The sequence below is a fragment of the Canis aureus genome, chromosome 6 (genome assembly GCF_053574225.1).
Source record: "Canis aureus isolate CA01 chromosome 6, VMU_Caureus_v.1.0, whole genome shotgun sequence".
In the NCBI taxonomy this organism is placed as follows: domain Eukaryota; kingdom Metazoa; phylum Chordata; class Mammalia; order Carnivora; family Canidae; genus Canis; species Canis aureus.
Genome location: NC_135616.1, coordinates 59928175 through 60035689, shown reverse-complemented (window position 1 = coordinate 60035689; position 107515 = coordinate 59928175). Strand labels below are relative to the sequence as shown.

General features: G+C 42.1%; 2 long non-coding RNA genes and 1 other non-coding gene across 5 annotated transcripts; 2 read left to right on the top strand and 1 right to left on the bottom strand.

Moving 5' to 3' along the window:
• The first annotated feature begins 700 nt into the window (after positions 1 to 700).
• On the top strand, positions 701 to 51258 carry LOC144316205 (uncharacterized). Its single transcript, XR_013382061.1, has 3 exons — positions 701 to 852; positions 49930 to 50021; positions 51020 to 51258. It is a non-coding gene; the product is annotated as an uncharacterized LOC144316205 (long non-coding RNA).
• Positions 51259 to 52313: 1055 nt separating this feature from the next.
• LOC144316206 (uncharacterized) lies at positions 52314 to 107026 on the bottom strand. 3 transcript variants are annotated; one of them, XR_013382063.1, is made up of 5 exons: positions 102677 to 102858; positions 92532 to 92643; positions 88019 to 88173; positions 62276 to 62393; positions 52314 to 58072 (listed from the first exon to the last, which is right to left on the bottom strand). It is a non-coding gene; the product is annotated as an uncharacterized LOC144316206 (long non-coding RNA). The 3 variants fall into 3 exon arrangements; XR_013382064.1 differs by lacking the exons at positions 88019 to 88173; positions 102677 to 102858 and adding an exon at positions 106930 to 107026; XR_013382062.1 differs by lacking the exon at positions 88019 to 88173 and having other exon boundaries at positions 102677 to 102855.
• On the top strand, positions 78563 to 78665 carry LOC144316588 (U6 spliceosomal RNA). The gene has a single exon (XR_013382534.1). It is a non-coding gene; the product is annotated as a U6 spliceosomal RNA (small nuclear RNA).
• Positions 107027 to 107515: the final 489 nt, after the last annotated feature.

The window sequence follows — 107515 nt, the reverse complement described above, 5'->3', positions numbered from 1 at the left end:
ATCTTCGGATAAACAGTGTTTTCCTAGGCACCTTGGTTCAGGGAGAGGCATTGCCTACACAGCAGACCTGAGTGTTCTGGTTCTGGAGAGAGTAAATTTCTCATTACAGACAGATAAATTCTCAATCTGGTGAGAATACCAGTCTTTTGGGAGTTTGATTTGTGTAGTTGGGTCCTGAAAAGCCAACACCTCAGAGGTGCCCGACAAAATTGAGCTTTATAACCCAGAAGGGTGGCACCCCAATATAAGGCCACTTGCAAAGCTTTGTCATAAGCAGCCAAGTTGGTCTTTCCAGGAAAGATGAGTCTTCATCAGGCACACCTCAAATCTGCCACTCTGATGACTGTGATAATGCAAAATAACATTCAGATTGGGTAAGAATTATTAACTGGATATATATTAACTAGATGTATATACAGGTGCCATTTAAAAAGAGGGGATTACCATTTTTCCACTACCTTTCTATACTTAAAAAAATAATGCTGTTCTCATAATTACTTAAAATGATTTTTAGAAATGCATGCCAGTATGTGGGATGAGGAAAGAATTTCTTTGCATCTATGAGACAAGCAGCTCTTAAATACCCCCAGCACCAAGGGAGTAAAGAGCAGAACCCACTTAGCAGTTGTGCTAGAAATGCAGGGACACGTCATTGCTTTAAGACCATGCTTGGATTCATCATTCCCTCAAGTTCCAGATTCTTGCGGCAAGGGGGGGTGGAGGGAGGAGAAGGACTGGGATGGCATTCACCATTTAATAACTGACTCCATTCTCATGGAAATTATGGGGTTGGAAGCAGAGATCATTTCATCCAGTTCCTCCATTGTACGGATGGGAAACCAAGGACCAAGGGTAGGTTATTTGTGCAAAGTCTCACAGCTAGTGATAGATGTAAGGACTCTGGAATGGGCTTAGGATATTATTTTTAGGCCTAAGAAATTCAGAATTGAGTGTCACAGAGGCTGTAAAGGAAGGTATGTCGTGAGCCAGCCGCTGTCCCAGTTGTTTGCAGAAGGAGAGTCAGATCCCCACAGCCGCAGCCAAATTAACAGCTGTTAACAGTTGGAGGCAACTGTCAACTCTTAGAATTTTGAGCTTGCAAAAATCTTGCAATTAATGATACTAGGGAACGGTTGCTCCTCCTGGTCCTATCCATCATTCATCAGGAGGTGACTAGGACCACCAGCTGTCACATGCCAACTTCTTCCTAGCTAGAGCTAGAAACTAGATTTGGAAAGGGGATAAAACCAGTCTCAGCCAACTGCAAGTTGATATTTGAAAGAAAGTCCATAGCGGAGGTTGACTTGGAGAAGAAATAGGAAACAAAAAGAGGACAGCATAGCAAAACAAGATAAAAAGTCTCAAATATATATCTCTAGGGAAGAGATATGACAGGAAAAAAAAAAGATAATAGAATAGCTCTGGAAGGATAAATAAAAAACTGATAATTGCCTCCTGGGAAGAGAACCAACATTCAGGGCTTTTTAGGCATAGGAGAGAATTTGCACCGTACAATCTTTTGCACGATTAGCCTTTGGAATCGTGTGAATTTTTAATTTATCATTTTTTAAAATTTGATTTTTGAAAATAAAGTAATAAGGGAACCTACCTCAAGATGATAGCAGTTTTAAAACAATCTCTGGGAAAGGAGGATCTGGTCAACGGAATACAGTCTGGCGCTCCCCAGGACCTGTAGTGGAACTCCAGATGGTGTGGCCTGGGATGTGCTGCCTCAAGCTTGGTTAGGAGCAGCTGCCTCTGACCGCAGCAACACTTTTTAACATGAGCCCAACACACATTCCTCCTTCAGTCTAATATTTCTTGCTGTAACTCCTAAATATCTCCCAGAAACTAAATATTTCCTTTTTTGGAGAAGGATGAAGTATAGGCCAAATCCTATTTGAACAGCTATTATCAGGCTGTCTAGTTCAATATAACAGTTTCTGTTCTAGCCTAAAGTCCACACAAGCTTGATTTTGCTCATATTTGTTGGTATATAGAGGCAACAGTAAAGATTTTATACACGTACATATGTATGCATGCTATTTTTCTTTTAAAATACATGTACATAGATATGAACATATATATACTTTTTTGAAAAAAGATTTTATTTGTTTATTTGAAAGAGAGAGACAGAGATAGTGGGAGAGAGTACAAGGAGGAGAGGAGAGGGAGAAGCAGGCTCTCTGCTGAGCCAGGAGCCAGACACAGAGCTTCATCCCAGGACCCTGGGATCATGACCTGAGCTGAAGGCAGATGCTTAACTGACTGAGTCACCCAGGTGCCTCCACTTTAAAAAAAAAAAAAGCTTTCAGAGACACGGCATTATAAGGAGTCAGATCTGTAGAGGATGGTATCAAACAGGATATAAAATAATCAATGCAGCAGGCAAGATGTAGCCTTAGAAATGGGAGTGCACACTGCTACTCAACATAGTACTGGAAGTCCTAGACTCAGCAATCAGACAACAAAAAGACATAAAAGGCATTCAAATTGGCAAAGAAGAAGTCAAACTCTCCCTCTTCGCTGATGACATGATACTCTACATAGAAAACCCAAAAGACTCCACCCCAAGATTGCTAGGACTCAGACAGCAATTCGGCAGTGTGGCAGGATACAAAATCAATGCCCAGAAGTCAGTGGCATTTCTATACACTAACAACGAGACTGAAGAAAGAGAAATTCAGGAGTCAATCCCATTTACAATTGCACCCAAAAGCATAAGATACCTAAGAATAAACCTAACCAAAGAGGTAAAGGATCTATACCCAAAAAACTATAGAACACCTCTTTTTTTTTTTTAAAGGAGGTCCCAGGCCTCATTCCTTTTTTTTAAATTTTTTTAATTTTTATTTATTTATGATAGTCACAGAGAGAGAGAGGCAGAGACATAGGCAGAGGGAGAAGCAGGCTCCATGCACCGGGAGCCCGATGTGGGACTCGATCCCAGGTCTCCAGGATCGCGCCCTGGGCCAAAGGCAGGCACTAAACTGCTGCGCCATCCAGGGATCCCTATAGAACACTTCTGAAAGAAATTGAGGAAGACACAAAGAGATGGAAAAATATTCCATGTTCATGGATTGGCAGAATTAATATTGTGAAAATGTCAATGTTACCTATGGCAATTTACACGCTTAATGCAATCCCTATCAAAATACCATGGACTTTCTTCAGAGAGTTACAACAAATTATTTTAAGATTTGTGTGGAATCAGAAAAGACCCCGAATAGCCAAGGGAATTTTAAAAAAGAAAACCATATCTGGGGACATCACAATGCCAGATTTCAGGTTGTACTACAAAGCTGTGGTCATCAAGACAGTGTGGTACTGGCACCAAAACAGACACATAGATCAATGGAACAGAATAGAGAACCCAGAAGTGAACCCTCAACTTTATGGTCAACTAATATTCGACAAAGCAGGAAAGACTATCCGTTGGAAGAAAGACAGTCTCTTCAATAAATGGTGCTGGGAAAATTGGACATCCACATGCAGAACAATGAAACTAGACCACTCTCTTGCACCATACACAAAGATAAACTCAAAATGGATGAAAGACCTAAATGTGAGACAAGATTCCATCAAAATCCTAGAGGAGAACACAGGCAACACCCTTTTTGAACTCGGTTTGAACTTGGCCACAATAACTTCTTGCAAGATAAATCCACGAAGGCAAAAGAAACAAAAGCAAAAATGAACTATTGGGACTTCATCAAGATAAGAAGCTTTTGCACAACAAAAGTTGTGAAGAGTCAACAAAACTAAAAGACAACCTACAGAATGGGAGAAGATATTTGCAAATGATGTATCAGATAAAGGGCTAGTTTCCAAGATCTATAAAGAACTTCTTAAACTCAACACCAAAGAAACAAACAATCCCAATCATGAAATGGGCAAAAGACATGAATAAAATCTCACAGAGGAAGACATAGACATGGCCAACACGCACATGAGAAAATGCTCTGCATCACTTGCCATCAGGGAAATACAAATCAAAACCACAATGAGATACCACCTCACACCACTGAGAATGGGGCAAATTAACAAGGCAGGAAACCACAAATGTTGGAGAGGATGCGGAGAAAAGGGAACCCTCTTGCACTGTTGGTGGGAATGTGAACTGGTGCAGCCACTCTGGAAAACTGGGTGGAGGTTCCTCAAAGAGTTAAAAATAGACCTGCCCTATGACCCAGCAATTGCACTGCTGGGGATTTACCCCAAAGATACAGATGCAATGAAATGCTGGGACACCTGCACCCCGATGTTTATAGCAGCAATGGCCACAATAGCCAAACTGGAAGGAGCCTCGGTGTCCATCGAAAGATGAATGGGTAAAGAAGATGTGGTTTATGTATACAATGGAATATTACTCAGCCATTAGAAACGACAAATACCCACCATTTGCTTCGATGTGGATGGAACTGGAGGGTATTATGCTGAGCGAAGTAAGTCAATCGGAGAAGGACAAACATTATATGGTCTCATTCATTTGGGGAATATAAATAATAGTGAAAGGGAATAAAGAGGAAAGGAGGAAAAAATGAGTGGGAAATATCAGAAAGGGAGACAGAACATGGAAGACTCCTAACTCTTGGAAATGAACTAGGGGTGGTAGAAGGGGAGGTGGGCGGGGGGGGGTGGTGCGGGTGACTGGGTGGCGGGCACTGAGGTGGGCACTTGACGGGATGAGTACTGGGTGTTATTCTGTGTGTTGGAAAATTAAACACCAATAAAAAATAAATTTATTATTGAAAAAAGAAAAAAGAAAGAAATGGGAGTGCAGCATAGACCCAGTATTCAAGAGGCAGTGTATCATAAGAATTTAAAGCATGGGGATCCCTGGGTGGCGCAGCGGTTTGGCGCCTGCCTTTGGTCCTGGGCACGATCCTGGAGATCCAGGATCGAGTCCCACATCGGGTTCCCGGTGCATGGAGCCTGCTTCTCCCTCTGCCTGTGTCTCTGCCTCTCTCTCTCTCTCTCTCTCTCTCTGTGACTATCATAAATAAATAAAATTAAAAAAAAAATAAAGCATGGACTCTGTAGCCAGGCAACCTACAAATCCAGTTTTACCACCTAATTAATGATGCAACTTTTAGCAAGTTATTCACCCCCTTTGTGGTTCAGTGTTACCATTCACAAAACGGAGCTAATAATAATAAAAATCTCAAAGATTTGTTACAAAGATTAAATTAGTTAATAGATAAAATGTCTAGAATAGCGACTGGCCACAGGGTAAGCACCATCACATGTTAGTATTAGCTGTTGTCATTCTGCACAGAAAAATTTGGCAATGTGAACCCATGCCACAATCCTTCTGGCCCCTAGAAAAGGTATAATCACCCATAGGATGATGTTGACCAAGGAGGCAAAGATATCCTTGATCAGGGTCTCATCATGGCCTTTGTGAAATAGTCATCAAGATAATCTACTTCTCTTAAGTCCATGTTCACACAGCAGTTGTCTTGATTACTAATCCAGCTTTCCAGTTATCTGTCCATAGGGACGGGGGTGTGGTATTCTGAATGAGATGCAAGTCACTTGTATCTTGCCAAAAAGGTTAGTTTCCATTTAAAAATGAATGCATTGTCATTCTGGTTTACAAGTCCATCTCATGGGAGTATTTCCCTGAGGGTGCATTTCTGGGGTACATTCTGAAGATCTAGTTTGTGGACTCTCCCAGCTGTGATCCAGAATCTTGGCCTTTGTGAAACTACCAAGGAAATGTCACCTCAGAGGCCTCCTGAGTTGGATGCCTTCTTCCCCGGTGAGATCCCTCTGATGCTGCTGCATCATTGTAGGTAGCAATCATTCAAAATGTTTGCAAAATACTGTGGTCATGCTGCTTGGCAAAATGCTATTTTTTATATCATATTTATGTATAGTATTTGTATTTGAAAATCTACAGTTTGGTAAATATATGTGGCAAAATTGCACCAAGAAATGAGGTAATGATTCTGTTTTGACACCAAAAGCAGAAGCAGAAGGGATTGAGACTTTCTGTAGGGAAGGAATGAGTAGGAAGTATATTCTTTTTGCTGTTGTTGTTTTTGACTTTTTATTTATATTCCACATATAAGTAATATCAAGCAGTACTTGTTTTTCTCTGGCTTATTTCACTTAGCATAATGCCCTGAATTTCATCCATGTTGTTGCACATAACAGGATTTCCTTCTTAGCATATTCTGAAATATATTTCTCTCTTTTCACCTACAGGGTCTTGGGTGTTTTGGTTTTGTGTTCCATTTTTGGTAAATGGTTTGGGAAAATAGTCATTGGAATTGGAATGCTCAAAAGCCTAATCAGCCTGGAGTTTGGACATAATAATCCAGGCTCCTAGGAGGCTCTCTGTGTCCTGTACTGGTCAGTGTCCATCCAGAACAGTGGGTTTTTTCCTAGGAACCTGGTAAGAGCATTCATTGGAAAACTGTCATTTGTCCCAAGGAAGGAAACCAGAGGAAAGAGCTATCTCACATGTATCAATCAGGAGATTTTAGCTGCAAATTATTGCTCATCTTTGCAAACAGGACTTCTGTTTTAGGTGGGGAATGGATTAACTAACTATAAGTAATAAATGCTCCATGTTTGAGGTAGGGTGATGTAAAGGAGTTTTGGGGAGGTACTTATAAAAGAGCAATAAGAATTTAAGGCATCCAAAAGGAAATGTTTGTTTGACGGAACAAAAGAACTGTGAAGGCCTCTTTCCTTAAAACCAGAGCAATGAGAGATACCTAACTCTGGGAAACTAACTCCACTAACAAGAGGTAGTGGAAAGGGAGGTGGAGGAGGGATTGGGGTGACTGGATGACAGGCACTGAGGGGGGCACTTGATGGAATGAGCACTGGGTGTTATGCTATATGTTGGCAAATTGAACTCCAATTTAAAAAAAAAAACAGAGCAATGATGGCAGATGGGATGAGTAATGAGGTAAGGAGGAAAAGTAGAATTTGGATGAGTGGAGGTGAAGGTCAGTCCAGTCAAAGAGCACTTTGACCCAGACCACAGATGTGGAAGTGAGCAGCACATACAGGGGAGGCAACTGCATTCACAGGGATGAACAACGTCCCTCTATTCTCTCAAGGGGCTTGTTTGACTATTAGTTGGGTCTTCCACCTACACATGAATAATTAAATGTATCCCTTATCTGTTCTGTTCTATAGTAGAAAGAACAGAAAAAACACTGTTAACCTTCTTAAATTATTTCATAGTTGTAACTATTCCTCAAATATTAATGCAATAGTATATTCAACTAATATTTTTAGTGTGATCAGAATCATTAGCAAACAAATAAAATATACTAAATTTACTCTTTCATAGAATACAAGAGTAGTCAAAAAGAGTAGTCAATATAAGGCCTAGTAATATATTGACTCTTAAAAATAATAATATAGGGATCCCTGGGTGGCGCAGCGGTTTGGCGCCTGCCTTTGGCCCAGGGCGCGATCCTGGAGACCCGGGATCGAATCCCACGTCGGGCTCCCGGTGCATGGAGCCTGCTTCTCCCTCTGCCTATGTCTCTGCCTCTCTCTCTCTCTCTCTCTCTCTATGTGACTATCATAAATAAATTTAAAAAAATTAAAAAAAAATAATAATATATACCATTTTTTGAGTGCACATTCTATTCCACATACTGCTTAGCACTCATGCACATCTTGATTATAAAAATTCTGGAACAATCCTATGAAGTTGTCTGTATTATTGCGATTTCACAAATGAAAAATGGGGTCTTGAAAGGTTAAGTAACTTGCTCAAAATCACATAGCTAATTAGTAGAACCAGAACTGGGACTTTAGTTAGTTCTTTTTCTTTTATTTTTTAAGATTTATTTATTTATTTGTTTATTTGAGAGAGAGTGCAAGTGGGGTGACAGAAAGGGACAAACAGTCTGTGAGCTGAGCATGGAGCCTGATGTGGGCCTCGATCGCACGACCTTGAGATCACGATCTGAGTTGAAACCAAGGGTGGGACACTCAACCGACTGAGCCACTCAGGCACCCTGGGACCTGGTTCTACCTGACTAAATCCATCCCCTTTCCACACAGCCCCAGGTTTATGTATATAGACATGTTTACATGTGTGTGTAGAGAGCATGTTCATGACACTATGTGGTAAATATGTACAGACCAAATGTTGAAATAAACATTTTCATTTTCTTTATTTGTGGCTCATAGAAACAAATCTATTCACAGGAAAAGATCTTTGCAAAGAAGTAAACATGCCTATCAGATTTTCAGAGGAAACTTTAAGGTTTTTGGTGCTTAGGTATGTGGCCAGCAAAACAGCCCTATTTTTTTCCCCTTTTGTTGTGGATTTGTTTTTGAATGAGTTGTATAGCCATGACACATTTGATTGTTATTTCTTAGGCTTGTTTTGAAATGTGTATTGAAGCCTTGTGAACTTTGCAGTTCTTATGGTCAACACATTTTTTTTTCAATGGCTGCTAAATGATGTGTTTTTTCCAAAACTCATATGGGAGGATGACCTCTTTTAATCTGCAGGTCTTAATTTTCAAAAATTTCCTTTATTTTTTACACTAAGCTCGATATTCATTTTCTTAGTTTCCCTTCCAACTTAGCAAATCTTCATGTGCTCAGCCTCTGCTAAGGCATGTGAGGGATTCAGCAAGAGGACACAGTGTGTTGGGTACTTTTTTTTAAAGATTTTATTTATTTATTCATGAGAGACACTGAGAGAGGCAGAGACATAAACAGAGGGGGAGCAGGCTCCCTGTGGGGAGCCAGCCAGATGCAGTACTAGATCCCAGGACCCTGGGATCACAACCTGAGCCAGAGGCAGACACTCAGCCAGTGAACCACCCAGATGCCCCTCACTGGGCACTTTTTTCAATGATCATTTCTTCAGAGGGGCCAGCCTTCATCATCCTAAAGCCACTCTCATTATCCTCTTAGAGCATCATGTTCACTTCTTCTCACAATTTAGGATTGTCGTATTTCTCTACCTGTTGGTTGACAGTTGTGCCCATGGGATATAAGTTGGGAGAGAGTGGAGACCTGTCTGTCTTCCTCACTCCTGCATCCACAGCAACTTAGCATGCTGCCTGGCAAGGGGAGCCTCTGAATAAACATTTGGTGATTGACTGAACTAATAGATGGCTATCTCCAAGTCCTGGCAGCGCCTACCACGTCATAGGTGCTCCATGAATCTTTTTTCATAATGAATGATATGTGATCTGAAGCAGATTAAGGAAGAAAAGCAGGGTTTGATCTGATCTCCTAGGGGAGCATTCAAGGTTTCCTCTGTCCAGAACAGACATTTTTGGGGGGATGCTCCTTCTGACTATGTGGGGCTACTAATCATGAAGTGTTTCAAAGGAAAGGCACATGGCCCACACTGAGTCAGTCACTCTTGCTCATTTCTCTGAGCACACTGATTGTCCCTGGATAGACAAAAAATTCTAGCCAGGCCAATCAATGTCTTTTTACCAATATTTTTTAAACTTGAGGTGGAGAAAGATATTCCTTTTTCTATTAGTCAGAAAGGTGCGAGGATTTGCACCCCAGGCAGCTATGTCTTTTCCTACAGTGGAAACTGATCTAAGAAATGATGCCAACAGGCAGAGATTCAGAGGCAGGAGAGCCCTGATGGCCAGGGTCCAGCTGACACATCCTTTCCAAGGCTTAACTGTTCAGCTTCAGATCTGTGAGCTGATCCTGTGTTCTTTCAGAAATAACCCCCACTAAATAACAACATGCTTGAGCAGCTAGGTTGAGTCCGGGAATCCCAACATATTCGGGGCGGGGGAGGGCTTCTGGACAAAAAGAGCAGAGGTTAGCTAAAATATGATTTTTTTAGAGAAGTTCATAACTAAACACTTTTATGATAAGTATTTATGGTCTTCAGCCAATGCCTGCTACTAATCTCTCTAGTATGATCCTCAATTATACAGTTAGCTTTAGCCATTAAAATAGAAAATGAAATGTGATAACATGAGGAAATAAAATACTTCAGATATAAAGTTAAACGGAGAAGGATGAAGATATTCATAGATATGAATAAATATATAGTAAGAGTACAACTAAAAAGCAAAATGATGTTGTGAAATCACACAAACTTTAGAATCACACTTTGATTTGAAGTCAGATTCAGTTTACTAGAAGCCAACCGTTGGGCACATTGCTTCACACTTTGAGACTTTGGTTTTCTCATCGGTAAACCAGGGATAATATCTCTCAGAGTTGTTGATAGATCAACTGAAAAAAAAATATGTAAAATTCTTATCATAGTGATTGGCATTTAATCAATGTTACTCTTTTTGTGTGTGTGTTAGAAATAATGAAACATCATATTAAAACTTTTTTAAAAGATTTATTTATTTATTTGTTTGTTTATTTATTTATTTATTTATTTATTTATTTATTTATTCATGAGAGACAGAGAGAGAGAGGCAGAGACACAGGCAGAGGGAGAAGCAGGCTCCATGCAGGGAGCCTGATGCGGGATTTGATTCCCGGTCTCCAGGATCAAACCCTGAGCCGAAGGCAGGCGCTAAAGCGCTGAGCCACCCAGGGATCCCCCACATTAAAATTTTTAAAACAGGAGAAGAAACACATCTAAGTGTTACTTGTGCTTGGATTCACTGATTTATTCAACAAATATTTATTGAATGCTGACAATGATCAGGGACTAGAAATATAACATTGAGCAACATGGAACCTTGTGTTCATGGAATTCAGATTCCTCTGGAGGAATATAGACAATACATAAATAAATTCATTAAATGGTAGATCACATGTCCTGAAATGCTATATACTAAGTGCCCCATGTTTGTGTGTGAAGATGAAGGTACAACAATTTGCAGCAATTTAAAACACGATGTCTTGAAAAGCCTCACTGAGAATGTGATATTTGGGCAAAGACATAAGGGTGAAGAGGGACAGTAGGACTATGGTTGATTTTCCTTTTTTTCCCTCATAATCTGTTTTTCTGATTTTTAAACTGAGTATCAACTCAGTTTGATCTCAGTTGATAAAAATCAACTGAAATTGATTTTTAAATTAAAACAATTAAATGGAAACTAAAATTGGAATCTTGCTAAAAACATTTATTTTATAAAAATTTATTATTATAGCTAATGTATGTATGGTATTTTAGATTTAGAAAGTGTGCTTCCTTATCCCTTATTTTCAAAATACCATAGCACTGCTAGAAGGCAAGTAATATTTTTATCCGTTTTACAAATTGAAAATGAACTTCCAAAGATCATACAGCTAATACGTGTTACAATGAATTCTTGAAATTCAGATTTTCATGCTTCAATCCCACATGCTGTGATAAATTTATATTTCTTATATCCATCTTCTCCTAAAATTTACCTATTCATCTATACCTTGCACTGGTCAATAACTTCTTTTTCTTCTTTTTTTTTTTTTTGTCAGTAACTTCTAATGACAGTTATTTATTGTGGTCACAGGGTTGGGAAATGCAGTAATATAATAGTCCCTACATATAAGGGAGTATATGCACATTTTTGAGTTGTATTATTGAATAAGCCATAAGCAGTGACCTATGTGTGGTATTTAGTATGATAACAAAAGCTTTTTAACTTTTACTTAATTATTTTTGTTGTTGTTAAATATTTTATTTATTTGTTTGTTTTAGAGAGAGGGGGAGTGTGAGTGGGGGGAGGGGCGGGGAGAAGGAGAGAGACTCTTGAGCAGACTCTGCTGAGTGTGAAGGAAGGCTCAGTCATGACCATGGGATCAGGAGCTGGGTGGAAGCTAAGAGTCAGAGGTTTAACCAACTGAGCCACCCAGTATGATGCTTTTAAAAATGTTACCCTTTCCCACAAAAAATAAACAAACAAATAAATAAATAAAATTAATTCATTCAATTCATTCATAGAACATTATTCTAAATGTTCTTCGCTAAATTGTTTTGCCTGGAGTGAAACTGTCAATGACATACTGTTAACCTTGATCGAGTAGAATAATTTACATAACCCCATTGTGCTCCTTGACACTTTATACCAAGAATGAAAGTTGGAAAAGTTGCTTTGAGCTTGTTAGGAGTGAGGGAGTGAGTTGAATATTCCATTCTTCTAGGAGCCTGATTCCATCTGTAGGTCTCATCTTGACTTCCTTTTGCAAACTTTCTGCCCACTTCCAAAACAGTTTTAGCTCAAACCCAGTATTTGTATTGTAACTCAGAAACAAAACATACAATTAAACTAAACACAGTAGTGACATTCTAACTAGAATTTATAGTTGCAATAAAATATAGTTATTAAAAATATTGGCTTAGAGTTTGATATAATTAACTGTATAGCCTTTCAACAAAAGCAAGCCTTTTCTATTTGTTAGAATACCAAAAAAAAAAAAAAAAAAAATGTGCCTGAGTCTTAGAAGCAGTAGTATTGCAATAAAGTAAGAATGGCTTCTTGTACCTATAATTCAAAAAAGAACAGAAAAGAAAAAAAGAGAGTGGAGAGAGAAAATTGCTTAGCTGAAAACCAAATCGTTTGCCTCACGAAGAGTTCAGAGGTTTTCTAATCTATGTAGATCTACATAGATATGATTCTAATTCAAGTGATTAAATCTTGATAAAAGAGATAAAATGTGTAAAAACACTTAAAATAGTATACAGTAGGTGTCCAATATTTGTTAGTGGTATCTACATTTGCCTGAGGGACAGATTTGTGAATGATGGCAGACATCACTTCTGCCTTTTCCAAACCCCATTCATTTATAATTTCCTCACTTTTCATGCACTCACTGACTTAGGTTTTAAATTGGATGGAATAGTTTTTAAATTGAGCACCCAATATATTTCTAGCATTATATTTTTGAAGCCTTGTATTAACTATAACAACCCTATAAAGTCTCTCTCTCTCTTTTTTTTTTTTTTTTTTCAAATGTCAGAGTAGAGTCAAGTTTGGGGTAGAGGCTTTTCCAAGTCAGGATCTGTTGGTAAAGGGCATCATGTATTGAAATTTGCGTCATAGTCACAACTTGTACGAAAAAGTTCAAATATTTAAAAAGCAAACTAAAAAAAAAAATAAATAAAAAAAAATAAAAAGCAAACTAGATAGTTTGAAGGGCAAAGAAAAATAGCTTTGATCCATAATTGATTTTACCAGGAGCCGTTTGCATGTTCTGCTTTGCAGAGCCTTTACATTTATCTGCAGAGCATGAAGCATTCCGTGAACACTAGCGCAAGCAATTCCCCAGCGCAGATGATTAATGTAGCTCTATCTTCCCCTGTTCATTCTATCTCACAGAATGTCCCTGAGCTATAATTCTTGATCCTATGCTTTTTAGATTTCATCGTTGGCCAGAATGGACTCTTCCTCATGGTGGGAGGAGGATCTGAGAACAGAAGAGAATGCAATGCTATCTGAGGGGGCATTATCTTAGCTTTCCTCTCGCCACAGCTCCACTGAGGATGGGTGACCAAGAATATGGGCAGAAAAATGCAAGTTAATGTTTTTCTCCTGCCTTATCGTGTGAGAATTATAGAAGGCAATCGCTGGTGAGAACGAGAGTGAGGGTGCCTGGAGGAGGACGCAGGGCAGGAAAGTTTATAAACTAAAAGAAGCTGCTATCCTTTATCTTTCCCGGCCCCTCAGAAGACCTAAACACTTACAATTTGAGTCAAGGGGCTTTGAAATGGACTGACTCTGTTGGTTTTGGGGATGAGGATCTGGTCTGGGCTGATTCCTTAGTAGAGCAGATCTACTGAAATTATTTCAAATACAGCAGCAATCCAGTATTACCCATGTCAGATGACTTAAAACAATTTTTTTTGAGTAGCAAAATACATATAACATGACACTGTGTTAGTCATTTTTAGGGGTACACGTCAGTGGCATTAATTACATTAATTATATTTACAAGCAGATTCATTCATTCATTCAACAAATCTTAATTGCACACTATAGGGCAGCCAGTACCATCAGTGAACAACAACAACAAAAAGATCCTGGCTTTACAGAGATTTCTTGATTCTAGCATAGAGAGGCAGAAAACATAATAAATAAAGAGACTCTGTGGCATGTTTAGACCGTGATAAAGGCTGTGGTTAGATTCGAGGTCACGGTGCTCCCAGCATCCAAAGGCTACTGTGTCCTTCAAATAACTCGGAGACCTTTGCTCTCCCACCTCTTCCCCCATAGCTCTGCCTCCCGTGATTGCTAGTGGTTTTGGAGAGTTCACTGGTTGCCTGATTGGGTAGTTAATACAGCGGTTGTGTTCATTGGAACTGATCATTTACGAAATCTATAACAAACTCTGATGGCAGTCAGGGCTGTCGATAAAGAAGGGTAAAGGTCTCTGCTACACAGAAATACTGCGTTTTCCCCCAACAAAACAGTCTTCACTTTGAGAACCCGTGCCAAAGTGCAGGATTCAAACGGAAATACAGGCTTTCTTCACCCGTAATGTGGTGATTTTTTAAAAAGGATAATAAAATAAAAATATTTGCATTTTGAAAATCCTTCCTCCTCAAAAACCTAAAGTGGCCAAAGAGGGAGGGAGGAGAAAAAAGTGGCTATTGTGCTCTGCGATGACAGTGGAAAGGAGATCCCGAAATGTTTGCTTTTGTCAAGTGCAAAGATGCTATCTGATCTTTCCTATAAAATGTTTAGCTTCTGCTTGGGCTCTTTCAGGTTTCAAGGAGCACTTCTTTTTTTTTTTTATTTTTTAGGATTTTATTTATTTATTTATAAGAGAGACAGAGAGAGGCAGAGACGTAGGCAGAGGGAGAAGCAGGCTCCCTGAGGGGGAGCCCGATGCAGGACTCCATCCCAGGACCCTGGGATCATGACCTGATCCAAAGGCAGCCACTCAACCACTGAGCCCCCCAGGCACCCCTCAAGGAGCACTTCTATACTGTAATATTTTCAGTGTAAATGGGAAGGAAAGTAGTAGGTACATGATTGTGAAACTGGACCACCCTTTGACCATGACCAAAATTAATAAACCAGTGCAGGGCAAACGTGTCTCCAGCCACCATACTCCCAACAGCACACAACAGCCCAAACATAGTGTTTCAGCCAAAAACATGTAACCTGGGAAAACCTCAAGTAAAATCAAATTGAGAGACATTCTATGAAATAATTGGGACTGGTTTCTTTAAAACTGGCAATGTTATGAAAGATGAAGGAAGGCCGAGGAACTGTTGCAGATCAAAGGAGACTAAAGACTAGAATGACAGATCCCTGCTTGTCTGGGACTGAGTGGTTTTCTGGGACTTTGATTGCTAAAACCAGAAAGTCAGGTGAGAAAAAATGAACCAGTCACCCTCATAAGGAGATATGATAATTAAATGCAAAATGTGAAATGCATGATCCTGGACTATAAGGGGAAATGATATAAAAGACATTATTGAGACAATTCGCAGAATTTGAACATGGGCTTTAAAAAAATCGTAGTAAAATAAAGATAACATAAAATTTGCCATTTTAACCATTTGTTAGGTGTACAGTGTAGTGGCTGAGGTACTTTCATAATGTACAACCATCATCACCATCCATTTCCAGAACATTTTCATCTTTTCAAACGGAATTTCTGTGTCCACTAAACAAGAGCTCCCCATTTCCCCCTCCCCCTCAGCCTCTGGTAACCCCATTCTACTTTTTGCCTCTGAGCTTTTTGACTACTTAACCTACCTCATATACATGGAGTCACAGAGTATTTGTTATTTTATGAATGGCTTGTTTTATCGAACATGTCCTTATTTTACCTAGCATGTCCTCAAGGTTCAGATTTATGTTATAGCATAAATCTGAATTTCATTCCTAAGGCTGAATAATGTTCCATTGTATGCATACACCACAGTTTGTGTGTCCATTCGTCTACTGATGGACATTTGCATGGTTTATACCTTTTGGCTGTTGTGAATATGCTGCTATGAACATTGGTATAGACATATGCATGGACTTTAGATGGAATTAGAGTATTACATCAACGTAAAATTTCCTGAATTTGATACTGTAATGTGGTTATGTAGGAAAATATCTTTGTCCCAAGGCAAGTATTTACACTGAAGTATTAAGAAGCAAAGGGTTATGATATATGTATGCATCCTATTCTCAGTTGTTTCCAAAAAACTAGAGACAAAGGAGATGTGGCAACATTTTCCAAATGAGTGGATCTGGCTAAAGAGTATGTGGGTACTCTATTTTATTTTTGCAACTTTTCCACAAGGTCAGAGTTTTAAAAACACATGGGAAAGTAAGAGAAAGTAAGTAAGTTCATTTCTGACAACCAGACTTTGCGTAGAAAGAGGAATCTATGAAGAGCCAGCCCTCAGAGAAACTGAATTGTAACAAGGGGAGTGGAAGTTAAGGCAGGATTCATCAAGGCTTCCTTGAGTACCTTGTCCCTATGGGCACAAGCTGGCCCCATGCCCTTTGCTAGTGCTCTGCTTTTAGGGTTTCTCAACTACTCTCTGTTTCTTCAACTGCTTCTGTACCTACCAACTAATTTCTGCATCCTGTCCTCTCTTCCTGTTATCTTCAGCTTGCTCATAGCTTCTGTTTCCTCATGGCTTCTACTTCCCCTTCATTGGGCATATTTAGCTGCTGCTGTATCTTCCTCTGGTCCAGGCAGCTGCGGTTGGGGTCATGTGGTACAGAGCATGGCAATCTTTGCATAGAAAGAGCTATGGTCATGATATGAAAGCTCTTTGCTTGGGCAGTCCAGTCCTGATTTAAGGATTATGCCCCGGAGACTTGGTCGGTGAAGCATCTGACTCTCCGTTTTGGTTCAGATCATGATTTTAGAGTCAGAGATCAAGCTCCGTGGTGGGCTCCATGCTGGGTGTGGAGCCTGTTTAAGATTCTCTCTCTCCCTCTCCCTGTGCACCACCTACCCACTGCTCGCGCATGTGCTCACAGTCTCTAGCTCTCTCTGGGGCAGGGGGAAAGTTGGAAGGGAAACTATATCTAGGAAACTTGGTATGGTTTAGGGTGTTGGTACTGGGGATGCAGTAGGGAAAAAAAGCAAACCATCCAATTTCACCCCAGGCATTATAATTCATGTTTGATTGTCTTGGAGATGTACCAAAAAATAGAAACTATGTATAAATGTTCCAGAAACTTGGAGGAGACAAGATGTCATTGTAGTCTTGGGACATATTGATTATCAGAAAACCACCCTCCCTCCTTCTCCCCTTCCCTCCCTCCTTTCCACAAAAATTCATTATGTGAAAGGCACTATAACGGGTGCTATGTGAAATCTAAATTGTTTAACATGTGGTCCCTGCCACAAGAAACTCACAGTCCAGAACAATGCAAAACTGAACTGTATAACCTGCTAGTATGGATCTGACTTGCATTTAAAAAAAAAAAAAAGAACTGAAAAGGAAAATTATTAGTCTATCACACTTAGTAATAGTAAATATTGTTTAATGGATTTTTATGTGTATGTTCATGTACACAGGACTATGATATAAAATGTATTTCTACTGTGGGTTATAGAAAAACCATCTGCAGGCCACTGATACAGTAGAACTTAAACCTACAGCTTTAGTGATAATCTGTGTGCTGATTCATAGCTCCAGCCTTGAACTTGTGCCTGAGCTCTGAACAGGGCTATGCAACAGCCAGCTGGACCTCTCAAATTCAACATATCCACAATTGCCCGTATCATTGTCCTCCCCTAAATGTGCCCTTTCTCCCCATTGTCTGTTGGTTAATGACATTGGCATCTACCTGGTAAGTCAAGCTTGAAGCCCCAGGAGTTCTGTACAGTGTCTCCTTCTCCACTCCTCCTTCAGATCCATTGGCCAACTGGCCTCCTCTCTACCCTCACTAGTGCTCCTTGGGTAGGCCCTGTGTAATTTTGCTCCTGGCTTCTTTCCATACCTTCCTAACTAGCCTCTCTGTCTCTGGTCTTGTTTCCCAACTCTTTCCCAAGTCTGTGTATCATATTGCTGCCTAAATTATCTTTCCCAAATGCCCATATGGTATTTTTGTTCCTGTTGAAAACATGTCAATGATTCCTGCTATTTTCAAATTGATACCCAACCATGAAAGCTAGAGTCTTTTTCTCCTGACTTTTACTCTTGCCTCAAGTTACTTTCTTTGTTTCTTCACCTATGTCTAAATTCAAACCCTCTTTCTGGACACATCTCTGGCGTTTCCTGGTTTTGTGACCCTTTCTGACTGCCCGTCAAGGCTTCTCTATCATCCTGGGCATGCCAATGTCCCGGCACTGACCAAAACACATGGTTATTGCTGCTTGGTTGTCTTGATTTTGAGCTAGCTGACAACAAGGACTGTTTCATTCATCTCTGTGAAATAGACAACTAACTAGCCTACAGCCTGACATAGTCAGCACTCACTACACGTTCATTGAAAGACAGGGTAAAGATGAAATCTCTTACTGGTCTACTCTTTGATTATAATAAATACAGTGATAATGTTAAATAATTCTTGCAAATACTGCAGTTTTCAAAAGTCATTAGAAATAGAAGGTAACCAATTGGCCAGATGAGCTTTGTTTAATTCTGATTTGCTCACTCTCTTTTCCTGTTACCCCCTTCTCTGGTTCCTACAACATGAGAATAAGAGAACATTGCCATCTGCTTATGGGAACATCCAGGAATTCTCCCGCCAACAGAATCCTGTTTTTTGACAAAAAGGAAAAGAAAAGACCAGAAAGGAAGGCAGGAAGGCAATGTGAATTATGTTTATTTTACTTTGGACCTTTTGTTGTGCTTATTGTCCATCTGTGTTGCTGTTGAGGCCTTTGGGAGGTAGCCCAGATCTGCTGTTGCTTTCTTTGGATGTGAACTTGCTTGGAAGCAGGGGGCCTGCCCCAGAGTGACTTTTGAGGAAACTTCCAATCCAGACTCTATAATACAAGGACCCAAAGTCACCATATGAATTGCCCTCATGGAACTACCTTGATTTTCTCCCTATCCTAGGCACTGTGGACATGGTGGCAAAGAAGATGTGGTCCCTGTCTAGAGTAGAAAGGGTGAATTTTTCTTTGTTCCTGTGTAAATTCAGGTTTAGCTTGACATAAGTGAGATTTAGTCCTTTCTAAGTTATTCATCAATTTTGTTTCAAAAGGTTATACCTCTTTGTACTGGGTAGAGCTATTCTTAATGCAAAAGTTTAGAGCCCAGGAATGGGAGCTCCAAGAGTCAATCCATTCCTTATCTGAAATAAACACACTGTGGAGGCAAAATATTCTCTGAGATTTACTTTTTAAATATGCAACATGGTGTGATATTACCATCTTCCCATGTGAAGATTCACTGAGCTACAATATGGGAAGTACCCACCAAAGAGGTGGGTATCCAGTCACCTAACACCCACTGGATGTAATTCACCCTCATAATGCATCAGAAAACACAGGGGACACTGAGACTGAACCAGGATGAGGGTGGCAGAAACTCAGTGTCCCTACCACCCCCCGTGATGCTGTGGTGTATGACACAATAGGAGCTCAGTGGAAGGATTTTGTTTTCAAGTGCAATAAATGGCCTAGTTACAGGCTTGCAGGTAAAGTAAATGCTGAAGCATTCTTCAAAGTGTTGCTTTGGTGCTACAAAGTGTGCCTTTGTCATCTTTTTTTTTTTTTTGAGTGAGAGCACACATGCACAAGTAGGGGGAGGGCAGAAGAGGGAAAAGAAAGAGAATGTCAAGCCAGCTCCCTGCCCAGTGTGGATCGTGATGCAGGGCATGGCTCCATGACCCTGAGATCATAACCTGAGTCAAAATCAAGAGTTGGTTGCCCAACTGACTGAGCCAGTAGGTGCCCAGTGCCTTTCTCATCTTTAAGAGGAGGTGGAAGTTAGGGAACTGTAACAGATCTTACCACCTAATTAGCCACTTGATCTTAATAGAGAAATAGAAAGACTAAGTCCTTTGGGTTTTGCTGTACTGATCTAGGTCATTTCCAGCTTTCTCACAGTAAATCAATTCCCCACCACTGTGACAAGAAGCAACATCTGGAATAAATATGATTTCTCAAAAGGTCAGTTTGTGCATCTTTAGAGCAAGGCTGCAAAGTTTTACTTTAAATCATAACAAACAATGTTTTAAGGCAGCTAAGGCAAAATTAGGAAGGGATTCACTGGAAATTCTGTTGTGGTCATTTTTCAGTTATTAAAAACCTGACATGTTCCCAACAATATCTCCAATGTGTTGTTATAAAGCCTCTCATTCCCATGCCTTCACTCAAGATCCAATACTTCCTGGATTCTACAGCAATAATGAATAACTCCCTGACCACCGAGTGATGTAAGGTCTTCCTGGCTGAACCCATTCTCAGATTCTGACCTCTTAGTTTCTAAGACATATCGCAAGAGCATAGGGGATTCTTGTTCCTGGGATTTTTACTTAAGCAACAGGGGTAATCTGATTGTAGAACCTTAGTTTTACCCCAGGCTTTGCCTGTGTTGTACTGATGGCAAAACTCTCCTTTATTGCCTGTTTCAAGCACGACCTGATGCCACAGTCATCACTGATAGCTTGCCAGTCCCTTGGAAGAAGTCATGTCACCACCAAATAACTTGTCTGTGTGACACATTCAACATTTGCTCTGGTCTGACCCTTTCCCACCCATTTGATCTCAGATTCCATTTGCGTCTATCATTTGCTCTCTGCCTCTGTCAGGTCAGTTTCTCTGTATTGTCCCATGAGTACTGTGGCCATGTCTGGGCTTTGCTTGTACTAATTCCCCACCTGCTAACCCAACCCCTCTCTTCTTTTTCACCTATGCAAATTCCTCTACCTCCTCAAAACCCAAATAGAATCTGTTTTTCCAGTGTTCTAATATTCCATTCTGCTTCTGGTTCTCAAAACTGTGCTACTATTAATTGTTGATATTCATTTATCATTCATTCCCTTAGTTTTGCAATAAATATTTCCTAAGAATCCACTATGAGTTATCTCCATTCTGGAACTCAGGATACCATGGTGAATTATATAAGTCTTTGCCCTCTTGGAGCTTTTATTTTAATGTGAAAGACAGACATTAAGCAAGTTAATAAGTAGCATAGCTTCAGATTGAGACAGGTGCTATGAGAAGAAAAAACAAAAAAAAACAAAGGCAGGGTAAGGGCTAGAGCATGGCCATGTGAGTGGAGGCTGTTTCCCCTATAATGATCAGAGAAGACCTCTTTTTTTGAGGAGGAGACAGTTGATATTTGATCAGAGACTTGAATCATGAGAAGAAATCAGCCATGAGTCAACCCCAGAGCAGAGTGCTCCTAGTAAAGGGAAGGGGAAGCGAAGTTTTGGAGGCAGGAATGTTCTAGGATAGCAAGAAGACTAATGTGAGGCAGAGTGTAGAAGGAGATAAGGATGAAGAGAACATAGAGGTGAGAAACTGTAAGGTTTTGAGAGAGAGAAGAAACCAGGGTGACCTCTTAGTGATGTGTCTAGTACCTGGGAAGCTTGGGGGAGAAAGTGCTGAATGTAGATTTGTGTGGTCAGGGGAGCTGCTAACTTGGAAATGAGAGTTCATTTTTAGGCATGTTAAGTTTAAGATCCTTTTAGGCATGCAAGTGTAGATATTGAGTAGATTGTTGGTTATATATAAGTCTGAAACCTAACAAGAGGTCAGGTTAGAGATACAAAAAGCCAGGGAAGGGCCTAGGCAAGATCATCTGGGAAGACAGCAGAGGGTAGATTAGAAGAGGTCAGAGTCCTGGGGTCCGCCAGCATTTAGAGATCATGAAGGAGACTCTGAACTTGTGGCTATTGAGATTTTCCATATATCCAAACACATCCATGGTATTGTGTGGTACATTAATAGCTTCATGTACACCAGACTTGTCATGATAATCAAGATTGCAAACTTCTTGTGACTACTCATGTCTCTCTACAAGAGCAAGGGTAAAGGTCCAAAGTGTTTTGTTCATGCCTTCAGTCTTGGCACAGCCCTTGTTTACCACGTATTTCTTTCTGTTCCAAACTCTCTCACAGAGAAGAGTGAACACTGCCAGGATATTGGGGAAAATGTAGCTACTTCCTTTCTCAAGGACTGAATCTGTGAATTAGTTAAGATTTCTCAGACTTCTTTTACTGGCAGTAAACTGACACACACAGAGATTAACTAATTCATGCACAGCCCAAACTGAGTCAACAGCTAGCCTCAGGCCACACTGCAGCATTCAGAAAGTGTGGGCTGAGGAGTGCCGGCATTGCAGCCACGTGGAGTGTTGGTTTTTTAAAATATTGCTAATACCTAGGACTTGTCTACTAAGTGCTTCACAGATAGCAACTCTTAATCCTCACAATAACTCCATGCAATAGGCAGTACTGTTCCCCATTTACAGATGGGGAAACTGAGGCACAGTTGGGGAAACTGAGAGTTTCATAGGTAAGTATAGTTGCAGATCAGTCTGGGTCCTGAGTCCATGCTTGTAACCACAAAGCTACACACTCTGCTGAAGCAGAATCTCTGGGAATGGGACATAAGTATAGTCTGTATTTAGGAAAGTCTCTGAGGCATTTTTATATGTATGAAAGTTTGAGAACCAAAGTTTCGTGGGATCTCAAGTTTGTTCTTTGAAGCTCATGGATAATCTTAATATTTGCTCTACTAAATCATTTATTTTTAACATCTCTAAGAACCCATGTTTAAGTTAATTTATTAGAATCTCATAAACTATTCTGAGTAGTATTTTGTTAAATATAGCTAACAGCCTACTTACCACATTTAGTTTATCATTTACAGAGAGGTAAAGCACATAATTGTACATTGAATCAGCTTTCGTTGTCTAACATGTTGACAATAATAACTTAACAATTTAAAGTCTCATGCCACAGACATCAACACAGCCTACTCTCAACAAGAAAAAAATGTGTCTTTTGACTACATGCGAAACAATGAAACTGGACCACTTTCTCATACCAGACACAAAAATAAGCTCAAAATGGATTATAGACCTAAATGTGAGACCTGAAATCATAAAACTCCTAAAAGAAAACATAGGCAATAATCTCTTGGACGTTGACCTTGGCAATGTATTTATGGATATGTTTCCTCAGACAAGGGAAACAAAAGCAAAAAGAAACTATTAGGACTACTCCAGAATAAAAAGCAAAAGCTAAGGAAATCATCAACAAAATGACAAGGAAATCTACTGAATGGGAGAAGATATTTGCAAATGATACATTCAGTAAGGGGTTAATATCCAAAATATATAAAGAATGTATACAACTCAACAACAAAAAATAATCCAATTAAAAAATGGGCAGAAGGCCTGAATATACATCTTTCTAAAAAAGACATACAGATGACCATACAGATGTCCATGATGGCCAACACACACATGAAAAGATGCTCAACATTATTCTAATAATGAGGGAAATGCTGATCAAAATCATAAAGATATATCATATCATACCAGTCAGAATGCCTAGTATCAAAAGGATAAGAAATAACAAGCATGGGTGAGGATTTGGACAAAAGAGAATGCTGGTACACTATTGGTGGGAATGTAAATGGGTGTAACCACTGTGAAACATGGTATGGAGTTTCCTGGAAAAAATTAAAAATAGAAATCCCATATGATCTGGTAATTTTCTACTGAGCATTTACCCAAATAAAGTAATTTGAAAAGATACACATACACTTCTGTTTACTGCAGCACTATTTACAATAGCTAAGCTACGGAAGCAGCCCAAGTCCATGGATAGATGAATGGCTAGAGAGGTGGGACATATATCCAATGGAATATTACTTGGCTGTGAAAAAGAGTGAGATCTTGCCATTTGGGACAACATGGATGGGCCTAGTTATGTTGAGTGAAATTAGTCAGAGAAAGACAATACCATATGTATGCAAATACTTACATGTGGAATCTAAAGAACAAAACAAATGAACAACCACACGAAAGCCAGACTCAAATACAGAGAACAGGGGTACCTGGGTGGCTCAGTAAGTTAAGCATCTGCCTTCCACTTGGGTCATAATCCCAGAGTCCTGGGATTGAGTCCCGAGTCAGGTTCCCTGCTCAGCAGGGAGTCTGCTTCTCTTTCTCTCTCTGCCCCTCAACCCACTCCTGCTCTCTCTCTCAAATAAGTAAAAGAAATCTTAAAAAAAAATAAGTACAGAGAACAAACTAGTAGATGCTGGAGGGCAGGTAAGCAGGGGGAGGAGCAAAATAGTCAAAGAGGAATAAAAGATACAAATTTCCAGTTATAAAATAAATATTTAAGTCATGATGATGAAAAATAAAATACAGTCAATAATATTGGAATACAATCAATAATATTATAATACAACTAATATAAAATTCTGTTAATTATACTTCAGTTAAAAAAGAATAGTGTGTCTTTTCCCCCGTATTTATAATTTGACACATTTGTCTGCTCAGATCCATTAACAACGGGCTAATCAATCACATGGCCAGTACAACAGCATGAATGACACCATGTGGTGGCTGAGAGGTGGTGGTAATGTGGCATGTCCCAGCTTTGCACTCCCCAGGGTAATAAAGACAAAGCCTTTTGAGGTATGGGATGGCCCAGAGCTCTCAGAGAAGTCAATCCTTAGAATTGTCTCTGATGACCTTCGTGGAAGGTCTCAAGAGCTTCTGGGATGAAAGGGAAATAGAGTCTTAGGGTGTGAAAAAGAAAGGAAATGAATCCATTTCTCAGGTGAAAAGAAGGAACATGTTAAATACACAAGGCCTTTAGATGCCTGGCGATAACATTCAATAAACTCATTTCTGTTGACAAGGAATTATGTTTTACTGCCACAGATCTCCACCCAGAATGACCCTGGAGTTTGCATCATCTGAACAGTGAGACTGGTTTCACCTGTTTGCAACTGTTAAACCATTAGTCATCAGCTGAGAAGCTGTTTAAGCTGATTTCTCCGGAAGTTTATCATATATATATATATATTTTATCCCACAATAGAAATCAACAAGGCTATATACCTGTTGTATATTATCTAAGGGGAAAAAAAACAATTTGGAATAAAAAATGAAGCCATTATACTGAAGAGAACTGAAACCTGAGTCTTTTATCTGAAAAGAAAAGAAAAAGAAAGAAAGAAAGAAAGAAAGAAAGAAAGAAAGAAAGAAAGAAAGAGAAAAGATAGTGGTGGAAGGATGGGAATTGAAATGAACTTCTAAGGTTTATATCTTGGGTATAGAGTTAACAGATTTAGAAGAAAAAAGAGAAAAGAGAAAAATACAAGATGCTGAAATAAATTTGAATTTCAAATAAACAATGAATAATATTTTAGTATAAGACTACCCCATGTGATATCTGAGAAATACCTATACTAAAAAATTATTTGCTGTGTATCTGAAATTCAAATTTAGCTGAGTGCCCTCTATTTTATCTGGCAACACTACTTGAGTAGTGTCTTTTAATCTGAGTTTGAAAAAGATCCTTTTAGAAAACAGATGTCTTCAGGAAACTGGGTCATGGATTCAACAGCATAAATGCTTGCTAATTATGCTGTTTAGTGTGATGGGATTATATATTTATTTAATATAAATAAACTAGCAATTGTATTGACCAAAACTTAGTTATTTTGATTTGAAAGACCACCCACTTTACTTATCTGTATAGCATGGGTAGGAAAAAGCTAAAAATTCTAAGAATTATGGACAAGGCTACCAAAGGCTGCACTTTTATTACATTTTACTGCTGTGATCAAAATCATAACCATATATGAACTCCCTGACCTAGTTTTGTAAATAATTCTGTGTGGTAATAACTTAAATGTAAAAGGATCACAGACCCAGCCAAAGATAGAACAAAGCCCAGAAGAAAGGGCCAACTTGCTTCCTCCTTGATGCTACCATTTACCGCAACATGTCCAATTCCAATTTGCCCAGGATGGCAGTAAACTAGTACAGTAAACAAGTGCAGAGGTTGAAACAAACGCAGACATAGAGTTGGGTGCCAAGGATGTGCCGTGGGAGGGAGGAAGGAAGAGGTAGCTTAAAGAACAAGTATGTTGTACGTCAAAGTCCAAATGTGACGGGCTCCAAGGCTGAGAGGGGGTAAAGCGGGGATGAGGAGAGGGCAGGGCAGGGGATCTGTGTGCGAAGGGCTATCAGATAAAAGGAAACTTATTTTGTATAGCTCTAGAGAATGAAACGAAAGGCAATAAGTGGACGTAGCAGGAAAAAAGGATTTTTACAACACTTAGGCAAAAGCTTTCTGAGCGTTAGAGGTGCTCGCCGGTAGATGGGGTGCTGCTGGACCTGTGAAGCAGAGGCTGGCTGCCTGGTGTCTTGGGTGAGGAGTGGACTAGATGCCCCCCGGCCCCACTTCCCACTTGTGGTATATTTCAACCCAGCAGAGTCTGGGGCCTTTCATTAATTGCTCTGTCCTCAGTGCCTAGGACACTGCTTGTCACACAGTAGGGTCTCCGCAAAATCTGCGGGTTGATAGGAGAGTGCTTTGTGGAGGCGGTGGTACTATTTTGGGCTTTGGTCTTGATGTGAAAAGAAAAGGGCAATTTGCTTAAATCAAATCCACACACAGTGAGCATCTACATTTGGAAAGGAACAACCTCTAAGGCTCTATTTTGTGAGAGCTACAAAATACATATAATCTGTGTTTCCCCAGCCCACACCAGCCTGGAGAGAAAAAAGAAAAGAAAATAATAGTCAAAAGCCACATTTCTCTGGTTCTGCAGTCCTCCCTGCCTGTCCCATCAAATTTCTCCCCAGCTGGTTCCAGGAGCCCCTGGGGATGGCCCTCTTGCCTTCTGAACTCAGAGCTCTAGGAGGGCATTTGATTTCACTACTTTTCTGTCCTCTGGTTTGTCATTTTCTCTCCTGCTTTGTCGTACTGTGGTGATGTCTCTACATTTCTCTCCTGCTCCAAAGACGCCACAGCTTCCATGCGCCCCACCAAGGGCAAGCAGTGCTGCCCTGGCACTTGCCAGACATGCCTTGCCCACCACCGCCGTGAGGTTGCACTCAGAGCACACAGGCGGAGAGGATGAATGAAAATCCCGAGGGAGAGGACACGGGTCAGCTGGCAGCAGCAAGAGCAGGGGATGCCAACCAGGGAGTCGCTGAGCCACCGCCACAGAGCAGCTCCACGAGGTCTGCCTCTGGGGACACTCGGCCACACGTGTCAGAAAGGAACACCGGCTCAGAGCCAGCGCAGCCGGGAGATGATCCTTTCCTCCTCTGTGCCTCAGTTTCCCGGATGTAAAGCAGGGACAATGACAGTGCTTCTTGTAGGGAAGACTCAGTGAGTGAGGACAAGCAGCACTCAGAGCTGTCTGGGCCTGGTGGGCTCTTCTGTGCGGGCCATGGTGACTGGAGCTGTCACTGTGTTCTGAGTTGTGTAGGTCCCCCAGGCAACGCGGTCCCTATTTTCCTCATGTTGCACCATGTGTAGCCTTTAACTCTTGAGATGAACTGAGATGGTTTCTTTTTGAGCCACACAGGTGCCCCAAAATGAGTGGGTTTCTGAGAATTTGAACAAATAATCAGGATCAAATAATTCAAATTTTCATATATAGAGACATATATGAAATAAATTAGTCTAATATATATTTGTATTTTATTTTATTTTAAATCATTTTATTTTATTTTATTTTATTTTATTTTATTTTATTTTATTTTATTTTATTTATTTTATTTTTTTATTAGAGAGATAGAGTGCTGGAATGCAGAACGAGCAGGAGAGGCACAGGGAGAGGGAGAGGGAGGATCCCAAGCAGATGCTTAGGCTTCATCTCGTGACCCTGAGATCACAACCCAAGCAGAAACCAAACCAAGTGTCAGTTGCTTAACCGACGGGATACCCAGGCGCCACTAATTCAGATTTTCAAGCTGGAATTTTCACCACTCTTATTTGAGAAGTAGTAGAGAACCAAACCAACAGGAAGCAAAGGCCCATAGTTGTCAGTCCTCCTCACACAGCTACCTTTGTTTTGGGGAAACAAGGCAAAAATTCACCAAGTGATGATGAAATATTGGAATATCTGTTCATGCCTTCAGCAGAAGAAATGACACTTGTCTCGAATTTACAGATTTGTGGAAATAAATTGCTTTATGGTCTTGGTGTTATGGGTTATTCTGTCATTATCAACATTCTTTTTTTAACTTGATAAGAAATTTAAACAAATTTTTCTTTACTCTGAGTGTGTTCCACATTTTAGCTGACACTAGCCTTTTGTTACCTAAATGGTCCTCAAAGAGTGGCCTTTCATTCCAAATGTCTTGGGAGGAAATAGATTTTCACAATTATATTCTGAAAGTGTTTTGAAAGTATCTACAGTGCACTAAGGGGGAAATATCTGTTGGCTGATGGAATTTTAAACCTAACATTCAAGAGGAAGAGTAGGGCTATAGATAGATGTATAGACTTGGAAGACATTAGTTATACAGGTAACAATGAAAGTCTGAGGTAATGAAAGCAAGTGGGAAGAGACCATTTAAAGTGAAAAGAGAAAGAGACAAAAATTGCTAGTTAGGGCCTTTAAATAAAAATCCATGGTCATCAGATTTACACGTGTAGCCCGTTTTTCCTGGGTCCTACCCTGGACCCACTGAACCTAAATGTTTAAGACAAAAGTGACCCCAGGAATTTGCATTTTAAAGAAAGCGCCCCAGGTGATCCTTATGCAAATAAAAGGCTTTTAAAATTGAGGTATAATTGACAGATAATATTATATTATTTTCAGGTATACAACATAATAAGTTGATATTTGTATTTATTGCAAAATGATCACCATAATAAATCTTTGTTAACATCTATCACCACACCTAGATAGGTTACGAGTTTTTTTCCCGTGATGAGAACTTTTAAGATCTACTCTCTTAACAACTTTCAAATAGACATTACAGCATTATTACCTATAATCACATTACATCTCCCCATGACTTATTTGTTTTCTAACTGGAAATTTGTACCTTTTGACGATCTTCACCCATTTTAGCCCACCCCCTATGCCCCACACCCATCCCTGCCTTGGGAACCTCCAATATGTTCTATCTACCAGTTCAGTTTGTTGTTTTAGATTCCACAAATGAGATCACACTGTATTTGTCTTTCTCTGTCTCACTTATTTCACTTAGCACAAGCCTACAAGTTCTATCCAATGCCCTCAAGGTCCACCCCATGCAAACATAAATTTGAGCTTCATAGAACCCACAGTAGGGGATATTTGCAACAGGCAAAGGAAAAGATGCCCCAAAAAGGAGGCATAACAAATTGTGTCCTGGCTGGCAATTGTGAATAGCTATGCCATAGTGGATTCTTCCGAGGATTTCTTGGTTGTGATTTTTCCCTTAACTTGGTTACTTGCAGTGTGTTGAGGTTAGGGAATCAGAGGTGGTGACAGATTCAGACACTACACAAAGAACATGGCTCACTTAAAAAAAGCCATGGTAAATTGTCGCCTAACATGTCCTGTGCCCAGCCTGGCCCTTGTACTTCCAGTCCCAGGGCTCCTTCAGTGTCCTCTGCCCAGGCTGAGGAAGCCACACTGATACAGGCTGGAACCCAAAAGTGATGGGAGACCGGGGGTGCCACAATCACAGGCTTCTGATCCCACTGTTGCCTTTCCAGACACAGGGGAAGGGAGTCACACTGGATATCTGAGCCAACCGGAGGTTCCAGAGTGCAGCCCTAGCTGTGTACCAGGGGCCCGTGAGGAATACCTGGAGAGTTTATTTGAAGATGGCAACCTGTGTGCCATCCAAAAGGATCACACTAGTGCCCAAAGAGCCTCAGCTCACCCTGTGCACAGCTGGAGGCAGAGTCAAGTCAAACCAGTCCTAATGGTGTCACTTAAGCCACTTCTGGTGGTGCTTTGCAGTCTATTCTGTAAGATACTTTTATTTATTTTTTTGAGAGAGAGAGAAAGCATGCTTGTGAGCACGGGGGAGGGGGAAGGGGCAGAGGGAGAGGAGAGAGAATCTTTTTTTTTTTAATTTTTTTTTTTATTTATTATTTATGATAGTCACAGAGAGAGAGAGAGAGAGGCAGAGACATAGGCAGAGGGAGAAGCAGGCTCCATGCACCAGGAGCCCGACGTGGGATTCGATCCTGGGTCTCTAGGATCGCGCCCTGGGCCAAAGGCAGGCGCCAAACCACTGCGCCACCCAGGGATCCCGAGGAGAGAGAATCTTAAGCAGACTCCAATCCACGCTCAGCACAGAGCCCGTCATGGCACTTGATCTCATGACCCTGAACCATGACCTGAGCCAAAATCAAGAGGTGCCCCTAAGATACTAAGATTTTTAATTTGTGACTACCTTGTAAAGAAGTTTCCTCTAATAGATAGCATATCTACATAAGTAGTCAATCTTTTGGTCTGGATGAATCTGAAGAAGTGAATTCATAGAACTGGGTATTGCCTAGGAGTGACGAGTTGCCAACATGCAGGGATGGGTGTCATGTGCATGTTTCTGCAGGGAAGTCACTTGTGGGGCAGTTACCAAGGTCCCAGAATTGCTAGGGGTCATTTGGGGATAAAAATGTTTTTAACTTGATCCCAGCATGGAACAATTGGGGCGGTTGAATCCAACCATACATCACCCAGATAGAATGTGTGTGTTCTTCCCCTCCGCCTCCCCGAGGGAGCAAACGTAAATCTTAAGTGAAGTATAACTTAGACTTTCCCTTAGGAAGGAGGGGCAAGTAGGCCGGGGCAGCTTGAATATAACATTTATAAGAGCTGTTTTACATATCGTGGGGGTTAGCATCCTATAATTGTTTTGCCCTCACACAGAAAAGCACCAAAGGGAGATGATGCCAAAGCATGACGCGCTGGGGGGAGAGTAGGCTTATGAATGCATCACACATAAATGTTTATGCTCATTTTTCCTTGTTATACATGCTCCTTGTAAATAGTTCTAAGATCAGAAATATAATTCCATCCTCCATAGACAGGCAGGGTGAACGGCTCAAATATTCTTGAAATTTTAGATATACAATCACAGGCATGATCAAGAGACCTACTTTCCATAAAAGGACAGGGAACATACAAATTCCTGGGAAAACACATTCCCTGCGGGAGGGAAGAGATAAATGCTTGTATTAACCATGCTCAGAGACAAGATGCAAACAGTCAAAGGCAGCGGCGAACAGGGGCATGACTGCTGTGGGTAGTTAGATTTCACCCTCGCATGCAAACCAGGAGACAAGAGATTTACCAAGCTCCCCGACGCAGGCGCATCTGTCCCTTCTTTAAATCCGATTTTCTTACCATCTGTTCCTCTACTCCAGCCTTGGCTGTAAACAAAGTTTATGCACAGCGATGGGCCGTGTTGCCAGGCAGCTCTCCTTGCTCCTCTAAAACAAAGTCAGTTCTGGACTGGAAAGACTGTGGGCCCCATTATCATCCATTTTCCCCGACCACCTAAGTTGTGACGGTGTCCAAAGTAATTTTAGAAATGGGATTTTCAACTTCATTTGGTAAACGTGGGGCGACACAGCTATCTGGTTTGGAAAATTCTGTAAGGGAACTTCTAAATGCCTGGCGATGTTTTAGGTCGTGGAAAAAAGATTTCCGTCCCCCTCCAGAACAGTGAGGACATGGTGGGGGGCAGAACTGGCCAAGGAGAAACTGACGCAGTGGCCCTGGGGGGAGCAAACTCTCTGCCTCCAAGGTTACCATTTGACAAGCGGGGGTGGGGTGGTGGGAGGAGTCAGAGATGACTTAAAGATGTGTATCTAGGATGTGAGGTTGTGGCTTTGAGAATGCACCAGAAGAGCCAACCATCTGGCAGCTGTGGGGAGGGATCAGCCGACCTCTGGCCTCTGGCTCCGGTTTTTCCAGCTATATAATATTTATAATGCGCTCTTCCTGGGAGAAGCTTGGAGCGCTACACATCTTTGAATGGATTCAGTTAATCCTGTTACTGTCCCATGAGTAATCAGAGACGTAGAGAACAGCAAACAGGAGGAAAAATACCACATTTAAAGCGGTCACTGCCATGGCAAAGAAAATAACATTCGCTCTGCTAAGCAACATGGGGAAAAGTCAACCTTGTGATTCTTCTTTACTGACTCTCAGAGTCCAGGCAGTCACAGAAGTAAGCAGAATTCAGTCAAAGGGTGTTAATTCAGATCATGCAAGTCACTTGTTGATTACAAGTCCCCCCTGCGGCAGGGGAAGGGATTTGTCTGCTCTGGGGGCCCATGGTGAGAGGACAAGCTTTTGACTAGGGCAGCTGGGGGAACTGGGAACATACAGGGACGATTGAGCAAATAAGTAAATATGTTGAAGATTTCTTGCAGTCAGAAGGGAATCACAAATATTTTCAAAAGGGGAAATGAATCCTAGAATAAACCCCGTGTGTTAGCTTGGAGATGGAGGAGTCAATGTGAACTCATAGCTGCAGGTAGGCAGAGGCATAGCTAGAGATACAGATAAGAGGTGTGTGGGTGTCTATGCGTGTGTGCATGCATATATGCAGAGACATACGTATGCATCCGCATATACACATATGTACACATGTAGACATATACACATATTTCCTAGTTCTAGCTGCTGAGAGGGCCAGGAGCAGAGATAGCCTGTTGGCGATGAACACACATAGCTTGTAGACCTGGCTTCTAAATATTATTCTCCATTTAAAGGAACCAGGGTCCTTAGAGAAATGGTTGACTCTAGGGATGGGTAGGGAAAATAAAAGATGAGACAGGAACATCTTGTACTCCAAGTAAGGAAATGTTCAAAGAACGATGGGGACATAGTAAAAGGACATTAAGAGTTGACTTAAGCTCCTATCGGCCAAGTCTGGGATTATTTGAGTATCACGATAAATGATATAGTTACTGACTTTAACCCTTTGATTAAAATAGGAATCCATGAGGGATGCTCGGGTGGCTCAGCAGTTGAGCATCTACCTTCAGTCAAGGTGTGATCCTGGCCGGGTTCCTGGGATCGAGTCCCACATCAGGTTCCTTGCAGGGAACCTGCTTCTCCCTCTGCCTATGTCTCTGCCTTTCTCTGTGTCTCTCATGAATAAATAAATAACATCTTTTAAAAAATAGAATAAAATAGGAATCCATGAGTCTACACTGCTAAGAATTAAATGAATAAATGAAGGAGAAAGGAAAAGGCTATCTTACAACAGAAATCTTAAGTTATCTCCTTACGGAATAAATACCTAGGAATGACTCAGTGGAAAATCCTATAAGGCCCCATGTTTACCAAATTTAACAATGCTAAATGGGACAAATTAACATTATCTGCCTCCTGATATGATGCAATGAGAAGACCAAGGCATTGCTTCTGAGGTATTCTTGCTACAAATGCATAAATCATAAAAAAAAATCAAATAAACCCAAACTGCTAGGACATTCCACAAAGTAACTACAGGCTTCAAAAAAAATGTCAAGGTTATGAAAGAGAAGGAAAAACAGAAGAATTGTTCCAAAATGAAGATTAAAGAGAAATGACAACTGTAGAGGACCTGCACAATGTAAAATTAGGACAATGGAGGAAATTTGAATGGGATCTGGGGAATTGGATGATAATTTTGGATCCATGTTAGTTTTGTTATCTTGATGGTTGTTTTGTATAAGAGAATGTCCTTGTTTATAGGAAATACATAAATACATATTGAAGGATTAAGGAGTAAGGTATTAAGTCTGCAACTTTTTCTTAAATAGTTCAGAAATAAAACTTTAATATGTGTACCTATAAATAATAAGGCAGATGTGGTAAAATGATAACAATTGGTAAACCGAGTGAAAGGTATAGGAGAGCTTCAAGTACCACTTTTACTTTTTATGACTTTAAAATTCATTTCAAATTTCCAAATGAGAAAATATAAGAAACATTAAAAATTGCCTACTGTGGGTCTCTATGTACATAGAGCATCATGAAAAATTGAGGCCAATTCAAATGGATTAACAGTGACACTTTTTTTTAAAGATTTTATTTATTTTTTCATGAAAGGCATAGAGAGAGAGGCAGAGACCTAGGCCGAGGGAGAAGCAGGCTCCCTGCGGGAAGCCTGATGCAGGACTCGATCCCAGGACTCTGGGATCATGACCTGAAGGCAGATGCTCAACCACTGAACCACCAGGCATCCCTACAGTGACACTTAAGGCATGACCCTCACCTACTGAGACCCAGTCTCTGCCCTCTGATTGTTCACCAAAGAGTATAAAAGGTGCAGGGAGATGCTGGGTGGGGAGGGAGAAAAAGATGGAAGTGTGAGAGAAATGGCACAAATGGTCAAAGCGCTAAAGAAATTCAAAGGAGCCAGGACGATTCACAGAGGAAGTGCCACATGAGACTTGAGGTGGGATTAGGGCAGGGGCCTGGGGATCCTGCTTAGCAGGTAACCACAGGATTTAGGCATTTCTGAGAATTCGGACTCTGTTTTCTTTCTGCTCACCACGCAGGCTGGTCTGTTCCTCACCTCTGCACTCTCACTCCCAATGCAATGAGGCTCCTGCCTGGAATGTGGGTGGTTTATGGGTTTAGAGGATCTACCGCAACCATTTTTCAAGACTAAGCTCATTTCCCCTTCTTTGACTGTTTCTGACTGGCTTACTTCCTTCCAGATAGAAGAGTTCTTTTCTCTTATGTCTGTCTCCTGTTCTTAGTATTTGTATTGCTGCACATGTGGCTCTGAGGGACACTTGTCAGACACCCTGTCCATCCCTCTCAGTCTGAGTCTCCTTCTAGCTTAGCATCTTTGTACCTCCAGTGTCCCCCCATAGTGAGAGGCTCGATAATCATGCAAATAATCAAATCAACCCCAGACCTCTTCCCAAATGGCGTTTCTTCCTCCCCTTTCCATTTTATTTTTTTCTCACCCCTTTCCATTTTTGCTCCTAGGCTCACTAAAGGCTTTCTCTAGTCAGTGAAACCACTTCAGGGACTTTTCAATCTCAAGTACTATGAATCCATATTTGAGGGGAAATATCCTCTTTTCTTCCCTGAGATCATGAGCAAAGGTGGAGGGAGAGACAGACCAACACGCTGCTCACAGGAACAAGATCTGCCACACCGGTGACTTAAATCCTTGATTAATGACTCAGTGGCTAACCCACTTAGAAATATGCGAGCTACTCCCCGGGGTTATGTTAGGGGAGGCGCCGTAATGACCACAGCTGATCTCAAAACCCAACCAAAATTATGTTAACCACTTGGCTAATGATGCTTGGGAGCTTCCTACATCAAAGCAGAGTGTTTATACAAGCTGCTATCTGCTAAAGGCCAACGGACTTACCCGCAGCATTATTATAATAGTAATTAGTAATCGCCAACATTCCTGTGAGCACTCTTCATCCAGGCCCCCGAACAAATGGCACCAGGTCTGTGTGCACAGGCGTCACCTGCCCCATCTATGGAATGAGGCAGCCCCGGGAGGAGCAGCAGGCAGCTGCTGGCTCAGGCTTTGAGGCCGTCCTGCTTGAGCCCCTGACCCCAGTTCTGTGAGCGAAGCTCCAGTTACAAAGCCAAATACCACCTCCCCCCTCCCCGCCCCCCCACTTCTCCACTGGGACTGCAGTTTGAGGTTGGAGAGAACATCTTTTGTGAGTTGATTTAGGACCATCGCCTACTGTATACCACATAGGGGATTGCTTGCTGTCCCCACCCTGGGTGGGGGGTTGTTGTTAGGCCATCGATGTGCTGCAGAATGCTGAGGGATTTCCGGCTGGAGCTTGCTTCTCCAGGCTACAGTTACCGCGGAAGCATAAAGCTGCCCCCGGCTGTGTCTGTGGCCTTCACTGGTTTGAAACACTTGCTCTCCAGTGTGGTTTTGCCCCTGAGTGAGCCCGGGCCTCCCCGCCTCTGGCAGGCCAGCCAGCAGCTGTTGGGAGAATTTTCACCACCCCGATTATTCTAAGGCATCTGCAGAGTGGGTGAAAACGGACTCCAGTGAAAAATTTCTTAACAACAGCAACAGCAGGAAAACTTTTCAGAAATGAGGCAGAATGGGCAGCCCGGGTGGCTCAGCAGCTTAATGCCGCTTTCAGCCCAGGGCCTGATCCTAGAGACCCGGGATCGAGTCCCGAGTTGGGCTCCCTGCATGGAGCCTGCTTCTCCCTCTGCCTGCGTCTCTGTCTCTCTCTGTGTGTCTCTCATGAATAAATACATTTAAAAAAAAGATTTTTTTTTTTAATCTTAAAAAAAAAAAAAAAAGAAATGAAGCAGAATGACATCCAAGCCCCGCAGAACAGCTGGCTCTTCAGACACCTAGATGTTTTCGCTTACTCGGTGCCATAAAGCATTTGCAGGGTTCTCTCCTGAAAACCATGTCGTGGGCCACGCGTGGTGGAGAATAATAGGATTCCCATTTTCAGAGGCTGAGCAGCAGGGACATCGGACCAAGAGAAGAATGGCGAGAAGATTGTTGTAATTACAGTTTCTGGTTTCAGCGATTTCCCAGGGAAAGGGTAAACCAACAAAGCTCATTGGCATACGTTACACAATTTTTAAATGTGTACTTGGTAGTAAAAATCAGCTTGATTTCATAGCTTGTCATTATGGCCTTAACGCAAATAAAGCAGTTTTTATTCCTACCCATAAGGGAGCACAGCACGTTTCTCTGTCTTCTAATACCATGTACCCGCACTGCTTGATACGGTTGAGCCAAAGTGAAGTGGAGAAGCTTACAAGGATTACTCCTCTATCTGCAGGGTAGTTTCCCATCAGCCCAGGTTCCTAATGCCCACAGGAGGAAGGTGGTGCTATTATCCTCTGTTTATAGATGGAGAAATAAAGGCCCAGAAAAGATGCGTGGCAGCCAGTCCTAGAGTGTGGATCTCATGGTCCTAAATGTAGCCCATCGAGTCATGTCATTGCTCCTGGTTGAGGATTATAGTTTTAAAAATAATTGTGCTCATGTAGCAACTCGTTATTATAAATAAGCTAATAATTCACGAGGAAGGAACTAAAAAACCAGAGCTAGCAACAAGTGTGTGACAGCTTCAATTTTCACCAGCTGTATTCACTGGCCCCCAGCCAGGATACCATCTGACCTTCAAGCTGGCCAAGCATGTGGGTATTTGTCAGTACTCAGAACCAGAAAAATCGCTGTGATATTTTAGCAATACAGATTGCTGTTAGGGAGGTTAAGAAGGGTAAAGAAAAGAAACATGCTGCATGTTTTGAGGACTTCTTATTTCTTCTTGGATATGGCTCTCAGGGAGCATCAGTACTTTAAATCAAATATTTATTGAGCATTTACTTATGAGTCTAGTCTTGTATGTAGATTCTGTCGAGAAAAAGAAAAGGTTAAGATATAATTTTAAGCTCAATGGTTTTCTGTCTGGTTGTGGAGAGTATGAACACATAAGAGCCTATTCAAGCAGCATTGGCAAACTTTGGCCCACAGGTCAAATCCAGTCAGCCGCCTGTTTTGTGCAAAGCATGAGGTAGGAATAGGTTTCACATTTTGAAATGGTTGGGGAAAAAAAAAAACCTCAGAAGACAAAGAATATTTTGTAAAATGGGAAAATTACATGAAATAAAATTTTAACATCTATAAATCAGATTTTATTAAAACGTGGCCACACTCATTCACTCTTATCTTGTGTATGGCTGTTTTCACGCTACAGTGGTTAGCCCAGCTAAGTTGTTGTGACAGAGGCCATATGGGCCACAAAAAGCTAAAATATTTACTATCTGGTCCTTTTCAGGGAAAGTTTGCTAACCCTGAGGTAGATAATAATCTAATGGTGCTAGGTGGAGTGGTTTGGAACCAGTTGAACAACTGGAGGAAAAAATGGCTTTGGATGGGACTAAAGCTTCAAGGGGGAAGTGCCTCCATGTGCCTCCATCGGGAGGTTGAAGGATAAAGATATTGAGTATCGTGGTTGAGAAGGAAAGGCCAGCGGTCAGCTTAACTTCACTTCTGACAGCAATGTGGTCTTGGGATGTTCTTTCTTTATCTATCTATCCATCCATCCACCTATTTATTTATTTATTTATTTATTTATTTATTTATGAGAGAAAATCCTCAAGCAGACTCCCCAAGGAACCTAAATTTGGACTTGATCCCAGGCCCTGAGGTTATGACCTAAGGTGAAATCAAGAGTCAGACACTTAACCAACTGAGCCACGTAGGTGCCTGCCCCTCTTGATACATTCTTTAACTTCTGCCCCTCAGTTTCCTCCACTGTTAAATGAAAGTAATAATACCTCTCAGGCCCATGGTAAGATCTTGAACACATAGCACATCGTGCGGGACAGGGCTGGTGTCTCATCAGTGTTAGCTGTTAATAGTAGTGATGGTTATTAGTTTTCATACTTGGGCATCTGTTAATAAAAATAAGTCAGTGTTTCACTTAAAAACTATGTCTTTCAGAGGTTATTAGTGAAGAAGCTTTCAAAATTTTTCTTAGAAGATGAATTAGAGCAATTAAATCCTATGAAGTCGCTAAAAGTGGTGTTATAGAGAATTATAGCATGGGAAAATATTCCCAGTGGGTTCCGTGAAAGTAAGTTGTATGAGCCTGGCAGCTCTGTTTTGCAATATATCCAGATCTGAAACCCTGTATGGGAATCTGGTGAAGGCTATTGACTTCTCTACTTGATAAATGCATGCTGCCCCTACACACGTTTTGCATGCAATCTTAGGGCTTAATGATCCCCTGAAGCCCATCCTTGGCTTCCAGGTTAAGAACTCCTGCTCTAGTTGCTCACTCATACTTCTAAACCCAAAGAGATCAATTTGTGAACCAGAATGTTAAATTATTAATTTATGAAAAAGAAATAATGTCAAGTGGACTAAAATTCTTGCATTGGCCAATCAACTTGTATCTTACTATACAGAAGCTACATGAACAGCCAAAGCACAATTAAAAGTGAGTATGGAATCATAGCAAAGGGAATTCAAGAATGTTCTTAATGGCTCCTGTCGCCAAGCTATGATAGTCTGATGCATCCATTTCCTTTGGAGAGTATGAGAGTATACCCCTGCCAAGGATGCTAGAACAGCAAGTCCAGGACCTCTTCTGTGGACAGTTTTTGATGTTTGTGCTCTCTGCTCGCATATACAGGGAAGGCTGAAATCCTTCTGTTATCAATCTTGCCAAATAAAGGTACAGTACGAGCAATTGGACCCCCCCCCCCATTTAGACATGTTACTTTTCCTTACACTATGCTTGGTCTATACGTATATAAGTTAGGTAGATAGATAGATAGATAGATAGATAGATAGATAGATAGATATAAATATATCTATGACCAGATTGATAGAGAGATGATTCTGGTTTGGGGTGGGTTTGTTGTATTGATTTTTCATAATTTCCTTTTCAGGAGGAATCTTTGTCTTCAAATTTAGGAATTACCATACTGTCCCTCACCTCTTCCCTACCTCGAGTCTATGCTGACTACAGAGAAAAGGATCCATTATTTCTTTCCTTTCCCTCTCTTCCTCCCTCCCGCCCTCCCTCCCTTCCTCCCTTCCTTCCTTCCTTCTCTCTCTCTTCTTTTTTTTTTAAAGATATATTTATTTATTTTAGAGATTGAGAGGGAGAGAGAGAGAGTGAGCAGAAAGAGGGGCAGAGGGAGAGGGGGACAGAGAATCCTTAAGCAGACTCCTGCTGAGCACAGAGCCTGATGTGGGGCTCAATCCCAGGACCCTGAGATCATGACTGGAGCCAAAATCAAGTCAGATGCTTAAACTGACTGTGCTATCCAGATGCCCCAGTCTTTCTTTCTTTCTTTCTTTTTTCTTTCTTTCTTTCTTTCTTTCTTTCTTTCTTTCTTTCTTTCTTTCTTTCTTTCTTTCTTTCTTTCTTTCTTTCTTTCTTTCTTTCTTTCTTTCTTTCTTTCTTTCTTTCTCTTTCTTTCTTTCTTTCTTTCTTTCTTTCTTTCTTTCTTTCTTTCTTTCTTTCTTCCTTCTTTCCTTCCTTCCTTCCTTCCTTCCTTCCTTCCTTCCTTCCTTCCTTCGATATAATCTTTTGTCTTGAAATAGTCTAACTTACAAGAAGTTTTAAAAGTCATATGTCTGCTGTTTCCATGGAGCTTTCCCCAGCTAACCACAATCAAAACCAGGGAATTATATTGGTATGATGTTATTAACTCAGGTTAGACTTTACTCAGACTTCACTAGTTTTTACATGCACTCTTGGTGTGTGTGTGTGTGTGTGTTTCTATGATATTTTAGCATATGTGTAGATTGAGCAATCAAGATATCACAAAGATACTCCCTCCTGTTACTCCTTAACAGCCTGCAATTTCATTTCATAAATACTTTGTTTTGAGTGTTAGAAGTCTTGGTCCAGCAGACTTCTGCTATTTCAGGCACCTGAGGTTCTTAGGCAAATGACTTCAAGGGACAATAGTTGTGACCTCCTTGGTAGGGAGGGGGAGGTAAATGCATTCAGTTTTACCAAGGCCTCAATGTCAATTTATAGACTCAAGTTTTCTTGAGTTTCATTTCTGAATCTTTGAATATTTTCAGTCATTGAGCAATTTTTTAAATGTATATTCTTGCTGCTATGTAGAAACAATCTAGTAGACTTTTTGAAAAAGTCAAAATATCTAACCAAAATTTCTTTGAGGATAGTCACATGATAAAAAATGTTTTAACTTAAAGTCTGTGAGATGTGTTGGCGTGTCCCTTCACACACCCCTCAACTCATTTCACTTCTCTCTCAACTTGTTTCCTCTGGGCTTTGAGGTTTCCTGCCCTTCATATTGGCTTTTTACCTTAGTTGAGTTCCAGGTGGACGAATTTAGGGCCAATGTGCTCTTATAGAAAATGCCAGCTGAGGTTACAGTCTTGTGAAATCTACTTTCAGGGGGTTCAGTTTCCTGGTGCATCTTCCAAGCGAGTATGCTCTTGTTCGTTCTAGAGTTTGCCAGTCCTTTTGCATGGCTGTCCCCTGAGAGAGTCAAAACTAAATGGTTATTGGAGCCAGCCCAATGAGCTAAGTGTTTTAAATAAATAAATAATGACACGTGTATATGGAGTGTAACCAGCATCAGTGTCTCTTTAAAGTCACCGAGGAGAACAAAGTATAATTCAACCCAGGACAGCATCACTGAAACATTCTCAAGGACCTAATGAATGGATGGAAACATTCTAAACTGATTTATAGTGATAGTTGTACCACTAAGCAAATTTATTAAAAATAATTGGAGGGGTACCTGGGTGGCTCAGTCAGGTAAATGTCTGACTTTGGCTCAGGTCATGATCTCAAGGTCCTGGGATTAAGTCCCACATCAGGCTCCCTGCTCAGTGGGGAGTCTATTTCTCCCTCTCCCTCTGCCTCTGTCCCCTGCTCATGTATGCACTTGCTATCTCAAATAAATATATAACATCTTAAAAAAAGAATAATTAAAAATGAAATAAATAAAAATAAAAAATTGAATAATACACTTGAAATGGGTACATTTTCTTTTTTTTTTTTTTTAAGATTTATTTATTTATTTACTTGTGATAGACACAGAGAGAGAGAGAGAGAGGCAGAGACAAAGGCAGAGGGAGAAGCAAGCTACATGCCGGGAGCCTGACACAGAACTCGATCCTGGGACTCCAGGATCGCGCCCTGAGCCAAAGGCAGGCGCTAAACTGCTGAGCCACCCAGGGATCCCCTAAATGGGTACATTTTCTGATATGTAAAATACACCTTGAAAATGCTGTTGTTTTTTTTTTTAAAGAATTTATTTATTTATTTATGAGAAACACAGGAAGAGAGGCAGAGACACAGACAGAGGGAGGAGAAGCAGGCTCCATGCAGGGAGCCTGATGTGGGACTCCATCCCAGAAATCCGGATCATGCCCTGAGTCAAAGGCAGAAGCTCAACCACTGAGCCACCCAGGCGTCCCAAAAATGCTGTTTTTAAAAAAGGAAAGTAACCTATATTTTTCTATTTTTCTGCAATACAGAGGATCAGCTGTACAAGTGCTCTAGGAAATACTGCCCTTGATAAGGGATTTTTAAAATCTCAACTGACCACTTGCTCCCCAGGCCTCAGGTATCCTCACTGTATTTTTCTCTTTAGAAGATGTTCTTCCCCTCTAGTTTCTAGTTTGGGTCTAAAAAACAGATCTGGTTGTTTTGAGTGGAAGGGCTAGCACTTCTATTGCCTCTGGTACCCTTGGCTTCTCTGAACTAGGGGCCAAATCTGCAGACACCTAATGGAAAATCTTAGAGGGAGCAAGAGAAACTTATTTGTCAGTCCAGTGTAGGGTAAATATGGCCTGAGGAAATGGAGAAGAGTGGAGTAAAAACCCGAAGAGAGAGTACCCTGGAGATAGAGGAGGACAGAGTGAGTTCAGCCTACCTGATTCCCCTGGGGAGGAGCCCAGGGGATGTGGTGGGACACCCAGGCCCAGAGATAACTCATTTCCCTGGGGAACCTCACGCTGTGGTAGAAAGCTACCCACCTTACCCAGGGACTTTTGCTGCTCTGAGTGTCCTATCTCACTGAGGACATGCTCAAGACACGGGGCCAGAGGAAGCTGGGTGGACAGGAAGGGTGAGGATGGCAGTAGGCATTTAGGGGGTATGGGGAGTGTATGTGGCAAGCACTGTGTTGTAGAGAACAGGAGAGGAGCCACGGAAGAGGAGAGACAGTCATCATGCTCATCCAGTGTTCCCATTTAGCTGGGAAGTTCTATAGGTTGAATACAGTTATAGAGTTTATTCATTTATTAACTATCATTTATTAGCTCTGGGTTCTTCAGCAACTTAGGTAATCTCTATCAATTATCTATTACTATGCTTTCTTTTTACTATACTACAGGTATGCTTCATTTTATTATACTTTATTGTACTTCACAGAAAGTGCATTTGGTACACATTGAAGTTTGTGTTGAACAGGTCTATTCCATTTTCCAGCAGCATTTGCTCACTTGGTGTCTCTGTCAAATTTTGGTAATGTTTTCAATATTTCAAACTTTCTCATTATTATTATATTTGTTATGGTGATCTGTGTTTAGTGATTATGACTCGCTGAAAGTTCAGATGTGGTTGGCATTTTTGAGTGATAAAGTATTTTTTAGTTAAGATATGTACATTTTTAAAGATATAATGCTATCGAACACTTAATAGACTACATATAGTGAAAATAGAACTTCCACATGCTCTGGGAAGCCAAAAGATTCATTTGACTTGCTTTATTGCAAGGGTCTGGAACTGAACTGTAATATGTCCAAGATACGCTTGTATTATGTTATCATTATAATTATAATTTGCCTTGGATGGTGGTGGGGTCAGCTGAGGGCCATGCTCAGCAGAGATTTTGAGCCAATTGGACCCCCCCTTTACCCTGTGGTTCTTTTTATTCATTGGTTAGTTCTGGGATTCTTAAGTGGCAACTGGGTTTCAAGAAGATAAGTTCCAAAGTGCAAGCATTTATCAAGTCTCTGCTTAAGTCATGTTAGCTGATGGGCCATTGGCCAAGGCAAATCACCTGGGTGAGCAGGGAATCAACAAAGGAGGGGCTACACAAACAAGTGAACACTGGGAGGTCTGATTGACATGACAACCAGCAGAAGAAGAATCTACCATATTTCCTAAGCCTGTTTCCTCATCTGAAAGATGGGGTTGATACTAGTTTTTTATTAGGCTGCTTATCCAGAATAAATAATGGATATAAATCATCTATCATCATGACTAACAATTAGTAAGTCATCAAAAACTGTCTGCTTTTCTCTTGATCACTGACATTACTATTGTTATTATTCCTATCATATTTATCAGAGTATAAGGAGATGTGAGAGTGAAATAGCAGGAGACCCTGACCTATGGAGGAAGTCAGGAAACACTTTCCTGAGAAAATGGTATTTCAGCTGAGGTCCGGTAGATTAATTAAAAGCTTAGTAGGCTAGGTGCACCTGGGTGGCTCAGTTGGTTAAGCGAGCAACTCTTGATTTCAGCTCTGGCCATGATCTCAGGGTTGTGTGAAACAGCCTGTGTTGGGCTCTGTGCTCACTGTGAAGTCTGCTTGGGATTCTCTCCCTCTCCCTCTGCCCATCCCCTTTTCTCTCCCTCTCTCTAAAATAAATAAGTAAATCTTAAAAAAAAAAAAAAAAAAAAAAAGGTTTAGCAGGCTATAGGAGTAGGTGGCTAAGAGCATTCCAGGAAAGGAAACTGTGTGCAAGGGCCCTGAGGTTGGGAGGAGTCGGTGGCAACTATCACAGCCATGAATACAGATGATTATACAATATTAGCATTGCAAACCTAGAGATATTCTTAGGGTGTTATGAACTTTTAACATTTTCAGGGACCAGGGCAAGAGTATAAAGAAAGATCAATAGATATGTTTAAGTATTTATAAAGTTAGCTAATACACTATCAATATGTTTTATCCTCCTATATAATCAGAGTACCCCTGGTTCACCCTGGTGGGCTTCCCAACCCCAGTTCCATCCTATACCATGAGGGTGCACATGCATGTGGACCCCCTAGATTGCACATCCAAGGTTCTCCCCAGCAACAAATAGGCATTGCCCAGCTACCCCTCAGCATCCTTTGGGTTGTGTTCACCAACTATATGGTCTACTTTCAGGATGGACATAGGGAGAAAGGCGGTAGGCTATTCAAGGATGGCATTCTGGGGTCTTGGGTACCCAGAGTATGGTCCAGAAGGAGGTCACAGTCTGAATGGGCACCTCCCCTTGGTCTATGGGTTATCTGTCCCATAAAGAGTGGCCAATCAAAAGGAAGGTCTAGGGGGAGATCCTAAAACATAAGGCTCAAGGCAGGTCCCCTCACACCAAGAACAACACTGGCTATGGGAACCCAGGGAAAATAACCAAGGCCAGGGGAGGGGAGGCAGGGTCAGGGAAGGCTTCCTGGAGGAGGAAATGCCCGAACACAATATTTTCCAGTGGAGGAAGCATCTGCTCCAAAATTGAAGTGCATGATGTAATAAATCTAATGTTCCTTGAAATCAAATATGCAATGCTACAACTAAGTGACAGATGTTTTGGCTTTGCCTAAGAAGGCATTTCTCTTTTAACCCCTTTATTTGGCAAAATTATAAGTGTTCTGATCAACTGTGATTTCAGTTGGGAAGTCTTACTCTACTTGGTTCACATATGGCTTAGCAGACAGTAGTTAGGGGTCCCTGCACTCTTTTCTAAGTTGTTATCATAGGGATGAGAAGGATGTTCTTTTTTTTTTTTTAAGACTTTATTTATTTATTCATGAGAGACAGAGAGAGGAGAGAGAGAGGCAGAGACACAAGCAGAGGGAGAAGCAGGCTCCATGCAGGGAGCCCAATGTAGGACTCGATCCCGGGATCCCAGGATCACACTCTGGGCTGAAGGCAGGTGCTAAACCACCGAGCCACCAGGGCTGCCCAAGAAAAATGTTCTTAATAAGGAGTTAACTATGAAAAGAATTTTAATGACTCATACAATTAGATTTAACCCCAGTACTTTGTGTGAAATACCCATTCGCTAAGAGTATTTCTTAGGGGAGGGGGAAAAGATGATTGAGTGAATACAGATGGGAATGCAGAAATGTGAACATTGCACCACCCTTTCCCTTCTAACACGATGCTGACCGAAGGCCCTGAGGCCATCATTCACCAACACCCCCTCTCATCCCCAAGGTCAAGATAGCTGCCCTTCATCTTTAAGCCCTGGAATACTTGACAGAGGAAAGGATCTGTTCTAATATGTTTAAAATTTTTCTGTTGGACTTTGAACATGAGCATTGTACATTTGTTTGTGGAAGTCCCAGGGTGGGAAAAGTAAGCTACAATGACAAGATTAAATGCACTAAAGGGAGCCAGAAACTTTACATTTCTTATAGAATGATCTCAGTCATTTAGCCCTGGGGGAAAATGGCAATGTCAGGAATGAATTTACCAGCCACAGCCCAGAAGAGAGCACGGGAGAGTCCATGGCTGGAGGTGCGTGGGAGCAAAGGCCTGCGACTTTGCAAGTAAAGGGCAGCCTCCCAGGAAATTTCTTCCTAATTCTTGCCCTATCCAAATCGTACCAAGAAAGAAATAATATAAAGCTAGATGAGGCCAAAATATCTGGAATGAAGGAAAAGGAGAGAAGAGGAAAAAATGGACTCTAGAGTCACCACTTTGGAAAGACTGGAAAGAAAGGCAAAACCATCCACAGATATTCAATTTAGGGAGAGGTTATTATTATTACTGTGTTACCAGTAGTGAATTTCAATTGAGTGCTTACTGTGTGCCCAGAAGGACTAAAGTTTATACATTTGGGCTCTCTGAGGAATATATACACATTCTATGAGGAAAGTGCTGTTATCAACTTATTTTATAGATGAAGACAGAGGCTTGTAGAGGTTGGGTTCAGGGCGGGAGGGAACTTGATGGATTCATTTTGGACAGAGGGCATTTCAGGGACATGGGCTCTGAGAGGGGATCTCCAGGACTGTCACAAATCAGAAATGGAACCTGGTGGATGAAAGTGGGACAGGCAGGGGGAGATGGACAATGGGACACATAGATTTTCATTGTCTATTGTTTTGTGCCTTTTTGAGTTTTGAACCATATGAATGTGATATCTGTTCAATAAATAAAGATATTTTTTTAAATCAGAAATTGAAGTCGAGGAAAGGTCAGCACTGAAAAAGTGGCTTTGAGAGTCAGGTGGTATTGAAGACAAGGGTGTGGATGCGTGTGGGCAACCTCCAGAGATAGGAGCCCAGCAGTAATCAGTGAACCTAGATGGGAGAGATCCCTTTTTGTCATTTTTAATGAGCCAGGAAGAAGCAAACTTAATACTCTCTTGGGTCACAGCTCTGACTCTTGACAGATGAAAATTAACTCTGGGTTTGTGGAAGTTTTTAGGAGGCATTGGGAGACCCTTACCACCTGAGCAATCCAGGAAACACTTATCCTGAAGAGAAGGCCAAGGTAAACTTTTCTACAGCTAGTGAGAGTAACACGCAGGAATGATTCACAACCCCATACCTCCTAGAAGCAACTGGCTCAAGCATTTTAGTAAGAGGCCAAGGCAGCTATGCCACTGTGTGGAACTTAATTATGTATCACTTGGTTTCTTTAATGTTTCCTGAGCTAAGTAAGATTATTAAATGTTTTATGTTTAATCTGTACCTATTGAGAGCAGAGGTTGGGTCTGAATGCCCAGGAGAACCATTCCTTCAAGTTTCCAGCACTTCCAGCTCCCTGGCCAGCCTCTTGTCAGTACCAAATACGTGATGAATGGACTGGGAGAATGGAGGTGCCCTTTATGAGAAAGGGTTGTGTTGAGTAGGAGAGACAAATGAGAAGCACAGGACATTAAAGCTAACAGGCACCCGGGGGATGGGCGAGGCAGTGGTTCTCAACTTGAGCATGGAGGGTTCTCAACATGACCCTTGTCAGGGTCTCATGGAGGGCTTGTTAGGACATGGGTCCTGTCCCCAGAGTTTCTGTTCTGGGTCTGGGGCCTGAGAATTCACATTTCTAGCTTCCCAGATGATGTGATTTTATTTCACCACACAAGGACCACTGAGCTAGTGCTACCTGTTCATCTACAAAGGTGAAACTGAGGCCCAGGGGTTTACATAACTTGTCCTAGATCCCCTAGTTAATGGCAGAGCTGGAATTAGAGTCTTAATCTCTCTCTTTCCCTCATCTTTAAATATATCAGCCTCTGTAACCTAAAAGTAGGAACACTCTCTTTTCATAAACACGGGGCAGTAATACTATCAGGAAATTGACATTCAAATAATACTGTAAGCTAATCTAATATAAACTACTAATAACAGACCTAATTTGAATTTTTTCAGCTGTCCCACTAGTGTCCTGAGGGTCCAGGATCCAATCCAGAGTCACACAAATTTAGTTGTGATGTCCTGCTTCAGTTTTCTTCAATCCGGAACGATCCCTCAGTTTTTCTTTTGGGGAACTTGATACTTTTTTTAAAAAGATTTATCCATTTATTTATTCATGAGAGACACAGAGAGAGAGAGGCAGAGATGTATGCAGAGGGAGAAGCAGGCTCCTGGAGGGGAGCCTGATGTGGGACTCAATCCTGGGACTCTGGAGCAGAAGGCAGACGCTCAACCACTGAGCCACCCAGGTGTCCTGTGGGAACTTGATACTTTTGAAGAGTAAGGTCCGTTCTTTTGAAGACTTCCCTAGATTTGGGTTTGTTGGATGTTTTTTCTTGATTAAATTCAAGTTCTGCATTTTTGGTCCAAATCACATAGGAGAGAACTTCTCATGTCTTCTCACTTAAGACATCATACATGGAGGCATCACACATGGAGGCATTTGTTCCATTTCTGGTGATATGAACATTGATCACGTGGTTAAGATGGTGTCTGCCAGTTTTCTCCATAAGAAAGCTTCCATTTCTCCCCTCCCTTTGTTATTAATAAATATCTTGTGAGGAGATACCTTGACACTTTGTAGGTATATTTCTCATCACACTTCACCCACTAATTTTATTACCCATGAGTGACTCTCACCTGAAGCAACTCTTAATGTGGTGGTTGCCAGGTGGCAATTCTCTAATTCTATCCTTTCTCCTACATTTATTAGTTAGAATCCTACTGTAAGGAAAATTTCTCCTCCCTCCTCATTCATTCATTCATTCATTCATTCATTCATTCATATGGTCATTCATATCAGTATAGACTCACTCATGGATCCTTTTTTATTCTACAATCCATATCTCTTGCCATGTATTAGTTCCCTTTCTACCATATGGCTCTGCTGCTTATAATACCGTTATTTCAGAGATACTTTACTAGTTTATCACAGTGGTTGAGAAACCAAATTGAATATTTTTTTCAGACCATAAACTTAGTGATAGACCTCCTCTTTCTTGCCTGTGAAGGCTCCAAGCTCGAACCCAAGGAACATCAGTAGTCTTACAGGGTGCCAGAGCTATTGCTCTAAGTCATATTTTCCAGGGTTGTAACAACAATTTTTTAAAATTTTGCCTTAAAGCCACTGCCTTCATCATCCCCGACCTACCTTTAATTCCTCTTAAACCACCTGTGTAATGAGCCTAAGGATTATATTATGGTCCTCAAGGTCAGATATGGGGACGGGGCAGACAGAGCTGCTCATAGCCAAACCTAGAATACTGTGAAGGAAAAAACTACCTTACATGGCAAGCTCTCTCTCTCTCTCTCTCTCTCTCTGTTCATCCTCCCACTCCATTGTCCCTGGAGTACCAGAAGGAGGGACATTTGGCATGCATTGGTATTTGGTTGCATGAGTCCAAAGGAAAATGCCAACTCAGAAGTAAATATTTCCCATTTTGGACTACTAATTACATTATATGATTAAAAAGAAACAAGTGTTTACCACATCCTTGATTTCACCATCGTGTCATTGTGCAACAAAAATAAATCCGCAGTTCAGCAGAAGCAAGATGTGACTTAAAAAAAAACTAAACATTTTTTTGTTTTAGAAACAGATACGGCTGACTCAGAATCACATAGAAATGAAAAATTTCATTTTGAGTGCCATACACCTCTGTCCTCTAAGATATATTCCAAGGGAGATTCCTCTCAGGATTTGGCCATTTATGACGAGTATCAGAATTCTCCAAGAATACGACCTCAGAACTGAACCAGGTTGAGTTGGAATGTGGGATGCAGTGGTTCTCACCCTGTGCTGATACTACCCCCCAAGGGACATCTGGTAGAGGGTTAATGCATTTTTTGGTCACTGCAATTAGTAGAGTAGGGGAGCAACTGACATTTCATGGGCAGGGGCCACCACGTTAATTACCTTGCCATACATAGGACAGTTCCAGACAGCATGAATTGCCCTGCCCCAAATGCCAATGATATGTCATAGAAAAACAATCAAAGAGTTTCCCCAGGGATTTAGATTAAACCAAGATTCCAAGTCATTTTAACTGCTTTCTTGAAGAGTTATAACTCTAGGTGCTGTTGGCTGTAGCCATCATGTACTTAGTGGATCAAGGGATAGAGCGTGAGTCTGCAGTGAGAGAGGATTGGCACAGGTGTGTGTAGGAAGAAACAGGGAAAAGTGATGGAGTGAGACTCCTGCTCACACTCGTATTCAAGCTGCTGGCTCTTATTGAGATTCGGGCCCATCTATGATCCTGTTACCTACAAACAAGACTCTTAACTTCAGAGAGACTGACTGCCGTCTTCTACCACACAGACTGAGCAACAGAGCAAGTTGAGGAAAAAGGAAAGCAGAGAGAAGCAGAGATGTACCACTGGATGCTGCCTGAAGGCTTTGCACGGTTCCTGGTCAGTTTCTGAGCCCCAGCTGCCCCTGGACCCATCAAATGTGGCCTGAGAGGTAGATCCTAGGGGATGGGAACTCTCAAGAAGGAGTGGGAAGTTCCAGAAGCAGCAGCAATCTGGGCAGCAAATGGTTTGAGTCTACTGCACCTGCAGTTCGAGGTCAGCCCAGACTGAGCCCGGAAATCCATTCCGTGGAAAGGATCCACATGAGTTTGAATTAAACAAAGCTGTTTAGTGTGGACTTGACTGCCAGGAGGCTGCATCTATGCATTAGGGGTCAGTAAAGAAATTCCCATGTGCTGGTGAAAAAAAGAAAAGAAGCCACTTTCTTTAAAAGGAACACAAAAACAAAAATAACCCTCATGCTCAAGGGAAAATCATCTCTTAAATACTAGCTGTGTTTTCTTAACTAGCTTTTGATCTGCTCGAGTAGGACGGTCAAGTTAGTGTTGAGGATGGGAGGTTTCATTTCTGTTACTATTGAACTTGATGAGATACGGAGGAAAGTTGTGGTTTCGTGGTGGATTTCTGTGGGCTGGTGCTTACCTGCATGGCAGTAGCTTCTTTAACTGACAGAGAGATGATAGGGGGAGAATATCATTCCAAGAAGTTTGGCTTTGTTAGCCAGCAAATCACTTAACAGCAACAAAGGTACAGCTTCAGCAGAGCTGGTTGCCGTGAGCACCTGCCATTTACAGGCGGTGGATACAGGCAAATGAAGGAAATGTGGTGGGTGTCACAATGTTCCGAGGCATGGCTTGGGTGTGAGATCCGAAATTCTCTTTGCAAGGCTTCCATCCCAGGCTTGCGTTTCTTGGATTTCAGAAATGATGCTGGGATTGATCGCCAGCACTTTTCACCCGTGATTATACCCTTGCTACCTCCCTTCCTGTGGTTCCCTTCACAGAGTCCTCTCACGCTTAGGGCTCTCAACACTGAATTAGCTTCAGAATTGGTTGTGTTAACACACAAATCATTAAAAAACTGTATCTCAATTTCAGGAACCGAAAGACTTTTTAAGAGGAGGCAAAGTCAAGTCTTGTGAAATACTCTTCCGATGAACCCCCTGCAGCTAACTAAGGGAAGTGATTTCTTCTGTTAAATGTCTCCAGCAGCGGAGTTTCAAAAGTTCAGTCCTGTGTGCTGTTGGACCCTTCCAAGCCTGGAAAGCTCTAGACTCACAGGCGAGAAATAGCATCTGACACATGGCGGGCAATCAGTAAATGCTACCTGAACTGGACTGACGCTGAGCCCGAGTTCTTTTTTTTTTTTATTTTTTTAAGATTTTATTTATTTATTCATGGGAGACACACAGAGAGAGAGAGAGAGAGAGGCAGAGACACAGGCAGAGGGAGAAGCAGGCTCCATGCAGGGATCCTGATATGGGACTCGATCCCGGGACTCTAGGATCACACCCTGGGCGAAAGGCAGGCGCTGAACCACTGAGCCACCCAGGGATCTCCCTGAGCCCGAGTTCTGAGCCGATTTGTGCTGTCAGTTCTCAGAGTGAGCTGGCCCTCGTTCTTTGCACCTGTTACAGGAGAACTATCTACAGAGGAAGGAGGTCCCTTTCAAGTCTAAAATCTCTGAGAAATAAAATGTTTCATGGTGCGGTTAGTATTCGGAGCCACTTCTCAAGGCCTATGCCTCACTTTTTGAGCATTAGTTGTACTATGGTCCCGTGCACTCCCCAGTCTGCTATTGCATGCCCCCAGGCCCTCTCTCTGATCCTTGAGCAGGCCACGTTCTCCTGCCCCTGGGAATTTGCTCTTGCAGTTCCTTCTGTCGGGGGTGCTTTCTTCCGGCCCAGGCTGGGTGCTTCTCACCGCCTGGGTCTCAGCTGAAATGCCGTCTTTTAAAAGAAGTCCTTCCTGTTGAGTTATCTAGAGTAAGCATCTCCCCCAGTCTGACACTTTCCATTACGTCATCCTGCTTATTTCCATGCGGTGTTTATCATAATATATATGTTTACTGGCTTATCATAACCTCCCCCTAAACTACAAGGGCAGGGAATTGTCTATATTCATTCCCGCGCTATCTTCAGAACCAAGCTTCCAGGAATCCATATATATGTAATGCCTTTTCCAAAATAGAAAAGGCTGCTTCTTCTTCTGAGAAGGCCCAGACGCTTGCTGGATGCCTGGTTTGATGAGCTAGGCAGGCATGGGCTGTATTTCAGCCCTTCCTGGTCCCTTGTCCAGGTACCCTTGTTCAGTGAACAACCTATACAACTGTGCACTATCTCTGCCCAACACCATGCAAAGTGCCTGCAGTTAAGAGAAACATTAATATCAATTGGATGAATAAATCAACTTTATTGAGGTTTAATTTACTTACAATAAAATGCACTATTTCAAGTGTTCAGCTAGATGAATTTTGACAAAGGCATGTACCCACGTAACCACTACCACAACCAAGATATAGAAATTCCATTATTCCAAGAAGTTGGCTCATATCCTTTTGCAGTTGTCTCTCCTCCCACACAACCCCTCCTACCCAGCCTCAAGCAATCATTGAATCTTTTAATTTTATTTAGTTATATCTCATGTCCTTGCAAAAGAATTTTTAAATGGCCTTAAAAGGGAATAAATACACCAAAATCAATAAAAGTGGGAGAATAAAGAGAAGCAAGAAAGATTAAGAGGAGCAAGACAGATATCCCAACTATAAGGGTTGATAGAGCGTCTGTGAATGGATTTCAAGGCTGAGGCTTGGCCCCGGCATCCATATAGCCAAGGCAAAGAAGGAAAAGTGGTATTTCAATTACTGAGAGCAAAAGCATTTCATTTGTCTTAGGGGAGATGAAGTTTCCCGAGCACAACAGTCTGAGATATTCCTCACACTGGTCATCAGAAGGAGGATTTTGGAGGATGCTCTGAATGGTAGCTTCCAAGAGTTTCATGGCAAACACAGCAGGAAGTCCTTGTCTATTTCTTCCTGACAACCTTCTGTAAACACTCTTATAGCAAATATTAAGGTACCTCTCCTAAACAAGATGATTTCTTTTTTTCTTTTAAGATTTTTATTTATTTATTCATGAGAGACACAGAAACACAGGCAGAGGGAGAAGCAGGCTCCCTGTGGGGAGCCTGATGTGGGACTCGACCCCAGGACCCAGGGATCATGACCTAAGCCAAAGGCAAACGCTCAGCCACTGAGCCACTCAGGTGTCCCAGCCAGATGATCTTACTGTTTTTGTTTTGTTTTGTTTTGTTTTTGTTTTTTTCAGGAAAGTGGGGTGGTAAACAATTCAAGGTTATCTTCTCTTTTTTTTTTTTAACGTTATCTTCTCTAGTGAGGTCTGGAACTCAGCAATCCTTTATTTTCCTGATGGGCAGAGCTTTTTCTTTGAAACCCAGGTGGGTATGTGGGCAGGTGGGAGGTTTAATGCTCAGTTGTGAAACTTAAAAGAGCCTGGCCAGAAGCCCTGTCTAGATCAAAGGCCCCCCAGCCCTGCCTGGAGCTGTGCTGGGAGTGGGGCATGTGTCTGAGGAACAGCCAGGATTTTCTTAAGGAATCAGTTTTGGACCTGGGCCAACATGAGCCAGGGCTCCTTGAGGTGCCAAACTTCTACACTTGAACATGAAAGGTATTGTGGGCAAGTGTCGACAGACTCGCATCACAGACATAGACATTTCTTAGCAATATTTTTGGGAGTCTGAGTTCTAGGTCATCCCACCTTTGCCTGTTGATGGGTCAGTGAGGGCCTGAAATGAATACCCTCTTCCCTGCTGGATTCTAAATCAGTTGAGAGATGAGAAAAAGGGGTAAGTTAGCTCACGGCCAACCTCCGTGTAGAACAGCCATTTATTTCTCTGTGGCGTGGCTTCCTCATCTCCAAAACGGAAGGTGGACCAGTGAGTGGGTCCTCATTAACTTTCTAAAATCCCCTTCACTCCCTTCAGCTCCTCTTGCTAAGCTTTATCTATGCTTCATCTTAAAAGCTAACTCTGAATTCTTTATGAATCCGTGCATTTCTTATAAGAGGATATCTTCACAGGAGTGATATTTGTCTCTTTGTTTTCAGACCCTGACAGCTGGATAAAGAGATTAATTCTACTTATTCTCTCAGGTTTCTGAGTCAGACCAAACAAAACAAGCAAATACAGAGAATCCCAAGTCATATTGGGTCATGTATCCCTTACTGTGGTTTAGACCCCGAAAAGCGACCTGAGGTTCTTCATCAGTCTGGTCTGTTTGTTGAGTTCAAGGTCATTTCGGGTTCAAGAGAATGCCATGCTGTTTTTCCAGCCCTTAAACAGCAAGAAAATGCAAAGCACATTTTGTAGTTGGGTTTTACGCACACAGGGTTCCAAGATAAACTCAATACATATGTTCTGATTCATTCACACTTTACTCACTAAATAACTATTTGATATCTAAGTAGGCTTCAGAGTTTTAACAAAAAAAATCTCTTCAAAGTATTCTTTCCTTTGAAACCAACACTCATATTTTCCTAAGCATAAGAATGAATAATGGCCAGTAGAGTTTGCAGATATTTGAAACATTGCCCAAACACAACTTTTTCTCAATTTCGATGTTCCTTCAAAACCTGTAATACACGTAATCCTAATTTTGAAAAAAGAAATACACATACACGGTGTGTGTGTGTCACCCATGTAGGTATGTGCCAGGAATTGTGCTAGGAACTTTACCTACAGTGTCACTACTATTTATGACAATGTTTAGAGTTAGGTATTACTTCTCTTGCATTTACAAGCAAGGAACCTGAGGCTTAGAAGGTTTTATGACTCCCCCCAAGGCCAGAGCTGACAGGTTGCAATGCCAAGATTCTATTGAATTCTCTCTGTTTGAATCTTCTTAGTTAATTTTGTTCAATTCAGCGAATATTTATCAAGGGCTTCTCTGTGCCAGGTGCTGTCCCAGGCCTGAGGAGAAAAACAAGGGAGGACCTTGAGATGTTCCCAGTAAAGGACTTCTTATTTTTATCCTTGAGCATGTGATTGGAGATGGCAAGTAAATGGGGGCTTTATGAGGCTGCACCAGTTAGGACATGTTTCTGTGTGGTTGGAAGTAACAGGGAACCCGACTCAAACTGCCTTAAATAATAAGGAGGTCACACTGTGGCTGAGAGTAGTGGTTATCCCCTAACATCCATTTTTTCTTTTACCAAGAGCTTATACTTGTAAAAATACTCTAAGTTTTAGCCAGGCATATGGCCCCATAGAACAAAGACGATATTTCTCTGGGTGCCTGGGTGGCTCAGTTGGTTAAGCATCCAACTCTTAGTTTTGACTTAGGTCATGATCTCAGGGTCATAGGATCAAGCCCAGTCTTGGGCTCCTGCTCAGTGGGGAATCTGCTTGAGATTCTCTCCATCTCCCTCCCTCCCTCTCCCCCCCACCTGCATGTGCATGCACTCTAAAATAAATAAATAAGTCTTAAAAAAAAAAAAGGACAACATTTCTCAGCCACAGCTGAAGTTAGGTGTGGCCAATAATGAATTACTGCACATACACAGAAGTGCTATGTACACTCTCTGGGAAATGGGTTTCCCTTTTCTCCTTGCTGACTGGATTCAGGTGTGATGGGAGTTGCTGGCGCAGCCACCTTGGGCCACAGGGAAATAAATTATGTGTTAAGATGGCGGAGCTACTGCACATAAGGCTATCCCTGGAAATATCTTCCTGGACCTTTTTTTTTTTTTTTTTTAACCTGAGAAAGAAATAAACCTTTAGCTTGTTTAAGCACTGGTATTTGGAGTTTTCAGTTACATGCCACTGAACCTAATCCTAACTCATTTATTTACATAGCTGGCAGTCCGGAGGTAGGGAAGGCTTCAGTGTTAGTTTGATTTAGCCACTCAATGATAATATCAAGGAATCAGTTTTGTTCCAGATCTTTGTTTTGCCTTTGGTGTCAGTTTCATCCTAAGGCTGGCTCTCTTTCATGGGGCAAGATGACTGCTAACAAAAAGATGAATATATGCTTCCTTATCAATTTTCAGGGAAAGAAAGAATGACATCCAAAGACACTCTTGTCAAAACAATGAAGTTCCTTTCCCAGAAACCCTCTGACATCTTCTTGCTTTTCATTGACCTGAATAAGGTCAAATGCAGCCAAGAGGATGTCATGAACTGATTAGCTTAGTTTCAGCCAGAACCAATCCCTGTGGCAACGGGAGTTGGGCTTATACTAATTGTCCACTGGTGGAGGTAGAGTATCTTTTTCTTTTTTAATTTGGGATAACATACTAATTTAGGGTCAGAAGAGTCCATTCTTGGCATCGATGAATTTAACCTTCAGTTTGTACCATCTTTGAAGAGCCCCCAGTGGTTCACTGTATAAGCAGCAGCATAGCACTTTCCTGTGTGTTTGCTAAGAGGATTCAATGAAATAATGTGGCTCTCCCATTTCAGGAAATTTTCCTCCAGAGGCTAGAGGGAGTCATTTTACTGGTGAGTCCGAATGGATCCATGAAGTCCCCAGATAAACACCTTGGAAATGGGCAGAGCTGTCAGTATTACCTCCTCTCCAGGTGGTGTGACCCAGGGAGGGCTGCCTGAGAATTTCTCCTCTAGCTGCCCAAGAGCCTCCCTCCTCCAAGGCCTGTAATTCCTAGAATCCATATTCTTTGGGATTAAAACATCTTTTCAGAAAGTCCCCATTAACCTTGGAGGAGACACACCGAATCTCAGGACGAATAGGTTGATCAGGTTAATTAGAATGCTCACCACCTCCTCTAACACCAGGGACACTGGGCCAGTGGGCAGTTGGGTGTTGTCATAGAAAAAGAAAAAGTTCCTGGGTTCTGCCTAATCAGAGAGGGCAGGGTAGGATATCAAAATGGGGTTCCTGAGTCCCTGGCCAAGAGAGGAGGGGGAGATGACCTGGAAGTGGAGATAGTGGAGGAATATCAGAGTCAATTTCAGTGACTTAAGAGTTTAGCTGAGGGCTAGCTCCATGCAATCTTTTCCGAGCGACAAAATAGTTAGCATTTGATTTTGTGGCTACTGAGAGACAACAGCTCTATTACTTCCTCTCTTGGATGCACCAGTGGTTCCCAGAATCTCTGAAGCTTTGATTCCTCCCCATCCATCTGGCTTGTGGCATGCCCACATGGCTCGGTACTCAGCCTCATTACAATGACAGGACTCCATTAGTCACCCCAAAATGGAAAGGAACAACCAGAAGGAAGGCATTCATTCAGTACAGAAATCACATCAGAGAAGGAGTGAAGCCAGAAACACTGACCTGAAATAGGGTTAGGGGGAGCTAGGTACAGTGGAAAGGAAAAGGGCTTTTCCATTATTTCCAACCAACTCTAAAAGCAATTCTACAATAAATCTCCTTTTTCATTAGTAAGTTCATTAGGGTAATGTCTTCCAACAGGTCCTCAGTTCAGTGGCTTATTTAAGCTTATCACTTAAAGCCATTAGATATTGGGTACTTAATCCAAAACTGTCAGGATCTGATTTATTTTTCTTTAGGGCCGTTTCTGAAGTTCTTCTGAAATGCTTGGTCTCACCCTCACATCAACACTTCTTCAAGTGTCATCCCTGGACCATTCACATGCAAATCACACGGCAGGGGAAAGGGTGGAGGTGGTGGTGGTGGTGATGGTGGTGGTGACTGAGTGATGAAAATCTTTATCTCTGAGCTCCACCCAGCATCTCCTTAACCAGATTGTGTGTAGGGCCTAGAAACCATCCTTTTAAGCCAGCAAGTCATGTGATTTTAATATACTCTAAGGTTTAAGCACACTGATTCCTAGAGAGTGCCAATAATAATACCTTACAATTTATGAGGCTCTCTGCTTTACAAAGACTTGTGTATAATATCTCAGTTGCACCTCACCACATGCCTCCGGGAAGATTGTGAGAGCAGGTGTGATTATTTCCGTCTTATGAAGGAGAGGCCTCAGCTCTGTACCTTCAGGTAAGTTACACGAGGTTACATACTCATCAATGGGGTGCGAGGACTCTAACTCCGGTCTTGGAGCACAGAGTTGGGTGCTTTTGCCATTAGCCTGAATGGTAACAACATCCTGATTGATTAAGCGTGGAACTCGGAACTCTGTCTTGGGCTGCTGTCTAAAAGGAAAGAAAAGAGTCAGTCTGGCAGCCACAGGAAGAAGCATCCTTTGTGGAAAGAGAAAACAAAACTACAAGAACTTGGAAAATGTCAATTACCATACTTATAGTCATTAACGGTCTAATCATAATGTTAAATGTGTTCACTACAAGTATAATATTTACTTTTATTACGTATTTAAATTTGACTTGGTTGACTCAGTTGGTCAGGATCATTGAATTTTCACAATAGTGAATCATGTGCTCCGACATTCCATTAGGTGAATTCTAGCTATACTCATTTACTTTTAATGATAATGATGTTGAATGAAAATCCATGTGACTCAAACCTGAGTCAAGGACTCAGGAATTCATTCATACCTAGTTTCCTTTGTCAACAACCCGTGATTCCCGATTTCATTCTGAAATTTTAGTGGAATGAAATCTGAGAAACTAAAAAAATTCTATCATGAACCGCCATTTGGTTCAGTCGAAATGATCAGCCAATTCAAGCCCGCTAATGAGACACTCGTTGGCAATCAGTTTTACAACCAGTGTTAGGTGAGTAATCCTGCTGAACCCCTACACACCTGTGTGATGGTTAATTTTATGTGTCAAGTTGTCTGGGTCACAGGATGCCCAGAGGTCTACTTAAACATTATCTCTGGGTATGTCCGTGCGTGTTTCTGGAAGAGATAGGCATTTGGATTAGACTGAGGAAAGCAGATCGCCCTCCCTAATGTGGGTGGGCATTAGCCAGTCTGTTGAAGAACTGAATAGAACCAAAGAAGTGGAAGAAGGGAATATTTGCTCTCTGACATTGTCTGCTGGAACACTGGTCTTCTGCTGTACTGGGACTGGGACTTACATCATCTGCTCTCCTGGTTCTTGGACCTTGGGGTTTAGACTGAAATGACACTGGTTTTCCTTGATTTCCAGCTTACAGATGACAGTGGGATTTCTCACCTTCCTTATTCATGTGAGCCAATTCTTCCCCACTGTGCCATATATATAGAAGGAGGGAATGTATATATACACATATGTATATTATATATAATATAATAACATAGATGAAATGTATATCATATATGAAATATTATTTTATATATCTCCTATAAAATATTTTATTTATATATGAAATATATTTTATATATATGAAATACATGTCTTTTTTTTAAAGACTTTATTTATTTATTCATGAGAGACACACAGAGAGAAGAAGAGACACAGGCAGAGGGAGAAGTGGGCTCCTCGCCGGGAGTCCGATGCAGGACTTGATCCCCAGACCTGGGATCATACCCTGAGCTGAAGATAGACACTTAACCGCTGAGCCACCCAGGCATCCCATATAAAATATATATCATATATAATTTATATATATATATATATATACATATATATATATATCTCCTATATGTGTATCTCTTACTGGTTCTATTTCTCTGGAGAATCCTAACACACCATGTAACCCTAGCGCCCTCCCCCCTTTTCACCTCAAAATTTCCCTGGCTGCATTGTAGGGTCAAATGGGTCACATTTAGCCTTGCTCCCCTTGCCGGCTATTGGATTTCTACCTCCTGCTAAGGAGACCAGGGTTGTGGGTTGGGCCTCACAAGGAACTGCTAGCTTGGCTTTGTTTTATGCCTTTAGGCTCAGCTCTACTTCACGGGGCAGCCACTTGTGCTGTGAGAGAGCACAAATGGCTGGTTCACTGGGGTGGGCAAGGCCCGAGCCCTTCTCAGCATTGCTTCAGAAAGCAGTCTCTAGAAAGACCCTACAGAAGCTGAGTAAGTCCTTGGTGAACTTGGGCTCTGCATCACATTCAGTGAAAAATGCATATTATGCTGCTGGGCTTACACCACTGTAATTAAGACATTTTGCTAAAAAGTTCCTAGTGGATTCATTATGGCTGGTCCTGAGTTAGAATGCATCCGAGCCATTTTGGGGGCAACCTGGGTACCATACGTGACTGTATTTCTCTACGTGCTGGGCCAGGCTGTATATTTTGGAGGGAATATTTTGTCTAATCTTCTGTGTTTTTTTATTTTAATTTTGATTTATCTTGGTACCCAGAAATCTATCTGGCCTCCACCACTGGGATAAATATACTAGCCCATTTTCTAGTTTTCAAAATAGTTGTTTAATAATCCTTTGAACCACCTGGGTTTGTCAAAACGTATGATGCATGGAATAGGTATGAACTCTTCCACTGTGCTCTAGGTACTAGAAATATCACTTTACTTTTCTAGCTCAATATTGACTCCCTGAACCCAGTAGTAGGGGCTCCTCCCTGGGTGGAGGTCCTTGCCGTCCGTGGGCTCTCCCGGGGTTGTTGCAGGCCCTCAGGGTTCACTCGGTCTACGAGCATGGGGAAAGAGGCCTCTGTCAGTAACCCATTTGGTCACTGCAGATGCTCCTTGGCCAAACTCACATGGACCTCCTGAAGGCTAGTAGGCCCTGCGGCTACCCCCTCCTCACCAGGCCAGATGGCCTGCAGCTTGATGTAGGGCCCTGACAACATCTATGCAGCCATCCCCCATTCAAAGTCTCGCTGCCTCCTGGGTGCTGGGGAGGACCCTCTCCTCCGAGAACCCTCAAACTGGAGAACCAACCACTCTCTGCCTGGCATCAAGCCTCTTTCCAATTCTAGACACCTTATGGCCCCCAATCCCACCCTCGCTCCACCTCCAGGCTCCTTCTGCCCGGAAGCCAGTCCTGCCAAACAAAGGCTTGTCCCTAAACACTAACTGTGTCCCTTGGGAACCAGGAACACAGGAACACAAAGCCTGGCTGCCTTTTCTGAGGGGGTTAGGGGGAAAATTCTGCTCAGCCTTTGCTGATGAGCCCATAGCAGGTGGCAAAAAAAAAGGCCTCCACAAAAACAAATCACAAAAAAAGGCAAGACACCAGATACCTCCTCAATAATTCACTCCAAGCATAAATATATATGCATATATAATTATTCCCCCATTTTCCTATAGTTTTGCTTAAATAATATTTATTTTTTTATTATTATGATACTGCTTGTGTTCTCTTTCTTCCCCTAAAATATTTTGTTCCCCAAACTGTTGAATCTATTTCTGAAATTTCCATTTTTTACAATTAGTGACTTCCCCCCCCTTCCTGTTTTGATGGTAATATTATATAATTTTCATAAAGATTTTGTTGTTGTATGCTTCAAACTCTAACAGGATTTCATCAATAAATTAAAAACAAAGATTTTGTTTTTTTGACTGCTCCTTGTTTTGAATTAATTTCATGTTATTTGGCAAGTTGTATAAATTATTTTAGGGGTACTTAAAATTGCATTAAGTTCACATACTAATTTAAAATATATTATCTTGAAAAAAATAAAATCTATTTACCACATTTTCTTCTTAGCCAGAAGCAAGGTAGATTTTGCCATTTTCCCCCCTCCCTTTATTTGTCCTACTATGGTGTTTTCCATTTCTTTCAATAAGATAAACTTTTTTAATTCCAAGTTGAGTCAATCCTCAAGAATTTATGTTTTTTGTCACTGTAATAGGATGGAATCACTTTTTCTACGTGTACCACTAGTATAAAGAATAGCACCAAATTTTGTGAATTTGTCTTAGACTCCCTAGCTCTCCATTTACCTCTTGAATTTCATAAGTGTATAATAATATCTCCCAAAGATACTTTGATTAGTCCTTTCCTGTCTAGATGCCTCTGTTTCTTGCCCTTCTCAGAATGTTGTTGTCACCACTGTAATACCATGCTGAGTATTATGATGGCAGAGGGCACATTCATTGGCTTTGTTTCTGCTTTGAAGGGATTCTCATTTTGTATAATACTGGCTTGTAGTTTTGGTTTCTTAAAGGAAGAAACTTTAATACAGAAGCCCTTCTAGTGAAAATATTTAGAGTTTTCAAAAGGAACCAATGTTGATTTCATTTGAATTATTTCTTGGTATCTATTGAAATGATGAAATCATTTTACAAATTTTTCCTATTAAAACCTATCCCTTGAATGGAGATGGAGACAATGCAGTACTATCTGGATTCAGCTCACAACTCAAAGTTTAAAGAGTAAAGAAGCAAGCCAGTAAACCAACCAGCAAACCCAGTAGCTCAGAAAGGCTAGACAGAAGAATGATCTATTGGGGAGTGTTTATTCTCAGGAGACCCACCACCAGCAGTCCTTTGAAAGGTGCTCAGAGAATCATCCAGACTACCGCTTGGCCCTCCCCACGTGCTCACGCACTTGATTGTCCTTGTCCTGTAGATTGTGGTCAGGCCTCTACTGGACCTTGAGAATGCCCCTCTTTGACAGTCTTCCTTGTTTTCAATGGAGCTTTGCAACAACCATGGTGCATTCTTTTCTGTCATTCAATCACAGGAACAAAAATTTTAGTTACTGCCTTATACTATGAACTAGCAATTGATGTCATACGAGGACTACTCTAAATAGCGTTGGGCCTTCATTACTTTATATACACTGAGAATGAATAATAAACAGTAGGTTTTGGGTAAGTGGATACTGGGAGAAATACTACAACTCTGAGTTACACAATTTTGGTTAAAAGAACTGTGTGATTACCTGATGAATTTTTTAAAAAAGATTTTATTTATTTGAGAGAGAGACAGAAAGTGCAAGAGAGAACAAACAGGAGGGGAGGGGAGGGGCAGAAGGAGAGGGAGAAGCCAAGTCCCCGCTGAACAGGGAGACCAATTCGGGGCTCAACCCCAGGATCCTGAGATCATGACCTGAGCTGAAGGCAGACACTTTACTGACTGAGCCACCCAGGTGCCCCTACCTGATGTATGTTGGACTGGACAGAGTATATTGTTCAATGGTGGAAACTTTTTCTTTCTAAGTATTTTGTAAAAGAATTCCTTTTTTTAAACAAACAAACAAGCAAACACATATCAAGCTGGCACAAACTGGAAAAGGTTTTAACCCACAGTCAGTGAAGGTGAGGGCAATATGACAATATGTAAATGCACATGGTCAATTACCCAGTAATTCCAACTATGAGGTACTTATTGTCATCTACAATAAGATGGATGGGCAACGTAGAAGAATATAAACATAATGTACTTATAAAAAATTTTGGAAATCTTAAGTATGTCTACAAAAATGGATTGATTACAAAACTTATGATACATTCATTTAATGGAATTCCATGCAACTGCTAAAGAATGAGGTAGATCTTCAGATCCAGGTAAGAAAACACACAAGACATATTAAATGAAAAAACAAGGTGGGGAACACTAGGTACAGTATGCCCTTACTTGTGTATATATGTTTTTAATGGCATTAGCTTCTGTATAGATAGAAAAATTCTGCAAGAATACTATTTGACTATTTTACTATGAGAAAATATATCTATTATTATGAAAAAGTATTGTTCTCACTTTAATGCAATTTCATTGTAGAAGTTTTGGAAGACATAGAAGGATATCAGGGTAAAAATAAGAATTTCCCAGCCAAAAATAAGAATCACCCAGAACAATCTGATGTTTTCCCTTTTGGCATTTTTTCAATGCATACATACTTTAAGAAAGATTAACGCCACGATGCTCATAGTGGTTTCATCAATAGTCTCTCTACTGCTCAGTATCCTATCCTGAGTAATTTTCTATGTCATTAATCAATCATGAAGATGTTTTTCTTGAAGAATCCATCCTCTTCCTCTATCTCATAATTCAAGGCAGTTCTTGTTTGGCCTTTGCATGGCTGTGTAGCTTGGTGCAGTGGACTGAGAATAGGCTTTAGAATCGGAAGCCCTAAATTCAAGACATGCCTCTGCTGGTTAGTTGTGTGATCCTGGGCAAGTCACTTAACTGAATTGAACCACATTTTCACCTTTTGTAATATGGGTAAAATAAAAGCCAGCCCTACCTAGATGGTGGTGATATTATGAGGATTAGATGAGGTATCACAGGCAAAGTGCTTTTTGAACTGCAAATTCTGGTGAGAATCTCCCCATTGCCCTAGCATAGGCCCTCTGTGCCCTTCCCTAAGTCTGCTCACATAATCCTATCCTTACCTGAGTGACCGAGGTCCTTTGGAAGAAGCCCACTCAGCCGCAATGAAGACCAGACTCAGTCTCTGGGATATGAAGACTCACAGTCTGGACTGAACCCATGTTTCTAGCCTCATCTGCTGATCCCGCCATTTTGACGTGGCTCCAGTTCCTTCCATGCACTTTCACAAGGAAATACCCTCTCTAGGTAGCCCATTAATCTTGTTCACCTAGAATATTCTTTATTTCCCCTGTGCCTGCCAAAATCCTATGCATCCCTTAAGGTCTAGGTCCACTGTCAACTTCTTGAAGACATCCCTGACAGCCAAGGTAGAAATAATGGCTTCCTCTTGGGCTCACGTGGCACTTGGTATTGTTGATCTATATTCATTTATCACATGGTGCAAGAATCCTTTGACTCTTGGAGCACAAGTACCCCCTTTTGGGGTATCTGCCCATCCTAGGATTTATCTCCGTTTCTCCAAGACCTGCTTTCTTAATGCAGCAGCCGTGTTTAGCTATAGGTGACTGGAATAGGGTGAATCCCTGGAAGAAGATTCTCCTTTCTGGGACGTTGGAATTAATATTTAGGATGCCAGTCAGTGTGGCTGCAAGTGAGAACACGCACCTTCAGGATTCAAGCCTGCCTTTGTGGAGCAGCCAATTTGGATTCATCTGGGCCAACAGAGGTGGTGGACATCGTCTGCCGAGAAGATCCAAAAGTAATGAAGAGAGACCAGAGGCCATAAATTCCCAAAAAGAGAGAGTGACCGAGAAGAAATGTCTTGGTCCTGGGCAGCTGTCTAATTCAGGGTTTTCAGGGTTTCAGGGCTCCAGGGGCCCAGATGTGCTTTCAGCAGCTTTGGGCTCCATGAAGTATCTGTACATAGGTACGCATTACCTTCTAGTGGTTGAGCCTCTGCCTTTGGCTCAGTTCGTGATCCCGAGGTCCTGGGATCAAGTCCCACAGCAGGCTCCCCATAGGGAGCCTGCTTCTCCCTCTGCCTATGTCTCTGCCTCTCTCTCTGTGACTCTCATGAACAAATAAAATCTTTAAAAAATTTTGATATTTAGTCTATTCCGACCATATATGCTGAGATTTGTAAAGATTGAGGAACAAAACACTTGGGGCTGAGGGGGTGTGGAAGCTGGGCACCGAACATTTTTAGAAAGCTGCCCAGGTGATGGTGGTGGGCACAAAGCACAGGGAACCCGCCGGGAAAGGCTCCAAGGACTTGAAGTGGGCGATGCGCCTGGTTTTAGAAAAAACTCGTCTTGGGAGCTGGCCTGAGCAGCATGTGGGGAGGAGGCGGGAGCCCACCACCCACTGCCACCGTGGGCAGGTGAGGGCCGAGGGCCCCCCTGCACCGCGACAGTCACAGGATGGAGGGGAGGAGGACCTCGGGGACTCCTGTTTAGGAGACAAAACGGTCCCCTGGAAGTTTAAGGGGCAGTGACCTGAGGGTGCCCCCTGGGTGCTAGGAGATGCCTCCGGCAGACGGAGGACAGGCTGGGCCAAGCAGGTGGGGGGGCCGGGGGGCGAGGGGGGAGCAGGTGAGCCGGGGGAGCCGGTGCCCTGGGCCTCTGGCTTGCGAGGCGGTGCAGGGCGGTGCAGGGCGGCCCGGGCAGCCGGACAGACGCGCCGACCGCTGCGGGCCAGACCGGGGCCAAATTTGCACTGGGCCACCAGGTCGGGAGGTGGTTTTTATTTTTAGCATTTATTGAAAGGAGCCTCCAAAAAAACAAGGTCACTTTCCCGGCTCGCAAAGGTGTTATGGGTGTTGAAAGGAGGAGCGGGGCCCCACCCTGATCGCCTCGGAGATAAGGTGCCACGTGTGTCTCCCAAGCGCCTTGAAGTCAGGTGGCTTCTCTGGGCTCTAAAATTAGCAGAGCAGCTGCGCTCGGTGGGTGGCGAGGCCGAGGCTCCCTCGGGGACAACTAGGCCTTCCTACCCCGGGCTCTGTTTGGGCTCTGTTTGGGCGGGGAGGTCAGGGATCGAACAAGACTCTACTTCTTTGAAGAATTCCCCCAGGAGCTTGGCACGCCAGGGTGCCAAGCCAGGGTGCCACGCCAGGGTGCCATGCCAGGGTGCGGCAAGCGGGCAGCGAGTGGCTCCCCTTGCCAGGAGAAAGGGAAGGAACACGAGGAGGGGGTCCCAGGAAGGAGCCTCGTGAAAGGGTGACTTTTCAAGAACATGCACTGTAGAGGTGACACCCTTAAAGACAGGTGAGGAAACAGTTTGCACTGGAAGGGTCAGAATTAGGTCCGAAACTGAAAACGTGCTGTGGGGCTTTGTGTTTTGCACAGAAGAGTGCTATGGAAATGCTCTCTGGTTGTGGTTTTGACTCGAGTGGTGCAGCCTGGCCTCCGGTTAGGGCTCTGCTGCCAGCAGGAGGCATCTGGGGAGGGGGCCAGGAGGTGGGTGGGAGTAGTGGAGAGGAAACTTTTCAGTGCATTTCTTTATTTAAAAAAGAAAAAATACATATTTGTATAATATTTCTATATAAAAGCCAAACCTCAGAACAGATAAATGGCCAGGGAGGCTACTGACAAAATATTTCATTGTGGTTCTACCATCCCGGACCCTCCCCAACTTGAGCTTTGGTCTGTTGATTTTACATACCCAGAGGAAGGGCAGAAAATTGTAAGTGGCACGGTATAGGTATAGGACTCACCGTGGAACTAAAAAATTAATCAGTGACAAGCTGCCAGGGTATTATAAATCCAGGAGTATCGCTTCTGTGGCATTTGTCTCGGGATGCTTTTTCTACAAATACTCCCATAATCCCAGATAATCCCAAAAAATATGTAGTAGCAAGATTTAAAAGAGTAATCTCGCCTTGTCCTCTGGACAAGGACTTGTCTTAATGTCCTTCATTAGCACAAGGAATCCCCATTTTCTGTTCAGAAAGGTGCCACCCCCCTCCCCCCAGCTGTCTCTGTAACTGCTGGCTGTTGGTTGGGGATGTAGGGGTGGCAGTAACAGGGAGGTGGGGGTATGAGAGGAGAAGGCAGGTGGGATGTGACTGGAGCCAACACCCAAAAACACCCAAAAGGACAACTTTTGGGCTGGGTCTCTTGGATAAGTGTAGACTTGGGGAAAAGAAGCTTCCCGGGAGGCTGTGTCAGTTGAGCTAGGGTATGCCCAGATATGGGTTATTCTAGGGCAAGCCGTACCTGTGCTCTGAAACACTTCCCTTGCTTAGGATATTCTCTTTTGTAATCCCAGTTGTGTTTCCTAGTGAGTCCCTGGCTAAAGTAAGGTGTGCTTCCATAGCTAGGAGAGCAAGGGAGCAGCAGGTTCCCCCACGAGAGAGTTGCTGACAGAGTCCTGGCCAGGATGAGAACTGCAGGAGGAGGTGACTTCTGGGAGCAAGAATGTTGGAGGCAGGGACACCTGGGAGGCTCAGTGGCTGAGCATCTGCCTGCAGCTCAGGTTGTGATCCCGGGGTCCTGGGATTGAGTCCTGCATCAGGCTCCCCGCAGGGAGCCTGCTTCTCCCTCTGCCTATGTCTCTGCCTCTCTCTTGGTGTCTCTCATGAAATAAATAAATTAAAAAAAAAAAAAAAAAGAATGTTGGAGGCAGCTGGGATCGATGAGACCACCCAATCCTTCCTTTTCCTTTATACCTTTGATCTTGGCTTTTCCTAATTTTGTTCAATAGCCAAGATTCGGACCGTTCACTGTACTTTCATTTTTTATAGCTGGGAAAAGCTTTTATAAGCTTCCTCTCATGGCCAAGAGAAACCACTGGGCCAGTCCACTCTGGTGTCTCCCTCACATCTATTGAAGTGGCCAGGGCATCCCCAAACACCAGCCCCAGGCCCTGGAGCCAGGTCTCTCCCTTTTCTTCTGAGCTTCTCCTCCTCTAGCTCCTGCCTTGGATTCTTGGCTGCTTCCCTGTGACTTGGTTCAGTCCTTTTCTCTCACAGCTGACTTCAGGGTATAGGGCATGCCCAGTGGCTACGCATACTTCAAAGCTGCTTCTGGATAGCTGGAGCAAATCTCAGGCTCCTGGCTAGGTAAAGGAGAGAAATTTTCAAATATGCAGCTGACTCTGTGAATCACCTACAGGAATTCTTTACTGGGGATCCCTACAGAGCACCCACTGAGCACTTTTATAGGTGCTTGCTTTTCATCCCCTTAGATGCAGAGGCTAAAACACAAAACCAATGTAAGTTCAGAAAGGGGATGTATCAGTGTCTCCGCATATATCACCCATAATGCTCTTCATACCTTGACAAACTGAGAGCAATTTTGCCCTCACGTGAGGGCACAGGAATGGCACAGGCTGCATGTCTCTTCTGTGGCATTTCAGGCTCAGTTCACAAAGCCTCTTAAAGTGGTGGTTGGGGATATTTTGGAGATAACTCTCTAAAAGGAGGGTCTGAAGTGACTGCAATGCAAGCCGATGAGCTAGGCTCAGGAAGTCCACCCCCTCTTGTTCCTTATTTGATTAAACATTGGGAGGCACGCTCAGATCTCTATTTCTCCCATAGCGGAAAAGGAAGCCAGCATTTTTTGAGTAACTGGTTCCATGCGATGTGCTAAACACATTTCACAAATATATCTAGGTAGTTTAATCCTTGAAACAGTTCTGTGAGATAGGTGTCTGTGATCTCATTTTACTGATGAGAGCTCCTAGAGTCACTGTAAGGTGAAATAACCCTGCCAGAAGTTTGAGTGCTAGGGAGTGGTGGACCTGGGGTTCTAACTCAGCTTGCCTGATGTCAAGGTCCATGTGTGGTTGACCCTTGAACAACAAGGGTTTGAACTGTGCAGGTCTGCTTATATGAAGATTTCTTACAATATTGTACTATAGGTGTGTTTTCTCTTATAGTTTTCTTAACATTTTCTTGTCTCTGGCTTACTTAATTGTAAGAATATAGTATATAATACATAAAAATATATGTATTAATTGACTGTCTATGCTATTAATAAGGCTTTTGGTCAATGGTAGGCTATTAGTGAAGTTTTAGGAAAGTCACACTTATACATGATATTTTGACTGTGGCAGGGGTGGGGGTTGGCTCCCCTAACCTCTGAGTTGTTCAAGGGTCAACTGTATTTTCCTTTGTGTTGTGCTTTTGTGTTGTGCTACCTCCCAGCTAAATATCTATTTTTATAAAGTTTGAGAGAACACATGAGGAGCTATACATAAGAAGCTTTGATAGTTGTGTATCAGAGTACACAACTTTGTGTCTTTGGAAGTCTTAGATTCTTAAATATGATGAAAAGAAAACAGAAGGCGATCGGCTAAGAAAATCTGGCAAATTCCGAATGTATTGCTCAGGAATCCTCAGAATTAGAAATTATAAGTAGGAACATGGATCTCAGCCTGTTAGAGAAGTATGAGACTATGGAGGCTGTTTTGCTGCAGGCAGCAAATTGGTTAATATGTATATGCACATTGATTGAGTGGCTTTCCAAAAAGAAGAGCCCTTGGAGTCATTAAAAAATAAAGGGTTATGATGACCACAATTTCAAAGAGGGCTATTAGTAAAGGAAATATGGATTTCTGATTGATTAAAACAGAGTTCAAAAAAGAACCCATGACTGCTCTACAAGTGTCTTGTGTGATGGGCAAAACCAGAAACATTAGTGTCTATTTTCTGCAAAGGGAGCTTTATCTCCTTCAATTCAAATCAACCCAACAGTCTCAGGATTTGGAAGCCTCTGTCCTTCTCCACATTTGAACCTCAGCCACGGTCTGACATGGCTTTAGAAAGTCACATCCTTCCATAGGAAATACTAGTACCTCCCAGAGGCACTGGGGATAATCCATGACTTTGTTTTGTAAAGAAAGTGTGACTGGTGATTGACCTTTGAATTGTAACACTCCTCTCACAATGCAGGAATTTACCTCCAATCAACCTACATTTGGATAGGTAAACATCAGTGCCTTTGATCTGAAGGGATCTAAACAAGGATGTCTTTTCCCTGTCTACTCTAAAAAGATATTTGGTCCACCAGCAGACTCTGATGGTCGATGGCACAGAAATAGAGAATGCAATGTCTTCTTTTCACAGTCTAACTCTTTGGGATAAGATGATTTTCCCATGTGACTACATTTTTTATGTTGTTTAACTCTGGGTAAAGAATAAATCAGAGCCATTCAAACACTTGGCTTAGAGGCTTGGAGTTTGGGGTTGTAAACAGAATGTGTACATAGCTTCCTTCTGGGAGAGAGGAAGGAGGAGTCACGGAATCTGAGAGGCCTTGAAGATAATCTGTGGTAGGCAGCCTCTAGAAGACCTCCCAGTGATCCCTGCCTTCTGGTATTCTCTCCCTTGTACTCCCTTCCCTTGGGTGTGGGCTGAATTCAGTGAGTCAGTTCTAAGGAACAGAATACAGCAGAGTGACGGGATGTCACGAAGACTCTGACTCCCATCTTGCTAGCTCCCTCTCTCACAGTTATGCTGAAGAAAGCCAGCCACCATGTTGTCTCTCCCTGTGGAGAGAATCATGTAGCAAGAAACTGAGGGAGGCCTCTAGCCAACATCTATTGAGGAACTGGGGCTCTTACTCCAACTAAGACTCTAATTCTAGGATTCAGAGAGCTGGATCCTGCTGACAACTACTTGAGCGAGCTAGAAAGCAGATCTCTCCATGTCAAACCCTGAGAGGGCTGAAGCCTCAGAGAGACTGGATCACTGACTCACAGTATCTGTGAGATAATAGACATTTGTCGTTTTAAGCTTCGAAGGGTTGTTACGTCAACTTAGGTAACGAACAGTCCATCCAGTCCAACCTCTGTATTCTTAATGAGTTGTTGGAGACCTAGAGAGATCTAGTAGCCTGAGCTCCCATAGCCTTGGACCAGACTGCAAGTCAGGCCCCGGAATTTCCAGACTGAGCTCTCCCCCATTCACGATGCCCTTCTGCAATTTGGCATTCTGGAAACCTGCCTGACATGGCCTTGTTTAAACCCCCTTTAAATGAGCCCAGACTTTTCCCTAAAAGGATATCTCCATGTCCAGCTGGCCAGGAAGAGGACAGAGCAGTCTGGAGAGCTGGTCTTAAGGCCAATCTGTTTCTTCCATGGCCCCCAGCAGGGCTCCCCACTTGCAGCCAATCCCCATTTCAGACACTGGGCTTTCTTGTCCACCCAGAAAACTTGAAAATGCCAAATCTCCCCAGATAATAAATTCTAATATTTTATAGCCTTTCTTTCTCCGGCCAATATTCAGAGCTGTCTTGTCCTGCTAATTCTCAGTGGAAATGAGCACCAGTCTCTCTCCATGGCATTCTCCTCAAGTCACAGATTCATGTTCTGTGCTGCCTTTCGCCCTAGGCCTTCTGAGAAGAGGAAATAAGGCAGCTCTGGGGGGTGGGGCAGGGCAGGACAGTCCCAGCAGAGTGGCCTTCAGTGCCTGGACAGAGCACAGAGAGGATGGGCTGGGGTGAGGCTGGGTGAAGCCAGGGGAAGAGGCAGGCCTGGGCTGGGCGAGTCTGGGCCAAGCAGAGGAGGAGACCAACAGGTAGTCTTTGTTGGGTAGGAGGCAGGCTGGTGTCATGTGCTGGGTGGTGCACTGCAGATAGGAGCCCTGGTGTCAGGGTCAAAACCAGACTGAGAGGCAGGTCAGATCCTGGCACAAAATAGACAAAGCCAAGCAGTGGATCAGGAACGCAGGCCTCAGACACAGGTAGCAGCATCAAGTAGACCTTAATGGCACCTGATACTAGGCCTTGCTTCTAAAACAGCTATTTGCCCAGGCAGTCTGTTTGCTTCTAGTTACACCTGGAAGCAACCCTGGGACATGGATGTTTTTCATTTTCAGTGCCTTTTCACTTCATATCAAGTGCCCTCACACCAGTGGAAGGAGGAAGCAGAGTCAAGGCTGTTAGCCTTTCATGCTCCAGGAACTGGCTCCCCAGTGGCCCTGGAGGTGAGGATGGGTGTTGGGCAGGGGTGGTGGTGGGTTGTGGTATGGTGGGTTATCTGTTTTCCAAGTTTCCTGGCATATCTGTGTCTGATAATGATAGGAAGAGAGGGAGGTCTCCTCAAGTGTTTGGCTGCTTCAGGATTTGGGGAGCAGTTGTTGGTGGGGTCAAGAGGACAGCTGTTCTTAAAGACTCCAGACAGATCCACAGCAATCTTTGACTTTGGAATGGTTGGCAAGCAAGTGATCAGCTACCTCTTCCTGCCACCTGGTGGATGCTCCAGCTAATTTGTAGACTATTTCTAAGCCTCTGGTTACTGAAATGACCTTGGTATGGAACGGAGCTGGGGTCACAAAAAGGCAGCCCAGTAGATCCTGCCCTCAGATAAACTTTATTTGATCCAACCCAGCATTTAAAAATTTAAAAAGAAAATTGGATCCACTTAAAAATCAGGATTCTTCACTCCAATCCATTGGCATACTTCATTCCCTTATGATATTATGGCAGTGAGGCAGGCAGCCTCCTCTATTATTTTTTTTTCCTAAAGATTTTATTTATTTGAGAGAGAGCATGCACAAGTGAGGGTGAGCGGTGGGGGAGGAGGGACAGAGGGAGAGGGAGTGGATTCCCTGCTGAGCAGGGAGCCCAACATGGGACTCCATTCTAGGACCCTGGGATCATGACCTGAGCCAGAGGCAGATGCTCAACAGACTGAGGCACCCAGGAGTCCCTGGGCAGCCTCCTTCAGATGGAGCAGACACTCCCTCCAGGTCTAGGCTTCCAAGGTACTCCCTCCCATGACACAAGCACACGCACTTGAACCCTGCCTCTTTTACTCATCTACCTTATTTTCCCAGCCCCTATGGCTATCGGAGATTTTACTCCACAAAACTGAAGGATCAAGTTGGCCCACCAGAGGATACAGACATCATAATAAAAAGATCAAAATTCCTACACTTCAAATGCATTTTGATACCTGGGAAAGGATTTTCCTAATCTCCCTAATTACATGTCTGCTCCATTGTATTCTTTCTTCTGTGTTGCACTTCAAGAGCTCTCATAATAGAAATTGTCTGCAAGAGCCAACTGCACTTATATAATTAGCATAATATTGGTCAAGATAAATTAGCTTTGCACAAACATTACATGAACAGAGGGACTCAGTTCTCATTAACTGAAAGAGGTCATACAGTGTAGATTATATATGCAGAGATGCTAGTTTGGTCAAAAGTAATCTGCTCTGATTAAAACAGAAATAAAGTAGCTGAATTACAATAACAGAGCAGCTGCTAAACTCACTATTGATTTCGTCAGGAGACAAAGAAGTGATGATCCTCCTTGGGTCTCGTCCAAGAAGAGACAGAGTAATTTTTCCATCCAATGTCAAGTTATTAGCTATTCAAATGAATATTCCTAGTTGAACTCAGTAGATAAATTGGATTATTTCCTTCTGCTCCATGTTGTGTTTTTAACGGGCACCTTATATGATTGCACTTGACGAGCATTGCACACACAGATAAATAAATCCCCACACACAGATGTTCAATGTAGACTAATTTAGTTTTACAACATGCTTCTTGAGGGGTGCTTGGGTGGCTCCGTCTGTTAAGCATCTGCCTTCGGCTCAGGTCATGATACCAGGGTTCTAGGATTGAGCCCCATGAAGGGCTCTTTGCTCTATAAAGAGTCGGCCTCTTCCTCTCCCTCTACCCCTCTGCCCCACTCATGCATGTTTTCTCTTTCTCTCTCTCTCTCTCTAATAAATAAATAAAATCTTTCAAAATGTGCTTCTTGAAAAAGTCACTTGGAACCTGTGAATTCTAATTTCTAGTTTGGTTTCATTGCTATTTTGCTCTCTAATATGGAGCATGTAATGTCCTTTCTGGGCTCCCAGTTCCCAAGTCTTTCACTCCCTGGGATTCATGGACATAAGTGCTTGAGCCCTAGGTCTGGAACAAAGGCCTTTTTAAAAATTAAGTCTGAGGCCCAGGGAGATTGGTGGTGAGAGTATGTGGCCTGCAAGTCTCTGAAAATACTGAGCAGTTAGGCTCACATCTGTTGTGGATGTCACAAGGGGTTGTGGTTTGTCGAGGATCCCATGAGGAAAGGTAGTTAACTTTAAAAAGTAGATGAATTTTTAAAAAAACAGCCACATGTATTGAAGCATAAGAAAAGAAAATAGATCAATGCAGTGTTTCTAATTAGAATGAGGAACTAATTTTAAAAAGGATTTAACCTTGAACTTACAATTTATTTCGTCACTCAAACATATATCCTGCGGCTGGTTCTATGGGTGCCAGCAAAATGACTGTCCCCCAGCAAAAGCATCAAGTCCATGTGCACTTGCTGGGATGATGCCCTGCGTTAATTTAGTCAAAAGGCAAGGAGTCTACTGCAATGCAGGCTGCCTAATAAATACTGATTACCGAACAGTGTCTCACTCTCAATTTGAAGTTTTTTAGTTTTTTGTTTTTTCTTTTTCTTTTTTTGGTCTGGTGGCTCTCCTGCCTGCCTACCACAGGGACCAAGATCTTAGTCAAGAGGCTTTCCAAACCATGTGTGTGTGTGTGTGTGTGTGTGTATGTGTGTAATGGACAAGCACAATGAAAACAAAGCAGATATATGTACATGAAGACCGCCAAAGCCATGGTACATCAAACTCATCCCACTGGTTGTGCAATAATTTCCTCTCTAATCTCACCCCAAGCATCTAATTTTTTTTCTTTTGTTTTTTAATGTGATGTATATTTAAGTGATTTTTTTTCTTTGATTCTTCTCCAGAAGAGTCACTGGATACCTGCACTGTGGGATGTGGGAGACCTTAGAATCCTCCCACTCATCCCTGCAAGTCCTCTTATTTTTCTTCATTCCTAGGATGAACATTTACCTCCAACTGCGCCAAAGTTGCAATGCTCAGTTCTTTACTGTTTTCTTTTCAATAATTCAGGCTTGGTGAGATGTGCAGTTTTTTTAAAAAGAAAAGAAAAATCCCCTCCAAGTAAACAAGGGGAAGAGTGTTTTTCTTGTTGTTGTTTTTTTTAAATAGACTTGCTAGTGGACACTAGCTGGTGAGGTCGGGGAGTCCTGAGAAGCTGAGGAGCTCCCAGGACCACCATCCAGTGTCCTTCAGCCCCCCTTGCTCCTGGGAGCAAATGCCCAGCAAAAAGGGATATTTCCTCTTCCTCTTCCTCCTTTCCTTCTGAAAACAACCTTTTCCTGACCACGGGCTCAGAGAGGGTGGGACACATTTTCTCTCTTCTGGTTAGAAAAACAAACATGCACCACACTTCCAGCTTCTCCTTTGTGCTTCTGGATCTCACTCAGGGGAGGAAGAAGCTGCTGTTCCCCATGTCCTTGATCATCAGCCTCACATCTCAGCTTCGTTCAGTTTCCAGGATACCCACCCCACCCCCAGGCTGGGTGGGGAGCCCCACCCCCTCTTCCAAGCATGCAATCTTGAATGTTGCTGAGCCCCCAGGACTTGCTCTTTATCACTCTAGGGGCATTTTCTTTGAATGCAATCCAGTCTCTCAGATTCCCACGTTCCAAGAGGCTGCTCTCTGTCCGATGGAACATTCTGTTGCTGTGCACTGTGAACCAGTCTTATTTTGTTCTTTTCATTAGGGAATGTTTCCATCAGGGGCCTGTGAGTTGAAAAGGCTCAGTGCTCAGAATGAGGATGGCTTTGTCTCCCCTAGCTTCGTGACCTCTGCCAGGAGTGCTTTCGGGGCTCCAGACAGGACATAACAGAGAAAAGTGCTCAGAGCCCTGTTGATGAAATTTTGAGAGTTGCGGAGAAACCGCTAGCCAGGCTGCCTGGATATATTAAAATGTCATCTCTACATTTTGGACATGATTAGCTTGTTTAGTTCGTGCTAGAGAGCAAAATAGAGTTTGTTCTCAAGGGAGAGAAGCAGACGGAGAAAACAGGCATATGAACAGCTGACAATGTTCCAGCCACTTTGTCACAAAGAACTGAATCCTCCATTATTAGAGCCAAAAATCATCAGCCAATTCGAGTCCCCTGGGAATGATGCGAGGCTGGAGCAGAAGTGGCCAAAGCCCCCTCCACATGGACGCAAAAAGCAAAATGCTATTCTTTTAAGTCAGGTTCTTAGGAAGGGAAGCAGAGCTTCTTAACATTTATTATAAATTATGTGCCAGGCACTGGGCTGGGTGCTTTTATGCTTGCTATTTAATTATTAAGCCACTTGGAAAATAGGTATTAATACTACTGTGTGTCTATAAATTTGGTTTATGTTTATCTACATTCATATCAGTTGCTTCCTTAGTTGGCCAGGTAGCTGTTCAAACATCACCTTTGACAACCTCCTTCCTGAGCCCTTAGCCCATAACCACAACGCCTGCCATCCTCTGCCTCATTTCTATGGCTCCTCTGATGCTGTTACCTTCTGGGTGAATTCCTCCCAATTCCAATTTATTAATTCTCTCTTCAACTACATTTAGTTTAGAAACTATCCTCTTGAGTTTTTGAAAACATTTCAAAGGTTATACTTTTCTTCATAATTTCTAATTTTATGTCCACCTGTGTTTATTTCATTTGTCTGTCTTAATGGCATAAACAAATGTCATTGGCATAGATATTTTGTCGGGATGTGATGCCTTCAATGATCTCTTCAAGGATTCCAGATGAAAGTATTTTTAAGTCTTTTTCACAATTTTTAAATTATTTCTTTCTGGAAAAAAACTCAAACCAATTATTGACTTTATTGGCTCTTTCTGGTGTTTGATCTCTTGGTGAATTTTTTTTTTTTTATTGACTTATGATAGTCACACACAGAGAGAGAGAGAGGTAGAGACACAGGCAGAGGAAGAAGCAGGCTCCATGCACCGGGAGTCCAACGTGGGATTCGATCCCGGGTCTCCAGGATCGCCCTGGGCCAAAGGCAGGCGCCAAACCGCTGCGCCACCCAGGGATCCCTCTTGGTGGATTTTAAAGTTGGGTTTACAGGATCATTATACATAGGAATCTTTTACCCTTGCCTGTATTTTTCTCTGTATATTCCTTCTTGTGGGGTTTATGTTTGAGCCTGAGCTAAGCTACACCTCAGGCAGTGGTATGTAGCACGTCCTCCAGCTTCCTTTCACAGGCCAGGGAAGCCCTGCCCCAGCTTCCGGTTGTGAGCTCTGAACACGACTCCGGCTCCTGTGCCTCCCACAGAGCACCTTTCCTTTCTGGTGTGCTTTTATCTGCAGAAGCCAAACTCATGGCTCCTACTACCTACTTCCAGATCCAGAACCTGGCAGGCCCTCAGATCAGCCCCTACTCTTTGCTACCCATTTTGATTCTGTTCTAGGACTGTGGTGATATATATATATATCTCCACAGTTGTGGAGATATACACACACACATATACACACACACACACATATATATATATATATATAATTTTTGAGTGTGGCTATGACTTTTTAAAAATTTTTATTTATTTATTTTAGAGAGAGAGCATGTGCATATGAGCAGGAGGGGCAAAGGGAGAAGGAGAGAGAGAGTCTCAACCAGACTCCTCACTGAGTGCAGAATCTGACTTGGGGCTTGATTTCACAACTCTGAAATCATGACCTGAGCTAAAACCAAAAATTGGACACTTAACCAGGCACCCCAAGTGTGGCTTTGACTTTTAAAATTCTTTTTTATATGTTCTCTCTCATCGCTATGTGTTGGATCAGAGAGAGCTTTATAGCATTCACTTACAGTGCCATTGAATCTGGTGAACAGGAATTGGAATTGGGAAACACATATTTGGTAGGACAGAAGTGGGAGGTCAAAACTGGGCAATTATGTACAGGTTGGAAGAGTGAGTAGAGAACCTGAAGAAATGATGAGTTCAAGTACTGCTGGTAAGTTACCGTGCAGGAACCCTAGTTATTAAGATGAAAAGAAAAGCCATCAAATTTCAAGTTGAGTTTCATGGCCCTGATTTCACAGGTCCTCCCTCCCTCTCCTTCCTTCTTCTTAAACCCTCTCTCCCTCACTCCCCTTCACATTGGTGATAATCCCTATGGTGACCAACCATTTTAGTTTGCCTAGGATGGTTTTGGTTTTAGCACTGAAAGTCCTGTTTACTAGGAAAGCCTCAGTCCTGGGAATCTGGGATAGTTGGACACCTTAACTTCCTACCTTTCACCTTGTGAGTGCTAATAGAAGACCCCTAATACCAAAATTAACATTGCTAAGGGGTAAGCTTGAGAGACAATAATGGGAAGGGGAAGACAAAGGAGGAGGCCCTGGGCCTCTCTAGTCTTTGCTGTGTAGAAGAAGCAATAACCCAAGAAGGACTTTTACTCTGAATTCAGCAGAAATACAGACTCAAAAGGGACTTCGAAGGATGCGATCCTCAGAATTTACTTGCTTGGAGAAAGTTGGACCATCAATATAAATGGTATTTATAATTCCTTATATATTGGGTTCAGAAATTACTTGCTTTTGGAAAGGAAGGTTGTATAAATATTATTTGATTTGATTTCTCTCTGGTCTTTGTGAGTTCAATAAGCTATCAATGATAGCATTAAAAATGATAATGCTATCATTTTTTAAGTATGTTGAACTAGATAGTATCAGTTCCACTGATTCCATATTTTTTTATCAGTGATCAAAACCATACATCATTTCATGCTTGCTTCTGCAGCACATCTACAAAAATTAGAATGATCCAGAGATGATTAGCCTGGTTGCTGCACAAGGATGACATGCAAATTTGTGAAAACCGTATGTCATTTCACTATTTTCAAAGTGCCTTTATCTTAGAAAAGCATTGGTCAGTTCTACAACCACTGTCACTACAACTAAATGCTGCTAAGGTTGTCCTTAGCTATCAGCAGTCACTGCTAACAGAACACTAATTTTATTTGGATGGTGATGGAGGTTAGTGGTGTGTAGCAGCAATATACCTTGACTCAGGGAATGAGTTAGGATTGATAAATTCCATCTAGTCATGGCTATATGACTTTTCCTTGTAAACTGCTCATCGTTCCTCCACCTTTGCTACTAGGAGTAAAATGTTACCAGTTGGGACCAATGAGATATAAAATGAAAGTCAGCTGGGAGTTTTCCAGGAAATGTTTGCTTTTCTAATAAAAGGGACAGACTTGAAGAAAAGCATGCTGTCATCCCTTTCTCCTCCTTCATATCTGGAATGTGGATGTGATGCCTGGAACTAAGGCAGCCACATCAAGTCCATGAAGCAATACACATGATGATGAAAAGCAATATGCCTATAAAGTCATATTTGAAGGAGAGCAAGAGCTTGAGGCCTTGATGACCTGGTCAGACCTTCCCCAAGACTGTACCTCTGGAGTTCCTGTTTAATAAAAACAAGTGTCCTTACCATTCAGGCACCTGTTGGTGCGTGGCCCTTTACTTGCAACTAAAAATCAATTTCATGCTGAAGAACAAGGTAAATAATCCATAATGATGATACACGGAAATGGGAATCTATGTTAGCAGACCTGTCATGGTTTTTGGTGGTGGTTTTTTTTTAAGATTTTACTTATTTATTCATGAGAGACACACACAGAGAGGCAGAGACATAGGCAGAGGGAAAAGTAGGCTACCTGTGAGAAGCCTGATGTAGGACTTGATCCCAGGACCCCAGGATTATGACCTGAGCCAAAGGCAGATGCTCAACCATTGAGCCACACAGGTGCCCCTTGTGGGTTTTGGCATTCCAAAGCTCTTTATTCTAAATAGGAAAGGAGAAACACTCTTTTTGTTACCCCTCGGTGCTCAATGATTATTCAGTTTCAGTATAAACAAAATGTTCTATAATGTGCTCTCTCTGCAGTGCCTATTTGGGGATGAGACATAACTCTATATGATGCCATACTAAAATCCTTTTGTGCATCTTAGAAATAGAACATCATCTGTGCTATATTGTCTTAGGGCAAAAGGATATAGACTGGGGACCACCAGAACTTCCAGGGCAATATTTTGCTGGGGGATTGGATTAAATCCACCACAAGAATAAGACAACTGCTTATAGTGGGCTGGAAGGTGGACTCACAAACCCACTGCCATCTACAGAACTAGGATTCAGCCAGTGCTCAAGTGGACAATGAGCCCAATCCAAGGCTTCCAAATAGCTTCTGTGTTGGCAGGAGGATAGATCCTACCTTGATCAAGGATAGGTAAAAGGGTAAAGAATGAATTCTGTGGGGAAATGCTATAGAACAAGATAAAGGGAGCATCATCCCAAAAGCTTAGAGAAAGGACATGCCTCTGAAAATGATTTACTGCAAGACCCAGAAGATTTGGGGCAGTGTATGGTATCCTTATTATACAGAGAAAAGGCAGAAAGGAAGCAAAACCAACACAATAGAAACCCAAAGAAACAAATATGATAAGAATGAACCATGAGATTTTTGAGCACCCTTAACTTCTGAGTTCCTACTGTGGACCAGCACTCAGGGGCTCAGTGATGGCTAAAGTATAGCCCTTAACCACCAGGTGCTCGTGGTGCCATGATCCCATTCCATCACAGTAACTTATTCGGAATTGAATTGTAATAATAAGCTATGATACCATGAAGTCCTACAGTGTATTAAAGCATTTGTTTTCTAGACACACTCTATTTTGGAAAGATTAAATTGCCATCTCCTAAGTAAGTAAATGAAGCAGGGAATGCGCAGAGGAATGGGAACCACTGAATGTTTCATTGAGCTCTGGTTGTTTTATGCAAGACGCTCTAAGAAAATGCATCGTTCTTTAGAAGATCTATTTCTCCTTGCTTATATGGAAGTGATGGAAGGTCCTCCGGAAGAGAGGTAGTGACAGCAACACAAGCTACTTCTTCTGTGCAGCCAGCATGGGTTGAGCCATAAGCTCTTTGAAGACTCAGGAATCTTCCCACCAGCACAGGGACATGTCGGGCAAGTTCACTCATTGTTTCTGAGACTGCTCAGTCCAATCCTGGCCACTTCTCTACTTCCAGCCTTCCCCTGCCCTTCTCTGAGGACAGAAATTAAGCCACACACTCAGAATGTCCTATCCTGTCCCCCTGACCTCCAAGGAAATATCAGTTCATAGCAGAAGGGTGTAGGGGGGAAGGGGACAATCATTTCTCAACCTATTATTTAAGCTCTTCTGATAGAATCTTGCCCCTGGGCACGCTGATGGGCCAAAGGATGGAAATGGGCCACAAGCTGGGACAATGATAGAGCAATACCATGCCCTGGGCACAGCAACTGGGAAGGGAAGGGCATTTGATCCACTGGGACCCATTGTAGCATATTTTTGGAATTCATGATCTAGGGACCACAGAGCACAGTGCTCATTTTCTCTCTGTGGTGGAGACTAGCAGCTCTGAACTCATCAAGACGGCATTTCCTGCCATGTGGAGGAAGCTTGGCTTGCAGTAGGAGGAATGATACCGCTCACAGAGGTACAGTATGACAGATCCGTTTCTAGCTGTTCCTGAGCTACACTCACATCTTGACCATCCCACAGCCATATTAACCTTCCAAACACATTTTCCCTTGACTGAGTTTAACGTGGGTTTGGCATTTATAACCAAAAACAAAACAAAACAAAAAAACCCTAACGCTGTGTGTTTTGGTTTTCCAAAAGAATTTTTTTCCCGATTATAAGAGTGATACTCATAAAAATTCAAATATTGGAAAATATTATATGTAAAATAAGAAACTACTGTAATTCCACCATCCAGACATAATCATTGTCTTTTAATATTATTCTGGGCATTTCTTTCTTTTGAAGTACAGATAAATAGGTAGTTTTATAGGAGTACAATTTTATAACATACCATTTTACCTAAAAATATGTTTTGGATATTTTTATGGAACAATACTTCTAAAATCTACATTTTGAAAATAACTGCCTAGAATTTTATATTGAACTACTTTAATGTACCCAGTCCCCTTTGTTGAACATTTAGGCTATTTCAAAAGTTCTGCTATGACAAAAACACAACAATGAACGTACTTGTATGTACATTTTGGAGCACTTGCTATAGTCCTCACTTCTTAAATTCTAATATTCTTATTTGTTTTGGCAACTTTTCCTGTAGCCTACCAATGTCATGTATGACCTTTTGGTTCACTCCTTATTTATTCATTCATTCTCTCAACAAACATACCGAGAGCACGTTATGTATGCTGCTGTACTAGATATGGGGAAAACAAACAAGGGTAAATGTTGGTTTCATCTTTAAGGAGGAAGGGGAAACTAGAAACTTTCTATTGAAAGCTGACTCTGCTAAGCACTGTACAGGTTTATTTGACTTAGTTTTTATTTAAAAAAGAGGGCAGTCTGGGTGGCTCAGTGGTTTGGCACCGCCTTCAGCCCAGGGCGTGATCCTGGAGACCTGGGATCGAGTAACCGCGTCCGGCTCCCTGCATGGAGCCTGATTCTCCCTCTGCCTGTGTCTCTGCCTCTCTCCCTCTCTGTGTCTCTCATGAATAAATAAATAAAATCTTTAAAAACATTTTTTTTAAATAAAAAAAAATAAAAAAGAAACACCAGGTGTCCCTGGGTGGCTCAACGGTTGGGTGTCTGCCTCTGGCTCAGGGTGTGATCCTGGTCCCAGGATCCAGTCCCGAATCGGGCTCCCTGTGAGAAGCCTGCTTCTCCCTCTGCCTGTGTCTCTGCCTCTGTCTCTGTGTCTCATGAATAAATAAATAAAATCTTAAAAAAAAAAAAAAACCACCAACCCTGTGCAGGGTTATTATCTTTTTATATAAGTGAAGAAAGGAAGATCAGAGAGGTTGAGTAGCTTATTCAAGATCACACAGCACATAAGTGCAGACCTATATCAAGGTCTGACTTCTATCACATGTAGTTTAAAGAAAGAGGTGTGACGGCAAATGACAAAACCAATCTGTAAGTGCTCTGTAAAATCTGAGCAAAAGGATGCATTTAGGTCCATCAACCACAATAATCAGCAGAGGTTGACCTTAGATAAATCTTTTATCTGTAGCAAGCTGCTTTGTAATAGTCCAGGTTAAATCACTTGCCTGACTCCACACAGCTCTAGGGGGCCCTTGGCAAGCCAGAATATTTGCCAGCTGGGAAGTTGGGGGAGAGAAAGAGGCTGTTTCTAAGCAGCTCCGTTGGGACAGGCTAAAACTAGCAGGTGTAATACCAGGGCTCCTGGGAAGATCAGAACAGCAGTCAGAGAGGAGGCAGAGCCATTTGAAAGAAGAGCTCAGAAGAAAGGGACAAACTGTTGGGAGGCCTCAGGACTCAGGCTGGTGGAGGCGACACCCTGAGTGGCCTCACACTTGGTGTAGGTGATGCCCCAGCATAAGCCAACCCTTGGGATAAGCATGCATGTCACTGGAGCCTGGGAATAGAGGAGGCTGGAAGTATTGCTTGCCAGGCACAGGGCTGTAACAGCCGATTAAACTCGTGCAGTTTGTGACTTCATGGCTGCTGAAGGCTTTAGATTTGTTCGGATGAGATCCACAAAGCTGGTGCTATGATGTCCAGCCAGGAAATACTTGACAAGCCTCAGCTCTTTCTTTCCCTAGGGGAAGACCCGAAGTGCAAAGCACGTGCATTCGGGGAATCTAGTATCTTCCACACTTCCTTTCCTTGTACACGTTCCCCAAGGGGCCTCCTTGCCCTGTGGCTGAACCCCCCACTGGAGGCATCACGGCTGAGCGCATGACTTTTCAACCCATTTTATTAATTTTTTACAAAAATGTATTTATTTTGAGAGAGAGCAGAGGGGAGAATCGCAAGCAGACCCCTTGCTGAGCATGGAGCCCAATGTGTGGCTTGATCTCGGGACCCTGAGATCACAACCTGAGCCTAATCAAGAGTCCAGCGCTTAAATGACCGAGTCACCCAGGCGCCTCTTCAACCTCTTTAAAATCTTGACTGGAACACCAAGAGATAAAGCAAATGAAATTGGAGCTGCTCCCATCTGAGTAGGAGTCAGGGGTGCCAGGGTCCCCTTCCTCTCCCAGGATGTTCTGTTGCAGTTTAGAAGCCACTGGCCTTGCTGGAAGAGTTCCAGATTTGAAGTTAGAGCACCCAGGTTCTAATCTAGGTTCTGCCACTTAGAAGGAGTGTGGCTTTTGAGAAGTCACACAATCTTTTAGATTCCATGGTTTTTACTTGTGAAATGGAGAAACTAGAAACTAGTTCTTGTTTCCTTCAGAAGTTGATGTGAGCAATAGGTGCAACCAGGTGGGTAAAAGCAGCTGTAAAAAGCCATAAAAATGCAAAATGTTCCTTTCCTTAGCTTTTCCACATTTGCACAGCCCCAGGATGTTTCCATGTCTTTGGGCTAGGGGACAAATTTCACCACTTGGAAACCAAACAGTGTGATTTACTTACTTTTATGGTTTCTAAAGAGAAATGATCATTTTGAAGGTACATTTCTTTGGGTTTTTCTCCCCTCCATGTTTTATTCCTGGATCCCCCCTCTCCTTTTCTCTGATAAACCCACCCACTTCTGTGTCTCAGCCCCACCCCCCCCTTCCCCAGAGACCCAAAACTGTTGCCCTCAGGCACACAGTATCTTCTGTAACAGGTCCTCTATGCATGCCAACTCATTTTGTCACTTAGATTTATGACACTCTAGGAAATCCATTTTAGCAGGGAACACCAAGGTCATTTCCTCTATTTCTCTAAGTATACCCCAGGTTCATACAAAATAAAGATACCAGATGTCTTCTCAGAGTTCTATCAGAGAAACCATGATTTCTGGTGGTTCTCCTGTTGCTGGGGATGTTATGTTGCAGCACTATATGCAGTAGTGATAACACATCCACCCCGGGCCCTCCTACCCACAAAGCCAGAAGATCGTAGGGGAACAGCAGTTTATCAATGGGGTTCACCAGAGAGGACCATGTCAATTTCTCAAAGTCATGGCTGGCTTAAATATTGGGCTTGATTTGGAGCATGGAACAGAGAATTATGTTCTCAGCAGCTCCCCAGCTGCCTATACAGTTAGGGCTTTCCCTCTACTGCCTGACACACAGGGTGGGTTTTGAAATGGACTAAGATGAGTTATAGTTCCATGTTCCCTGATAGTCTCCAGATGTATACCAACGGTATATGCTGTGGGTGTTATATTAAATTGGATCAATTTTGTTTTCTGGGTAGGAAGTCAGCCAGTGTTGCTGTGACTTATACTCGTCGAGTGGTTTCAGGACCATGGCAGCAATGGTCACCTCTTTAGAGTGAGTTGACTCTCCTGATGGGCCAGTGGTTTGGATGATCCATTATAGGCCGGGTAGAAATTGGATTTCAAGTGGGAGCAATAATTCCGCCCCACATCCCATAGACTAATAGAGCTTAATAGAACTGTTGCTTATGCAGAAGAGATTTCTCTCTTCCTTGTGTACCTGTTTTGACATTCTACCTGTGTGTAGCTCACTTGACTTTAAGTGGAGCCACAGAATTCTTTCTGGAGCTTCACAGCCTGTCTTTACATTTTCTTTCGAATGACTTAGTCCAGTGCAGAGGAAGAATAAATAAGGTGGAAGGGGATAAGTCACTGGCAGAGAATTCTAGCCCTGAGATCCCTGGCAGCAAGATCTACTCTTCTTGCCAGCGGGGTACTTGGGGCTTTCAGGATTTGGCCTCTTACCACCACTCAGATCTGTTCCTTGATGCTCCTCTAAAATGTGGTAATCCCTTGAGGCCAGACTTCAGGACTTTGGCCAGAGCATGACATAGGAGAGATGTTTCTCTGCCTCCTCCACTCACTCCCCTCCTGCAACGCATCCCTGCATCTTTCCTCAATACCAGCGGGACACCACACACGCTCCTTGTGGCTATGACCCTAGTCAGTTGTCTTCAAGGCAGAGCTTCCTGTCTTTCAGCCTCGTCATATGCATGACACCACCTGGTGCGTCAGTCCCAGGTGGGGTGGGGGTGAGAGGGTTACCCTGAACCCTGGGCTCGCCAGCTTTCAAACTGAAGACTAGAGAATTCATAGGTGAATGGGTATGCAATGTGTTTTGTGCCTACACCCAACATTTAACTCTGATCCCTGGCTACATATCAGAAAAGAACCAGAGAGTATAAGGGATAATTGAAATCTCATTTGGTTAATTGGTTTTAACTTCCTTCCCTACCAGACCTTTTACCAGAGCTATTAATTTCCTCATTTTTCTCCTTTCATTTTCTCTGTCCAACCTCTGTTTACGGAGCTAATCCACCATGACAAGAACAAAAAAGCCTGGCAGTCAGGGGAAGGAGAAACAGGGAACTCAGTCATCTGCAGACTAGGCTGTGGGCTGCTGCAGCGGTCAGACCCCATCTCATAGGGCCAGTCGGGTCTCACCATCCCACCCCCATGACACCCCAAAACTCAGTCCTCCGTGAGGCTGTGTCCCTCCCTGGGCCCACTCAAAGGCCAGAGACACTCCTGGGGTTGGAAGAGAGGTGGGAGCTGACTGCTGCCAAGCAAACATGGAGTCCCAAGTGAGAATCTAGGGTGTTCTCAGCCTCAGAACAGGCCAGCCAGCTCTGAGACATGCAAACCGCCACAGGTGCAGGATGTAAACCAGAAGTGGCCGGGTAAGGCTGATGAGGCCACGGGCTATGTGCTTTGCATATGCCCCTAGCAGGCTAAAGTTAGGTTCTGGCTCAGGGGAAGGGCCACATTTAGCTAGTCTCGCTACTGAGCTGGGGACCCATCCGTGCTCTGGCCAAGGGCGCAGTCTGGCTGGCCCTTTCAGAGTCACAGGCTGGGCTCCAGGTCACTACTGTGCTGCAGTAGAGGAAGGGAAAACTCAGAACTGCCCCTTTCCTTCCCCACAAGCAAGTCTGAACATCATAGATGTAAAATCAGCGAAAATGGACCAGTCAAGTCCTATCTAATCCTCTTGATGCTACCAAGTCTGTCTCCCTCTTTGTTGCCCTCCCCCTCTCCCAGACCTAAGACATCACCAGATCCCATGAGAGAGCTTCCCCCCATCCGCCCACCCCCCACTGCTGCTTAGGGACCCATCTCCACTAACCTGTCTCCTACAATAGTACTTGCCTTCTGACCTCTGACCCCACAATGGGCCTTCCTTTCTGTAGTCCAGCCTCACCCCCTTACAGCCAATGCCCAGCTTCTCTTGCTGTCAGTTTGCTTTCTTTTTCTTTTCTCTAAAGGTTTTATTTATTTTTTTTGAGATGGAGGGAGATAGAGAGGTGCGGGGGGGGGGGGAGGGGGGCAGAGATCACAGGAGGGGGGAGGGGTAGAAGGAGAAGCAGACCCCCACTGAGCAGGGAGCCTGACATGAGACTCAGTCCCTGGACCCTGAGATCATGACCTCAGCCGAAGGCAGACATTTCACAGACTAAGCCACCCAGTCACCCCAGTTTGCTTTCTTCTTTAGCTATGGTGTGCATGCCTATTCCAGTGAGCCACCTTAAGCCACGTGGTTCCCCAGGTGTGCAGGCCCCAGGTACCTGAAAGGGCATTGACCAAAGAGCCCGCAGGGACAGGAGCTTGGCAGGCTGTGTATGCTGAACAGAGATGCTTGCACCCTCAGCATTTCAGTGCCCCCCCAGCAGCTCCAGCCTCCCCTCAGCTGTGGGATCTGAGCTGACCTAAAGACCAGGCCAGGAAATAGGGGCTGTATTTGCCATATCCTTGGGGCACATGTGTTGTGCTAAAGACATGGTGCCCCACGGTGTCTTTGAAAGACTACACATTAGACAGAGGATATTTTTTTTTTCTTTTTCAAAAGGGATGGGGGAGGGGAAGGGGGGAGGTTTTAGGCAGGATGTGAGGTAGTCAGTCCGCTGTCTTGTATCACTGGTTGTTAAGGATGGATAGACTTGCTCACAGAGGTCTCAGTGACCCCCCTGGAGTCAGTGTGGTGGAGAGGAGGCTAGATGGGGTAGAGATTGCGTTGTTGCTCAGAACCCCTGCCCCAACTGTACCTTAGGCAGTCTGCCCAGACCTGATAAGGAAGAGCACATTCCCTTTTTTGGTCCTGGAGATTAAGGGCTGTTTTCCAATCAGGAGAAAGCTATAGATGTTAATGCTTCCAAAGCCAAGAGGCTGGGTATGATTGGAGTCTGGTCATTGGATAACAGGTGAATAGGACGAGGGGCTGAAGAGGATGGCAGGCAATGTTTGGGAATCCGTTATCTGTAATCCTACCTGGCCTGTTTCCTCATAGCTCATTGACAGTGTTGACCACTCACAGAGCAGGGCACAGTGCTGAGCATGCTGGGTGGTATTCCAGTGACAACAAAAGACATGGAAGGCTCTATTCACAAGGACTTAAACATCTGATGGGGGAGAGGAGATAGGACCTAGGAACAAATATAATGATTACATGGAGACAGATAGAAAGGGGATAGACATTCCTCAGCAGCCATTATAGGCACATTGTCTCACAATGATGCAGGCCCTTAGATCAATTTTGGAGATTGACCCAGATTTCGCAGGAGTCTGAAACCACTCTGCTCTGTTTGAAGCTCTCATTACCATTTCTGTTCACATATTGCTTCCAGTGGTTTCCTCTGGGAATCACTTGAGAGCACATTCCCTCTAGAGACTAGCTAGAGACATCACGGAAAGTCACTCTATAGGTAGATGGCAGACCAGGACCCAGTAGCAGGGGACCTGGGATAAGGCTGACTCAAGAGGGAGCAAAGTGCCTGACCCCTCTAAACTTCCATTCTTAAATCAAGCCACTCATGCAACTGACCTCACGTCTGAGGGCTTGTTTTCGCTTGCTTGCCTGTTTCTGCTGTGGAAGGAAACAGGTGCTGTGAAAGATAAGTTATAGGAGAACACTACTGCCTTACTCTGATTAACTGGGAAAAGACACAGAAGATTTGCTTCTTCTAGAAGTTAAAGCTGTAAAGAGCGGGTTCGGAGTTTCTCAACCTGGGTGCTATTGGTCATGGCCTGAATAATTCTTTCTTATGAGGGGCTGACCTGTGCCTTGTAGGATGTTTAGCAGCATCCCTGGCCTCTACTGACCAGCCCCCACCTCCAGCTGTGACCATCTAAACTGTCTCCAGATGCTTTCAAATGTCCCCTGGAGGCAAAAATCACCTGCAGTTGAGAGTCACTGCTACTTATGAAAGGAGTTGGATCCCAGGCAGCCTGACACTTGCTCAGGAAAGGGCTGGATTTCCAAAATGGAAACAGAATCATGGGAGGGTCAGCGGCAGACATGGGGTTTGGGGAGGCTTAAATCCGAATGACGTGTGGTGCTTTCTCAAGAAAAAACTTTCGGAGGATTTCCAGTGTTGATGTAAATTGCTTTTATAAGATTGTTAGTTGAATGTGTATAAACATGAAACTGGGCATACATCCCATACATAGGCTTGTAACTTCTACAATTGCTATATCAAGACAAATTCATGATTTTGACAGACCAAATATGAGACCAGCAAATTTAACCTATTAATTTAATGAGACAGATGGCATGATTTTGTGGTTACTTGCTTGGTTACTCAGGGGTCTAGGCCTTTCTTTGGGTCAGGCATTGTCCCATGACTCAAATCTCACACAACATGGTCCCTTCCAACTGTGAAAACTTGGGTTGTGAGCCTTTCATGAGGTCACTTGGTGAAGGAAAACTTGACTCATGAAGGTCACCTGTGTTTTCTTCTTAGCAGTCAAGACAAAATAGTACATCTGGCTCCCACATGGTCAGAAGCCCAGAGTGATGTGGACACTGTAAGCTCTAAGTTGGACCTATGGAGGACCTAGATGATGCTCACATTTTTCAGATGCTCCTCAAAATGAAAAGAATTTCTTATAAAAAAATTTTAAGTTCCCACAGAGAACTCCCAAGAATATACTAGGAGACTCTCAGAGGAGTTCTAATTGGGTCTGATCCTCTTTCCAGATGAGGAATGAGGCCCGGAGAATTGCCCGGGGAAACAGCTGCTAAAGGTCAGGGCTGACTGGAAGGGAGCCTCTGCGCTGGCGGCCAGCGCTCCCTCATCCTCTGACCTCTCGTCCCAGCAGGCATTACAGAATTCTCACGTGGAACTCTGTAGAAGGTTCGGCTTACTGTTTTAAACGTTCATTCAACTGAACTGAATACTTCACATTCACTTTTTTAAGGGTGCTAAATTGAACTCAAGAGTTTGTTTTCAAAAATCTGATCTTTTAGCATTTAATAGTATGGTTAGAAAGCATTTTGCATGCACATGTGGGTGTGAGCTATAACCTACATACATAAAAGTGCATTAAACATCAATATCCAAAAAAAAAAAAAAAAAAAAACATCAATATCCAATTCAGTGAACAGGACAAAGTGAAAACCCACAGAACCAAAGCCAGGTGAAGAAAGAGAACACTTCTAGTGTGCAGCATTCTTGGTCACAATCCTTCCCTTCCTCTAAAAATAACTGTTATTTTGACTTTTTTTTTTTTTTTTAAGATTTTATTTATTTTTTCATGAGAGATACAGAGAGAGTCAGAGACATGGGCAGAGGGAAAAACAGGCTCCATGCAGGGAGCCCGATGTGGGACTCGATTCTGGGACCCCACGATCATGACCCAAGCTAAAGGCAGACACTCAACCACTGAGTCATCCAGGTGCCCCTTGACTTTTGTTATAGTGATTTTCTTAAACAAGAGAATTTAGTTTTGCCTGTTTATGAGCCTTCTATCAATGAACCCTCACTCTATTTGTTTCTTGATGTTTGTGAAATTCATCCGCACTATTGCAGGTGAATCTAGCTCTTTTTCTTTTTTTTTTTTTTTTTTAAGATTTTTACGGATTAATTTGAGAGAGAGAGTATGAGCAGGGTGGAAGGGAGGGGTAGAGGGAGAAGCAGACCCCCACTGAGCAGGGAGCCTGATGTGGGACTCGATCCCAGGACCCTGAAATCACGACCTGAGCTAAAGATAGATGCTTAACCACCTGAGCAACCCAGGTGCCCTAGCTCTTATCCTTCCTATGTTTGGTAGACATTTGGGGTGTTTCCAGCTTGGGACTATTATGAGCAATGTCTCTATAGACATTTTTTTGTACATACCCTCGTGCATAGGGCATTTTTCCATGGTGGCATTTCTTCAACTGTGAGGGAAGTGTGTGAATCTTTGACCTCAGCTGGTAATGGCAGCTACCTTCCAAAGTCTTCAATGCCAACTGTCCCCTGGCAGTCCCTCTCAATTTTCTCCATTCTTATTAGCACTGGCTCTTCACAGATTTTTAAATTTAACCGGTCAGGGATATCTCATGGGTTTAATTGGCATTTCCCTGATTACTAACGACACGAAATATCTCTGCCACACTTACTGGCCACATAAATTTCCTCTTATGTTATTGTGTGCCTGTTCTAGACTTTTGCCATCTTTCTATTGTCAAATTAAATTTTCTTATTGTTTTAAACTTTTTTGAAAAAGATTTTATGTATTTATTTGAGAAAGAGAGAGAGAGCGCGCAAGTCAGCAGGGGGCTGGTGCAGAGGGAGAGGGAGAAACAGGCTCCCTGCTGAGCAGGGAACCCAGCATGGAGGCTCGATCCCAGGACCCTGAGATCATGACCTGAGCTGAAGGCAGGTGCTTAACTGACTAAGCCACCCAAGTGCCCCAAATTTAAATTTTTTAAACAAATCTTACCTTTATCAAAACTACATTTGACAGAAATTACGTTACTTGGACCTATCTTCCAAGGTACTTCTCACCTGAGAGCTGTCTATAGTTATGGGCAAACTGTCTAAGATCTGTGAGCTTAGAAGTCATTGTTTCTCAACCCTAAATCATTGAAAAGCTAACAACAGGGGTGCACAGAAAAATAGCTATCCAAATCTTTTTTCTTGTATCCATTTTCCAAATCTATTGAATTTTGCCCTCTCTTGGTTCCCCGTATTTTCATAGAGAACAAACATTCCCTGATATATCACAGTCCTTTGTTAAGATCATCAAGCGTAGACAAGGTCATCGTTCTATTCTGTATTTCTCAGTGCTGTGTGTTGAATGCATTGTTATGAGTTAGCTAAATGTCAGTAATAAAGTGGTGCCTCTATTCTATTTACAACCTTTGAAGCGGAGATAATATCAAGTAAAAAAATATATATATAGCTCTAATAGCCATACATATCTAATAAAAAAATAATCAGCTCATCCAAGTCTGAGCTCTAGCTTTTGCTCACCTTATCTTCTTTAGACATTTAGGTATGAGCTCATTGGCAAAGACTTAAGCTCATACAATCTACCATTAAATAAATTATTCAGTAATCTGTGATGTCCTTGTAACATGAGAATCCCCTATTAAAAAAAGAAATAGCTACACTGCTCACAGAGGCATGTGCCTACCATTTATAGTCTTTGCTTTGCTAGCAAACCCAATTAGGACTCCCTGGTAATTTACAGAATTGATGTTTGTTGCAGGGTTTTACATGCATATGTGTGGGTGTGTGATACACACACATACACACCCGGAGGACCACAGAGAAAGCCCAGGCAGGTGTGGGTTATTTGTTAGAGCTGTCTCATTTTCCCCTTAACACATTCGACACTCAAATAAGGACAAAGCATCTCCCAGTCACCCACAGATTCAATGATATGTATTCCTGACAGTATCCAGGCAACTGGGGCTCTACTTTTTTCAAAGTAAACATTTTACTCTTCTGCTAAAAATGTCCAGTTTCTCTTCCAGACAAATAGGAGCCTGGAACACTGAGCCTCCCCCTCTTACCTCTTTCTTCTCCTGGAGTGCAGTCTGATGGCCTGATAGCTGGAGCAGACAAGAGTTGCACAGAGTTGAGGAATCAAGGAGGCAGCCTCAGTGGATTCTCATTTTGAAAGCCCTGGAAGACAAAGAGCCAGGTGTCTATTTTTCATAGTTGAATTTTTTGATTAGAAGAATATTTTATGGGGGTGCCTGGGTGGCACTGTCAGTTAAGCCTTGGACTCTTGGTTTAGTTCAAGTCATGATCTCAGGGTTGTGAGATGAAGCCCTGTGTCGGGCTCAGGCTCAGTGCAGAGTCTGCTTAGGACATTTTCTTCCTCTGCCCCTCCCCCTGCCCTGTGCTTGCTTGTGTGTGCACGCACTCCCTTTTTCTCCTCTAAAATAAATAAATAAAATCTTTTAAAAAAGAAAAATAAAAAAATATTCTATAAATACAGAAACATGGGCGCCTGAATGGCTCAGTCAGTTAAGCATCAGCCTTCGGTTCCCATCATGATCCCAGGGTCTTATGATCAGGCCCCAACATCCCTGCTCAACAGGGAGCCTACTTCTCCCTCTGCCTCTGGTCCATTCCTCCACTTGTGTTCACTGTCTCTCTCTTCTCTCAAATAAGTAAATAAAACATTTTTTTTCAAAAATAGGCCCATGAGGGCCAGAATAGTCATTATTCACATAGTATATGTTATTTAAATTTTGAGTTGACAATTACTAAAAAGGTCTCAATATTGTGCATCAAGTCATATCTCAGAAGCAGGCATTGATAGAATTCTTGGCCTATTGAAAAAAAAGTGTGACCAAATGAGTGAAATGAAATCATGTGAAATACTATTTGAAATTTTTCAACACTTCACATAATCCCTCAGTAGTAAATAAGCTTCTGAAAAATAAAAATATATGAAAGCTGTGCAAATAATCAATAACAATTGAAAGAATATTAAAATAGATTTTTTAAAAATTAAATCACCACAATGAGATTTCACTGTATACCTATTAGAATGGCTAAAATTAAATATAAATTTAATATATATTAATATATATTAATTTTATATTAATTTATAATATATAATATATTAATTATATATATAATGATAATATCAATCGTTGGCAAGGATGCAAAGAAACTAGATCACTTATGCATTGCTGATGGGTACAGTCACTCTGGAGAACATTTGGTAGTTTCTTATAAATCTAAACATGTAATTACCACATGACCCAACAACTGCACTCTTGGGCATTTATCCCAGAGAAATAAAAACATAGGTTTTATGTTCACACAAAGGCCTGAATATGGATGTTCATAGCAGCTTTATTTAGAATAGTCCCAAACCAGAAACAACCCAGATATCCTGAATATCCCAGATATCCAGTGGGTAAATGGGTAAATCAAGTGAGGGTACATCTATACCCTGGAATACTACTCAGGTACAAAGGAACCAACTATTGATATGTACAGAAAACATTGGATGGATCTCAAGGGAATTAGGCTGAGTGAAAAAAAAAAGCCAATCCCAAAAGGTTACATATGCTATGAGTTCATTTATAAAACATTCTTGAAAACAACAAAATTACAGCAATGGGGAACAGATGAGTGGTTAGACTGGAGAATTGAGGAGGGGGGGAAGAGGGAGGTGGGTAGTGTTATACAAAAGTAACACAAGAGATGGTGATTGATATGCAAGCTTCCACATGTCATAAAATAGCATAGAAGTAAAATGTGCACACACGAATGCGTACATGTAAAACAGAGGCCACCTGAGTAAGATCTGATTGTACCCATGTCAAGATCCCGATTGACATTTGTCCTACAGTTTTACGAGATGTTATCATTGGGTGGAAACCAGATAAAAAATGCGTGTGGTATCGCCCTATATTATTTCTTACCACTGCATGTGAATCTTTAACTACCTCCAAATAAAGTGTTTAAATGTTTAAAATTTACTGAAACCTGATATTCTTATGATAGACATCTGTTAATCTTGTTGCACAGAGAAAGAATCTAGGTGTGAAACTAAAGGAAGACCCATGGAGAAGTCTGAGAAAAAATTCAAAGCAGAGGACAACAGCAGAGGCTAGAGCTATTCCTGCAAGTGTGTGTGTGTGTGTGTGTGTGTGTGTGCAATGCATGCGTGTGAAAAAAGGTATCAGCAGAGGTTATTTTTGGGGTGTCAGGGCGGAGTGGGAGAGGGAGTTCTTAGCAATGGGGTCTGCTGTGTGCTAGTGAGGAGGCTTCCAGAGGCAGAGGAGGGGACAGGGGCCAGCTTCCTATGGGGTCAAGTCCAACCATGAGTTTAACTTCAGTAACCCTAACATATACCATTAGATGAACCTAGAATTACTCCACTTGCTGGAACCAAATCCTTTTCCCCCCATTCCCTTTCTTTGTGATGGATTTAAACCACAGGGAACAGTGGATTATCTTTGGGTGGCTCTGAATGGGGCTGTATTAGTCACCACAGCTTCAATTGTGCTTCTGTTTGATTATCAAACTGCAATTCCATTGACACCGCCTCAGTGAGCGCATCCTCTGTGAGCACCGTGAAAAGGATTGTTGGTTACACTGAAAACCTGTTCTGAATTTGTAATTACAACATGACCTTATTGAGATCTCAACTAACTCAGCTTTAGGATAATCCCAGGTGAAGAAAAAGAATTGACAAAGAAAGAAAAGAAACAAATGAGTTGAGGCAGGTGCTGGGTTTGTCTGTTCCCTTAGACTCTGGGGAGACACAATGGAGTCCTACGAGCTGGGCTTAATCAGGGCCTCGCCCCGTCCGGAGCTGGATGTGAATGGAAAGGACTCATGCAAACTCACTGGTTGGAAAGGAGCTGGGAGTCCAGGAGACTGGTGATAAGCAAAATGTATTTAGGGTTCTGTTCAAAATCACAGCTCTCAGTCCTGATTTCTTAATGGCATTTTACCCCCTTTATTTTACTAGTCACTTCATCCCACTCCAGAAGGCAAACAAGTTCTACAGTGTTTTTCTTAATGGCTTGATGTCTCATGATCTATTTATCTTGTTTCATTTGCTGTCTTTTGGGTGCTCCTTGTCCTCTACTTAAAGGAGCTCAATGCACTTTATTTTGCATCTTACTGGCATCTACCAGGTATTTTCAGCTGAAACAGTGAGGTCTACTCTTTGTCACTTCTCTTAGTGGCCCACCAGAGTCAGGTGGTTTGGGGTAAATAATGGAAAAAAGGATGATTATAGGGGCCAGACAAATCTGTACCTGCTAGCTATATGGACCTCATCAGGTTATTCAACTTCCCTGAATCTGTATGGCAAAGTGGCTAAAGGTAAGGTTTCAGAGGTAGCCACATGAATGGAATCTGGGCACCATTCCATACTGCCTGGGAGATCCTGAGCCCATTACTGAGCTTCTCAAAACCTCAGTTTCTTCACCTGTTAAATGCACGTGGCAGAGACAATTAATTCCCCTCTTCCCTTAGCAATAAACCCTTAGTTTTTAGATGGACACATGGCTTCCTAAATAAAGATTGTATTTTTCAAATTCCCATGTAAATTCCCAACCCATGTAGGCATGGCTGTGTTCTGAAATATCATGTGGAATTCCTGAGATGTGTCTTTAAAGGAAAGGTGTGTGTACTTTTTTACCTTGTCCTCCGTCTTGCTTCTTGGAATGCAGATATGATAGCTGGAGCTCAAGCAGTTATCTTAGATCATGAGGATGAGGGCCACACTCTAGGGATGACAGGGTTGAAAGCTAAAAACAAAGCTGCTGTCCCTAAACATTTTAAGCGTTTGAACTTACTTTTAAATTTTAGTGTGAGAAAACAAAACTTACATATTTCAGCCACTATGACTTCAAGTTTTTTGTCACATGTGGATGACTCTAATCCTAATGATATAATAGGGTTTGTAAAAAGTGGAGTAAGGACCACTAAAAACTCCTTTATAAAAGTGAAATGGTCAAAATCAACTTTTTCAAAACTCTGGAAATTAACAAAATAATTTTTTGGTTAGCCTATTTATCTAATCCATAGACATTAATTTTTAAAAAACCCACTGAATTTCAGCAAGAACAGCGAATGTTGTGGCATTGTATTTTATTTTATTTATTTATTTATTTTTATGTTGTGGCATTTTAATGTGCCCTCCCTCCAGCTCTATGGTGGCTTTGAAAACCAACTGCCTTCCAATTGTGGTGAGCACTACAAACCTGCCAGCCACTGGAGGGGACAAAACAGGGTGGAATACCTTCAAAACCTCATTCCCAGATATCTGTCATTATTTGATCTGTCTGGCGATTTCCTGAAAGACCCCATTGACAAGACTATCTTTATTTGGCCTATCTTGGAAATCACCCAGTGTGGAAAGCCTTTTACCCTGGTATGTTTGTTGACAACAACAGAGACAATTACGTAACTTTACTGCCTGAGGTGGTGGATAACAGTAGGGGTAAAGAGTAGGCTAACCAAAAAGTTTAAAAAGAAAATCTGTAGAATGAAATGTTTATAGTGGCTTTGAAAAACTCTAACACATCCTTGGAATCTTCAAGTTCATATGCATATGTAGGGTTGTGTGAAGATGTTTAGGAAAGATCTATAAGTCTTCACCTCTAGCTAACCTTGAGGCTCTGAAAAAACAGGAACTAAAGGCTAAAGGAGGGTTGTTAACTGCCTGGCTTAGTGTTGAAGGCATGTTCCAACACTCACAAAGAATCTTTGGCAAAGACTGAGAGACTTATTTGGCATTAAAAAAAAAAAATCTCTGTCCAATCATTAGCTGACCAATAAGCTAAGTAAGTAGAGAATTCAGTGGCTATACATAACAAAACATAGTCCAGAAAAGCCAATAAACAAACAAGCAACAACAAACAGCAAAACAAACCCTCTGGAGGATGAAAAATCTGATTTTCAGGATTGCCACATTACTTAAGATGTCTAGTTTTCAACCAAAGTTTTCCAGACCAGTAAATAAATAAGAAAGTATGGCACATAGACAGGGAAAAAGTAACCAATAAAAACTGTTCCTGAAACAGCCCAGAATTGTACTACTAAATGAAGACTTTATTATATATATTTTTATTATATATTTTTTAACGATTTTATTTATTTATTCATGAGAGACAGAGAGAGAGAGAGAGAGAGAGAGAGAGAGAGAGGCTCCATGCAGGGATCCCGATGTGGGACTCGATCCTGGAACTCCAGGATCAAGCCCTGGACCAAAGGTGGCACTAAACCACTGAGCCACCCAGGGATCCCTAAATAAAGACTTTAAATCAGCTATTTTAAATATATTCAAAGAACTAAAAGAAACCATGGCTAAAGAACTAAAGTACAAGAATTTTTAAAAAGCCTTATTTGTTTTAGAGGAGAGAATGTGAGTGAGTTGGGGGACGGAGAGGGGGAAGGAAAATCTTAAGTAGACTCTGCACTGAGTGCAAAGCTCAACACAGGATTTGATCTTATGACGCTGAGGTCATGACTTGAGCTGAAACCAAGAGTTGAGTGCTTAACTGATTGCAACATCCAGGCACCCTGAAAAGTATAAGAATTATATATCACCAGCTGGAGAATATTAATAAGATATAAATAATTTTTTAAAAGAAGCAAATAAAAATTCTGGTTTTGAAATAAAAAATTCAGTAAGGGATCTCAACAGGAAATGTGAGCAGCTAGAAGAAAATATTAGTTAACTTGAACTAAAATCTTACAGTCTCAGGAACAGAAAAAAAAAAATGAGAAAAGTGAACAGAACATTAGAGACTTGTGTGACACCATCAAGAGTACAACATACACATAATTAGAGTTCCAGAAGAAAAAGAGAGAAAGGGCAAAGACTATTTGAAGACATAATGGCTGAAAACTTTCCAAATATGATGAAATACATTAACCTATACATCCGAGAAGCTCAACAAACTTCAAGTACCTTAATCATATCAAAATCAAACTGTCAAAGAAATAGCAAGTGTTGGCGAGAATGTGAAGAAAAGGAGCATTCATGCACTGTTGGTAGGAATGTAAACTGGTGTAGCCACTACGGAAAACAATATGGAGGCTCCTCAAAAAATTAAAAATAGGATTACCATATGATCCAGCAATTCCACTTCAGGGTATTTATCTGAAGAAAACAAAAACACTAATTTGAAAAGGTATATGCACCCCCATGTTCATTGCAGCATTATTTACAATAGCTAAGATATGTAAACAATCTAAGTGTCCATCAGTGGATTGATCCATAAATGTAATACATGCACACACACACACACACACACACATCCTGTAATACTAATCGGCCATTTGCAGGGGTGGTGGGGTATGAGGCTGGTACACTGGGTGAAGATGGTCAAAAGATATAGAAAAAGGGGCCACCTGTGTAGTTCAGTGGTTGAGCATTTGCCTTCAGCTCCGGGTGTGATCCCGGGGTCTGGGATCAAGTCCTGCATTGGGCTCCTTGTGGGGAGCCTGCTTCTCCCTCTATCTATGTCTCTGCCTCTTTCTCTCTCTCTCTCTCTCTGTGTCTCTCATGAACAAATAAACAAAATCTTTTAAAAGAGATAAAGAAAAGGTACAAACTTCCAGCTATAAAATAAATATGGTGATATAATGTATACCATGGTGACAAAAGTTAATAATACTGTATTGCATATTTGAAAGTTGCTAAGAGTAAATTTTTAATGTCCTCATTATAAGAAAAAATTTTTTGTAACAGTATCTGATGACAGATATTAACTAGATTTATTGTGATGATCACTTCACAACGTATACAAATATCAATCATTAGATTGTATACCTGAAATTAATGTAATAGGTTTTGATTTAAAGATTTTATTTATTTATTCATGAGAGACACAGAGAGGCAGAGGGAGAAGCAGGCTCCCTGTAGGGAGCCTAATGCGGGACTCAATCCCAGGACCCCAAATCACAACCTAAGCCAAAGGCAGACGCTCAACCACTGAGCCACCCCGCTGCCCCCTAATATAATGTTATATGTCAATTATACCTCAATAAAAATAATAATGTGACATGAATGAGAATAGTATTACAACCCTTTGAGCATGAGTTTTCATTTTTTTAAAAGATTTTATTTATTTATTCATAGAGACACAGAGAGAGAATGAGAGGCAGAGGGATAAGCAGGCTCCTTGGAGAGAACCTGACGTGGGACGCGATCCAGGGTCTCCAGGATCATGCCCTGGGCTGCAGACGGCACTAAACCACTGCGCCACCGGAACTGCCCAAGCATGAGTTTTCAAAAAAAACTATAGTAGTATTAATTGTGATTCCTGTTATTGGGGTTTACATACATTTGCCTATTTAATCCTTACAAGAAATCTACTATATATGCATTAGTTACTGTCAAAAAACCAGAAATAACAACATCATTAAAATAGTAAAAGCTAAATTAGTAAGAGTTTATTGTGCATATAAAAAACAGTTTGCAAACTGGGAGCTCTCAAATCAATGGTAGAATGGGGCTCAGAGGATTATTTTAGAACAGCTTATATGGTGAAAATAGAAGACTCTTTTTTTATAATAGTTTGTTATAGCACTAGAGTTTTCCTACAGATAGGGGCTTGATTAAAAGTGGTTAACTTATGCCAATTTGGGGGAACAGTTTTCATTTGTAATTTTCAGAGGCATAAAAACCAAACCAAACCAACCAAGTTATCAAAAGCCAAAAGCAAAATGAAAATAGCAAGAGAGAAGCAACTCCACATACAAATGATCCTCAATAAGATTAACACTTAAACACTCCAATTAAAAGGCAGATATTGGCAGAATGGATAAAAATAAACAAACCTGATACAACAGTATGCTTTCTATAAGAGATATACTTTAGATCCAAAGACACAACTAGGTTGCAAGTAAAACCATGAAAAGAAATATATCATGTAAACAGAAACCAAAGGCAAGCTAGAATAACTATACTAATCTCAGACAAAATATATACTAATTAATTTTACTATATTATACCAGCAAATGACAAAAATAATTGCTAGATATTTATTTATAAATATCTATGCACTTATTAACAGAGTCTCAAAATACAAGCCAAATGACAGAATTGAAAGAAATAGATAATTCTGCAAAAATTGGTGGAGACTTCAATGCCTCACTTTCAATAATGAATACAAAAACTAAACAGAAGTTCGACAAGGAAATCGAAGACTTGAATAACACCATAAGCCAACTAGACATAACATATCCATAGAATACTTCACCTAACAACACCAAAATAGATATTCTTTAAATTCCCATGGATCTTTCCTCAGGATAGATCATATGCCTCATCATAAAACAAGTCTCAATAACTTTTAAAATATTAAAATCATAGAAAGTATATTCTTCAACCACAAGAGAGTGAAATTAGAAACCAATAACAGAGGGGAACTTAGGAAATTTACAAGTACATTAGAAGTTACACAACACATTCCTACATAACCAATGGGTCAAAAAAATAATAAGGTATATTAGAATAAAAACTGATGTGAATGAAAATAAAACATGACATACCTAATCTTGTGGGATGCAGCAGAAACAGTGCTTAGAAGCTGTGAATGCCTATATTAAAAAAGAAGAAAGATCTCAAATCAATTCCACCTAAAGAAATTAGGAAAGAAGAGCAAACTAAATCCAAAGCAAGAAGGAAGAAGGCAATGAATATTAGAGTGAAAATAAATGAAATAAAGAGTAAAATAGTAATAATCAAGAAAACAAAAAGTTGGATCTTTGAAAAAAAGAAAAAAATTAACAAACTTTTAGCTACATCGATCAAGAAAAAAGAGAGTAAGTTCAGATTATTAAAATCAGGGATGACAGAGGAATTACACGGACCTCACAGGATTAAAAAGAGAATAAGAGAGTATAAAAGAGAAGAGCATAAAAGAATACTATGAACAAATGTATTTCAAAAAATTAGATCACCTAGGTGAAAAGGACAAATTTCTAGAAAGACACAAACTGCCAAAACTGACTTAAGGTGAAATAGAAAATCTGACTAGACTTAAGACAAGAGACTCAATTAGTAATAGAAATTTTCCAAGAACAAGCCCTAAGCCAGGTGGCTTCGCTGATGAATTCTACTAAATGTTTATGAGGGATTGTGTTAATTCTTCTATAAACTCTTTCAAAAAACACAAGAGGAGGGAATACTTCCTAACTCATTCTAAGAAGATTTTGATACCAAAAACTAGACAAAGACATTGCAAGAAAAAATTCTCAACAAAACACCAGCAAATGGAATCCAGCAACATATAAAAAAAGTATTAAAGTATATTATAAACTAAAGTGATATAATAAATGCATCAGGACAGTATGTAGGAAATACTCCATAAACGTTCATTTTTTTCCTGTTTTCCCGTGATGAATGTGACAGAAATTACTATTGTTACCAATCTGGTATCCCTCTTCTGTGTATAATCAATCTTCATTATTTGTTGATTCTACATTTGAAAATTTGCCTACTTGCTAAAATTTATTTGTACAAAAAACATTCATTTGTACACTCCAAATCAATATTCACACTGCTTTCATGGCCATTCATGGACATATGCAGAGTGGGGATATATTTGATTTGTCTGACACACACATTCCCAGTTGAGGTAAAACAAAAGTGGTGTTTTGCCTTCTTGTTTCAGCTCTTATACAAAGAACAGGCTTCTAGTTAGACATTTTTTCACATTTTTGAACTTTTTACTGGTGATTTCATGTTTAAATGGCCCCCAAGTGTAATGTTGAGATGGTGTCTGGTGTTCCTAAGCACAGGCTGTGATGTGTCATATGGAAAAAAAGCGTGTTAGATAAACTTCATTTAGGCATGAATTACAGTGCCATTTGCCACGAGTTCAGTGCTAATGAGTAAGCAATAAATATTAAATAAGATGTCATCAAATAGGTACACACATAAAACCAGGTTATGTATTGATCAGTTGATGAAAATGCTGTATCTAGAGACTCATAGGAACCTAACCCTGTATTTCCCCTGTGAGCAAAGTCTCAGTATTCTCTAATTCAACGTTTGCAATGACTTTATAGAACATAACTGCCAGCTGCCACAAATAAAATGAACAGACTGTACATGTACCCTGCTCTAATAGATTAAAACTCGTGGCTACAATATCTACAACTCCTTCCATCAAGAGACTATTTCCCCACACTTTGGATCTGGGCTGACCTTGTAACTGACCTTGACCAACAAAATGCGGCAGAAGTGTTGTGTAGGTTCTGGAGCTTAGGCTTAAAAGATCCTGTAGCTCTTGCCTTTGTGCTCTTGGGACACCGTCCTGAGACTTTCATGTAAGAAAGTCCGCTGAGCCTACTGGAGGATGAGAAGCCATGTGGCAAAGAATCAAGGTACCCCAGCCAACAGCCAGGATCAACCCCAGACACGTGAATCTAGGACATTCCAGCCCAGCTGATCCTCCGGCCAAAAACAGTTGTGTAAGTGAACCCAGGCAAAACCAGCAAAGGAGTTGCCTAGCTTACTCACAGAATTGCAAGAAATAATAAACTATGTTGGTAAAAACATAAGTTTGGGGTGGTTTATTACACCAGGAACCAGTAAATGATTATACCTGTCTGCTTAGAATTCAGGGTGGCCATGGGGCTTGTTTTTGCAAATGAAATGTGACACATGTCACTTCCAGGTGGAAGCACTGATTTGCTGTTCTTTGCTCTTTCCCCATCCTGGCAATTGGGGAAGTATGTATTGACAAGTAAAAGCAGTAAGATTAATTGGAATGCTGAATTACTACATGAGGAGAGTTGCCCTAGATAACTGCTCAAACCTACAGCAGATACGGTAGGTGTGAGGTATATAAACTGCAATTGCATAAATTCTAAGATTTGAAGATCTGTTTTCCACCATACCATCTCGAGCTGGTCTGATGAATACAATTGGCATAGCAGGCCTAGGGGTTTAAACAGATATGCTCTATGCAAGATATTTCCCCACCTGTCCAAGCAAGAATCTCTAGATCCAAACAAGAAAAGGAATTTAGACAGCTCAATTTAAAGATGGCTTTTCAGGATTAATTTCAAATATTAATCAACCTCTTTGAATCTTACCAGTTAATTGTACAAAAGATATTCCTGGACCACTCTGGTGCTAATCTGATAGTCCTTTGGAGAACAAAGAGGTGATTCTGAACCAGGTCAGTAGATAGAGCATGCAGAGGAGAACAGAACACCAGGCAGCTAACCTTGCTGTCATTGCTGAGCTGTGTCCCATTATCACAGTCAAGTTCACCTTACAGCTCAACTAGCTTGCAACAATTTTCTCATGTGTCAAGTGAAATGAGAAAATGTGCCCTGAAATCCACATGGTAGCTGATAAAAAAAACAATGGTCCTTAAAAACAGATACGTTATTGTCATTCAAGACCTAGTCACCTTCCCTGCCTTTGATTTGTAAATGTCTGACATATGCATATATGTGAATATGGATAAATATTTGCGTCTTCATTTTTATTTTTTAAAGATTTATTTATTTATTTATTTATTTATTTATTTATTTATTTATTTATTTATTTATTCATGATAGACGTGTAGAGAGAGAGAGAGGCAGAGACACAGGAGGAGGGAGAAGCAGGCTCCATTCAAGGAGCCGGACGCGGGACTGGATTCCGGGACTCCAGACGCGGGACTCGATCCCGGGACTCCAGGATCGCGCCCTGGGCCAAAGGCAGGCACTAAACCACTGAGCCACCCAGGGATCCCCCTGCGTCTTCATTTTTAAAAACACATACACCAAAAACCTAGTTACCTCTAAGGTGGGGCCCTGTGTGGAGGCTGACACTAGTAAATTTTGCAAACTGTAGCAGTGCTATGGACTGTGAACCTCCTGCCCCCAAATTCATAGCTAAATCCTAATGCCCCATGTGATAGTATTAGGAAGGGGAGCCTCTGGGAGGGGATTAGGTCATGAGGGCAGAGCCCCTGTGACTGGCGTTAGTGCCCCTATAATAAGAGGAGCCCACGGAGCTCCCTAACCCCTTCCACAAACTTCTGTTTCTGACCTGGAAGAGGCCCTCACTCGAGCATGCTGGCATCCTGACCTCAGACTTTCAGTCTCCAGAACTGTAAGAAATAATTTTCTGTTGTTTATAAGCCACCCAGTCTGTGGCATTTTGTTATAACAGCTGAAAGGACCAGGACAAATGCTTGGTGTGTTTCTGCGCAAAACGCCCTTAGCTTAACAAGGAGGGGCTCCACCAACAAACAAGGAAGCCCTTTGCTGCTGAGAAGGTATGTGTGGGCTTAGGTCTGGCCATCCAACATGGAGACAGAAGATACATTTGCATGTGTGGTAGAATGGGGTTGGGGAGGTGAAATGGTGGCTGGCAAATTTTGGACACATTCTAACGATGAAGGCTGTTGTTCCATATTGTGGGCAGTGTGGCTGCTTCTTCAGATTGGTGTCAATCAACATTAGAACTTGTCCCACTGGTGGGTGGAGGATGAGGGAGCGGGAGGTGGGAGGATGGAGAACCTGGGTGGCTCAGTCAGTTGAGCATCTGACTCTTGATTTTGGCTCAGGTCATGATCTCAGGTCATGGGATTGAGCCCCGTGTCAGGCTTTGCACTCAGTGGGGAGTCTGTTTAAGATTCTCTCTCCCTCTCCCTCTCCTCTGCCCCTCCCTCAATGCTGTCTCTCTTCTCAAATAAATAAATCTTTAAAAAAAAAAAAAAAAAAAGAACTTATGCCCCTGGAAAAGCAGGGTACTTCTGACATTCCCCATATTCAGGAAGTGGGAGTTATTCACTATCTTTCTGCAGAGCAGCAGTAGCTCTCTCCCATGGGCCCACCCCAGCCTCCGTAACAGTCATGCATTCTCCATGGCAGCTGGACTCGCCGCACCTTCCTTCCCCAGCTACTCCTTTTTCTACAGTTCTGGATTTTGTGAGTCAAAGTTTGTGACACTGGCAAGGATTTGACTTGAGCCAAACCAGAAGCGGATTTAAAGTTGAGTTAAGGGGATCCCTGGGTGGCGCAGCAGTTTGGCGCCTGCCTTTGGCCCAGGGCACGATCCTGGAGACCCGGGATCGAATCCCACGTTGGGCTCCAGGTGCATGGAGCCTGCTTCTCCCTCTGCCTATGTCTCTGTCTCTCTCTCTCTCTGTGTGACTATCATAATAAATAAAAAAATTTAAAAAAAAATAAAGTTGAGTTAAAAGAGGAATTATTTGGAATTGATATAAAGGAGATTTATTTTATTTATTTATTTGAAAGAGAGAGGGCATGTGCATGAACAGAAGGGAGGGGCAGAGGGAGTGGGAGAAGCAGACTCCCTGCTGAGCAAGGAGGCCGAAGCAGGACTCGATTCCAGGAACCTGGGATCATGACCTGAGTCAAAGACAGACATTTAACCGACTGAGCCACTCAGACACCCCTAAAGGATTCAGGGATGAACACTGATTCAGAGACCAATGCCTTGGTGATGTAGACTAGCATTTTGTGACCTGCATGTGACCAGGAGAATTTGGGCTGCCCCCGTTTTAATCTCATGCCCAACTAATGCCATCCCACTTCTGCGTGTGTGTGCGCGCACACACACACACACACACACGCACACACATACTCAACTCCCAAAGCACCAATTAGTAACATAAATTGGAGGGAACTTTTCACAGGGAAATAAAAGGGGTAAATGGACAACAGGGAGCCACAGCCCATCCCCTTTGGCATCTCTGCTCTCTCTCAATTCCTTTTCTGCCCCTGCCCCCCTGCCCCACCCCTGTTCACTCCATCCCCCAGATCCCCTCTCAAAATACAACCGCCCTGTCCAGTCCCCTCAGAAGCACAGAAACCATTAGAACAACAGCACCATAAAAGACCTCTAGTTATATAGTGTGGCCATCATGTCTCAAGGGATGGGGGTCAGCGTGAGCTCAGTACCCTCCATCCCAAGAGGAGCCCTGAAACATGAGGTTGAGTTGTGAGAGGCCCAGGCCTTTCTTCTGTTCTGAACTATGGGGCAGGTCTCCCTCAACCAGCCAGGAAACATGGGGCTTGCCTCCACTGAGCTAAAGGCAGGAGGATGGCTTTGTTGATCCCTTGCGGCATATGGTTCTAGGACTGACCCTTGATGAGGTAAAGAAATCGTGTGACCCAGACCACACACACCTGGTGGAAACCAGGACACTCCCTGCAGCAAGGAGTTGCTGTGAAAATCAAGAACAAAGGGAATAAGGACAGGCCAAAACAAATGGCAGCAGTGTTTAACAGAAAATCCTTGGAATTAGAAGACACGATTTCTGGTTTTGCCTGTCTTGGGGCTTGCGTAAATCAGTCAGGTTTTCTGAACCTCTGCTTCTCCTACTGTAAAGGGGAGATGCCCTTTCTACTTTGTGGGGCTTATCAGGAAGCTAAAATGAGACAACACATAGGAAAAGATGGTAAGGGGGGAAAAAGGCTTAGCCACGAAACCCACAAACTGACCTGGGCTTCTTTCCAGCCTGAATGTGAAGGCTCTAGGACACAGTAAAACCAGCTTTTCTCATGCAAGCTGTTATGGCTCCTGACATGTTGGTACTTGTGGAAAGCTTACTCACTGTTTCAAAAGAAAGCTCCTTTTATTGTGAAATTGCGAAATTGTTGCCCTAGCAAACCATTAGAGCTCAAAGATCCTGGATAGGAATGTCAAAACTCTCCCTAAGAGAGTGCCAAGGAGAGGTTGTTTCGAGGGATGGATGAGCTTGAAGGAGCAGAGGGGTTGGCGGCCAGAACTGGAGGGAGACTTGCTAGAAACACAGCTGGGACCAAGGTCAGCAGGATTCCAGAAAGAAGCCAGCAGTATCTCAAGAGGGATGGTGGGTGGGGCTGTAGGAAGGCGGGGGCTGGGGTGGTGGGAATAACAGCCCTTCACCAGAGCACACCAGAGTTTTAAAAGAGCTTATACATTCATTACTTCACTGATTTCCCAAAAGGACCCTCTGTTGTATGTATTATGTTGACTCTCATGAAATTGTCACATCGTCTCACAAGGTTACACAGTAAGTATTGGAACATAGCAGAGAGATGAGAT